Below are 126,002 nucleotides of genomic sequence, written 5' to 3' on the forward strand. Positions count from 1 at the left end.
ATCATTTACAATAACAAAATAATTGGAAAACAACCTAACTTCCACTCAGAATAAGGAATACCACACTAGCATTCTCATATATTTAGTGTACAAAAGTACGTGTTAAAACAATACAGCCGGGCATAGCATACCACCTTTTTGTTTAATAAAATAAAATGTGTATGTCTGTTTGTGGGTGGTGTGTGTGCACGGTGTGGTGGGTGATGCTTGATGGTGGGTGGGTGGTGCGTGTCTGCATGGTGTGGTGTGTTGGTGCATGCTTGGTGTGTATGGGGTGTGTGCATGGTGTGGTGTGTGTGTGTGAGGTGTGTGCACGAATGCACATTTGCAAGGTCTCCCATCACAGGGCTGGCAGAGTCGGCCCTGCCACGGCATTGCAATGGAAGTGAGGAAGGAAGGAGCTCATTTTCACCGTACACATTGCAGCGTCCTTTGAGTTCTTATTACAGACTCCTGTACTGATGTTCTGCTCTGAGTCATATTTCTCTTTTCATGCTAGAACTTTAGAGAGGAAATGGTGCAATTTCTATTGGAATTCCAACACAAGAGACCTTTTTCTTAGGAACCTCATTTGAGGACAGTGTCTTATTTTGCAGTCTCTCCCCCACTGTCGGAGCCATCCCCAATAAAGGGAGCGATTGTCAGAGACGTTTGTTTCACAAAGCTTTGCCCGGAGATACAATTGTGAGATCAAGCAGTGGAGACGCATTTCCTGTATTAAATATCACACTGAAGTAGCACTTAAGACCTCAAACAGAAGGTTAAATAAATAGGAGAGGAAGAAAACCCTCGGCAGAAGCCAGTGTGTTGGCCACTGTCTAATGGGGATTCGCCAGTAATGAAAAGGCGGTCGCAGAGAGGCAGCAACGGCGTGGCCGAGCCACATTCGTCCTCAAGTCCAAAGAGTGTCTGTCCAGCAGTATGTTCACCGAGCTGCTGATGGGGTGGCCTCTCGGGCAGGCAAGGCTTTCGCTTCATGTTTTAATTATTTAAATCTATTAATTTTTTAAAAAGAAGAATAAATTAGAATTATGGATGATGCAGATGATTTTTTTACTTTGTTTTTCTGTAATTATCCAATTTTCTATAATACATATATGCTGTTTTTGTAATCGGGAAAAAAAAAACCTTAGTACTTGAAATTTAACTCTTTTTTGTTCTTTTGGTGAGAAAGATTGTCCCTGAGCTAACATCCGTTTCCAATCTTCCTCTTTTTGCTTGAGGAAGATTGTCCCTGAGTTAAAATCTCTGCCAATCTTCCTGTATTTTGTATGTGGGATGCCAACACCACACGACCTGAGGAGCAGTGTAGGTCCACGCCAGGATCCAGGCCGTCAACCCCGCCAAAGTGGAGGGAACGAACTTAACCACTACGCCACCAGGGCAGCCCCGAAATTTAACATTTTTGAAAGGAGGACTCATAAGCCTCCTGTGGGGGATTCCTGTGGCTCAGGCTAATTTACAGAGGCTATTAACACTTAAGTTGGCCAGGCTCCCTACTTGTGAAAACGAAAACAATGTTTTAGAAAGATATTTCATTAGAAAACAATAGTGAAATAGTGTGAACTTGTCAAAGAGCACAGCCTTAGAGCCATACTGTCCTGACGCTGATTTTAGTCATGTGATCTGGGAAGCAACATAGCTTTTCTGCCCCTTAGTCTCCTGGCTTATGAACTGGGGAAGTTGACTGTGAATCTAGCAAAGTATCAGCTTTAAGGGAGATAGTTAACCAGGAACTATTGTTAATTGCTCTGCAGAATGCATATGAAAACTGAGAGTTCCACTGTGTCCCCAGCCTCTCTGAGACCCCAGTAAGCTGTCAGATCAGCAAGGCATTCGAGAGAGGGCTGGATGCCTTCCTGCCTCTGATTATAGAGCCTCTCCTGCCAGTGTCCCATGTGCACTTTGCCCCAGGGTCCTTCACTTCTGATCACTCTCCTGACTTTTTCCCAGTTGGACTTCCTCCATCGTTTACTGGCTGAAGTCTTTGCAAGTCACCCATGCCATTTGCAGCCCTTCAAGAACACACCCTCAGTCTTAACACAACAAGTCCTGTTCCTTCCCAGCACCTCAAGGTTTCTGCACTCTCTAGAAAGCCCACACCACGCCGGGATAGCAGTCACAAAACGCTGCGCCTCGCTGGGCCCAGATACACAGACCACCTCCACTGTGTTCCCAGTTACTTCTCCCTGTCTCCATGGAGACTCCTGCTTGCTGCTGCACCCTTAGCTTGTGCACTTGTGAAGGACCAAACACCCTTCTCTGTCTGGGGGCACTCTGCCCCTCTGATAGTGGAGGACGCACTCACCGTCTAGCTGTACCTGTATATGAAAGTAACTGTATATGAAAACTGTCTATTGAAATTTTTAATTTTTTATTTTAAGAGACTCTTTTTTATAATCTTATACATTCATCTAAAGAATGGCGCATCCTTAGCCTGAATTCTAACATGAACCTGAATGAAGTGCCCCCTCTGAAAACTCTCATGATATACTTTGGACTTTTCTATTGTATAGAACTGAAATATCACAGTAGCAATTTTTAAAAATCAAAGTTGTCCACTTCCAAATGCTACAAAACATGCTGCTTACCAAAATGGAAATATCTTTTGGCTTCAACATGAGAAATGCTTAGAAAAAGCAGAATACAGACTGCCTATCTCTTCCAAAAAGAAATAATTTTTTCTCAGCTGTTTACAGTCAGAAATATTTCTTTTTAGCAATGCTTTAAATAGCTGAGAGTTAATATGTGTTCCATACTTTCTACATGCCAGTGCTAGTCTCATTTTGACAAGAACCCTAGGGAATAAGTACTCTTATTATGCCCATTTTAGAGATAAAGAATCTGAAGTTTAAAGTAATTTATTCACATTCAGAAGTTCATGGGGAAGTCCTGGAATTCAAGTCCAGGCAGCCTGATGCAAGAGGCCACGCACCTAAGCAGTATGGCTCTAACTAGGACATTAGAAAGTGGGAAGTTGACTAGAGTCATTTCCTTTTGCAAAATTCCTTATATCTACTATGAACAACATGTGTATCTCTTATTTGCTTTGAACGATCAATGAAGCTGGAAAATAAATAGAAACTAAACTCTGAGGCTCATGCAATTGATGAGCTATGAATAAAGTTGGTAGGCTTGAACAAAGTTAGGAAAGTTCCACAATGTAGTCATTCTCTACAAATTAGATATAGCAACAGTGTTGTGGTTCATGCTGTATAAAAACGTAATTTTGTATCTAGGGAAGAAGTAATAGCAATTCTATACAAACTTTCATAGAACACAGGAGTTAACACTTCCCAACTTGTTTTATGAGGCCAGCCTTACTGTATACCAAAATCAAACAACGACATTACAAGAAAAGAAAACTGGACGTCACTATCCTCCATAAACATAGATGCAAATAAAAAAAATCATCAAATTGAATCCAGCAATATATAAAAAGGCTCACATATTGGGACCAAGGCCCAAGAATGCAAGACTGACTCAATATTCAAGAATCAGTCAGTGTAATTCACCACATAAACAAACTGAAGAAAAACCATAGAATCATCTCAATAGATGCAAAAAAAGTATCTCACAAAAGTCATCACCCGTTTATGATAAAGACTGTCAGAAAATTAGGGATAGAAGAGGCCTGCCTCAATTTGACACAGAACATCTACAAAAAACCCTATAGTTATCATTATACTTAACGGTGAAAGACTGAACTGAACACTTTCTCCTTGAGATCAGGACAAAGGTAAGGATGTCTTCTCTCAGCACTCCAATTCAACATCCTAATGGAAGTCCGGGCCAGTGCAATAAGACAAGGAAAAAAAAAGGAAGACATAAAGATTGGAGAAATAATAAAACCATGTCAATTTGCAAATAACATCATTTTTCATGTAGAAAATCTCAAAGAATCATTTTTTAAAATCCTAGAACTAGTAAATGAGTTTAGTAAGGTGATAGGAAAAAAGGCCAATATGCAGAAATCAATTGTATTTCTATAAACCAGCAATGAACAATTGGAATTCAAAATTAAGAAACAGTACCATTTACCATAGCACCAAAAAACTAAATACTTAGTGTAAGTTTAGCAAAATAGGTGAAGAATATTTATGCTGATAAATACAAAACACTGATCAAAGAAAACCAAAACCAATAGAGAGATGCATACCATGTCCATGAATTGGAAGACTTAATATGGCTAGAATGTCGATTCTCCCAAATAAGTCCTACGGATTCAACATAACATCAATTCAAATCCCAGACAGCTTTTTTATAGATTTCAACAAGCTTATTCTAAAATTTACGTGAAAGGTCAAAAGAACTAGAATAGCCAAAATAATTCTGGAAAGAAACAAAGTTGGAGCATTCACACCACCTGATTTCAAGACTTATTATAAAGTTACGGTAACAAATATAGTGTACTATCGACAAAATAATAGAGACATGGGTCAGCAAAACAGAACAGATAGCCTGGAAATAGACCTACACAAAATACACTCAACTGGTTTTTTTTTTTTTTTTTTTACAAAATTGTAAATTTAATTCAATAGGGAAAAGATAGCCTCTCAACAAATTGTGTTGAAATAACTGGATGCTAACAGGCAAGAAAATGAACCTCAATCTATACGTCACACCTTACACAACATTTAACTCAAAACAGAGCACAGATTTATACGTAAAGTGTAAAATGATAAAACTACAAGAAGACATGGGGAAAACCTATATGACCTTGGGTTTGTCAAAGAGTTTAAAATAGGACATCAAAAGCATGATCCATTTTTAAAATTATTGCACTGGACTTTATTAACATGAAAAATGTTTCCTCTGTGAAAGACACTGATAAGAGAATGAAAAGACAAGCCACAGACCAGAAAAAAAGATCTGCAAATCATATTTCTGACAAAGAACTCTGAAAACTCAACAATAAAAAAAACACAAGATCATTCCAAAAATGGGCAAAAGATCTGAACAGATGACCAAAAAAAGTGTACAAATAGCAAATAAGCATATGAAAAGATGCTCAACATTATTAATATTTAAGGAACTGCAAATGAAAACCATAATGAGCTACCACTTCACACCTATCAGAATAACTACAATTTTTAAATGGCTATGTAAAGTGCTAAGGGTAGCATGGAGCAGCTAGAGCTCTCAGACATTGCTGGAAGGAACACAAAATGGTACAGCCACTTTGGGAAACAGTTTTGAAATTTCTTATAAAACTAAACATATGTATCATATGTCTCAGAAAGCCCACACTTAGATATCTGTCCAAGAGAAATGAAAATTTTTGTTCAAACCAGAGCTTGTACAAGTAGCTTCATTCCTAATTGTCCAAATTTGAAACAATCTAGATGTCTTTCAACTTATAAATGGATAGCAAACTTGGGTACATTCTTTCAATGGAATACTAGTCAACAATATAAAGGAACAGTTATTGATATATACAACAACATAGATAAATCTTAAATGCATTTTGTTAAGTGAAACAAACCAGACTCAAAAGATAACATATTGTATAATTCCATTTATGATACTATGCAAAGGCACAGAAACAGATCAGTGGTCTCCAAGGCTTGGGGAAGCCAGGAGAGGGGTTAAATATAAAGGGACAGTATAAAACTATTTGGGGGTGATAAAACTGTTCTATGTGGAACTGTGGTGGTGGGTACATGACTACACATTTGTCAGAATCCATAGTACTGTACACTGTAGGGGAGGAAGACATTTGCTTTACCTGCTCTGGATCCTTGTGGCTGGAAAATGAATTAAATTCACATGAGACAGAATAACAGGAGAAAACTAAATGCAGCTTTATAACACGTATACATGGGAGAGGCTCAGGCAAACTGAGCAACTCCCCAAAATGGCAGAAGCTCTCCCCTTAATTACCATCCTCAGCTAAAGACAAAGGAGGATGTTGGCGGTGCGGTGCGGGGGAGTCAGTTAGTCAGTTACGGGAGATTACCAGAAAAGCACAGTAAACAAGAGTAAGGTCATTATGCAGATTTAAGTCCTTGCCTTCCACATTGATAAGTGTTTCTAGAGATAAGGTCATCCCACTTCTTCCTTGTACAGAGAGGGAGACACCTTCACAGATGGAAATTTCCTTTACAAATGTAAATGTCTCTTAACAAAAGGGTAAGCAAATTCTACTTTTCAGAGTTTCTCTCATGTCTGCAGTTTTTAAAAGTAACCAGCCCAAAATAATCCTCATGCCAAAGAGACATATTTTGGGGTGGCCAATTCCAGTCCCCCACAACACCATAGAGTAAATTTTCTGAATAAATTCTGCAATTTAGTTGATAGTATTGTACCCAGATTACTATTTTAACTTTGATAATTGTTCTATGGTTGTGTAAGATATTTACATATGAAGAAGCTGGGTGTAGGATATATTGGAACTCTCCGTACTATTTTTGCAATTTTTCTGTAAATCCAAAATTATCTCAAAATAAAAAACTTTTGCAAAGATAATTTTACACTAAACTGAATACACTGCGGCAAATAAGAATTCTCACACAATTTTCTCTTTTATTTTCTATTGAACATATTATAAGAGAAAAAACAAATCTGGCCTTAGAAATTTTGTACTGCAAACCACATTTCTAAAGGTCCTCTTAGCCTGTTTCTCACTGTCTGGAAGTGGACGAATCTCCGTGTATTCTACAGCACTTTATTTTGCTGTTCAGTTTTATTTAGCAGGACTACTCTATGATGCCTTTTTTTCCCAAAATAAATTTTGTCTTTTCCTGACTTTAGTCAGGAATTATAACTATGGTGTGTGTTTTGTGACCCCAACTATATGGTAGATGCTCTTACAATTTCATAAATGGTTGCACCATTAAATATCTTGACTATAGATCAGTATTTCTTAAAGCAGACTTTTAAAGGCAGGCCTGTCTTTATCTAACATTGTACTTCCTGATGAAGCCAAAATCTCTTTCTCTCTTTTTTTTTTTTGGTTGTATTGTTTGGAAGGTTTTCCTTAGTGTCTCTTTCTGCAATTTCTCGCCATTCTGTTTTGTTAGCATTCTTAAACTCTACTGAGAACCGAGACAGGCAGAAATGGAGATGGAAAGCGTTTAATCAGTTATAGGATGTAAGTTTGGTGGCTTCTCTGAAAGCCACCCTGGGCTCAGAGGAGGATTTGGCGGGCAGCACAGCAGGTAAGGAAGATTCTGGAATCTCTTAAAGCTGGAAAACAGGCAGCAGGCCTGCAGCTGGGCAGTTTGAGGCAACTTCACTGGGAACCAAGCACACTTTTGATCCCTGATTGTGGCTGTAGATGTATGTATCTGAGGAATTGATGCAATGTTGTATCAGAATCAGAACCACAGCATTGCGGAGAGTTTTACCAGATTCACTTCGATGGCTCACTTCTTTGGAGCCTCTTGAATCTGACAGATTATTTAAATCCCTAGCTGCTCTACTGTCTTGTAATTATGGAGGCACATGTCTTCATTTCCAATGTTACCTGAGGGATAGTTAAGAATTGAAGATAACAGAAATACAGCACCCAATGTAGAATAAATGTAAGGCTTTAAAAATTAACTACTCGTAGCAGTGAAATTAACTTTATTGCTCTGATGATAGAGTACACACAATCTTTAAGATTTTATTTTTTTCCTTTTTCTCCCCAAAGCCCCCTGGTATATAGCTGTATATTCTTAGTTGTGGGTCCTTCTAGTTGTGATGAGCACACAATCCTTAAATTAGACCCATATATTAAGGTCCCAAAGAAGGTCACAATAAATTAACAAAAATTGAAATAATGTAATTCACAATTTCTGATCGTATATTTTTAATATGAAGAGAATCAAAATGAGTATTAACTACTTGGAAATGATGAAATTCTTTTTTAAACCATACATGGTTCAAAGAAAAAGTCAACACCAAAATTATTGAATATCTAGATAATGGTGATTATTAAAACACTATACACTTAAAGGACTTCTGGTTTTAGCTTCTACATGTAAAGAGCTTGAAGTTATCGTTCCCATCCTCGCAATAAGAAAAAAAGCTGAAAAATCAATGACTTTTCAAGGTTCATCAGAGAATTGAGGTCACAGGGCAAACTGCCGCCCCCAAATTTGGAGAGATTGGCAAACACAGAGAATCAAAATGGAGATCTGCTTACTCGAAGCAGAAGCCACAGGAGCCAGCAACTGGTAGGAACACTTAAATGATAATTTTGATCAATTCCTGGAAGCTGAGTGTAGACTTGTGTGAAACTCCTGGGGCTCAGTCCTAGGGGAACCATCACACTTCCCTAGATTTTACCTCCCAGAACTCCACCAGGTTCTCACAGTGATGATCAGAGAAAAACCCCTGGTGTTTTGGGCAGAGGGAAGGGAAAAGTAACCATTTTAAAACGCGCTGAGAATATTCTCCATAACAAAAGCCTGCCCTCCAGAGGAAACTACCTTACTAGAGACTTGTCTGACCTGAGGGGAGAGTGACAAGTCTACTCCAGCCCCCTCTGGCATTCCTGTCTCATATAAAAGGATTGTTTTTAAGGCTAAGAAATGCTTTTGAAGTTGAAGGGACTCAAGCCCACTAAAAAAACTGTGATTTAATCATAAGATCACAGAAAGCTTTCTGCCATCAACACCTTGCCACCACATCAAAAGGCGTTCAGTAAAATAACAATGGATTACATAGAGAGAACCACAAGACACAGACTGTATTCAAGAAGTCCCCAGGGAAACTCAAAGACAACAAGGGAGAAAAACAAAACAAGGACACTAGAAGAAACCAAAACCTTAGGACCTACAGCGACAGCAAACACTAAACACAGCCCAGATCCTAGCCGGCTAACATAACGCTAACTTAACATCACGTAAGAGATTAACCTCACACTGAAACTCTAATTACCTCATACATCATGTCCTGCTTTCAACAAAAAATCGCAAGCCGTAGTAAAAGGCCAGACAAACACAGTCTGAAGAGACAAAACAAGCATCAGAACCACACTCAGCTATTTTAGAATTCTCACGTGAGGAATTTAAAATAACCATGATTGAGGGGCTGGCCCAGTGGTGCAGTGATTAAGTTCACGTGCTCCACTTCAGCGGTCCGGGGTTCGTGGGTTTGGATCTCAGGTGCAGACCTAACACCCCTCATCAAGCCATGCTGTGATGGCATCCCACATGAAATAGAGGAAGATTGGCACAGCTGTTAGCTCAGTGGCAATCTTCCTCAAGCAAAAAAGCGGAACATTGGCAACAGATGTTAGCTCAGGGCCAATCTTCCTCACAAAAAAATAAGTAAGTAACTAACTAACTATGATTCATATATTAAGAGCCCTGATGGAAAAGGTAGACAAGATGCAAAAAGAGATGGGCAATGTAAGCAGAGAGAGGCAAACTCTAAGAAAGAATCAAAAAGAAATGCTAGGAATCAAAAACACTGTAACAGAGACGAAGAATGCCTTTGATGGGTTCGTCCATAGACTGGACACAGCCAAGGAAAGAACTAGTGAACTTGAAGAAATATCAATAGAAACTTCCCAAAGTAAAATGCAAACAGAAAAAATGAGTGAAAAAAATCTGAGGGACAATTACAAAAGGCGTAACACACAAGTAATGGAAATACCAGTAGGAGAAGAAAGAAAGGAGGAGAAAGGTCAGAGAACACCAACCAGGGTAAACACCAAAAACCTACACTAGGCGTATCATATTTAAACTGCAGGAAACCAAAGACAAAAAGAAAATCTTGAAGGAATTCTGAAAAAAAACTAGAAACACTTTACTTATTGAGAAACAAGGATAAAAATTATATCAGACTTCTCATAAGACACCATGGTACAATTAAAGTGGAAAAGTAAATAAAGCCAATGAATAAAAGCAGGAGGGAGCTGTCACAGAAGTTGGAACCAAGAGAATTGTGTAACCTGAAGGCTAAGGAAGGAGAGAATTTTAAGAGGTAAAGGATGACCAGTTTGAGGAGTTCCAGACAGGGATAAAATGTAATCAATTTTGCTTTTAGAAACTGAACTAAATGGAGGAAAAACTTGAGGTAGGAAGGTCAGCTGGAAGCTGTCATAATACTCTAAGAGAAAGGCAAATGACCTCCACCAAGCAATAGAAGTGGAGATGTGAAGATTAGAAAAAGAGACCTTTAGGAAGTCGCTTTGGCAGGAACTGATGTGGCTGGACATGGAGAGTGAAGAAGGCAAGAGTCAAGGCTGATTCTGAGGTTTCTGTCTTGATGAAAGGTGGTGCTCTTAACTGAAATGAGGAATGGCAGAGAAGCTGGTTTGGGGAAATTTGGGGAAGGTAAGGAGTTTTGTTTTGAATTCATTGAATGGGATATGCTTTAAGATACTCAGGTGGAGGTGTCCTGAATGATTCTAGAACTCAGAAGGGAGTTTCGAGCTGGAAATATAATTGAGAGCGGGAAGAACATAGGTTCTAGGTTAAACCATGAGAGAAACTGAGATTGCCTAGGAAGAGCATGTGAGGGTGAGAGAAAAGCGCTTAGGGCAAAAACTGACAGATGTGTGATGGAAGTGGAGCCAATAGGTAGTCCTAAATAAACGTTTTACTAAATACCTTCATAGAAGGTAACCAGCAAAGTTCCAGTAAAGCAGTAAGTTCAAATTAAGCATTTGGCTTAGGAAGTGTGATATTTATTAATAACATAAACTAAGGTGGCAGGAGAAGAAAGAAGGTGGATTTAAGAGTGTTCCAGAGTGGGGTTCAAATCCTGGTCCTCCATTACATGTTGTGTGACTTACCACAGAGCAGGCACTTAGTAAAACGAATTCTCCCCATCTCTCACTCTCTCATCCTTCTCTTGCTCTCTTCCCTCTCTCTCTTCCTTTGCTATTGTGGGTTTAATCATTTGCATTGACCTGGGGATTTTACCCAGTTGAAACTCAAAGATTTAATTGTTTATTCTATTGATAAAGAATGATAGATCAGGGGTTGTACCCATAATTTAAAATCACCGTCCTGATATGCAGGTAAGCAGTACTCATTGAGAACATCAATTGAACAGATTTGGTTCCTAACATGGGTTACCTAGACACAAAGAGTAGCTCAACGCGGGTTCGCGGGGTGGATGGATGGAGAGGGAGGAGAGAGAAGAAAAAAGAAACCATGAAAGCAGAAAGAGAGTGGAGTAAAATATTTAAAGTGTTGAAAGAAAAGGAAATCCACTAACCTAGAATTCTGTACCTGGCGAAATTATCCTTCAAAAGTAAAGAAATGAAGACTTTCTCAGACAAACAAAAACTGAAGGAATTTGTTGCCAGCAGAACTGCCTTGCAAGAAATGTTCAAAGAAGTTCTTCAGAGAAAAAGAAAATGATATAGGTCGTAATCTTAGATCTACATAAAGGAAAAGCGAGTCAGTGAAGGTAAAATAAAATTTTTAAGTTTTCTTATTCTTAATCGATCTAATAGATAATTGTTGGTTCAAAGGAATACTAGCAACAGTGTATTGGGTGATTATAGCTTGTGGATAAGTGAGATAAATGGCAGCAATGTTACAAGGGGCAGGAGAGAGGAATTGGAAGTTTCAGTTATAAGATACCTGTACTACTGTACTATCCATGAAGCAGTATAGTGTGGTACAAAAGTGGACTTAGATTAGTTTTTAGTGGTTGCCTTACAGTTTGCAATATACATATAGAACTAATCAACAGATTGGGAAGAAGAAATGAAAATTTCTTTGTTCACAGATGATATGATTGTCTATATAGAAAATCCCAGACAATCGACCAAAGAACTCCTGGAATGAGTAAGTGATAACAGCAAGGTTGCAGAATATAAGGTTAATATACAAAGTCAATTGCTTGCCTATATGCAAGCATTGAACAATTGAATTTGAAATTATAAACACAATATCATTTTTATTAACACCCCTCACCCAAAAAAAAACCCTAAAATACTTAGGTATAAATCTTTAAACAAATGTACAAGATATATATGAGGAAAACTACAAAACTCTAATGAAAAAAATCAAAAAAGATCTAAACAAATGGAGAGATAGTCCATGTCCTTGGATAGGAAGACTCATATTGCTAAGATGTCAGTTTTCCCCAATGTGATCTATAGGTTCAGTCAAACTTAATAAAAATTCCAGCCAGTTATTTTATGGATATTGGCAAACTGATTCTAAAGTTTATACAGAGAGGCAAAAGACCCAGGATAGCCAACACGATACTGAAGAACAAAAACAAAGTCAATGGGAGTGATATTATCTGACTTCAAGATTTACTATAAAGCTACAGTAATTACACAATGTGTTATTAGTAAAAGACTAGACAAATAGATCAATGGAACAGACAAAACAGCCCAGAAGTAGGCCCACACAAACATACTCAACTGATCTTTGACAAAGGAACAAAGACAACTCAATGGATAAAGGATAGTCTTTTCAACAAATGGTGCTGGAACAACTAGACATCCACATGCAAAAAAAATAAATAAATCTAGTCACAGACCTTACACCTTTCACAAAAATTAACTCAAAATAGATCATAAACTTAAATATAAAACACAAAACTACAAAACTCCAGAAGACAACTTAGGAGAGAAGCCAACTGACCTTGGGTTTGGCAATGAGTTTTAGATACAATATCGAAAGTACAATCTATGAAAGAAAAAATTGATGTTGGACTTGATCAAAATTAAAAACTTCTGCTCTGCAAAGACACTGTTAAGAGAATGAAAAGACAAGCCACAAACTGGGAGAAAGTATTTGCAAAACACATAACTGATAAGGACTTCTATCCAAAATACACAATGAACTCTTAAAACTCAATAAGAAAACATACTAAGCAATTAAAAATGTGCAAAAGATCTGAACAGTCACCTCACCAGAGGAGATATACAGATGGCAAAAAAGCATATGAAAAGATGTTCAACATCAAATGGTGTTAGGGAATTGCAAAGTAAAATAAGATACCACTACATGTCTATTAGAATGGCTAAAATCCAAAAAAAACTGACAATACCAAATGCTGACAAGGATATATAGCAGCCGAAGCTCTGATTCATTGCTAGTGGGAATGCAAAATGATACAGTCACTTTGGAAGACAGTTTGGCAATTTCTGGAAACAATCTTACTACACAGTCCAGCAATCATGCTCCTAGGTATTTGTTTACCAATTGAATTAAAAATTTACGCCCATATACAAACCTGCAGAAGGATGTTTACAGCAACTTTATTCGTTATTACCAAAACTTGGAAGATACCAAGGTGTCCTTCAATAGGCAAATAGACAGGCAAACTATAGGATGTCCAAACAATGGAAAATTACTCAGCGCTAAAAAGAAATGAGCTTTCAAGCCATGGAAAGACATAGGGGAAACTTAAATGCATGTTACTAAGTGAAAGAAGTCAATCTGAAAAGATTGCATACATGTGATTCCTACTATATGACATTCTGGAAAAGGCAAAACTATGGAGACAGTAAAAGGATTACAATTATTACAAATACACTACACTAATGCAAAATGCTAATAATAGGGGAAACAGGGTACAGGGCACAGGGGGTATATGGGAAATCTCTGTACTAAGTACTCAATTTTTCTATCAAGCTAAAACTATTCTAAAAATGAAGTTTATATGTATTAAAAAATTAAGCACTAACATCAGCAAAACGCAAATTAAAACCATCATGAGGTGCCACTAGACTCCATTTGAATGGCTAAATTTATAAAGACTGACAACACCAAGTGTTAGCAAGGATGCAGAACAAGTGGAAATCTCATAGATTGCTGACAGGATCATAAAATGGTACAATCACTTTGTGAAAGAATTTGGCAGTTTCTTATAAAGTTAAAAATTTGTATACCATATAACTCAGAAATTCTACTTTTAGATATTTACATAAGAGAAATGAAAATATATACCCAACTCAAACACTTGTACACAAATATTCATAGCAGCTTTATTTATAATAGCCAAAAAGTGTGCTTTAATCCCTCTCTTTGATTTCTTTTGTTAATACTCCGCTTCACTCCACAGTACCCCTGAACCTGTACTGTCCAAGAAGGAAAGAGCACTCTGCCCACGTTGAGGAAGCCATCCAGCCACAGCAGGGGGTGGCCACAGCTGCTGAGGGGGATTGTAGAAAGCAGGTCTCAGGGTGAATGCTGAGGAGAATGTAGGCCTTCCGAAACGTTGCATAGGGCTCTTTAGTCGTTTGTGAGGGCTGCCATCACAAAGTACTGCAGACTGGGCGGCTGAAACAGCAGAAATGGATTGCTTCACAGTTCTGGAGGCTGGAAGTCTGGATTGAAGGCATTGGCAAGGTTGGTCCCTTCTGAGGGTGTGAGGGAAGGATCCATGCCAGGACTCTCTCCTTGGCTTGTAGCTGGCTGTCTTCTCACTGTGTCTCTTCGAGTCGTCTTCCTTCTGTTGTTTCTGTGTCCAAATTTCCCCTTTTTATAAGGACACCAGTGATACTGGATTAGGGCCCACTCTAATGACCTCATTTTGATTACCTCAGTAAAGACCTGGCTCCAAATAGGGTCACGTTCTGAGGTACTGGGGGTCAGGACTTCAACATCTGAGTTTTAGGGGATACAATTCAACCCATGGCAGGCTTGAGCCATTTTCTTTTTATGGTCACATAAAGGGTGGTCCCAGATAATGTAAAAGTGGTCCCAGGACTGTGGCAGACTCAGGGCATCTTGGCTTCAGATTAACCAGACCCCAGAGCTGTGTGGTAGCCTGCTCTGCCCCTTTAGAATACTGAGCCCCAATTTGAGTTTGATCTCCCAATTAAATATTGGCGTTTCACTATTGCTCTTTAATTCTCACAGAGAAGGGAAAGGGAACTTAGCTTTTCTGTTGAGGGTTTATTCTGCTTGATGTTCTTTTTTCCCCCAATTTTTTTATTGTGGTAAGATAAATTTTCGTCTTGCAAGACTGAAAATCTTCCCCCCTTAAACAGTAACTCCACACGACTCCCTCTCGCAGCCCCTGGCAACCACCATTCTACTTTCTTCCCTTTTCTTATCTCCCCATTTCCCCCACCGCCAACCTCTGGTAATCACCATTCCACTTGCTGTTATTATGAGTTCAGTGGTTTTGGTTTTTGTTTTTAGATTCCACATATAAGTGAGATCATGCAATATCTGTCTTTCTGTGTCTGCCTCATTTTTCTTAGCATTATGTCCTCTTGCTTCATGCATGTTGTCACAAATGTCAGAATTTCCTTCTTTTTTAAGGCTGAATAATATTCCATTCTCTCCCTATGTGCATATATATATATTATATCATATTTTCTTTATGCACTTATCCATCGATGGACGTTTATGTTGTTTCCACATCTTGGCCATTGTGAACAATGCTACAATGAACACGGGGTGCAGACATCTCTTCAAGATAGCCAGTTCATTTCCCTTGGAGAAATGCCCAGGAGTAGGATTGCTTGATGCTCTCTGCGAAAGTTGGTCTTCTGAACAACACTAACGATGTAAATGTTGTCCCCTTCTTACAGTTTAGGAAAATGAAGCTCAGTGAGATTAAGTAGCTTGCCCAGATTGTCCAAGCTGTTATTATGTTACAGATAATATGACAGAGGTTTAAACCCAGGCCTCTCTGACTCCAGGGTCCATGCTCCCTCCAAAACGTTGAGCTACTTCACACACACAAAAGTGTGTAAATGAAACAAAGTCTAAAATTCTTCCTCCAAATTTATGTATATAAAGCTGTGCTTATCTGATGTAACCCAGGATGTATATTCTGAACAAAGAGTTTGGTAAAGAAGGTATTAGAAAAGAGTTCTAGGTAATTCCAAGAACTTTGAAACTCAATGTAAAAAAAAGGAATATGTACTACCTGAACCTATATCTCACAATTGTAAGAATTGATGTGATTTACCTGTCAAGGTAAAGAAACAAAGGAAGCATATTTCAGGTGCTGGAAAGAAAACAGCACTCAGGGGCAATTGGGGGTACATGAACCATCCTCCTCTCAAGAATCTCAGGAAGCCCCTCATTCTTTGATGTGAACGACGGAAGTTTCCTCAGTCTTCAGAGCAATGAAATGCAGCATGCAGGTCTTCACTGTGGCTCAGATTGCCGCGCCAGCCCATCACACAGCCAGGAGCCGAAGTGCAACTTGGTGGAGAGTGACATAAGCCATTTATACTGTGACACGGTACTAGGAATCACAGATAAAATTCTGTGATTTGGTGTAATTAAAAGAGATAATTATGTAGAGTGTGGTGACATATTTCTTATCACCATACCATCAGATTGAATTTCACCAATCTAAGCTTCTTGGAGGGGAAAGAGAAAAGCTTTGTAATAGCGCCCCTTCCTGGTGCTGTTCAGAAATAAGCACGGTCCAGGCCCCATCCCCACAATGAAGGGAGCTCCACAGACAGGAGCACAGCACTAATGAGCTGGGGTCAAGAGGTCATTCCTCACTAGAGGGGCCTTTAACCACACTCTGCTCCTGGCGACAGATGGGGCCCTAGCCTCAGTCCCCTTTCATCTCACACGTAGGGGGTTCTTGGCCACAAGAGGACCAATTCAAAATAATTTTCAGTGACTTAGTGAATAAACTCTTTCACTGAAGATGATTTTGCATTGCTAGACGTATTTTGAACTATAAATCTTCCTTGCTCAGATTTCTGTAAATTAAGGATCATTTGACTGATTTTCATGAGTCCCTGATTTCAAATGCCCCCTGTAAACTTCCAGTCGAACTATAGAATCCTAATTCAGTCCATCACTATTTCTACTGTTCTTAAATTCTATAAAGACTTTCGGATTGACCTGCTTCTCCAAAGAACCTTGCAGAACATGTAGTTGTTATGATTTAACACATCAGTGTGTCAGGAAACTTTATTTCTGAGCGCATTTGACGGAACATGGACCGCACGTGGTTGCAGGTCTGTGCTACCTCAGAGAAGAAATGGGCACGTGCCCACTTGGAAACACTGTCCTTTTAAATATTGTCTATGTATTCAGAGAAGCCCAGGAAACGTCATGTGGAGTACAGCTTCACAGGAGCTTTCCTGGTCTACTTTCGAGAAGTCCTGGAGAAGCCCACCGCGCTTCAGATGCTGTCTGAGCTCTGTGCGTCTTTGAGAAATGATGCATGAGGTAGAAAAAGCATTTTTAAAATGTTTAAAAATAAACATGACTATCAAACGTTTACCTGTTCAAACAAAATATTTTGCTATGAAAATTTGTTCAAGAATCGTAGAACTCTGGAAATACATCATAAATTACATTTTCAAATATCACATCAGGAAAAATTAGATGAAAGCAATTAGGGAGGGAAGTTATCCAAAGAATGATTAAATTCTACTGTCTCCTAAGTTTTGCAAAAACATTTTTAACTGACCATCCAAAAGTTGGCAAGCTTCCATTATAAAATAGAAAATTTTCCTTCATTCCATGAAAGAGGGGTCTGGAATTTAGAAATGCACTGTATCCTGGATTGTAATGGAGATGAAGTTTCTTATTATCTTCCATTTAACAAATACTAAAAAAAAAACCGTATTTTATTGAATCTGCCATTATTAAGGAAAACTAGTAAGGAAAGTCTAAATAATGTGCAATAGATTTAATTTTAAATTATGGAGCATTAGAGTAATGGAGTGACTTTTAGTGAGTAAGACCCAGATTCCAGGTTGGGACAAGCAGCCCTTACAGGCAAGGCGCAGGGCTCCAGGGAAAGCCCAGGGCAAGTCTCTCCTCCAGCACTTCTGTTCTTTTGTGAATTTTAAAACGCTCAGCAGGTATTAATAAATTTTCTTACCTATGAACTACGCATTGTTTTAAAATCTAATTTTCAGAATCTCAAAGACCAAGACTAAGACTAAGTCTGCCCAAGGCCTTAAGCGAGAGGGTGGAGATGTCAGTCACCGATAAACTAATTAAAACACCACTGTTCAGTTGGCAGTCAAATTCTAATAATTTAAGTTTCAAGGAAAAGGCACTTTACTTAAAATCCTTACAGACTTTCACATCTAAAACAAAACCAAAAGTTTTAAATGTTATCCCCTCCATCTGGCAGTGTTTCTGGGTGTTTTTTGAAATGGTCTTATACGGATATTTAACTATTCTGAATATTTGATGCCGCATCTTTGTGGAAAATTGTGATTTTTATTAAAGAAGAGGCAATTAAGTGCTGTCACTTGGAACCTGGATCTTATCACACAAGAATCATCCCGCAGCAACTGCCGCCCTTTCCAACCGGGAAACAGATAACAGAAACCGTCCTGCATGAGGCACAATAGTCTAACGTGATTAGAAATCAGGCAAACTCTGGCTTCTCTTGAGCTGTACTCCCCCACAGGCTGAATTATAGCTCTCCTACCAGTCCCAAGGCGCTGAATGATGTCATGGGATCTGCAGCTCAGAGAGATGAAAGGGATAAAGCAGAACCCGCTGGCACTAGGCAAGGCTTCCAACACACAATCCACAACACAGCTTGGGAACCGAAAAGGCTACAGATCCAGCCACTCAGCCCAAGCTTGGGAGAACTGCCGGTATTGCCTCGCTGCAAAAAAAAAAAAAGGAGGAAAACAACGTGATCGGGTTAAACAAAAGAATTTGTGGACAAGGAGGCTCGAGGGTGACTACCTGCTGAAAGTGAACTTTCTTAATATCCGTGCATCTATATAAATTTAGCCCTGCCTTTGATGTTCTGCAACTGATCACCGATCAGATTACGGGCATTTCATCTCCCTGCTCGTCTGCCTTTGATCTGCATGGTTAATTTTATTTTCTTGGATTTGAAGTTTCGTCTGGGCTTGTGCTGACATACATTTTTGGGAAGGTAGAAGCATTTGGCATAGAAGTGCTGCCAAGGAGAAACTAACTTGCAGAAAGGGTGAGTGCTGGAAAGAGTTCCTCTGCTGCAGGTACAGCATTTTGTGTGGTGTTGTTGCTTTCACTTCACTTTTTCTGTGTGTTCTAAGAGAAAGATGGTTTTAATCAATTAAAAATAAGCATTTCTATACTTGAATACTACATTATGCTACATGTGTGTATCAGAGTAAAGACGATACTCCATGCCATTTTCGTAATTTGTAGAAAAGGGTTTGCAGTGTCGTGGAAATTTTACTTGGAAATAAGTTGTTCAAAAGGACAAAACAGAAGAGTGCTAACTTTAGCCTACAATCGGTCCTTCAGAGCCTGGGATCCTAGGCTGTAATTGCTCTAAGTATTTGCAGGTTACTTTATTTAGTAAACAGGCGGTGGAGCTTTACTTGATGCCAATGCTTTTCTTGTTTTCTTATATAAAAGAGTATAGTGCATCTCTGGCACTACTGTTTCTTTAGTTTATTTCTTCTCTCACCTCCAAGACATAAACCTATCACATACATTTTCTTATGCAGATAGCATCCTCAAGGGAATCACTGAAAAGCCATTCAAGTACGATTAAAGACTTTCATGTGTCAAACTGAAGAATTTTAAAGCAGTGAGGGTAAAGTTACACTAAGTTTGGTTAAAAACCCTCTAGTGACTTTCTGTAATCTTTGGAAATAACACGAGCCTTATTTGCAGAAACATTCGCAAGTTTAATATTCTAAATTAACATTTACTTTGAATTTATAGTGACAGCTGTCATAATTTAAAATCTGCCAACTGTTTATGAAAACTATCTGAGTAATCAACAGCTATTATGTTACATAAAATTTTTAGTCACATTTTCGCTTGGGTTTATGCTCAATATGGGAAAACCAAATTACACTGCTGTGCTGAATTTGAAAGTTAACTTGTTAATTCAGTGATCACACACACACACACACACACACACACACACAGTAAAATCTTTACATTGAGATGCAAGAACTGAATACAGTGGAGGAGTTCCATGTTCACTCAAGTTCATTTTAATGTTCCAGTCCTAAATTTATTTGGGTAAAATATTTAATTATCATCACAATAGTCTATTCTATGCTAGATGAACCTCAAAGAAATTCTAAACGATAAGACCAGTTGTCCTTCAGTCTGAAATTCTGATGAAACAGGAAAGGTCCAATGAGTCTCATTTCATATGTAATTAATCTTTCAGAGCCAATTAATTCAACTGCTTTCTAAACTTCCCTCCTGGGCTTAGAAGGAGGGCAATTAGCATTGTTTGCTTAATTTTAAAACTTTGATAGCTGTTAAGTGGAGATTATTCAAAACCGTACTGACTATATTTTTCAAATGTGTCAGTAAGAATTTAATCTAAGACTCAACTGTGGTTTTTAGTCATGCTTGGGAGAGGCATTTAAATTTTTGTTCTACTGACAATGTAAAAAAGCATGTTTATAATATTCCAGAGGATCAGTTTAGGTTGATTGTTTTCATTCATTTGTTTAAAAAACCCTCTTTAAATCATAAAAGCAGTATTAATATTCACATTCAGATAAAGAAAATTAAAGCAATGACTGGAGAAGATGCCTAAAAAAATAGTGTGCTTAGAAACTCGTGGTCACTTAGCTCAGATTTGGGATTTTTTAACTTTTTGAAATCTTTTAAATGACTGTTTATTCTGCTACCAGGCTCATTTCAACAAATACAGACTCTCCTCAGCACAAAACAAAAGGGAGAATTAGCAATTATCTGATTAATTTAGGGCTTTGTAGAAAACTAGCTTGGGCAAGTCAAGTCTTTGAAAATCCACTTCAGTGTCTGGATTAATTCACTTAATTGTTTCCTCCTTGTGTCTTCATTGAAAAATGAGATATTGTACCCGATTCTAAAGGAAAGATGGCTATTGCTGAGTGTGCAGGTACAGTCTCAAAAAGCGTTTCTGAATTAATGGCCGCACGATGATCTTGACTGTGGTTGAGCAGATGTACTCCATGGTGCTTCCTTCTAGGACACTGCTCAGAGCGCTTTCCTGTCTATTGCTTCAATGGCTGCTTTGTTCCTGCAGAAAGTCCAAGTCTTCAAAAGACTTTTATTTCTAATCCTGGTTCTGTCACTGATTAGCTATGTGACCTTAAGAGAGTCACTTCACTCAGTTTTCTCATGCATGAAATGAGGGGGTGGATCAGATCATCTTCATGAAATAAGCAGGGTGGAATTTTTATAGCCATCTTACAGATTCGGAAACTGAGACTAGAGAAAAGTAACTTGACTCTTAGCCAAGGTCACATGGCTAGCTTCCCAAGTCCTCGTCCAGCATTCTTTCTAGGTCACCATGCATAGTCTATTTTCCAACAACTGCTAAAACAAGTGCACGGGGTAGCTGATCGGAGAACAACGTTAGTTTAAAAGATAAAGATAGCCACTTCCTATGGCAGTACATTTTTTTCTTTCCATGATAGACATGTCAATCAACTGGATTAGTCTGGTTGTTTCCCGACTGTTCCTTTGCTTCTGCAGTTCTGACCAGTTGAGACACAATTACTGCTCACACAATTTACCGCAATATTTAAAATGACTTTCACAAAAAATTTAGTATATCAATGCAGTGTGGAATTATTTGTATTTGTGTGCGCGTGTGTGTGTGTGTGTGTATACAAGTTTGGCATTATAAAAGCACATCTTTGTGTGTTTCCAAGGAATTGATATTTTTTTAGAAGATGTTAACGGTGTCCGTGAAAAGTTTGATAGTTAATTAAAGGTTGTTATTTCTCAAAGGAGATTACCAGTGGGATTTTGAGATTTCAGTTTGCAAGTTCAATATGGGTTTGTACATGGTTTGTGTTCCATACTACATCTGATTATTTTAAGAATCCTCAAACATATTTTCATGAACTCTGGTTTTTTTCTTGGAAAAAATAATATATTTCTTGTGAATACATTTATTTATTGACTGTAAATTGTACACATACACACTGCTCTCAAGACCAAATAGCTGTCCCTCATGTTTTATCAATCTCGTAAAGGTTTCATATAAAACTTTACAGATTATTACTTAGTACCATTTACTAATATTTATGAATTCACTAATTATTAATTAATTCACTAATATTTATTGATATACTTGTGTATTGAATACTTGTGTGCCGGGCACTCTAACAATATTTGTTTAAACGCTATCTCATTTAAATTTACAGCATTTAAGTTTGTCATGCCCATTATACAGATGAGGAGAGTGAGTCTCCAGGGTTAAATAACACGCGTAAGATCACAGGGTAATTAAGTGGCAGCACTAGAGTCTGATTTCAAATCTTTTGTTTTAGGGCTAGGAGCTAATTCTGCTATAAGAATTATATAAAGCTGAACTTAACTGCCAGCAAACATTATAGCCAAAATTTTGGCCAAATATGGTCTCCTGTTTTTCTTTCTTTGGTATATTCTGCGAGAGCTCTGAGAAATTTTTGATGGAGTTTTCCATCACTTGGCCTAGAATCTTCAGCTATGAAGCCCTCAGGACACAATCCATTCTTCCTCTGCTTCAGGACGAGACTGCTTTGGTCAGACTCCCTGTAAGGGCAGGTCCAGTTCAGCCACCCTGGAAAAATTAATAATTTGGGGCCCCTCTAAAGAGTGATTCTTTGAAATTTTGTCTGCTCAATTTAGAGGAACGGGCTAGGAAAAGGAGGACAGAGGAGGCCCCCAGGTGGCCATGCTGAAGTTCTCCTCTACTGTCACAGCCATTCAGCTTCGGCTCCAGAGTTGTCCCTCGAAACCACCCGCTTGCTGAATTCACCACCCGGAAGTTACCAAGGTTGAGAGGCCGTTTAACACTATCTGTTGTGACTTAAATTTGCTCTTTGGTGCAAAGGGGGAGGGAGGGGTGAGTTGGTAGGGTGGGGTTCTCGAGCGACTTTATCAAACCATTCCTTCCCACATAAACCACACTCTCCCTGAGAGGAGTTCTAAGCACATCTTTCTCCATCCTGCTTAAACGTCCCCAATACTTTGGCAGCCCCATCTCCTCGCATCATGGGCTGTGCCCAGTGAGCCCGTTTCTTAATTCAGCCATATGCAGAGGAGTCCGCCATATTCATCGGGAGAGAGAGGTGGAGGGTCAATGGCCTGTTTCTTCTCATTAAACTCATGAAAAGGCTGCCCAGTGGGGGTGTCGTAAGCTCACAAAGATCAGTGTAAGTGCTACAACTTATAACAACTTTGCTCTGTAAGTCATGAGTTTGACGTTATATACCCAAGTAAATAACCTCCTTGGCCTTTTCATGTATATTTGGCAAACTTTGTTAATCTTTGGGATTCTCCCTCCCATTTATTAATTCATTCCACAAATTTTTAATGAGTACTTACCATGTGCCAGGCTCTGTGGACTAACAGACAAAATTCAGTATTCTCCTGGAGCTCGCATTCTCCTTCATTTTCCCAAGGAAAAGTGATTTACACTAAAAATTACTAGAAAGTTATACAATTTGCCATTAACTTTGCTTCCAGTGAGCTAGCTTATTGCTGAAACTATTTTTAAAAGAAGTTTGTTACTTCATTAGTTCAACTTTTTTGGGAAAAGATCCTAAACAAATGCACTGTGTATCAGCTTAGATGTTGCTAAAACTAGCTTCAGGAAACTGACCCTTAACATAATCTTAAAAACAACACCTCTACCAAGATCCTCATAATAATTTGGCTTTTCCAATAAAAATTTCAGTCCATTAATGATATTCAACGTTTTAAAGGGAGAAGGAAGGATGTTTGTAGCCCTAATTCTAATCATCGATTTCCTTCTGAATGAGTCTAAGAATCATACAATTAATTCTGTTCTACCGCCGGTCCTCATTTGTGGATCTGGGTTCTCATTCCGATCACACGATCATACTGTCTCCAGACCATATAGACACTCAAAGTGAGGGGGAGAGGGGAGTATTTATTTAACTTAACTAGCCTCTCCTTTAGAGAGTAAGATGCCTGTGATAGCTAGAGTGCAGAGGTTCGGTGCTGTTTGTCCCCACTGTCACATATCATTTCAATGATCATGTATTTACTGATGCTAGGCATTGTACGCCCCACAGAAGATAGACTGCTAATTATGGCTGCCATTTAGTGAGCACTTACCATGTGCCAGGCCTTGCACTAGGTGCTTTAAATACCTTATCTTAGTTAACAACCACAATAAAACAATGCATTTTACAGGTGAAGAAATGGAAATTTAGGGGCTGGCCCTGTGGCCAAGTGGTTAGGTCCGCACACTCGGCTTCGGCGGCCCTGGTTTTTGCCAGTTTGGATCCTGGGCATGGACCTAGCACCGCTCAGCAGGCCATGCTGAGGTCGCGTCCCACATAGCACAACCGGAAGGACCCACAACTAGAATATACAACTATGTACTGGGGGCCTTTGGGGAGAAGAAGAAGGAAAAAAAGAAGATTGGCAACAGATGTTAGCTCAGCTGCCCATCTTTAAAAAAGAAATGGAAATTTAGAGCGGTTAAGTAACATTTCCAACGGCATGCAACTAGTGAATGGCAGTTGGTATCTGAGACTAGATCATCTGATGCCAAAGCCTGGTTACCATAGTGTCTCTCTCCACAGGGAGCTAACAGGCTAACTGGGAAGATCAATCAAATACACATGAAATGATGCAAGAACTAATGAACTAATAATGTGTTACTGTCTCTAAGTACAAAAGGAGGCCAGAGAAAAAAAGAACATTTGGCTGAAGTCAAAGAGTAGTTCCTGAGCCAGCAGATTAAATTCCACTCAGAAAACATTCATTGAACATTTGTGTGAATGTTTGATACTATCAGAGATACAAGTTTGAACAACATATGCCCCTTCTCTGAAAGCAGTTTTAACTCTTTGAGGAAGAAAGCTGAGTCACAGATAATTATGACACAGGGAGAATGTGGCAAGTGCTGTCACTGCAGTAAGAAGGCCACAAACCTTGGAGAAACTCTTGAGAGTTGTGGCTTTTGAGTTGGTCCTGAAATGGGAGTAAAGTGAGTAAGGAGTTAGACAGGTAAGGGAAACAGGTGAAGAGGATGAAGCTTAGAGAGCAAAAGGAAGGGCAGGTTCAGGGCACATTTAAGGCAAGGCATGCAGACCAGTTTGGCCAGAATATGAAGTGTTCAGTCTACAGACAAAGATAAGGCTAAAAATGTGGGTGGAGCCCAACATGGCAGTCTTTGAATGCTAATTCAAGGAGTATAGAAGCCATTCTTGACAATGAGGAACCTCTTGTAAATATTTTAATCGGATAGTGACAGTGAGGAAAGGCAGGAGTGGGGAGTATTGGCTGGACAGAACAGCACGGAGCGTTTGATGGCGTGGCGAGATTCAGAGGAAAGGTGGGGAGGGCCTGTACTGTGGTGGAGGCGGTGGAAAGAAGAGAAGAAGAGGTCTTAAGAAAGGGTGAATGTGTGAGATCTTACAAAGGAAGAAGGAATAATTCAGCTTAAAAAAGATGTGCTGAGCATCCTATGTGTTAGGCTCTGCGATGTTCAGAAATTAAGATGTGCCCTCAGGAGACTGAAGTCTAGTTGGCAAAGGCACCCAGACAAACAGATAGCTTCCCTAGAACAATGAGCGTATTAGTGCCATGCACAGAGTCTGCAGTAGGACTAAGGAACAGCTGACAGGCTAGGGAACATATGCTTGCCTCGAGCTTCCAATGAGATAGTGTATATCATTTGAAAATCGTTTACAGAGAAGTCATTATTGTGATTTATATTCTGGCCCTGTTAGATTTAAAGTAGACAACCTTGAGGTGTGACACTTGGGAATGATAATATTTCTCATGTATTTTTCACAAGTACCTAGTACAGTACTGGGGTGTTCTCAGCATAGGATCACAAGATGTGCTTATAAGTGATTAACTATAACGATTTATTCATTCATTCAACAAATATTTAGTGAAAGGCTACTATGGGCCTTGGGGTGTAGAAGAGAAACAAAGGATTGGGTTCCATCCCACGAGACGTGCAAGTTGTGCCGGGGAAACACAGCCAACACAGGAGAAACGGCGGATGCCTCCTTGTACCAGCCATGCACAGTATCCTGCGTTTGAAGGAACTTTGCCTGTTTACTCAGTCTTCGGACAAATGAAACAACAATTACATTTCTATAGCATTCTACTGCTGGAAAAGCTTTTATTTTAAATGTACATGCTTCTCTTACTCCTTCCAATAAATCTGCAAAATGGGCACCATTAGCTCCCCTTCATAAATGCACAAACTGAAGCTCGGGAGTTTCAACACTTTACACAAAGTACCAGTGACGACACGGAGCCCAGGCTCTGTACTCCCCGCACGTGGCCAGCGACGTCCAGTGACCCTGGGAGCTGGACTGGGCTGTTCCTGGCGTGGAGGAGATGGACACAGGCGTTCGCCACCACACACCCCTGAGCTCCAGAGGTTTCTGTCCGGTGGGCGAGCCTTGGGTGAGTATCTGCCGGGAAAACGCATCAATGAATGAATGAGGCGGCTGGGTCACCAGAGCTAGGTCACCGTGATCTGGACCCCCGGGGCAATGTGCCGCATCGTTTTCCGGAGGCCCTTTCTCATAGGCAGAAGCGGGCGCTGGGGAGAACAGGACCCCGCAAGAGGAAGCCACAAAGGTCCCAGGAAAATACGTGCAGGGTGGAAGCGCAGGCCCCTCCCCTCACAGCCAAGCTCTCGGTGGTGTGGGCGTGCTCCGTCCCCCGCCGCCCCAGGTCCGCCCGGGGCTGCAGTCCCCAGCTCCAGCAGCCGCGCGCGGGCCGCCAGCGCCTCCCGCCGCCGCGGGCCGAGCGGGGCCGAGCCGGGCTGGGCGCCGAGGGGCGGGGCGGGGCTCCGGGGGCGGGCCCGAGCGGCGGCGGCCGTTGCCCGGCTACGGGAGAGCGCGGGCGGGCGGCGCGGGGCAGCGCTCGGCGTGCGCGCGGGGAGAGGAGCGGACCTGCTCCGCCGCCGGTACCGCGCGCCCCTGCGCCTCCGACTCCGGCCCGGCCTGCGGGGCGGGCGGAGGAGCGCGGCCTCCGAGCCTCTCAGGTGACGGGGAAGGTAGGTGCCCGCTGCACCCGGCGCTGTGCGGCGCCGCGCGCGGTCCCTCGCCCTCGCCCGCGTGCATCCCGCGGGAGGGAAACCGGAGAGGAGGCGGCGGCAGGGCGCAGGGAGGGGGCGCCGGCAAGGGCTGCCCACGTGCAGAGGAGCGCGGCGGGCGGACTGAGCCGGGCGAGGCGAACCGGGCACGGGTGACAGCCAGCGGCTGCCGGGAAGGAGGCGCCCGAGATGCTGGCGCTTTGGCCGCCGCAGCTGGAGGGACGAGAGGGTGGGAACGCCTCCCTGTCTCCGTTGGCGGTGGGTATGGCAGGACTTTGTCTTTCTGTCCAGGGACCCGGTAAGTAGAAAATCTGCTTGTAAGGCGAACGTGTGTGAGTATGCATATAAATCCGCGTGGGGCGTGACCCCCGCCTGAGACGATTGCGCCCCCTTTCCTGCCCGAGGCGCGTTCGCCCCGCGCGGCGCTGGGAGAGGCAGCCCCCGAGTGGGCGCGCCCCGGAGCGCGCTTCTCGGGAGGAAGCTGTCTGCAGGCCGGGGCTGCCCAGTTGTAGCTAAGGAGCCGGAAGGAGAACATTTACAAGATTTACAAGTAGTCCATAAACATGTTCATTCTGTGGAAAAAGAAGGTTTCGCCAATGTCAGCAGTATTTATTAGTACAGTGATGGGTAGAGCGTGGAATGGATTAGAAAGGTCAGCTCTCACAGCCCTGGACGCGGTTCTGATGCCGTGTCAGGGAATAGAAATTTAGCTAATGTGCTTTTGGAGATGAAGTTTGAAAGGACCAAAATTCAGTGATCTGTTTTGATGGTAGCGAACTATGCATCAAACCTACATTTACCATTGTAAGAAATCCACGTCACTTTACTTTGGTGTTTCAATGCAAGGACTCAATTTACAAACAAAAGCATAAGAATTGTACTCCATATTTCTTTAGTTGATACAATTTAACTCGAAATATATATGAAAGTGTAGTTTATACTCCAGTGAGAATTTGCCTTTACTAGGAGATGATTTCTTTATATAAACAGGAAACGGTTGTTAACCATGACTTCTGCAAACAGAAGAGTTTATTTTAATAGGTTATTTCATGAACAGATACTTCTGTGCGACTGGGAGGATTATACCGCATTCATTCAGGGTTTGCTCATTATGTTCTGCGTTGTGCGGTTTCACCTTAGGCATTTCTGCCAATGCTACTTTCATGTCGTTTAAAAAAATGTTTTATTTCAAGGACTGCTTATTATCTAATTTAAAGATAGAACTAGAGAGGGTGAGAATTGAGTCCTTCTGTGGAGGACAGTTTTTGACGTTATTCCATAGAGATGTGGGTACTTAAAGAATTTTTCTTTGCGTAATATTTATCGAGTTCTGAAAATATTACGAAACATAAAAATGCAGTTTCCTTTTGAAACTGTTGCCTTGATATCAGTACATGGTACAGTATCATGAGCTCTGTAAGTTCTTTACTTTTTAATCTATGAAAATGTCTTATGACATTTGTTTTATTACCGAGGCCACATGGCTTTATTGACTTTAGGCTTTTTTCCCCGTAGTTTCCAGTGCTAACTCTGGGATACTGTGTTAGCATTATCTGGGCCATTCATGGGAGTTATTTGTTTCTTTGACAGGAGTGTCTTTTGACTCTTGAGTCCAGACTGGGTCTTGAGTTTGTAGTTGAGGACATATGAAGAGTCTTTTTATGCAGTTGAAATTGCAGTGTAAAGTGCCTTTTCTATCCAGAAGACTTTAATAAGGAATATTCCTAATATTTAAGAAGCTATAAGAAGCTTTTAAAAAAGCAATTTTTTATTTTTACTTCAGATCATCATGAGTTTTAATTTATACCTACATGCATACACCCATGAATGGAAAATGAATTGAGACGTGTATTTGTCACATGCTGTCCTTCATATAGTAATTTAATTATAACTATACTAATAGCTCTGATACATGATCTAGGGCACATTGGGGACTTTTGAAGCACAAGGGAGGAATTCTGTTCACGCTCATGAGGAGAATTTGATTCTCCTTTTTCACCTGTTTGAATCTCTGAACCCAAGCTTAACCCAGCCCCTGTGACCAGTTCCCTTATTCAGAAATTAACACAACACCAACTAAAAACTGCAGGCATCTTTATTACATGAAAGAAGCCAAGTCCTTTCAAATCTGATGAATCAATATTTAAAGTCAAGCATTTAAAATCCTAGAAAAGGCCAGCATGCTCTATCTGTGTTGACTACAGGTTTAGTAAGAATACCCACCTTGAGGGGCCAGCCTGGTGGCGCAGCGGTTTAAGTTGACACATTTCACTTCTCGGTGGCCCTGGGTTCACCGGTTTGGATCCCGGGTGCGGACATGGCACCACTTGGTACACCATGCTATGGTAGGCGTCCCACGTATCAAGTAAAGGAAGATGGGCACGGATGTTAGCTCAGGGCCAGTCTTCCTCAGCAAAAAGAGGAGGATTGGCAGTAGTTAGCTCAGGGCTAATCTTCCTCAAAAAAAAAAAAAAATACCCACCTTGAATAAATGTACACCCCAAATAAATAGACAGCTGCTGTGTGATAAGAGAGCCAGCAACAGTGAAATACATTCGTCTCATGGCAGCTGATTATGCACTGTTCAGCCTCTTTAAGGTAACCTCCTAGCTGAAGAAAAAGAACAGCAAAGCAGGATGAACACAGTTTCTTTTCATGATTTACTGGTTGAGGAAGGAGTTCATTCACCGTATTTTGTCTGTCTAAAATGTTTACATTTAAAAGTAAGATGTTTAAACAGTATTGGGTTATCTTCTAGTCCACACATCACAGTATATGTACCTTTTAAACTGAAGTTTTAAAACCTAGGTTTTAAAAAGAGAATAACCACCCATCAGTAATTATATAAGACAAAAGAACATGTATATGTGAAGATTAAATGTCGTTGATCCCCGCTTCAGTCAGCTTGGATGGGTCTAACATGAGGCAATTCTAAAAGAATGAAGGCTACTTGTACTGGAGAAGAAGACTACAAATGTTACAAAGAGGGCTTTTGGAATCTATCCAGACTTACTTCTACAATAAAAATTTAAACAGCTGTGTTTTAGAAATGGTTACACACTGTTCTCTTAACTGTGTCCATCTTTGAGGTCCCTTTAATCCTTGATGTTGCAGTTTATTCTTTCTGTATTTTAGGATAGAGAAACATTTATGAATTCGGGGAAAGGTACCTTGGTTACAATATGCTTGTTGATTGAACATTTTGAGAACGCTGACATGATTTTCCTAAGGCAAAGAGGATGGGTGTACAACTCCGAGAAATAAAAAGAATTAGTCTCAAAAAACGCTATCCTAAGTTAAGTTCTGTTAAAAAAAAAAATTGTAGCCTGACAGCAAGTACCCCCTAAGGTTTTTGAACTTTGGGGGAATTGAAGATGTTGTATTTGGCAACAGAACATTTTAAAGCTTGTAGAGCTTTTAGTAGAAAATATTTCATGATTTGAAAAGGGAAATCATTCTCATTTCCCAGCCAACAACAATATGTATATTTTCATTACAGCATACCTTTGTGAACTTCCTAGGCTCCAGGAGGGGCTGCCAATGCCACAACGTAGGAAGAATGATGTTCGGAATATGGGAAAATGGAAGGCTGTGATAAGGAACAGCTAGAGGCCAGGGGTTAGTGTCCTGTTTGAAGATAGCAGTACCCTAAATTTCTAATTAATGTTTTATTCTCTTAGCACATGAAATTGACCTTATTTCAAAGCCTTTTATGGTTATGTTCCACCATTAAAATGTAAAAGGCTGTATGTATAGCATGTGTAGCAATGCTGATTTTATGAATTGTAAGCCTGCCAGTTTACTTTAATGTTGATTTTAAAAAAATATATTTCAACCTATTGCATATTGGAAAAAATGTATGAGTTGAATGTAGCTTGATTACGTAATGTTAATACAGTTTTACTAGATGAAAACTGTTCCCAACTGCATGCACTGCCTGTTGGATAATAAATCAAATGGCTTTTAAGGGACGGAAAAGTAAAGAAAATTAAATAATTTATTCTGAAAAAAATTATCCAGATTATTTGAATTATTCTAAGAGTCATATATTTTGGTCATATACAAGATAAAAAATAAAGGTCATTCTCAGAAAGGTCACTGAATTGTTAAAATTAGAAAGATACACACCGGACCTTCCTCCTTAGTGATGTCTGTCAATGTTATAGCACTGCAGTCAAGGAATGGAGTCCTGTGTTCTAACACAGTAACTTGTACTTCAATGTTGTTATTATTGCACGTATTTTTCATATGTATTGTTTTAGCTCTTACAACAATCCTGAGTAAAATAGTATCCCTAATTAATGAATTTCTTCATTCAGCGTGTATTAGGCACATATTTTGGGTGAGTTACAGTCCTAGAGTGAAGTCACAGTTCTTTGCTTTAAGCCTCAGAGCCTGTGGTGGTAAACTCAGATGGCTTGGTTGGTGATAAAATGAAGAAAGGGAGCCCATGTGACAATAGGGAGTGGTGGAGACTGGAGCACTAGAAAGTATATTCTTCTGTGTAAGAGACTATCAATGCTCAACTCTGGCTCATGTTACCTTGATGTGGGAGACATCGTTGCCAGATTTTCTAATTTTTCAAGAAAATTCTTCATTTTTAATATTAAAAACTTACTTTAAAAATTGACTACTATGGTGTCTGAAGAAAATAATGCTGCAGGCAAGATGGCAACACAATGGCTACAGAGCGAGAGAGGTTACCAGATAATTATGCCATGAGATAGAGAGAAGTCCAGGGTGCTATGGAAGCATGAAGGAGAGGTCATACTAGCCTTAGGGAGATGCCAGAAGAACGGTGACAGATGGGGCAGGCATGGTAGATGAAGGCACAGTACACAGGAAGGCCCCAAGGCAGAAGGGAGGGTGGCAGTGGTTTGGGATCCAGTGGTCTTGTCCAGCCAGTAAGAGATGAAGCCTAGAGCTGCTCCTCCCCACTGGGGCTCCTGTAAACTGCCACCTCTGAGACCCTGCCTCTTTGCCTGTTGACACCCCAGTGTGGGTTTTCATGATTTAGACAAGGAAGTCAAAGGGCTATACATTTCAGCACCTTTGGATTTATCCCATTGAGAGGCTGGCTGGCGAGGACACATCCATGTTAGTTACCGTTCATTCAAATGAGCAGGCTGAGCAGCTCGATTTGATAAGCAGCCGCTTTCTATGCAGCTGAAGAGAACATTTGCTAGCTCTGCGCTTGCGGCTCCTGTATCTTCTGTGTTGCTTGCCTGGTTCTCTTGATCCTGTCCCCTGCTCCATATTGGGGAATAGCAGATATGAGGCAGAAATTCCATACTCCTAGAATACAGTAAACCAAGCATCGTTAGTCTTCTCCTTATTGCCTAGGTAGGGCCAGTTTCTCTGTGCACGTTTTGCAAAAATGAGTGCTACATTGTTAGTAGATGTTGTCTAGTCTGGATATTTTGACAAACTATGAAAACTGCAGTGGACCCATTGTACATAATCTCAATAATTTATGTATCTCATGCTTGATAAGTCATCCTCAAATAAATAGAACACTGAAATATATAAAAGGATTTTTGTATCTGAGCCAGACTCTGAATGTCCAGAAGTTAAAAGCATTTTCAGTAAATACCTTTTTATTGCCTTATTTTTATTTCAAATGTTATTACTTAAACGCTTGTTTCATTAAATTTTCCCTTTTTTCATGAAGGCCAAAGCATTTTCAAAGGTATTTCATTTTATTCCCGGAAATTCAAGGTCACTCTTATAACACTCCACCAGCGAAAGTGTTTTTTTCCGAATACCCCGTAGCCGGGCTATCAGGAAAGGCGTTCAGGAGATTCCACCGCCCCTGCTGACCCCGGGACTCCCTCCAGTGCACCTGTGGGGTGTCCTTCCCCAGCCTGGTGCTGCCTCCACTCAGGCATCTGACACCTGTTTAATCAGAGTTTGTTGGATAAACGGCTAAATCATTAGATGTATGTTTTGTTATGTAGTTTGTTTTGGTTGACGTAGTCCTGCTCTGCTGCATGCCAGGGGTCCCGGATGCTGCCCTGGAGCAGGATACGGCCCTGCATCAACCTGGCAGAATGGCTGAGAGCCCTGGAGTCACCAGGCATGAGTTTGGTTCTGTTTCCACCATTTTTAGTACGTGTCCTTCGACTCTCAGGTCTCTCTCCCATAGTGTGGGGATAAATATCTACTTTAGAGTGTGGTAGTAAGGAAAAAACCTTATGCTTTTTATAAAGCCTTAACACAGTACTTGACATTATAAATGCTTCGTTCAAACTTTGGGTCTATTCTTAGTCTTCGAATGCTTTCTGCAGGCCTGTGCATCTTAAAACATGACCTGCCACTCGGTTGTGACCGTCCGAATAATGTCTCCTGTTTGTCTAACAGGTTACAATCTTCAAGGACTGTCACATACACTGGATCATTTGATTCTCAGTATAATATCATTAACAGTGACAGCAATCCTTGCTGACACTTACGTAGCACTTATTATGGGCCAGAAACAGTCTATATCAGTTAACTCTCCTATGAGCGCTTCACAGTGGTTAAACTCACTCACGCCTCACGGCAACCTCAGCAGGTAGGTGCCATCACTGTGCCCAGTTTAGAGATGATGGGCGAGACTTAGGTTAAGGAACGTGTCCAAGTTCACACAGCTAATAAGTGATGTTCTCAAAAACAGCAGCAGCAATAGCAACGTCAGCAGCCATCCATCATCGATGAGGCTTTTCTTCTGTTCCAGGCACTGGGCTAAGCACTTCATGTGCATTATCTCAGTTAATCCTTGCCACACCCCTGTGAGTAGCTTCTGTTTTTATGTCTACAGATAGATGTTTTAAAGTGACATTGCTAAGAAATGGAGCTGAAAACCCAGGTGTTTCCAGTTGCCTCTGCCAGTCTGGATAAAACCCTGGCTTTTTTCACCCATATTGAATTTACATGCGGAAAACTATTGGTACTTGACTGTAGGTCACCCCAGCTGCCGTCAGGACGATCTCCCAGCCCGGGATCCAAACTGGCGAAGCCCCGGGCTGTCAAAATGAAGCACATGAACTCAACCTCTCCGCCGCGGGGCCAGCCCCTATTTTGTGGTTCTTCATTCTCTTAACTGATTCAGTAGACATTCACTGAGCAGCAGTATGTGCCAGGCACTGTGCTAGACACGGGAATATGAGAGTAATAAGGTGGGGTCCCTGTTTTAATGGAGTGTACAGTCTGTTGAGTAAAGCTGACCTACAGCTAAGCATAATTGCTCTGCAGTGCGATAAATGCTGCACGTGAATGTAGAAAGGGCTTTAGGGCCATAGGGAGCAAGTCTTCACTGTGCTTGGTCATGGACAGCATCTCAGCAGGGTGACAGTGAGTTGGTTCTTGGTGGGATTTGGTAGGAGAAAGGCTCTCCAGACCAAGGTTACAGTGTGTGCAAGAGGGCAAGATCGTGGGTGTTCAGGAGAAACATGAGTGCCCAAGCGTGGCTGAGCTGGACAGGCAGTGAGGGCAGTGGCCAGTGATGAGACTGGCAGGCCAGTGGGTGAGATTATAAAAGGTATAGGTGCCAGACTAAGGAGTTTAGAAAATAATTTGCAGGGACAAATTCATTCAACTATTCAGTTTCACATGAGCGTTGGGGGAATAATACAAATCAGCAATAGGATATAGTTCCAGTAGTTTTTTCCTACCTATCGTCGAAAAGAAAAATTTCTTGGTGATGCAAAAATCATAGCACTTTATTCAGTTTTCTCCTTTCTTTGGTGGTGTTTATGTGGTTTTTATCTTGTCACCTCTTTTAATTTATAAACTTTTAAAGGAGAAGGACCATATCACTTACCTTTTTGCCCCAAGAACACTATACGTAAATTTTTTCATGATTAATGAGATTTTTACGTTATAAAGAGTTTTGGGGAAAAAGGGCTAAATTTCACCCAGAATGCCACAATATAAATGTAACGGTTGATAATATTTTGGCATATTTATTTTTGCACATAAAATAGGTGTGTCTTATGAAATGAGAATCATATTGCCGTGACTTTGAACTTGATGTGCATGTCAGTGATTGCCTTATAAGAAGATGCTGCAGGATTTGTCTGCTTCCACAGAAGTTAGTACAGCATCCCAGTATTCTGTCCAGGCTGGTTGCTCGATTATGGTGCGCACTGACTGACTCTATCAATGTCTTTTTTCTCATTATTTTGTGTAAATGCTTTGGTATTTGTACCTTTTCCATATTAGTGTAATTCCACATAGATTTTATGTTTTTTACTTTTAAAAATTAGCACATTTTAAAAAATTTAGGACCATGTTGAGAAAGATAACCTGAAGCATACCTTTCAGAGAATGTGATTTTATCTGCTGACCCCAATCCTGTGTCTACACAAGCAGTAAGCCGCATAGTTGGGTAATTGCTGGATGATTTTGAGATATGCAAGGGGGGAAAAAAGCTATGACCAAGAAGCTGGAAAAGCAAAAAATGTTGTTTGAATTCACTCAAAATGGTTCCTTCATTCAACAATGTAAAAATGATCTTTCATTCTCTGATGCTTGGCCCTGCTCAGGCAGCTGAAATGACCATTGGGTTGTCCATCTCCAGGCTGTGTTCGGGTGCACCCTGGTTGGCTGCTGGGCCCACGTTGAGACAGCAGCCTGCCAGCTCTGCTTCCGTTGTTGCTACTGGCGTTGTTTTTCTTGAGCTCTTTGCCCACGGTTCTGGTTCTCTGCTCTGCTTTCTTTCTAAGCAGGCAGATAATCTGTGTTAGGTCTCTGTTAGTTTTGGAAGGTTCGACTCTAAGGAGAAACTGAACCGTTGTTTCTCTGCCTGACAGATGGACCCACCAGATGAGTCTTCACTTTTTTTTTTTTTAAATAAATCTCTTCTCTTGATGTTGTGTGGATCTGTGAAAAAAAACAGCCAGATTGGTTTCTACATTTTAGATCATTTCTGGTGAGGATAAAGAGGCTTGGATTATCTTTTATTGAAATGTCAGGTGCCTCCAATTTCATCACTTGTAAATGATTTTTAGATGTGTTTAAATGAATGCTTATTTTTCTGCTAATAGATAATTTGCACTGTGCTGGTTTGGGGAGGAATTCACAAATGCCAAATGTTAGCTGTGTCTGCTTTTTAGTGGAGCTGAAGGCTCCAGACCCAGGTATACCATTTTCACTAAACACAGCAGAGAGTTTTGCAGGGTATATGTGACACAGGGACACTGGGGCCAACCCACCTGTGTTCGCATCTAACTCTGCCTCTTAGCAGCAGTGTGACCTTGGGCAAGTGACTCAGCCCTCTCTGAGCCTCAGTTTCCCCCATCTCTAAACTGGGGATAACAATACTATCTACCTTCCCGAGTAGTTGTGAAGATTGTCAGTTAACATGCTGAAAATAGTACCTAGCACAGAGTGCTCAGTGCGGGTTGTCGTTTTATCACTACTGTATCCTGCTGGCGCTCACTCAACCTGTATAAATGGAAGGTTTATATAGTCACTGTTCGAATGTAATTCTCTACTGGGTGAGTAGATTGGACACTACACAGACCTGGTTAGAAAATAAAGGCATGTAGAGCCTGGGAATTCAGAGCCAGTGGGAGTTTTGCATAGAGTGTGTTAGTAGACAAAGCTTCGATTCTCATAGCCTCAATTTTTAAAGAATCCCGTATTATTTGCCTATTATATCTTTTTTAAAGGTTTTATTATTTTAAGGTTTTATTATTTTAAGGTTATTATTTAAAGGTTTTTCTTATTTTAAAACATAATTAATATTACCTAGTATATGTAGCAAATGGTAAACATTATATAGTAAATACAGAGCATCTTCACTAATGTTATTTATGTTAACTATATCTTATCTTTTAGAACTCTTCAAGGATAAATACATTTACTAAGAGCAATGGCTTTAAAAGTGCTACTCGAACAAGAGAAAAGATTTTTCACCGTTGTAGTTTTACTAGCCTGTTTGGTAAGTCAACTCTTAACTTTCATATGAATGTGGTGAAAATTCCTATAAGTAGAGCCAAAACTATTTTCTATGTCTAATTTCATATTTTAAAACATTTTTCATTGCATTTTTTCATTGTGACATTTAATTAATAAGTCAAAAATTGCTGCTGTATCTGGACATTTGTAACAGTCATTGAAATTGCCTTATTTAAATTTAGTTGAAGTCAAAATCATAGTGTTCCTTGCAGCCCCGTGACAATGATACCTTGGTTTACAGACGTGTCTCTCACAGCACATCCCAGACCCTGACAAGACCATCAATGCCGGTTCGGAGCCCATGACTTACACACTTTTTGAAGAGCTTAGAATTGATTTTTAAAAGAGCTGTTATTTTTATGTAGTTATTTATATCTTTCTTGCTTCCAAAAAGTGTTAAAGACAGATGGGGAATTTTAATGTCTGAAAGCTTGACACAAAAGATCTATGAAGGTGTTTGAAAGAACTGAAACATTTAATCTGGAGGTATAATCATGATTTACACTGAATTATTTATACCGAAGGCAGCCCCTAAAGTCTTCTTGGAAGACAGAGTAAGAGGAAATGGGGTCAGATTGGAGTCTGAGATTCAGACAGATGCAAGGAAAGCTTCCTTCCTTTGGGATGAGGTTGTTGAACACTGGAAGAAAGGGTGTAGGATGGAGGTTGTGGAATTTCTTTCTCAAAGCCATTACAGTGTGTTTGCTGGAGAAGGGCTCTCCTACCTCTTAAATGAAATCAGGCTCCTCTACGATTGGTGGTGAAGGGGGGTTCAGAGAGGTGGAAGGAGATTGTCAGATCTTTAGCCCCAAATCATGTTCTGACCCTAAACCCACCTTGAACTCTCCCTCCTGCCTGCTCTAGAGGTTAAGGCTTTGGTTTTATTTAAGGAGGCTGGCGGACATCCTTACAGATATTCCTGCCTCAAGGTGGAGGGTAGTTTGTACTGAATGACTGCTCATTATTATAACCACCAAAAACAATTTTCGTGTGCCTGTGTGATGGGCATTATACATAACAAGTCTCTGTTCGCCCGTGCTTCCTAAGGTTTTCAGCCTTCACTTAGGAAAACAAAATTATAGTCAGGAGTGTTACTGAGGCCACTCCTGCTTAGGGTAAGAGGTGGAACTGAATGTTGTCACCAATCTGAGATTCTATTAATATCCACTTTTTTTATGAAATGCTATCTGTTACGAAGCAGATAAACACACTTTGTAGGATGATAGTATATGAAGTAAACTTATTGTTTTTACATAAAATAAGAAAAAAAGGCTATATTTTGGAAAATAATTTACAACCTTTATTTTGCCAAAGTTGATAATCTTTCTATATCAAGTCCTGTGCTTATTTCTATATTGATAATCTTTCATATTAAGTCCTATGCTGTGAAGCAAAGTCTGTAGTTAGATCCCATTTAAATGGTTAAATGGTCATGAGTAAGAATGTAAGTTCCTATTTACGTAGCACTTTTACTTTGAAGAGTTCAGAGAGTTTGGCCACTGTTCTCATCTTTATCATCATCAAGAATTTTACTCATCTCATGACTGTCAGATAGTATTTTTTGGAAGACAGACTCTAGGTAAATGCGGTTCAACTGAAAAAGATTGAAACTTCTATATCAAAACCGTGTGGCGGATATGTCTGAAGGATAACAGCAGAGTCCTTGTGGCTATCCTAATTGATTCCATTTGTTTATTTATCTAATTCATTATACTTAAATGTGTTTATATTTCTTGAAGATCAAAAAAACATTGTTTTTGAATTCAGAATTCTTCAGGTTGCAAAAGGATCTCACGTCTCTTACGACTATTCTTTTATACATCCTCTTACTAGAAAAGAAAGTGGCTCCTAAGTCATCTTTTTCCCTGGGTACTCAGAAAAGTATCAAAGGAAGATAGCGATTAATTCCAAGAAAAAGGGAGACCTCATTCAGGGTCTCCAGAGAAGAAGCAGGCTTATTGATTTATTTGTTCCACTGACTTACTCAGAAAGTGGTTTTTCCTCCTAAAGTGAAAATTCATTTAAGAAGAATTTTAAATTAATGTTTACATTCAGTGATTGTGTGAATAATACTGATGATATTGTTTGTTTTGAAAAAAATTTAATTTACTTACTTTACAATAACGCTTTGTGAAACATTTTTTTCAGGCATGTGAGGTGATTTGTGAAACAGGAGACTGTAGACAACAAGAATTCAGAGATCGGTCTGGAAATTGTGTTCTCTGCCAGCAGTGCGGGCCAGGCATGGAGTTGTCTAAGGTAGATGTTGGATACGTGGTAAAGTTGTCGATCGGTGTTTTTAAAATGTGTTCTTTTCAGCTAAATTCTTTTTGTTAATTACTAGTGAAGATTTGGACACCATGACAGAATTCTTGGTTCATTATGTCACTTTAGCCAAACATTATACAGTTCCCTTTTCAGTACTTTTGATTCATGTGTGTTACTGAGATAAAAAAAATAGGTTCTAATAACCAGAATTCAGTAGCTGTCATTGTTTTATATAATTTACTGTTTATCATATTTTGCTGAAAGAATATAATTTCTAAGGTTTATTTAATTAAAAGAATCAGTATTCTACTAACGGTTTAAAAACAAAGCATTGATAACAGAAAATGGTAATACTACCCTTTACGGGGCCTTCTTTTTCTTACAATGATTGTGACCATTGTCAAGAAGTAGAGCCCAACAGTGACTTAAGTAACCATCCTTCAAGGTAGTAGTTCTTTTCCAAACCTGGGTTTTGAACACTCCTTTGACGATGCAATTATTATTCATCTCCCCGTGTTGAGTGTGTGTTACTCTCAGTAGCGTTTTAAGTATATTCATTTTCACCACTATTTAAGAAGCACTGTGTCCTAGCAGGGCATATTTCAGTCTTGGATGTTCTTGGGGCCTTTCTTTTTTGTGAGCATGTTCAGAGCTATACATTCATTTGCTTTATTTTCTGACCTTTTGAAGATGTTACTAGTTGTGGACAATTGATGTATCCTTTTGTTCTAAATAAAGCATCAAAGTCTTCCTGTTAGAAAAGGAACAAAAGATTTTTCTTTTTATTTAAAGTGACTTTTAGAAGAGAAGTCCTTTGCCTCTACAGACTGCCATTATTGAAAGTTGAGTCTTGTCATTCATAGATTTTTGATCAATGATCTACAAACAGCAGGAAACAAAGAATTATGCTTTCCACAAGTACTTCCTGGAGGATGGCCCTCTCTGGTGGTTGTGTTAAATAAGTGCTGGCTTTCAGGATCCTGGTTGACTGGAGCATCTCAGCTGATGTTTTTCAATCCCTGTTGATTGTAAAGTATGTGCATTTTCAGACATAAGTTCTGCTATGTAAGGCGTAAAAAGATCCTTTATAGCAGCTCTGCATACCTATGGTCAGTGAACAAAGTAGTTAAAAATGGAATAGTGCCCAAGAGGAAAGTAGATGATGATGATCTCCACTCCTCAAAGAAGAAGGAAATCCTTCTTTTCTCAAATCACTATGGAAATCTGAATGAAACTACACAGAATCTAAGAGATGAATAAATTATTTCTGAGAAGTTGCTCCCTAACTTTCATCCTTTGAATCCAGGAAATACAACCTCAAAATAATTTCTGGAGAATCAGACCAGAAGATGAAAGTCCTATAAGCTCTAATATTTCCTTTTTAAAGATTTTATTTTTCCTTTTTCTCCCAAAGCCCCCTGGTACATAGCTGTATATTTTAGTTGTGGGTCCTTCTAGTTGTGGCATGTGGGACGCTGCCTCAACATGGTCCGATGAGCGGTGCCATGTCCGCGCCCAGGATTCGAACCGGTGAAGTCCTGGGCCACTAAAGCGGAACGTGCGAACTTAACCACTCAGCCACAGGGCCCAATCTCTAATATTTTTTATTTAAAAAGTCCATCTTCTGAGATTATCTGGTAACAGTTTCTGTATTTCATAATTTCCCATTGATAACCAGAAGAGAGATTTTTCTCTTAGGTAGCAGTTTTCCCTGAGTATTGAAACAGCCGTCCAACCATGTTACATTGGAAGCAATCAAAGGGAAACAATGTGAATAATTCTGCCTTTATCTGCTTATTTTATTTATTTCCATTTCAATACTTATTATCATTTTCTTCATTAAAAAAATAGACCAGAAGAAATCGAGTGAGAAAGGATAAAAGTAAAGGTAATGATGTCACTGAAAAATTAGATTCATAAGACCCACTGAGATGCTCAGATGTTCTGAGTGGGTCCATATTCCTGGGTGCCCTGATGTGTCCACCTGGAGGACAGACAACCAACTCCTTCAGCTTTCATCCTCAGTGTCTAAACAGTGTGCCTTGCTCCTGACAGACACATAGCATATCTTTGCTGAAGGAGTGAACAGATCAGCCAACCTCTGATAGTTCTCGGGGAGAAAAGTGACCTTTAAATCTAGTAATATAAAAGTTAATGAATTTGTGTGTATTATAAATAATATTTTTGCTAAGTCTTTTATCTTGATTTTAGCTCATAGTCAATAAAATTAGCAACTGAGCCTTGCTCATACTCTAACATGCAAAACAGAAGAGAGGCAAAGGTGGAAATCCAAGCCACAATGAGATGTCACCTCACACCTGTTATAATGGCTATCCTCCAAAAGGCAAGAGAAAACAAGTGTTGGTGAGGACGTGGAGAAAAGGGAACGCTTGTGCCTTGTTGGTGGGAATGTAAATTGGTGCAGCCACTATGGAAAACAGTATGGAGGTTCCTCAAACAATTAAAAATAGAACTACTGTATGATCCAGCTTTTCCACTTCTGGGTATTTAGCCAAAGAAAATGAAAACACTAACTGGAAAAGATATATGCACCCTCATGTTCATTGCAGAATTATATATAATAGTCAAGATATAGAAACAACCTAAGTATTCCTCAGTGGATGAATGGATAAAAGAAATGTGGTATATATATCTATATCTATATCTATCTATATATATATATACACACACACACACCACCATATACACAGTGGGATATTATTCAGCCATAGAAAGAATGAAATCTTGCCTTTTGCGACAACATGGATGGACCTTGAGAGCATTATGCTAAATGAAATAAGCCAGACAGAGAAAGACAAATGCAGTAAGATCTCACTTACATGTGGAATCTAAAATAAACAAACAAAAAACTGAAAAACACAGCTGACAGACACAGAGAACAGATTGGTGGTTGCCAGACGTTGGAGGCATGGGCAAAATGGGTTACAGGGGGTTAAAAAAGTACAAACTTCCAGCTATGAAATGAATGTCATGAGATGTAATGTATAGCCTGGTGACTATAGTTAATACTGTATTGTATATTTGAAAGTTGCTAAGGGAGTAGATCTTAAAAGTTTTCATCACAAGGAAAAGAAATTTGTAACAATATGTGATGGTGAATGTTAACTACCCTCACGGTGGTGATCATTTTGCAGTATATTCATATATCAAGTCATTATGATGTAAATCTGAGAGTAGTTTAATGTTATATATCAATTATATGTAAATTTAAAAAGAGAGAGAGAGAGGCAAACATACCAATGGAAATATACAACTAAATAATTATTTTTATTTCTCAGTTAACTAATTAAGGCAAGGAGCTTGAGGTTTTTATAAGCAGTTACTTTGGGGCTAGAAATTTCTGTGCCGTCCACTCATGAATTTGCAGTTGGTTCTTTCCAGGCTGCCTTTGTTAAGTTTATAGCAATAGCATACCTTTCAGAGGAAAGAAAAGTAAGTTCTGAGTATATTAAAATCAGATAAATCACAGAACAAGTATATTCAACTGGTTAATTATGACTTTCAAGCTTTACAAATCCAGGGAAAATTTATTCTTTTGACCAAGTCTCAGCTTTTTAAAAAATTTTCACACAGCTCCGTTTATAAATAATCTAGTTGCTTTTTACTTGGAATACTAGATATGTAGTCTGGAGGGGGTACCTGAGAATTTGTAATGAATAGATCAGTCTAAGAGCATCACCTTTTTACCTGAGGCTGACGGTTTTCATTACCTGTGGTGTCTGAAATTTTGAAAGCACGATCACCAGTAAATATTTTAAAGTTAGTTATGGAAAAGTAGAAAGCTGGATCAAATTATTGATATCCACAACTAAAGTTTTCCTTAAAACTTTTTAAAAAGTGCATTTTCACCAGACATAAAGCTTTCAAATTACCTTTATTCTAACATGATGATGTTACTTGTTTTGCTGTACTAAGGCTAATTTAAAACTTCTGTCCATTTTCTAATATCATGTCTCTCTATCTAAAATAACAAACCCTGGGTCATGAGATTCTTTGAATTACATGTGTCTGTGTCTTAAAACTGAAGCTTGGAAATACTTTGGGTAAGCAGAGACAGTTAACATTTCCGTCTGTGGTTTTGTTACTCCTAATTATTATTTTGGGGCAAGACATTCAGTTCTGTTTTTCTCAGGGTATCTGTGCTTGCTTTCCCATTGTTAGGGCTCTGCCATTTAAAACATGAAGTTGGGGGGGCCGGCCCCGTGACCAAGTGGTTAAGTTCCCGCGCTCTGCTTCGGCGGCCCAGGGTTTCACGGGTTTGGATCCTGGGTTCTGACGTGGCACCGCTCATCAGGCCACCCTGAGGCAGCGTCCCACACAGCACAGCCAGATGCACTCACAACTAGAATATACAACTAGGTACTGGGGGACTTTTGGAGAAGAAAAAAAAAGAAGATTGGCAACAAATGTTAGCTCAGGTGCCAACCTTTAAAAAAAAAACAAAAACCATGTAGTGGGGCTTGCGGGAGCTACTGGAACAGCCTTCCTGGAGATGGTGCGTCCTTGCCACACCTGTGGTGTACGGTCAGTGGCTCCACCGACCTCTTTTCATTTTCTTTCAATTATTAGATGGTAAGAAGTCCCCACCGAGCTCCATAATATCATTGTTGCTTATTTAAATTGACGCCCTTTTGTTCTTTGGCCGCTTTTTAAATGATTACTTATGTTAACCTTTCACCTTGGAAACTTTGGGTTATATTCATCTAAAGGATGTCCCTTAACATAACAGAGATGTATTATCTCTCAAATATGTCTTTAATTATTACTCTGTAATACATATCATGCAACCAAAATAGATAATGTTAGCTAATGTTTATTATAACAAGCCAGGTTCCATGTGATGTTCATATATTACATAACGGAATCCTTACAACCTGTGTCTCAAATAGCAAGTATAACTACCTTGTTTCATAGGTGGAAACTGAGACAGAGAGTTAGTTATCTGTCCAGGGTCACTGTTAGTGAGTGCCTGACAGTGAGCACTGGGGAAGGAGGTGGAGCCACTTGGGGGTGACCATCTGTTTCTCATTTTGACAGTGCTCTGTCCAGCACTGTCCAGTAGAACTTTCTGTGATGGTGGAAATGGTCCGTATCTGTGCTGTCCAGTATGGCAACTCCTGGCCGCTGTAGTTATCAAGCGCTTGAAATGTGGCTGGTGTCACTGAGGAACTGGATTTTTTATTGTACTTCATTTTAATTAATTAAGTTTCACCATATGAGGTGATGGCTCTTGTATTGGACAGTGCAGCTCTAGAATGATGAACTTCCCTCCAGAAATTCTGGCTTAGGATCAACTTCTGAAAGAAGACGTATCCAAATCACATGGACCTGCTGCATGCGCCGTCTTCCCCTCCTTCCTCCTCTGAGCTGCCCTCGTCCTGGCCACCGGTTCCCACACTCCCACCGGTTTCTGTTCCGCCGTGGCCCTGTTTGGCCTTGCCAAGTGGGAGCATCGCTGTGGTTCCTCACACCAGATGCCACCCTCCTTGTCACCTCTCTTCCCGTCCTGAGCAGTCTCATCTCATCAGCTCTCCCGGCTTCCAGTTCCCTCCCTGAAAGCCCCAAGCATCATCTCGTCTCATTAAGGTTCTTTTTAGTAACTCAGCTTAAATAAGTAGTTTTCCTCTATCTTTGGGAAAATATATGACAGGTCACTGAGCCATTTGGAAATTGTTTTGAGAATTTTGTCACATGGAGCCATATTTACTCTCTCTCTTCCGCTATAGGGTTTAGTTTTTGAAAGTTCATGGGAAAGATAATTGTTAGTATCCTTTTCCTATTTCTGAGGCAAAAAATACAAAATATTGTTTACATTGCTCCATGAGTAGTACATACTGGGCATTTGGAGCCATGCATGTGCGTAGCAGTGTTACATGACCATCCTTTCAGCTCATGAAAATAAACAGTGTTGCAATATGTGGGAGGAGGAGGATTGTTGTTTTCCTAAAGTGACCACATTAGACTTTTAATTCTTACTGTCTAGAATTTGCCCAGTCACGGCCTCCTCCTTACCGAGTCTTAATGCCAACAATGTGCTTTTAACATGATCACCTCCCAGCAGTAAATCAGGAAACTAGTTTTTGCATGAACCACTTGAAACAGACTTCAAGTCTCTGGCACAGCTTTCAAAGTAAGCTTTTCTAACCAATTATTGGGATGACTTTAGTTAATGTGAAAAAATTAATTCTTGTAAACAACTGCATACCTCCCTCCACATGAGTGTGTGTCCGGCTTTATATTTTTAGAAACACTACATTTCTTTAAACTGTTTTCATCCCTATGGAGAAAGTCAAATAAGAAAAAATGAATGTAATTTGCAAGCATAAAAAAGATTCATTTCTGCCATTTAATTACAGCGTTGCTCACTTTATTTATGTTTAATTATACCTAATCGAGCCCAGTGATGTTTGGCAGATATTAACAAGCTCTAGCTTGTAATTTTTCTTTAAAAAACTCAACTACGGATTTTCATAAACTGAAAGTTGAGGAGGGGATATGCCTTTGGTGATGTTTTATTAAAGGAAATTAAAAAGCTGATTTCTAAAAACCAGCCACCTAAATCTAATTTGTCATTTTCATTTGTGTGCCCTAGATTTTCTCCACAAATAACTTCTTCTCTGTCCAAATTTGAACTTTTAAAGTTCAAAGAACCAACATTAATAACTTGGTGGCTGTACAAATAAATAGTGCTTTAGACCCGAGGCCCCTGAATGTGTGTCCTGGACCATTGTGGTCCGTGAGGACCTCCCCTGTGGCCTGGGGAGCTGCTCTTCCAACATGCAAGTGGGACCCACTGTGATTTTAGGTGCTGGATTTGCACAGGGAGAAAAGAGAAGGGGATTTGAGGACTGTTTACTTTGAGTCATTTTGCTACTGGAAAGCCACCAAATGTGGCTTAAAACTATTGGGCCCAGTGACAGAGCCACTGCTGCCGCCAGCCTGGGTGGAAGCAGCCCAGCTGGATCCGGCCCTCTCCTGCCTTGGAACCCAGATAAGGAAGGCTGCTAACACCTCCATGCTCACCCCACCCCGACCCCCCAGCCTCGTCTCCCCCACCCCCAGCTCCACCTCCGCCAGCCAGGAGAGTTCTTTGTCCTTACCTAGTGGGAGGCTGCTGTGGCCTTTACAGGTTTTGCTCCCTGGAATAAAATAATCACAGAAATAGTAATAAACTTTAGGAAATACTGCCCTAAATAATATTTGTTCATCCATTTGTTTACTCAGCAAGTGGTTATTTATTACTCGCCAGCCTGTTAGGTACTGTTAAAAAAAGAAAAATTCAATGACACCTGTTAAAGATGGCAAGGCAGGCTTTGTTAGCACCTTTGTGGTAGGTGGAGGGACCAATGCAATGGGATTTTACAGTGGGGAAGAGAGATTGGGCTGGACTCCGAATACAGCCTGGGCAAGTGAGAATTTATAGCCAAGGAGCAGGGCAGGGTCAGTGGATGGAAAATGACTAAGAGGAAACATCAAGGCTAAGGGGGATTCTGGGTAAACTGACCCAACAGGATTCTTCTCTGAAGACAGGCCAGGGTGATCTGACATCACTGGGGGATGGTGGAGGAGGAGGAGCCCAGGCAGATGCCGAGGGTGGGGGTTCTGGGTAAACTGATTTGGCAGAGTTCTTACTAAAACTGGATTTTACAAAGACATGTAAAGCTGGGCCTGGTAGAATGTTCGGGAGCCTGACAAAGTCTGATCAAGCAAAGAATCTTTGTCAGTCCCAGGTGCTATGCTAGTCTTTGGGAAAGAGTGGTGGAGGAAGACGTCATGCCAAGGATTGTGCACTTATTGTATGATTTTCAGAAGTGAGTAGGAACCTTACAGCAATGCTTTTTAAAAATTACATTTTTTCATGCATGTGTGTATTTTCCCACCTCAAAGTTTATTAATAAAAAGGTCTTCCCAGAGATTCAGGGAAGTCCTAGGTATTTCCTTCAACTTTTAAGGTACCAGATCATAATTTCAAAAATAAAGACTATAGGATTATTTTACATCCTAAATACATTTCTGCCGTTGATATTAATGGCAGACCATGCCCCATAAAAATGAAACACACAGATCTAATTCTGAAGCCCAGGCCAATGATTAACTGACTCTTCCCACCCTTGTTTTCCCTCCCACTTACCCTCCCTCACCACACACACACACACACACACACACACACACACACATACACATACACATACACACAGTCCCTCCAATGAAATGAGAAGGAGAACTCTAGTGCAACCTGGAAAGTGTCAAAGAAAACTGCAGCAGGACAGAGGTTAAAGCAGTAAAACCAGATTTTATTCAGGAACTATTGCAATGGGGGAAAGAGACCTCAGTATGGAACTGGGCTCAGTTCCAAATACAACATGGACTAGTGGGGATTTATAGCTGAGGAGCAGTGTCGGGGTCAGTGGGTGGAAAATTACTGAGAACGAATATAGGGGCGAGGGGAATTCTGGCAGGCCGACCTGACCGGACTCTTGCTGAAGGCAGGCCGGGTGATCAGACATCACCTGGGGGGCGGTTGGGGACGAGGAAATGTGATTAGATAGCAAAGGTAAGCAGATATTGAGGGTGGGGGATTCTGGCTAAACGGACTCTTGAGGACAAGGCCCAAGGATGGGACCTAACGGAAAAAGTGGCTCAGAGGAGCCTGGAGAGTTTGGTCCCGGAGAGAGCCCGTGAGAAGGCTGTCTGACCACAGTCGGCCGGGCAGCTCCCTCTCCTCTGTACTCCTTGTTCTAGCTCACCGAGACCCATCCATACAATTGCTTCTGTTCCCAGGGGTAGTTGACTGGCCTGCCGCAGAAAATAATATGCCTAGGGAAATGTCCCCTTCCTACCCAAAATAGTTGGGGGGAACACCCAAAGATTTGCTGTTGTTTTCGGTAGCCGCACCATTAGACCAGGTGGTCAAGGCCAGTGCGGTCTGCCCGCCGCCCGCGGACTCAGTCAAGCTGCGGCCTGCAGCGCTCTCCGCGGGCTCATACATTGAGCCGGGGACACACACAGACTACCTGCAGAACCGCGTGTTACACACACACTCAACACGATATTTGTGGCAGGTTGCCTGGAAACCTGGTGATAGAGTTTGCCTGTGTGGAGGGAGTAGGACGTTAGAGACCAGAGATGGGAAGGAAGGTGTACTGTTTGGTTTGTTAAAAAATCTTGTGTGTAGTAGTAGTTTTTCATAGGAACAGGGACAAAAAGAAAAGGGAGAAGAAATGGCATTCAGCCGGGAGGTGGCGCAGGTTTGCGAAGGCCCGTCTCCGTGTGCGCGTGCGCGGAGGGTCCCAGCGGCGGGAGGCGGGGCTCAGCTTCAGGTATTTGTTGCACTTAATGGGGGTGATTTCAAGGCGTTTTAACCCCCTAGTTTTCCTGAATGGAATAAAAACATCAAGGTAGACATTTATATTGAGGTAATTTAATATTTATATGCTGTTTACTCTATAGCCTGGATTTCAAATAATTGCAGCATCTCTATGTTTGTGGTGCTTTAGAAATACGACAGCCCTAAAAGTGGTTGCTGCTGTGGACTCGACACTGTAACTTAATTCCTTGGAAATAACTTATCTGAATTTCTAGTTAACTCAAGCTTTCTAGTTAGTTTAACATGTACAATGGTCACTTCATAAATTTCTTAGACTATCATGAACTGTAAGCTATGTTTTTGAGTTTAAAAATATAATATTAGTTTGGTTTCTAATACTGCCCTGTTTAAAATGGCAAATATTTTAGAGAAAATATATTTTTAATATAATTTTGTAATTCTCTAATTAATGTTATATCTAATATATCTAATTATATAATAAATTACATAATTTATTAAATGAATATCATTTAAATAAAACCCCCCCAAATAACCTCTGTAAAAGTTCCCTGGAGACAGACTGATTCACAGCACATGCTCCATCAATTCTGGTGTTATTTTGTGACAGTCACAGATAGAAAGCCTTGGCTCAGCCTCCATCTAAATCCATTCCGAAGAAAATTACTGTTGCTGCTGCCAAAACGTAGAAACTTTAAGCAGAAATAATATGTTAATATCCAGATAATAAGGCAAAATATGATGCATCTGGAGCCGAGCTTTGTTTTCTTTCTATAAATGATTTTGTCCAGTGTAGAATGGATCAAAAAAATTTTTTTCTGTGTGAAATCCTCCTTCTACAGAACATGATGACATATAAATGACACAGAGTGATATATGGCAAAAAGGCATTGGTCAAAAGGGCCCTTATGTACAGTATAAACTCTAGAAGACAGTCAAGAATCAAAAAATAAGCACAAAGATCTCCCCAACGCTAAAGTGTATATTCTTTTTCAAAAGAGATGAGACTGTCGAAACACCCATTTATATTTCATGTTCCTTTCTAGTTGGGTCATTTATCTAGTTTCTCAGGAATGGAGAGAGGAAGTGAATTGGAGGCAGTGATGCTCAGCAAGAGCGAGGAGTGAGAGTGGACTGCCTGGCAGTGGTGTTAAAACAGCAGAACTGCCTGTGTGGACACAGCGGCTCCCTAGGGTTTCGTATTGCAGCCCAGCGCAGGAGTTGATTCAACCAGATACGGTTCAATTATGTTTTATGTACCTGTTTTTTAAAAGGCCGTTAATTGCAATTCACTTTAGAAAGATTTTATTCAATAAAAATGTTTTAGATGGAAAGTGATGTTTCAACTAACCTGGAAAAAATTCGAATCTGAAGATCCTCTTGATCCTCAATGAGGCTTTATTATGCTTGAATCAGGAAAGTTGGCTTATTGGGTTGTAAAGAATCCAAAATAACATAGCCATAGGTGTCATTTATTTGGTGAATGCCTACTCTGTGCTTGATTTATACTTGAGAGGCTTTATATGTTTTCTGTTTATTCTTCAAAGCAACCCTGTAGGGCTAGTGATTGTCCCCATCTCACAGTTGAAGGGACTGAGGATCAGAGAGTTCCCAAAGTAATTTAGCTGACAAGTGGTAGAGTTGGCATTCAAACTCATGTGTCTTTGGCTTCATGGTAGGAAAATACATGCTTTCCCCTGTGTCAGCCTTGCTTGAAAATGGGCAAAATTTCAAAACCTTTACTGTCACTTAGTGGATTTTTCTCTTCCCCTTTGTTTTCTCTTCTCCCTCTTCCTTTTTCCTTTCCTTCTTTGTTGTGTGTTAACTCGTACATGAGACTCCTACAGTCCAGGCTGCCTGGATCAAAGTGTGGTTTTCAGCACTGTTCCTGCACGAACCTTTGACGTGGAGGTGCTGAGCCTGTGAAGGACGAGGCCCCGCCCCCCACATGTCACGTGCACCACACTTTGATCCTGGGAGACACTGGAAGGCCCCCTTCTGTGCTTAAAGAAAGCCTTCGGATGCATCGGGCTCTCCGCAAAAACACACTTGTGTCCGGGCACAGAATCACATGCCCACTACAAAGCAGCGGAAACAGCGGTGAACTCCTCGCAAAGACCTAGTGCCTGTCCCAGGAAAGGCTTTTGAATATCTGTCTTTATTTTTTCTTGATTACTAGAGTAATAGGTGCTTTTTGTAAGAAACTCTGCCACATCTCGCTGTGTCCGTGGGCTGCCCAGCATGCTATCTGCCTAGATACTCTTCTTGCTCTTACGCTGCTGTCTGCTTTTTTTTAAATGGCCAGTGTTCTGTAGAAGCCATCACAAAGTACAGATAACCAGTGTTAACATTCGATATGTAATCCTTCAAGCATCTTCCTATGTGTATGTCAGGTAAAGCACCTGACACTTCCTATAGTTTAGTGATATGAAGTCTGACTGAAATCAAACTGTAGGTTCAAATCCTGGTTCTGACATTGGCTGTGTCACTTTGGTTGAGGTGTATACCTTCTGGGAAGCTCCGTATTCCCATCTATGAAATGGGAATAATGATAGTGCTTCTCTCACTGGGAAGGAGTATGAATTAATGAGATAATGTGTTTAAAGTTCTTGCATAGAGTAGGCACCCAATAAATGTTAGTACTTACGTTTTTGTAAGAAATGGGATCATACTTCCAATTCTGTATTGTGACGTTTTTAAACTGTCCTGAACACATAGCTACATCATTCTTCTTATGGTTGCATTATAATTACATTATATGATATGCTGTGATTTATTTAGGGCTTGAACTCGTGGAAACGATCATAAGTGGGTCAAAGAGCCATCTGTTTCGCCCATCCTTGGGAAACAGTACTGTGTTCTGATGCTCAAATCTAGAGAAGCTTGAGACCTGTAGTACCACACAGCTTTATCCAAACAAGAATTCAGTGTTCTTTTAAGAACTATGTAAAAACCTTCTTCTATCAGACACTAATAAATAGCGGAACATTTCAAGGTGCTCTCCCCCCGGTAGATTTCTAGGCTTGGAAGCTTGTGAAATTTCTTATGTAGTTATCCTCGTTTTCTAAAATCTCACCATTGATATCAAAGTACTTATTTTCTGCTTTGATAAGTGAGTAAACCTCTGACTATTTCCCTGACGTCCGTTTCTGAACATTCACAGGACTGGCTTTGTTAGGAAAGAAGAAAGTGCCATAATTCTGCCATAAGCTGGCAGTAGTGCAGCCGTGGGGGTCCTGGAGAACCTTTATTATTCAGATGCTCGTGGCTCGTTGAATAAAGTGGATGACTAAGTGTACTTATCGTAGTAAGAGAGATTATTAGCAGTGGGAGACACATTTGACCTTGCTGAAAGAGCTGCCTTTGTTTCTAGGAAGGCCGGCGCTGGGTCATTATGAGACCAGCTCTTCGTTTTATTCCAGCCGCCTTCCCTTTTTCACGCTCGCCGTGTCTGAATAGCTTTCTATTGCCTGTTAATCCCGGCAGGAATGTGGCTTTGGCTACGGGGAGGATGCCCAGTGCGTGACGTGCAGGCCGCACAGGTTCAAGGAGGACTGGGGCTTTCAGAAATGCAAGCCGTGCCTGGACTGTGCAGTGGTGAACCGCTTCCAGAAGGCAAACTGTTCCGTCACCAGCGATGCTGTCTGCGGGGACTGCTTGCCAGGGTACGTTGGACGATTTCTTTCCCTCATAATTAGTTAATTATTTTTCAACAGGCGTTTCTCTTGTTCCTTTCCAGACTTGAGTGCATGCTGATATTAACCTGAACCCATTTGTCGAGTGTTCGTGACTTCGTATCTCCATGTTCACCACTAGATTCTTTGTGCCAACTATGTGGTATGCACTGTGACAGGTGCTGGTTATAAATGAAAGGATTAGTGTTGCGAAAATCTGAAGAGTTCCTACAAATGGGTAAAAAAGAAAACATGGACAAGTGGACGAAAGAATAAACAGGCAGTTCACAAAAGAGGACACACAAATGGCCTGTGATCATATGACGATGTTCATCCTCACTACTGATCAGAGAAATAGAAATCACAGCCATTCAGTCATTTCAGCAGATATTTGTCGAGCAACTATAAGGCACCTCTTAGGGAAAGAGGCAAAAATCCTATCCATGTGGAGCTTATATCCTAATAAGATGTTTAGAAATATCTACACAGTAAGTATTAAAGAAGTAAATTATGCAGAAAGTTAGAAGATGATCATTGCTGTGGAAAAAAAAAACTAGAGGAGCTAAGGGGGATTGGGCATGCCCCCAAGTTGGGTTGGCAAGTTGCAGTATTAAAGTGAGTAATCGGGGTACGCATTATTGGCCAGGTGGCAGTGGAGCAAAGCCTTGAAGGAGATGAGACAATTAGCCAAGTAAATATGTGGGGGAAGAGCAATGTAGACACAAGGTACCGCTAGAAACAGGTCCTGAGGTGGGCATTCACCTGGGTTTTGTTTCGTTTTTTATTTTTTATTGAGATTATGATAGTTCACAACCTTATGAAATTTCACTTGTACATTATTGTCTGTCAGTCGTGTTGTAGGTGCACCCCTTCACCCTTTGTGCCCACCCCCAACACCGCTTTCCCCTGGTAACCACTAATCTATTCTCTTTGTCCACGTGTTTAACTTCCACATATGAGTGAAGTCGTACAGAGATTGTCTTTCTCTATCTGGTTTATTTCGCTTATCATAACACCCTCAAGGTCCATCCATGTTGTTATGAATGGGACGATTTTATCCTCTTTTATGGCTGAGTAGAATTCCATTATATATATACCACATCTTCTTTATCCAGTCATTGGTTCATGGGCACTTAGGTTGTTCCACGTCTTGGCTATTGTGAATAATGCTGCAATGAACATAGGGGTACATGAGTCTCTTTGAATTGCTAATTTCAAGTTCTTTGGATAGATACCCAGAAGTGGGATGGCTGGGTCATATGGTATTTCTATTTTTAATTTTTTGAGAAATCTCCACACTGTTTTCCATAGTGGCTGCACCAGTTTGCATTCCTACCAGCAGCGTATGAGGGTTCCTTTTTCTCCACACCCCCTCCAACGTTTGTTATTTTTTATCTTGGTTATTTTTGCCATTCTAACAGGTGTAAGGTGATATCTTAGTGTAGTTTTGATTTGCAGTTCCCTGATGATCAGTGATCAGGAGCATCTTTTCATGTGTGTGTTGGCCATCTGTATATCTTCTTTAGAGAAATGTCTCTTCATAACCCCTGCCCATTTTTTGATTGGGTTGTTTGCTTTTTTGTTGTTGAGTTGTGTGAGGTCTTTATATATTATGGAGATTAACACTTTGTCAGATATATGATTTGCAAATATTTTTTCCCAGTTGGTGAGTTGTGTTTTTGTTTCAATCCTGTTTTCCCTTGCCTTGTAGAAGCTCTTTAATCTGATGAAGTCCCATTTGTTTATTCTTTCTGTTGTCTCCCTTATCTGAAAAGACATGGTGTCTGAAAAGATCCTTTTAAGACTGATGTCAAGGAGTGTATTGCCTATATTTTCCTCTGGAAGTCTTATGATTTCAGGTCTTACCTTTAAGCCTTTGATCCATTTTGAGTTTATTTTTGTGAAGGGCGTAAAAGAACGGTCTGTTTTAATTCTTTTGCTTGTGGTTGTCCAGTTTTCCCAGCACCATTTGTTGAAAAGACTTTCCTTTCTCCGTTGTATGTTCTCAGCTCCTTTGTCGAAGATTGGCTGTCCATAGATGTGTGGTTTTATTTCTGGGCTTTCAGTTTGTTCCATTGATCTGTTTGCCTGTTTTTGCACCAGTACCATGCTGGTTTGTTTTTTTCTTCTTTTTTTTTTTTTCTGGAGGAAGATTAGCCCTGAGCTAACATCTGCTGCCAATCCTCCTCTTTTTGCTAAGGAAGACTGGCCCTGAGCTAACATCTGTGCCCATCTTCCTCTACTTTATATGTGGGATGCCTACCACAGCATGGCTTGCCAAGTGTTTCCATGTCAGCACCTGGGATCCCTGCCAGCAAACCCTGGGCCATTGAAGCGGAACGCGTGCACTTAACCACTGTGCCACCGGGCCGGCCCCACCATGCTGTTTTGATTACGATAGCTTGATAGTATATTTTGAAGTCAGGGATTGTGATGCCTCCATCTTTGTTCTTTTTTCTCAGGATTGCTTTAGCAGTTCGGGGTCTTTTGTTGCCCCATATGAATTTTGGGATTCTTTGTTCTATTTCGGTGAAGAATGTCATTACAATTCTGATTGGTATTGCATTGAATCTGTAGATCGCTTTAGGTAATATGGACATTTTAACTATGTTTATTCTTCCAATCCATGTGCATGGAATGTCTTTCCATCTCATTATGTCATCATCACTTTCTTTCAGGAAAGTCTTGTAATTTTCATTGTATAGATCTTTTACTTCCTTGGTTAAATTTATTCCAAGATATTTTAATCTTTTTGTTGGGATTGTGAATGCGATTGTGTTCTTGAGTTCTCTTTCTGTTAGTTTGTTATTAGAGTGTAGAAATGCTACTGATTTATGTAAGTTGATTTTGTACCCTGCAACTTTGCTGTAATTGCTGATTACTTGTAATAGCTTTCCAATGGATTTTTTAGGGTTATCTATATATAAGATCATGTTGTCTGCAAATAGTGAGAATTTCACTTCTTCATTACCTATTTGGATTCCTTTTATTTCTTTTTCCTGCCAAATTGCTCTGGCCAAAACCTCCAGTACTATGCTGAATAAGAGTGGTGAGAGTGGGCAGCCTTGTCTTGTTCCTGTTCTCAGAGAGATAGCTTTCAGTTTTTCCCCGTTGAGTGTGATGTTGGCTATGGGTTTGTCATATATGGCCTTTATTATGTTGAAGTACTTTCCTTCTTTACCCATTTAATTGAGAGTTTTTATCATGAATCAGTGTTGGATCTTGTTGAATGCTTTCTCTGCATCTATTGAGATCATCATGTGGTTTTTATTCCTCGTTTTGTTAAATGGTGTATCATGTTGATTGACTTGCAGATGTTGAACCATCCCTGTGTCCCTGGTATAAATCCCACTTCATCATGGTGTATGATCTTTTTAATGTATTGCTGTATTCAGTTTGCTAATATTTTGTTGAGGATTTTTGCCTTTATGTTCATCAGCGATATTGGCCTGTAATTTTCCTTCTTTGCATTGTCCTTGTCTGGTTTGGGGATCAGGGTGATGTTGGTCTCATAGAATGTGTTAGGAAGTGCTCCATCTTCCTCAATTTTCTGGAATAGTTTGAGAAGGATAAGTATTAAATCTTCTCTGAATGTTTGGTAGAATTCTCCAGAGAAGCCGTCTGGTCCTGGACTTTTATTTTGGGGAGATTTTTCATTACTGTCTCAATCTCTTTACTTGTGATTGGTCTATTCAGATTCTCTATTTCTTCTTGATTCAGTTTTGGGAGGTTGTAAGAGTCTAAAAATTTATCCACTTCTTCTAGGTTATCCAATTTGTTGGCACATAGCTTCTCACAGTATTCTCTTATAATCTTTTGTATTTCTGTGGTATCCATTGTAGTTTCTCCTCTTTCATTTCTGATTTTATTTATTTGAGTCTTCTCTCTTTTTTTCTTAGTGAGCCTGGCTAAGGGTTTGTCAATTTTGTGTATTTTCTTGAAGAAGCAGCTCTTTGTTTCGTTGATCCTTTCTACTGTCTTTTTTGTTTCGATTTCATTTATTTCTGCTCTAATTTTTGTTATTTCCCTCCTTCTACTGATTTTGGGCTTTGTTTCTTCTTCTTTTTCTAGTTCTGTTAGGTGTAGTTTAAGATTGCTTCTTTGAGATTTTTCTTTAAGGTGAGCCTGTACTGCAATGAATTTCTGTCTTAGGACAGCTTTTGCTGCATCCCAAATAAGTTGGTGTGGTGTTTTCATTTTCATTTTCTCCAGCTAATATTTGATTTCTCCTTTGATTTCTTCACTGATTCATTGGTCGTTCAGTAGCGTGTTGTTTAATCTCCACATCTTTGCTCCTTCCAAGCTTTTTTCTTGTAATTGATTTCTATTTTCATAACATTATGGTCAAAAAACATGGTTGATATTATTTCATTCCTCTTAAATTTGTTGAGGCTTGCTTTGTTTCACCATATATGGTCTGTCCTTGAGAATGTTCCATGTGCACTTGAGAAGAATGTGTATTCTGCTGTTTTTGGATGGAGTGTTCTATATATGTCTATTAAGTCCATCTGGTCTAGTTTTTCATTTAATTCTACAATTTCCTTGTTGACTTTCTGTCTGGAAGATCTGTCCATTGTGTTAGTGGAGTGTTGAGGTCCCCTGCTATTATTGTATTGTTGTTGATATCTCCTTTTAGTTTTGTTAATAGTTGCTTCACATACTTTGGTGCTCCTCTGTTGGGTGCGTATATATTTATAAGTGTTATGTCTTCTTGGTGGTGTGTCCCCTTTTATCATTTAAACTGCCCCTCTTTTTTTCTCTTTACCCGTCTTGTCTTGAAGTCTACTTTGACTGATATAAATATGGCAACACCTGCTTTCTTATGTTTGCTGTTAACTTGGAGTTTCATCTTCCATCACTTCTCTCTTGGTCTGTGTTTGTCTTTGGGGCTGAGGTGTATTTCCTGGAGGCAGCATATTGTTGGGTCTTGTTTTTTAATCCATTCTGCCACTCTGTGTCTTTTGATTGGAGAATTCAATCCATTTACATTTAGAGTGATTATTGAAATGTGGGAGCCTAAGGCTGCCATTTTATTGCTCATTTTCCAGTTCTTCCTTTGTTTCTTGTCCCATGTATTTTGGACTGCCAATTCAGTTAGGTAGTTTTCTATGTTTGTTTTCTTAATTTTCCTCTTATTTCTAATTTGTGTCTCTGTCCTAATTATTTGTTTAGTGGTTATGATGTGATTTGCATAAAATATCTCATAGATGAGATAGTCCATTTTCTGATAGCCTCTTATTTCCTTAGACTAAGCTGGTTCCATCCCTTTCCTCTTCACATTCTACGTTGTTATTGTCACATCTTTTTTTCTTCTTGTGTTGTGAGTTTGTGGTTAAAATGACAAGATTATATTTATTCTTGGTGTTTCCCTTCCCTTTATCTTTAATGTTATACTTAAGCATTTGCTAACCTGTTCTGATGGAGAGCTGCAATTTTCTGATTTTGTCTTTCTACTTATCTCCTTGCTCAGGGTTTTGTCACCCTTTTCCTTTCTTTTCTTTTTTTCTTCAGGTATGAGGGCCTTCCTGAAGATTTCTTGTAGGGGGGCCTTGTGACAATGAACTCCCTTAACTTTTGTTTATCTGGGAAAGTTTTTATTTCTCCATCATATTTGAAGGATATTTTCACTGGGTAGAGTATTCTTGGCTGAAAGTTTTTGTCTTTCAGAATTTTGAATATATCATTCCACTCTCTCCTAGCCTATAAGGTTTCTGCTGAGAACCCTGCTGATAGCCTGATAGCGGCTCCTTTGTAGGTTGTTTTCTTCTGCCTTGCTGCCCTTCATATTTTCTCTTTGTCGTTGACTTTTGCCAGCTTTACCACTATGTGCCTTGGGGTTGGTCTTTTTACATTGATTAAGTTTGGAGATCTATTGGCTTCTATCACATGGATTTCCAGCTCCCTCCCCAGGTTTGGGAAGTTCTTGGCTTTTAATTCTTTGAACAAGCTTTCTGCTCCATTCTCCTTCTCTTCTCCCTCTGGCATACCTATAATCTGTGTATTGCGTTTCCTAATTGTGTTGGATATTTCTTGGAGAGTTTCTTCATTTGTTTTTAGTCTTAGTTCTCTCTCCTCCTATACCTGAAGCATTTCTATATTCCTGTCCTCCAGACTGCTAATTCTGTCCTCCATATTATCAGCCCTACTGTTCAGCGAGTCCAGGTTTTTCTTAATCTCCTCCATTGTGTTTTTCATCCCCAACATTTCTCATTGGTTCTTTACAGTATCGGGGCTTTTGTGATATAGCCCTGAACTCATTGAATTGTCTACCTGTATTCTCTTTTAATTCACTAGTGTTTTAATGAGAGCTATTCTGAATTCTGTGTCATTTAGATTATAGATTTCTCTGTCTTTGTGGTTATTTTCTGGGTACTTGTCATTTTCCCTCTGTTCTGGAGATTTATTATATTTTTATACTGCTTGATGGCGTGTATTTGTGCCACTGCATAGAGATAGAGTTTGGTTACTGCTTCCACTTGCTGCCACTGTGGGGAGGGGGTCAGAGCTGTGTAATCTGCGCTTACCAGGATCGCTGACAGCTGTTCCTGACTGAGCCTGGGCCACTCCCTGGGATCACAGTGGCCCTGTGGGGTCTCCCGTAAACTGTGGGAACAATCACATGGAGGTTTCGGGTTGCTGCTGCCTGCTCCCACAGACCTGCCTAGATGTGCTCCCTCCTTATGGTCTGCAGTAGTGTTACGGGCTTTCACGGCAGCCGGGAGCTTGTTCACCCAGACTTGCAGCTGTGCCGCTGTCTGGTCCCGCTGGATCTCACTTGCCCCCTCTGGGCTGCAGCAGAGCTATGGGCATCTAATGCAGCCAGCAGTTAGCTCGCCCTGCCATGCCGCATCTTCTCCTAGGTCACCTAGCCTATGTGCTTGGTGGGCGGGGGCTTTGCACCTGGTATTTTTAAGAAACTGCAATGAGGCCAGAGTAGCTGCAGGAGAAGGGGAGAGTAGAGTAGAAAGAGAGGCAGTGAGAGGGTGGAAGGCAGGGGCAGGTGTGCATGGTGAAAACCTGAAATGTGCACACTGAAAATGAACTGAGGCTGTGGAAAGAAGGGGACCATGCCTGGGCCAGGCAGAGAGACCATACCCAGGAGGAGGAATTCTAAAGTTGTAAGTGCTTCTAGGTAACCATTGGACAGATTCCCCAGATGAAACAGGCAGTTGGGGGTCAGAGTCTATATGAAGAGTGGAGTCAGGGAGGCGTGGGTGGTGATCTGTCAGGAGTGAAGAGGCCTTACGACAGGAGGTAAGAAGGAGAAGAGGCAGAGCAGAAGGTCAGGACGATTTAATGAGTGTAGAGGGGAGCCTGTGTTACCAACCAGAGTCAGAAGAGAGAATTCAGATTTCCTGGAGCTTGGAAACCAGGTTGCATTGCAGAGGCATGACAACCAAACAACAGCATTACTGGAGCAGCCAACATTTAGTATTTATAATGTGCTGGGCACTTGGCTAAGCACTTGCCATGAATTATTTTCTGTAATGTGCACAGTGTCTTAGAAATGAAGAAAGTGATCCTAATAAAGGTTTAAGCTTCCTCAGGCAAGATTGCTTAGCCAGTCTGAGGGGAAGCTTGGAGCCACATCAAGGAATCTAATGCCAGAACTCACGCTCTGAGTCACTGCAGGCAGGACTCTAACTGGGCCTGGCCAGAATATGCCCACAAGAGCAGGGTGGTTTTGACCAAATGGCACAGGCTAGTTCTGGGGCTTTTATTGAGGCTGGATGGGGAGGTAAAGCTCTGCACCTGGAGGACAGAAACAGGGTGGGAAACAGCATTGTGACTATATCAAGTATGTCCTTATGCAATGACTCAGCCCTTGAAGAGGTGCAAAAGTAGGGGTCTAACATCGCAAGCACAAGCAACCAAAAAAAAAAATAGCTGTGTTGAACTTCATCAAAAGTAAAGTGTGCTTCCAAGGATGCCATCAAGAAAGTGAAACGACAACTCACAGAGTTAGAGAAACTATTTGTAAATCATATGTGTGATAAGGGACTCTCTTATCTAGAGTATATAAAGAACTGTTACAACTCAGTAATAAAAAGACAACCCAGTGAAAATGTGGGCAAAGGATTTTAATAGACATTTCTCCAAAAAAGATATACAAACGGCCAAGAAGCTTGTGAAAAGAAGTCGACAGCTGCCAGGGAAATGAAAATGAGAAACACATACCTCACACCTAGTAGGATGGCTATAACCAAAAAGACGATAACAACCGTTGGTGAGGGTGTGAAGAAATTGGAACCCTCATGCACTGTTGATGGGAATGTGATAGGGTGCAGCCACTTTGGAAGGCAGTCTGGCAGTTTCTCAAAAAGTTAAACATAGAGTTATCATGTGACCCAGCAATTCTGCTCTGAGGTATATACCCAAGGGAATTGAGAACACTTTCACACAAAAACTTATACACAAATGTCCATAGCAGCATTATTCATAACGGTCAAAAAGCAGAAACAACCCAAATGTCTATCACCTGGTGAATGGATAAACAAAATGAAGTATACACAAATAATGGAATATTATTTAGCAATAAAAAAGAATGAATTACTAAGGCATGCTATGATATGGATGAACCTAGAAAATATTATGCTAAGTGAAAGAAGCTAGTCACAACAGACCACATATTGTATGATTCCATTTGTATGACATGTCCAGATTAGGCAAATCTATACAGAAAGTAAATCAGTGGCTGTCTAGGGCTGGTGGTTGGGGAAGGTTAGGAAAAAAGGGGGTGACTGCTGAAGGGTACAGGCCTTCTTTTTTGATGTGATGAAAATGTTCTAAAATTGATTGTGCTGATGGTTACACAACTCTGTGAATATACTAAAAATCATTTAATTACATACTTTAAATGAGTAGATTGTACAGTATGTGAATTATATCTCAATAAATCTATTTAAAAAAAAAATAATGGACTATAATCTCAGACCAGAGCTGATACCTGTGAATATCATTACTCAGAGTTTTGACCTTGTGCAGATCTAATCGAGGACCTGAACTGAACATCTGACACATCTCTATTGTTGTTCCTGTTCTACAGATCTGCTAAAAGCAGGTCTGTGCATGTCTGCCCTCTTCGTCTCGGGGGGCAGGGAGAAGAGGAGGTTCACAAGAGATGTGGGGGCTGAGATGCTGCCCAGAGAGAGTGGGGAAAAGCTCAGGATCCAGGGGCTTGGTTTTTGTAAAGAGGGAACCTGGGCGCTGTGCTGCTGGAGGGTGAGAGAGGGTACAGTCTTGCCAGGAGCTCCACCCAACATGCTTCCTTGTGCTTAACCTCCCTTCTTGTCATCTGAGCCCACTGCTTTAGTTTCTGCGATGTTTGCTCATTCTTTAAATAAATGCCTAGATGTGGGAAAGTTAGAAATGAGTAGACATTTGAATTATGTTTCATAGTTTATTTATATGATTAGTTTAAAATTACATCCTTTCTAAGCCAATGTGAACATAAGAGGCAGGCAATAATTGTGTAGTGACTTTTACCCAGGTCATCCAGAGTGTTTTAAAGGTGCTCATCCAGCTTGACTGTGTTTATGTGAAGAAAGCAAATAGTTGAAACCCATTTTACAGACAGGAGAATTGAGGCAGAAAGAAAATAAGCAAATTTGCATATTGCTTCTGGAAAAATGATGCCGAAGTCAGACATAAGATGGGCGTTTTTCTTTCTGGTGCCACTCCTGCCTTCTGCAGCCTCAACCTCACTTGAGTGAGGATCTTCTGCTGCCCACATGGTCAGCCCCAGCAGAACACCAGCTGCTTTTTTCCAGTGGCAGATACGTGTAGAAATGTCTGCCCTCTGTGCCCACAATTTGAGCGATTAGAGGGAGCCGGTGCCCTTGTCCCCAGATATGTTCAATGACTTTAGGCCAATCACTTAGTCTTTCTGACACCCATTCTTCTCACCTATAAGAATATCATCTAATAATAATACCAACCTGCAGAATTCTCAGAAGGATTAAGAATATAATGCTTGTCAAGTGCCTAGCAAAGTGCCCAGTCCATAGTAAGTACTAAATAAATATTTGACGATGTTGCCAAGCAATATTGCTGGGGGCCAGTGGAAGCTTTGCCCGGCTGCTGTTTTCAGAGTGTGGCCAAGGGGTCACTGGCCTCCTCCGTGGCCTCTTGTCCTGTCTCTGCTGAGGAGGCTTGGGCCCAGCCCTGGGAGAACAGCCTGGGCCCTGCCGGGTCTCTGCTGCTTCCACTCATCGTGATGGCTAAGTTATTGAGTGCTCACCATGTGCTGAGCGAGCCATGCAGATTAGTTGATTTAATCATCAGAACCAATCTATAAAGTCCAGATTAATATCATCCCCTCTTTATAAGGAGGAAATTGAGCCTTGGAGTGGATAAATGACTTGCCCAAGGTCACCCAGCTGGTAGGTGCACTGCTGAGCCGCTGTACTGAAGCCCACGGCTGATTTCACAGGGAGGCCTCACCCGGAGCTTCCGTGATTGACTATAATGGCTGCCTCTGCCCATTCTGCGCCCCTCTCCACCCTCACAGCGTGTCAGCCCCCATGCATCTGAAAGCTGCTTGCGTTGCCCTGGTCCGTTTTCTCATCTCGGCTCTCAGTTCCCCTTGCCTAGGGCAAACATGAGCTCTCCTAACGCCACGCCGTTTGTGAGGGCTGGACTTGTACTCTAAGGGTTTGTCTTCTCATTAGCATTTGTTTAGATTCAGTAAGGGGCCATTGCTGTGGCTTGAGGAGAGACATGAACAGTGGGCTGACCAAGCAACCCAAGTCAGGCACTAACAGGAGTAGAGCAGAGAACACAGTTGTCAGTGGTTTCCAGCATATGCACGGAAGAAAATTTGACCTTGACTTGATACTGACACACAGGACGTGGTGGTAACTGCACTCAACCCTGTGTTAAGTGAGATCGTTATATAACCAGAGCTGGACTATGGTGTGTCATCTCCTTGCAGAAATGCATTCATTGATTGAAGAGTTAATGGTCCCCAACCTGGCTTTCTTAAAATAATAGTTTTCAAACACAGTGTTCATTAGGCTAACTAGTGTTATTTGGATTCACTTGAATTAAAAATTCCTCTTTAAATTCAGTGTTGGGGGAAATTTAGGGTCTGTAAGATGTATTTATGTGCTGCCTCTCATCAAACAGTGATTAAGTAAAATTCAGTGTGTTTTCCTTTTGTCTTTTTGACAAAAGCCCAGAGTAAAATTTAAAGTTCAACTATGGAAACCATTTCACCAGATACCTTTATATGTCTCTGTTCTCTTTTATTTAATTTGTAAAATTTGTGTCCTGTCTCACTTGTTCAGGAAGTAAAGTTGCATATGTTCTATGTCCCAAAAACCAGGCCACTCTCAACAAAATAAAGAGAAAGGATAATTTTTAAAGATTTATGAACTTCTTTATCCACTTAAAGTTACATCTTAAAACTCTAATTTCTGCATCTTCATTTTCAAATTGGATAATTTTGACCAGAGCTTTCTAAAAATTAAAAATAAAATGTTTTTGATCATTAGTACATAATTGGTAATTTAGTAATTATTCTGTGCCTTATGATTCTGACCTTAAATATCACTTTGTACTAAGTGGAGAAAGTGAGAGTCAGTTGATGGTTTTGAAAATTTTGTAGCAGTTAGAAAAATGTTGGATTCTTCCATCAAGCCATTGCAATAAAGCAGCTGGCCACCCAGGTTCTGCATGCTTTCGAGTAGTCTCTGTACCGCGGCTATGGCTGCTGTCAGTCACGCCGGGTGTCACCTCTCCTTGTGAGCAGTGGTTCTGTGGAGCCCCCTGAACTGATGCTCCCACGCAGCCTCCTTGTAGTTGCTATTCTAGTTATTTCTGGTTAGATTTCATGGTCATTCAGAACAGATGTGATTGACTCACCTTCTAGCCTCACTTGTGTGAAGGCCCTCAAATTCGTATTTTAATAAATAATATTTTTAACAAATATGTTTTGTTCAGGTGTCAGGGAAAGCTCCGACCTCAAAACTGTTTTGTCACAAGTAGAATTCCTTATTTTAAAAATGTTAAATAACGTCTGCATTTGGTTCCCAATACTTTGCAGTTCCTTAATTTTTAAAAATATTTTAAAGTGTGTATTTCTATGTCAATATTTGCTGTTGAAAATGTTGGATATTACAATTTTTGTTTCACTTTTTGTTTCGCTTATTTACATAGAATGAGTTTTTATTTATAAAAACTATTTTAGACTGTCAATACTTAATCAACTTATAATTTGGCAAGTTTTCTAGCTGAGAGGAAGAGTATTAGTCTGCATATAACAATGTTTAGCCAGAAATACATCTTAAATAAGAAAGCTCCCTTATAGTGTCCTATGATATTTACCTTATTTTTAAATTTTTATGCATTTTTAAATTGTAAAAAATATATAACATAAAGTTTGCCATCTTAATCATTTTTAAGAGTACATTTCAGTAGTGTTAAGTATGTTCACATTGTTGTGAACAGATCTCCAGAACTTTTCCATCTTCGCAAACTGAAACTCTGGACCCATGAAACAAGAACCCCCCATTCCCCTCCCCCGCAGCCCCTGGCGGCCACCGTTCTCCTCCCTGTCTGTATGAATCTGACTGCTCTGGATACCTCATATGAGTGGAATCAGACAGTATTTGTCCTTTTTTGACTGGCTTGTTTCACTTAACATAATGTCCTCAAGATTCATCCATGTTGTAGCATGTGACAGGAGTTCCTTCCTTTTTAAGGCTGAATACTATTCCATTGTACGGTATATCCCATTTTGTTTATCCATTCTTTCTTCTGTGGATGCTTGGGTTGCTCCCACCTCTGGGCTGTGGTGGACCGTGCTGCTGTGAACAGGGGTGTGCGCATACCTCTTTGAGTCCCTGCTTTCAATTCTTTTGGATACAACCCAGAAGTGGAATTGCAGGATCATATGGAGCTTCTATTTTTAATTTTTTGAGGAACTTCTAGACCGTTTTCCATAGCAATTGTACCATTTTACATTCCCACCAACAGTGCACAGGAATTTCAGTTTCTCCACATCCTCACCAACACTTGTTATTTTCTGTTTTTTTTGTCTGTTTGTTTGTTTTTGTTTTTTATAGTAGCCATCCTAATGGGTGTGAGCTAATACTTCATTGTGGTTTTGATTCATATTTCCCTGATGATTAGTGATATTGACCATCTTTTCATGTGCTTATTGACCATTTGTATATCACCTTTGGAAAAATGTCTGTTCAAGTCCCTTCCCATTTTTTAAACGGGTTTTTTGATTTTTGTTATTGTTGAGTTGTAAGAGTTCTTTATATATTCTGGATATTAACCCCTTATCAGATATATGATTTGCAAATATTTTCTCCTATACTCTAGGTTGCCTTTTCACTCTGTTGATTGTATCCTTTTCTTTTCATCTCAGAAGGAACTATTATTATTATAATTTAAAACTTTCTTGTTGGTGTAACTTTTTTTTTTTAAATGAGGAAGATTGGCCCTGAGCTAACATCTGTTGCCAGTCTTCCTCTTTTAGCTTAAGGAAGATTGGCTCTGAGCTTTTTTTAGATATGATGCTATTGCACACTTATTAGACAACAGTATAGTATACACATAACTTTTATATGCCCTGGGAAACCAAAAAAATTTGTGTGACTCGCTTAATTGCGATATTCACTTTGTCTCAGTGGTCTGGAAACCAAACCCACAATATCTCTGAGTTATACCCGTAATTAAAACTAAAAAATATGGGGGCTGGCCCGGTGGCATAGTGGTTGGGGTCATGTAGTTCTCATGCTCTGCTTCAGTGGCCCTAGCACTGCTCATCAAGCCATGCTGTGTCAGGCACCCCACATGTTGAGTAGAGGAATATAAGCACAGATATTAGCTCAGGGCCAATCTTCCTCGGCTAAAAGAGGAGGATTGCTAGCAGATGTTAGCTCAGGGCTAATCTTCCTCAAAAAAAAAAAAATTCTGGAAAAAGCTAAAAAGTATGATGCGATTAAAAAAAAATTTTAATGTTTAATCTCAAGTTAATCAGGGAAATGCAGGTTGCAATGAAAATATACATACTTTAATTAAAAAATACTTTATTGCTAAAAAACGCAAACTGTCATCTGAGCCTTCAGTGAGTTGTAATGTTTTTGCTGGGGGAGGGTCTTGCCTCGAAGTTGATGGCTGCTGACTGATCAGGGTGGTGGTTGCTGAAGCTTGGGGTGGCTGTGGCAATTTCTTAAAGTAAGACAACAATGAAGTTTCCCACATCAATTGACTCCTCCTTTTCGCGAACAATTTCTCTGAAGCATTTTTTTTTTAAAGATTTTATTTCTTTTCCTTTTTCTCCCCAAAGCCCCCCAGTACATAGTTGTATATTCTTCGTTGTGGGTCCTTCTAGTTGTGGCACGTGGGACGCCGCCTCAGCGTGGTTTGATGAGCAATGCCATGTCCGTGCCCAGGATTCGAACCAATGAAACACTGGGCCGCCTGCAGCAGAGTGCAAGAACTTAACCACTCGGCCACGGGGCCAGCTATCTCTGTAGCGTTTTTATAGCATTTTACCCACAGCAGAACTTCTTTCAAAATTGGAGTCAGTCCTCTCAAACTCTGCCACTGCTTTATTAACTGAGTTTATGTCATATTCTAAATACTTTGTTGTCGTTTCAACAATCTTCACAGCACCTTCACTAGGAGTCGGTTCCATCTCAAGAAACCCCTTTCTTTGCTCATCTAGAAGAAGCACCGCCTCATCTGTTCAAGTTTTATCGTGAGATTGCAGCAGTTCAGCCACGTCTTCAGGCTCCACTTCGAATTCTAGTCCTTTTGCTTTTTCCACCACATCTGTGGTTAGTTCCTCCACTGAAATCTTGAACCCCTCAAAGTCATCCACGAGTATTGGAATCAGCTTCTTCCATACTCCTATTAATCTTGATGTTTTTTGACTTCTTCCCATGAATCACCAATATTCTTAATAGTATCCTGAATGGTGAATCCTTTCCAGAGGTTTTCAATTTGCTTTGCCCAAATCCATCACTATGGCAGCTGTAGCCTATGTGGATGATTCTTTACTTAGTTTTGCTTCTCAGGTGTCTTTAAGTGTGTGTGTGTGTGTGTGTGTTCGTGTTCAAAGCTGTTAATCTCTTCCATTCTGGCTCCTGGGTTTCTTGTCAGGCCTAGAAAGATGTCCCCATATCAAGACTGTATAAGTATGTCCCTACATTTTTCCGTTGCTCTACACTTTGCTTGGTTTCTTTGGTCTCTGAATTTCAAATGTTAAAAACTAGCACTTTCTTTATAAGGCGTTTTGTTGTTTAAGTTACAGTAGAAATGCCAGAGACCACCGATTTCGTGTTCCCTCACCAACACTCCTCCCTCCATTAGAAGCGGTGGGGTTGAGCAGAAGCTACAGAGGGAGGTTTAGTGGGATTGATATTTCTTAATCGTTCACTGCATGCTCAGAGGGCTTTCTGAGATGTATCTAAGATACTGTTGTATTTAAGACTTTGAGAACCTTTTTTTTTTTTAACAATAGAAGTGGTAAAGGAGACTGCCAGTAATTTATGACATAAATCTGTTTGTTGCAACTCTGAGCTTAGATGAAAGAGCTAACAAGGATATTTTCCTTTCTCTTCTAGATTTTATCGGAAGACAAAGCTTGTTGGTTTTCAAGACATGGAGTGTGTACCTTGCGGAGAACCCCCTCCTCCTTACGAGCCGCACTGTGAGTGAGCTCCGCGCAAACACAGCCCAAGGGCTCTTGGTCTTTTTTCAAACCTTTCTTCGGTTGGCAAATGGACCAGAATCTGTCTCTGCTGTGGGGCTTTAGAGTGTGCATTCTTTTATCAAGCTTCCAGCAGGACATAAAGCCCCTTTTGTTGTGTGCCTCAGTCAGCAAACTGTGTCCATTGATTTGAATCTCAAAGTGAAATACAGACATTTTGCTGCTGCTGTGCTCCATTCAAACTCTTATCTTCCTTTCTAGATATATAACTGGCAACTCCAGTGAACTAGGTGGTCCAAATCCTCACACATAATGTCTTTGTGCCATGGCCCCCTAAATTCCTGTGCTTTCCCTTCTTAGTCCCCAGACCCTGTCATGTGGTGGCTTCTCTGCCTTTCCAGAGACGTTCCTCTCCGTGAATCACCTGCCCTAATGAACGTATCATTAAGTGGAATCTTAGTTCATTTCACTCACTCCTTCGTTTTTCTCCTTTAACAAATAAGTAAGAAGAGAAAAGTCCATTGCGTGCTGGAAATACAACTGTAAATGAGAAAATTGTGCCTTTTCTTCTTTGTATTAATATTAATCTTTTTGACCATATTTTTCCTTAGATGCAAAAGGTATTTGTTACCAGTTATCAACCTGCATTGATTTTGACTAGGAAGAAGAGTGGCTCCTCACTCTTCCTAGTCCTAAATATAGATCTGGCCCATGAAAGCCCACAGGTAATGGGCCAGGAAAGGATCAGCAGGTGTGCCTCCCCATGCCCTCATGTGCTCAGGGCACGCTTGTCTTTGCTGAGCAGGCCTTTAGTGAGCTGTGCTCCCCCACGCACAAGACAGCGAAGTCCAGGAGGGAGGACGGAGGAGGTGCTTTATTCGTGCCTAGGTTGCTCACGGCTTTCTGAGGAGCATTGGTAATATAAATGTTTATATTTAGTGGTTGTTTTGATATAATATTCAATGCACAGGATTGTCTTCTTGCTTCTTACTGTGACAGAAGGCCCCTCTGAAATAATTGAAAATTATTGCATTCTTTGATAAGGTCAAATAGTGCTTCTATTTCCAAGAATGTCATGGAATTCTGCAGTCCATATTATTATGTCCTTTACCAAAATGCATCGCTTTCTATCCTTCATTTGAAGTGATAGAAAGGCAGAAAAACTGAAGACTCCTTCTAACTTTATACAAATGTATTTTGACCCTCCTCTTTATAATACTCAAACAGTCACCAAATAAATCATGCAGTTAACAAATGCAGTATTGAATGCCTGTTATGTATTAGTCATAACCCAAACTGTTTTAGTTAATTTTCTCGATAGTCCATCATCAGCCCGCATTCGTCAATGAGGACACCAGCTCCAGAGGTGAATGCCTTTCCATTGTTGGCTGGTAGTTAGCAGAGACAGTAATCAAACCCCAGTCTGTCTAACTGCAAAGATCGTGCTTTTTCTGCTTCACTCTGCTGTCTTCTGAGACAACCGAGCTGTCTGCTCTGCCCTCCCTTGGCTGATGGCAGCCCACTGCATGTTGACTTTTTCTTGTGTTGTTTGCTTTAATGTTCATCATCTAATGAAACTCTAAAAGGGTAACGTAGAGGAGACACTGAAAGAGCCACTTTATGCTACACAGCCCATAAAAGGACGCGTCCTCGCGCCAGTTAAAACAGAGCAGCAGCCCGGTCTTGCCCGTGGGTCAGCTCAACCGTCATTTTGTCCAGAAGGCGAAGATTATGCAGTTTGTCCCCAACTACCATGAAAAGATTTAGAAAAGAAATTGGTATTGCCTAGTTTACGGTTGGAAAGTACGAGGGGTTTTTTTCCCCTTTAATTTATTGGGTTTAAATTTAATATAATCTAGTCATAAGTCTGAGGCATTGGAATTTTTTGCCTTTGGGGTTCTGACTAAGCTTGGATGTCATAAATCAGCCTTTAAACGTAGATTTCACATTTAAATTTTAATGTCTCGTAAAGCTCTAAGTAAGTTGTAATTTGAAAAGAAAATTAACTAGTTTAATTTATATGAATAGCTAGCTCTATTTCTACCTATGAGAAACTTTTTAGAAAGCAAAGAAAATAAATTATTTCTCGAAGTCAGAAATGCAGTGTGCAAGCTCATAGCCTTTCGAATCGTGAAACAACAGTCTGGCGGTCCTCGGCGAGCCTGGGTCCTTATCTCTGCAGAGGAAGGTTTGCTGCCTTTGGCATGGTTCTTGGGAATAATTCCAGAACACAACTCATCTCCTCAAAGGAGATCGTGAAGGCTTGGGGGGAAATTATGTAAGGCGCCTCCTGTTTTCATTTCTTCTACCTTGGGCTTTTCAGCTCCTCCACAAAGAACTGCCTCTTCAGGGATTTCTCCCCCTCGGGAGTCCTGTGTTATTTAGACTCTTAGCCATAAGAAAGTGTCACCACTCAAGCTGCCTCAAGTAATGGGGTTTGTTTCCAGGATACACATGGTAGTGAGAGAGTCTGAAGGCCCCAGAACCCAGGAGGAGCCCTTGCTCGGGACCCCGGCAGCCCTGGGGCCCAGGGCCTGTAGCCCCCCTGGTGCAGGAGGCTGGGCGCCCTGCCTGGAGCTCCGTGTCAGCACCAGCAGCTGCAGTCTCAGCCTGCAGGACTCTGGGTACGACTCCTGGTTTTCCCTCATACTTTCGGCCAGCAGCTTTGCTGTCTTCTTCCCTGTGCAGGCTCCTGAAGCAGAGACTCTGATTGGTCTAGTTAAACACCATGGTCCTATGAGGCAGAGCCTTTTTCACTTCTCAGTTGAACAAATATTTGAGTGCCTACTGGGTGCCAGGCACACAAGGGAGAACAGATAGACCCCTGTCCCCTTCTTCATAGAGTTTAGGGTATAGTGGGGGCATTGTCAGCTGCTCCACATTAAACAGTGTTCAGACACTACACACGTGGATGCAACACTGTGACTGATCAGCTCCGTGCCTGGAAGGATCCCCGGGGCTCCAAGAATGTATGATGGGTAATGACGCAGCACTATTAGGGAAGGCTTTCCCAAGCTGCGACTTGTGACCTGTGATCTAAAGGATCAGCTCGAGGAGGGTGAGCCCAACAAGGAGACTGACAGAGGGGCCCAGAAGTCTGAGGAAGCCCGGAGAGCGGAGTGTCCTGCAGCGTTGGATGCTGTGTGCCAGCCGAGTCAGTTGACCCTGGAACTGGCCTTGGGACTCAGCACCCTGGAGGTCTTTGAGGACATTAACAAGAACCGTTTTAGTGATGGAAGCCAGGTTACAGTGAGATGGGAAGTTCACGTAAGGGGAGGAGTGTGACGATTATAGACACCTCTGTCCAGATGTTTGCCTGTGAAGGAGTAACAGGGCGATGTGTGGAGTGTGCACACAAGGGAGCAGTTTGTTTAATTTCATTTTTTTAGGTGAGAGACAAATCTGCCTGTTCGAAGGTTGCCGGGAAGGACCCACTTGAGAGAGGTTGACTGTTTTATATGAGGGAACAAAAGAATGATCAGTCAGGTAAGGTTTGCGTAGGTGTGGCGTTAACCTCTCTGGAAGGAGGGCGAGCTCCCTGCTGTAACCGGGGAAGGAGGGCGCAGGGCAGATGTGCGTGGGCTTCACAGTCAGTGGCAGGCGGCGGGAGGTTCCTCTGCTTGGCTTCTGTGTATGTCCAGTAGGAGGCACCGTGTTCTGCCAAGTGAGTCTGGAAGCAAGGAACTCAGGCTGGAAGAGCATAGGGGTCTCAGGTCCTCGTTACAGAGAGTGGGAGGGAAGTCGATTAGAGAAGACAGTGGGTGTCCCAGTAGCAGCGAGGGTCCAGCTGAAGTTTGTAGTCATGGTGAGGCATTGTTTGCTTCTCATATGGTGTCTCCAGGGGCTTCTGTGCGGGGATGACTCAGGCCGCCTCTAAGCTGCCCCAAGATGCGTGTGACTTGTAACCCAAACGTGCAGCTTATAGCAAGCTACAGACAAGTCTTTGAAAAGGATGACTGTCTAAGTGTTAATCACACGAGAATAATTTTAAATGGATGTAAATACATTTTCTCACATAATCCCTGAAGCAAACCAAAGTAACAAGAAAACTCAAGATTGAAAACTTCCCACGTTTCTGTCAACTCTCCCAGGGGCCACCCCACATCCATGCTTGTCTGTAGCTGGTGTAACTTTGGCAGGTGACTTAACTCCCCTGTGGCTTGGTTTGGGCCATAAAATAGGGTGACCCCTCCCTGCTAAGGTTGTTGTAAGTACGAAGTAGTCAGTGCATGTAAGTCGCGCAGCACGGTGTCTGGCACGCAGGGTCCCCAGTCTACTGGCTCCCTTCCTGCCCCTTTTACCACAGTGCTTCTTTCTTAGATCGGATCTCCTAGCCTTTAGGGGGAGTTGCTGTCTTGAGAAAGCACCAAGTGATGGCCCAGAGGTGTGGTGTTTAGCAGGGGCCGTGGTTCAGAGAACAGCAGTGAGCTAGCACTCCACAGGAAATGGCATAAGGGGAGACGGGAAACTCTGGCCATCAGATAACTAATAGGTTCTCTACAGCTCAAATTTGTAATAAAGGATGTCAAATTAGAAGTTCCTGTCTTTGTAAGGTAGACCTGTATCCCTTGTAAAGTGACTTCAAAAACGAGAAAGAAGTTTCTATCCCTCATGACCCTTTACGCTATATCAGCCCAGTCTTAAGAAGTCCTTAAAAAGGTGGCATCTGTTAGAGGCTGTGGAGCAGAGTAGAACACAGTGTAAGATCTGCAGCCAGAAGTTTTGGATTCGCATGTAGGCTCTGCCCTGTAGCGATGGTGTGACCTTGGGTAAATGTGTCACCACTTCATACCTCCACTTACTCCTTGGAAAAGGGATAATCATGCTGGTATTGGCAGATTTTGGATTGAAATAGTCACCCAGAAACATGCCTGCTGCAGAGTGAGCTCAGTAATGCCTCTCTCCCTGCTGGCCTGCCTTCTTCCAAAGGATGGCTGCATCCGCCCAGCATCCCCTCGGCCCCGCCCCGCCCTGCCCCACCCCAGGTGTGCTCTTTGGAAATGGGTGGCTGGGAGTTGTCCCATATGGGGAGGAGCTCATGATGCAGCTGGCTTTGGTGTCTGTCTTGCTGGCCCTCACCTCCACTGGGGAGTGAGCAGGGAAGTGGACCTGCAGAGAGAGGGGCTGCAGTGGGTTTTTGTGTCTGATTACTGACTGGCTAGAACACCAGGCTGAGAGACCCTACTCAGGCTGGTCTCTTCCCTCTCTGTCCCATTGCCCAAAGCCTCACACCCCATGCCCAACCAGCACGAGCTTTAAGCTTCCCTTGCCTCAAAACAATGATGTGTGTGTGAATATAACCAATTAGTCCACCCATATCCTCTGTCAGGTCACGAGTAGCGTTAACTTGTGAGAATGACCAGTTGGGCATGGAGCACGGGGTTGGTTGATGACATCACTGTAAATGGCAGATAAATGAAAGGCACTCTTTACGTGGAAATCCCTGCTTCGGGCTTTCTCCCCATTGTCTCCTCACATCCTAATAATGTGCACCCGTTTAGAACGTTAAGGAGAAACACACAAGAAATTTTAGGAGAACCATATCCTGTCCCGGGTTTGATAAGAGATGCAGATTTCATGTGATTTCTTTTAGCAATGTTTACTTAATGGGGAACAAATACTGTGGTTGGAACAAATGGTTTTGAAAAAAGTCAAAGCAGTTTTCACCGAGTACAGCTTTATTTGAGTGTGTTTAACCTAGATGTTTGCTTTGTTCCTGGGGGCTTTGTAGAACACGCCACGTGATCCTAAAGAGATAAGCGATCAGATAAGTCCCTGTGTGGGGGAGAAAGAAAAGCGGGAGCTATGTTGACCTGCAACTTATTAGGAATTTTACATGGCTTAATACTCTCAGAAGACAGCAGGTCTCTGCACCAATAAGTAATGAACCACATTATTAAAAAAATGGTTATTTTCCAAAGGAAACTTTAAAATATCTTCTAGGTAATGAATAAAAGCAATTTCAAAATAAACTTTTAAAAGAAATATTTGCTCATTAAAGATGATTTTTAAAGGTTAGTAGAAAAAAGGACGGGAGAACACTGTAAACAAAACATTGCCGGCATTTGAACCACCCAAAACAAAAGACAACACTTTGATGGTTTTCTTTCGTCTTTTTTCTATCTGTACCTCTGATTTTTAAAAAATAGATGTAATTATGCTGAACATACTATTTTATATCCTTTTTCCACTTTAAATTTTTTTTCACACACTATTTTCTAAGCCTTACTGTAATGATATTGTGGAGTAAAGTATCATGTAGGTGTTTGGACCGCAGTTGGGTTTTGAGGCTGCTGCTGTTCACATCTCTGCAGGATCTTTTAACGGATTGATGCCCACGGCGTGTTTGCCTGTCTGAAGGTACTAAGATTTTTGTCTCTTGATAGGCAGTGCTAAATTATGTTAAAGTAAGGGTGCCTAGTAAACACCTCTTTTAAAGAAAACAAAAACAAACTTAAAAGGAAATAAACTGGAAGTGTTTTGAAATCAATACCAATATGAGTCTTCAGGTTTTCTTCAAAGGAAGCAGGAGAGGAGAGGGAGGGGGCGGGAGGAGAAGCAGTGGCTCATGGTAAGAGTTTCACCTGAACGCTTTAGCCCCTAAACTCCGAGGTTAAGAAGGCAGCTTCCTGGTGCTCTCCCAGCACCCAGTTCTCCCGTCCTGGAGTACTTAAACATTTGCTGCCTCTGATCAGAGTGAATGACTGGGTAACGGGTTCCGGAAGAGATGCATGTAACCCAAAAGTGTTTTACAGTTGCTTTAGAAACAGTATGTGATTCTTACTGTTCCTGTGTGTTTTTTGTTTATGTAGCAGTGTTCTTCTGACGAGTTTGCTAATACTTAGTGGTCCGACTTTCCAAAGTACTTACTGGATCCTCTGTAGGATGGGTCCACAAAGCCGCTGTGTTCTAATTAAGGGTTCAGTTTACTGAGGGTTTTCAAGTAGTCTGTGGTCCTCAGGCCAAGACTCCTTAAGTGTCTGGCCAGGGGTTGCTGCCCTGGGTTGTGTCGATGGAGCCGACTTTGGGCACTGTTTCAGGAACAGAGGAGGGCCCCTCTGCCTCCTAAACAAGTCGATAATGCAGTACAGAGGGGAGCGTCTTAAAGAGAAGTCTCAGACATTTAGCTCTTTCCTGTTAAACAGAACTTAGGGAATAGGAGGACAACGAGATCAAAGAGAACTCAGCACAGACAGAACAGCCCATGGCTTGTGGCAGACAGATTATGAAGCCAGCCCTCCCCTGTGACATTTGAAGCAGAGATTTCCTCTGCTGTTCACTAGTTTATTTGTTGGTTTAAGAACCATTGCTCTTCTCTTCCTTCCGCTCTCTACAGTTCCCCACTTTCCTTTAGTATCTCCCTTTCTTTTTGTCAATGTTACGTGATTTCATTATTTTATTGAAAAACAATCTAAAATAGTAGTAGTCAAGATCGCTTACGTGGAAACCAAAGAAACAGAAATCAGCCAGGTCCCCCTGCAGAGTCCCGGCAGGAGAGTGCTCTGCACAGAGGAACGTTTTCTAAGCCCTCCTGTGGAATCCATTTATTTTTTAATATAAGCATTGCTATGCCAAGCAAGTGAGCCACGGTGCAGGGAAGGAGAGGCGAGCAAGAAGCTAACAATGAGGGATGGATGCCACAAGAAGTGAAAGGGCAGCCTGCGGTCCAGTGGGGAGGAGTCGGAGACACCGCAAAAAACAGCCACAGGAACTCCAACCACACTGTAATTTTGTGCCATTGAGCACAGAGCAAACAGACCTATGCAGCCTAAGGACTGACCTCTGAGCTTTTCTCTCTAATACCGCTGGGAGGATAATGACAGTTCTCATTATTATTCTGGACCCAAAAAGAAGTGGGAGGGATGATCAGATTACATTTGTTCAAGTCTTCTTAAGAAAGCAGGAAACTGTTGTAATTGATTTTAGAATGATTTCCTTAGAAAATAATCCTTTTTAAAGCTGATTTGCTTATCAAGGCACACAGCTGTTATCTAAAAATAGGCTGAAAATTTGTTATAGCAAACTCCTCATTTTCTGAGGATGTTGAGAAAAACAGCTGGGCACTTTCAGTGTCTTGGCCTCTTTAGAGAAAAAGAGCGCTATAAATGCAACTGCTCTGTGTGATTATTTAGCTATTTCAAATATTTATCTTCACATAGCCCTGGTTTCACTGAAGTTGTAGAAATCAAAAATTCTCAAAAGAAAAAAAGTGTCTTAAACTCACATGCTCTGCATTCATTCTTGTCTCCCAATGTAAAACCGATATATATTTGTAAGCCATTAACTTTGTTCCAAGTAGAAAAAAGGGAAGTTTAAATGCCTTGACTGCGTCGGCTGCAGCGCCCCCTGAATCCGGGATGCTGTGGAGCGTCCTGAGCTAGAGGCACGGAAGGAGCCCAGAGCCTTTGATCCGAGCACGCGGCAGTTGATGATTACCCAGTCAGCTCTGAACGTACTTCTCTGCCTTTCTCTTTACTCTCTTTTAGACATTTAAAGTCACTGAGCTGGTTTAAATATTTACTCACGAAGAAACAGGTTGTGGTTTGTTAAAGGCCATCACTAAATTAAATGAATGTTAGATTAAGTACAGTTTATTTTAAAAAATATAGTCTAGCAGGCCTGTTTCATTAAGTTGTGGACTTTTACAAATGGCACAGTGATTTGTGTGCGTACTCATTAAATGCTTAAAATAAATAAGTTTGGATAAAACAATCCAACAGTTTGTGCCAAACCTGCAGTGGACGTACTCAAAGCCTAATCTTAGAGATCCCTGCGTTTCTTACAGCGGAGCACTCCTTCTCGTCCGGTGGTGTGTTAGGGCTCACGCTCCCCCAGGGCCCAGTCCTGGCCTTCTGGGCCCCCTTCTCAAGGGGACTGGAATATGTAGCCTTCACCAGTGGGCTGGATCCCTTTGTCTTTAAACATGAGTGAGTGCCTGGCCACTTCCAACATCAACTGCTTAAGGAAGGGAGTTAATTTGAGGAACATCGTTTTGAGGAGGGAAAACAGAAGCAACAGGAGAGTTTAAAATAGCAGACGTTTGTTAAATTCTGAAGGGTACCAGACACTTCATCTGCATTTCTCAGCCGCCCTGCAGTAATTCTTGGCCGTGAGCATACCTGATGCCCTCACTCCACAGCTGGGAAGCAGTCACAGGGACCAGGAGACAGCATTCAAACCTGAGTGGGCCTGCAGCACAGATGCGCTGAGCTCAGTACTGCCTCTCCAGGTGAACTCAGCAGGACCAGGAATAAAGGAGTTTAAAAATAATTTTAAAATTAAGGGGAAAAATTTGAAACTATAAATAAAATGTAATTGAGTCATCCTACTTGAAATAATAGCGTAAAATAACTCAAAGGTTGCAAAAGATAGTAGAAAGTAAAAATTGGAAGCCTGAAGTCACATATCAAACAGGACTTAATTTTTAATTTTTTTCTTTTTTGGTGAGGAAGATACGCCATGAGCTAACATCTGTGCCCATCTTCTTCTATTGTATGTTGGATGCCACCACAGTGTGGCTTGAGAGCAGTGCTAGGTCTGTGCCTGGGATCTGAACCCACGAACCCCAGGCCGCTGAAGCGGAGTGCATGAACTTAACCAGTACGCCACCAGGCTCGCCCCCCAAACAGGGCTTAGTTTTTTTAATGATAAGATCCCACTTCAAGTGTTTAAAGTATTATTTTAACTGCTTCACTTACTATTTTGACCATCTTGGAGAAATTAAGTATTCATGAGAGTTTTGCCTACATTGTGAATCATGTAGCCATTTTTTAAATTAAATACTCAAGAAACATCTTTTCTTGATACTTACACAATTATAATTAAAGGGAGGAAGTGCTTTTTTTTTTTTAACTGTTGCAAAATAAATTTGTAAATTTTATTGAAATGTAATTGATGTACAAGAAGAGGCACCAGTTTAAGTGTACAATTCATTGGGTTTTGACAGATGTATACTCCTGTGTAATCATCTCCCCAGTGAAGATGTAAAATGTTTCTCTCATCTCCCCCAAAAGGGAAGTCGTTTTAAGCAATGACTTTGGAATGGCCTCAGAAGTGTTCTCTTTATCTTATTTACCAACTGTCTTGAAGACACGGTTTGGACATCTTTTTGTTCTCTTGAATTTTTAAAAACTTATTAATGTGTACATTAGAGTTTTCTGTCTATGTTTCATTTTCTATCAAGCGACCACAGGGTTATGGTATGAAATGTTGAATTTTGTCTTTAAATGATTTTCTGCAAAATCTTTAGTATCAAACTTAAAAAATTCATTGAAAAATCAGTCAGTCACTCCTGGAAAGCCTTCCAGTGGTCATAAGAGGCATGCTTTTCCTTAAAATGAGAAACATTACATTTTAAAATCCTTGGCATCAGGCTGTTGAACTGTGGAAGCAGGTCGGGGGCCACTTTCGACTGCCTGGTGCTGGTCTGGATATCAGCAGCAGGCATCAGAAAGGTCTCTCTCCTACGTTGTGCATCACCCGCCTTCAGGCTGCCCTCTCATTCGCTGACAAGTGTATCGAGTGCCTACTCTGAGCACTGATGTGGGCACTGGGGACCCTGCAGTGAAAAACACACACTAGATTCCCAGTCCTCCAGGAGATGACGTTCCAGTGCTCCCGAGGAGGGGTAGTATAAAAATACGGTGGTCAGGGAAGGCCTAGGACAGGGCCCTGGAGGAGGGAAGGAGGGAGCCAGCCGTGGGCAGAGTGTGCAACACACTTAGCAGAGGCTGGAGCCCAGTGGGTAGAGTGGAGGGGCTTGGACCAAGTAGGGCTTGTAAGCCATTGTGAAGACGCGGGTCTTTATTCAGAGGGAACTGGGAATGTGAGCTGACTTCAGTTGTAGAAAGACCCTTCTGGCTACTGCTGAGAACAGACTGCAGGGAGCAAGGGGAGCAGTAGGGAGGCGAGGCGCACAGCGTTTGCATCCGACACAATAAACGTAGCTCTTTGAAGAATGGACTTTCCACCCTTTCTCAAGAGTTAATTATTTAATTTATTTAATTTAATTAATTTAAATACTTTTAATTTATTTAATTATTAGTTATATTAATAGTATAATAATATTTGTTGTATTTTGCTTGCTCTGTGCGATGTGAAAGAAAATTAAAGAAGAACATGGTTGATCTTTTTTCTAAACTCGGGCAAAACACCAATTTGAAAGAGGTTAACTTAGGATTTTTTACATCATACCATAAGATTTCAATTCATCATAAATATTTTCTATTATTTTAGATGCTGAGGGCACAGATAAAAATCTGAAAAATAAAAGGGAGTTTCTCTCTAACTTCTAATGCCAATTAGCACCACGAGGCACTTGCACAGAACTCCTTCGTTTGGTCATCGCGAGACTGACGCAAACCAGGATCTGCGTGGTGTTTTTCATGAATTCACTTGTTTAGTCTTCACAATGGAGAGGGCTTGATTTTGAGTCTGGTCCTAATACCTAACTTTCAGGCAAGTTTAGCTTTTCTGTGTCCCAGGTTTTTCGTGTACCAGGTGAAGATTCTAATAATTGCAAAAGAGTAAATAAAGCCTTGGTGAAATTCCTGAATCGGCTTCATTTTCCAATCCTCAGGAAAACTGTGCTCCTTCCAACCCAATCCACAGTTTTGTTCTTTTTTTTTTTAAAAGATTTTATTTTTTCCTTTTTCTCCCCAAAGCCCCCCAGTACATAGTTGTATATTTTTAGTTGTGGGTCCTTCTAGTTGTGGCATGTGGGACGCTGCCTCAGCGTGGTCTGATGAGCAGTGCCATGTCCGCGCCCAGGATTCGAACCAACGAAACACTGGGCCGCCTGCAGCAGAGCGCGCGAACTTAACCACTCAGCCACGGGGCCAGCCCTCACACAGTTTTCTTCTTTACCATAAGTTCTGTCATTTGTAAAATAATAAATTAATAACAATATCAATAATACTGGAATAGGAGATAGCAAGAAACACTGTCGAAATCCAGATTTTCTTTTCAGTGCAGACCCAGCCATATGAAACTATGCATAGACATACACACATTTTTTTCTTAGTTGAAAATTAATGGGCGGAAATAATTTGAGTTTTATCATCTTAGAATAATTTCACAGAAGATTACTTCTTTAAATACTGAAGTAAGGTAAATAAGAATTATCCACTTTACTAATAACAGGGAACCTGAGCATTACAGGATGCAGAGTCCTCAGGTGAAAGCGTGCATATCTCGTGCCCTCGCCAAAGATGAGGGAAATGCAGTCTGCGCTTTCACAGGGACGCGGGGTGGAGGGCCCCGTGTGGAGCCGGCGCTCAGAGGGTTAGGTGGAGTCCGCTCCGCAGCAGGGGGCGTAGCTTTGGCCCAAGTTTCGTATCTTTGTTCCAATTCCCAGATGGCAGCCGTGTCTGTTAGTCCCAATTGAAGCAAAACTATTTTTGAGCTTGTGTATCCTTCAGCACAGATGTTCAAGACCACAATAATGTGTTTCTTTTATGGTGTCTTTTCTGTTTCTTGCAGTAAAGTTTAAAAGCTTCCTTGTTTCATAAGTCAAATAAACACAGCAAGACCTTATAGAACTGTGGGATAATGAAAAGAAGAAAAACATCCTTGAAATCAGAAAAAGATTCTTTTGCTTTATCATATTTGCAGAGAAATACTATAGACAATCTGTTGCCATTTTGTGGATTATAATTTTTTTCAGTGTTAATTATGGTATTTATCGTAATTAAGGAACCAAATAGTTATACTTATAATCCACCAAGTGCCAAAGAGAATCTAAAGTAATGAGCTCGCTCCTGGCATAACAGACTTTCTCTGCACAGTGCATGGCAGGAAAAGTCTCCAGTCAACCCCGGAGCCTGGACTGTGGGCTGCGATGGCCTCTTGTTCACCTCCCTCCCTGGCCAGCCACTCTCCTGTGATAACTGCTTTCTCTGTCTTTCCTTCTTGCTTTTTCTCTTAGAGACATGCGTGATAATATTTGGCCTACACCATCTTGGTGGGGAACAGATCTCTAGGCCAAGTTATCTGGAAGCAAGGTCAAGAACAGCAAAACTAAGTGTGTTGAAGCAGTTTACCATGCCTCAGCTGCCGTGACCTTCAGCCTCCCAGTGTCAGGGTCCCTACCCAGGATTTTCTCCCTTCTGGGCATGCTTCTACCTGTCGAGTTTAAACTTCGGGATCCCCTCTGACCTCCTGCCCTTCAGACCACTCTCTCCCCACCTCCCCGGCCTTCGGCCTTCGTGGAGGCCTCTCTATATGTTGCCAGCCCGAATCGCTCCTCCGTCACCCCAGCACCTCTCTCAGTGACGCTCCTGACCCTCTGCCTGCTCACCTCCCGTCTCGCCTGCTCCGGTCCTGTCGCTGGGCTGCCGAGTGCCCTTGAATCTTGTCCCCTTCACTTTTATCGTTGGATTTCTGATAGTGCATTCAGTGACATATGTAGGAAACTCTTTACCTTGTCCATTTATAATTTTCTTTTGCCGTGTTAAGAAGAAGTACAGCTGTTCAGTTCAATGCCTTATAAATACAGTTAAATTTCTCTTTCTGGATAGAAACATTCACATTTTATACTAATAAATAAAATGCAAAGCCCAATTTAAAGAAATGTTTAAAAACTCTTCCCCACTCACAGTTGGTAACAGTCACTGGTAACTGAGTACGCAATCGGCTATTGGTGCTCGTGGGTGATGACAGGCTTGTCCAGGACCCCAGCTCACTCCACAGTTCCTTCTCTTCCTCTCACCTCAGGAGCCACACCTGTGCTCAGCGTATCCATACCCTGGGTAGATTTGTCCTCCCTGTGCCCCTGGTGTCTCCCTGCCAGTGTTGGGGAGCAAACCATGAAAGATGATGGCTCTCAGAGCCCACACTTGGTCTCTATTTCATAGGCAGCTCCCCAGCCAGTACTGTGTGGTCCAAACCAGACAGGGTCCTGTGACCAATTTGGCCAGCAGGGCAGTGGTCTGGATGCCCTGACCTGGGAGCATGCTGGCCCCTTAGGAGCCGTGTAGTTGAGGAGGAGATGATACACGAGGACTAAGGTAGTGACTATAGGGAAGGAGATGAGGCTAGAGATCCAAGTATTTGGAAAGACCATTTTCAAAGCAGTGTATACTACAGGATGTGAAAGGATATGCTGAAATCATTATTTTTTTTAGCAATTGAAATAACAAGGTACTTACCACTGCAGTCAGAATAAATGATGATACTGTGATTTTTCAGCTTAGGAATAAAACAAAACTATATTGGCACAATAACAATGCTTTGTACTTAAGTTATTAAGTACCGGCAACTTACTTTATAGCTTAGAAGGTGTTTTCGCTAGTCTAATACACTGGGGTGGTGACGAATGAGGCAGTGGAGAGAGTGCTGGGTGGTGCTGTCTTAAAGGAGAAAGGAGCTGGGCTGCCTAAAAGACTCTGTTCAAACATGCTGTGTGAGGCCATTTATTTAGTTGGAGGAGGTTTGCAGTGGAAAATAATGGTCTCAGTTGGACAGGGAACCAAGCCCGTGTCTACACACACCAATTAAAGGCTTGGTGACTTCGGCCTTATTTTTTAAAATCAGTTTTTGTAACCACACAGGTTAGTAATCCAAGTCAGAAAATATAGCTAACTGTGTTGATGAGAGTGGGAAACTGCCAGATTTCTACTCAGCTTCATGCTGTTAGCTTATTACCAAATAAATGCGATCCCAGACTTCTTGGACTACCAAAATGTACCCAGTTCTGAGTGAGAGTTTGATTCTCTCCAGGTAAAAATAAGAAGATAAAGTCAAGGAGAGAGAAGAGACGTAGGGTCAAATATCACCAACACTGGATAGAAGCTTCCATTGGTCAGTATATCTTTTTGGTTATAAATGCTGTGCTGGGCCAGAAGGTCTTCCAGTCTCCTTTCTCCTCACTCTCTCTCCTCTTTGCTTCTCCTCCTCTCAAATAGGAGTGTTTCTGTTCTCGTGTTGACAATCCAGAATGTCTAAGTGTTCATCCGAGTGTCACCAACCCACCCTCATGAATGAATGAAGTCACAGTAACTTGCCCATGAAGACAGATATCACATGTCCATGTAACTGATCCTTTTTTCTGCCATAATTTTGCAGTAAAGGAAGACCATTTAAATATTGGCAGTAACACCAGACAAATTACATATGTGAGAAAAGAGAGATTTCTTCTCTGTGTCTTCCTTTCAGACTGTCATTTCTATTAATTCCTTTCCCTTCAGTATCCCATTTTGCATGTAATTTAAATATGTAATATTATTTTTGTTTAAAGCTTGTTTGTGTTTCTGTTTATTTCTTACTATGTAGTTAATTAATGAGTCCAAATCATGGTTTTAGTGTTCAAGGGGCTAGGGAAGAAAGAATCATATTGTTTTAGTTCATTCACTCCAAAATACCTATATCAACAATACTTAATAAAAGTCTTTGAAAAAGATGTGGAAATCTTGCACGAAAAATTATGCTCAGTTGTGGTACTATCAGCTTGCATGTCATCCATTCAGAAGTCTCTGCAAATGTGTTGAAGGCAGAGTGAGTGCAGGTCCACAGCCCGTCTTCCACACCCCTTGAGTAAGACCATGAACCACGGCGCTTTCTTGTTGGCCTGCGTGCCTCAGCTCTGTATTCTCAGAGCCTTCTCTGTCAGTGACAGATAATTGAAACTCTTCTTATTAGCCTTTCAAAGTTTTTTTTTTTCTAAAGGGTTTTCTTAGTAATAGTTTTAATGTTTCATTCACAGTATTCTTGGAGGTTTAGTTCTTGGGCTAATTGTTGCTTATTGTTACATAACGTTGCTTAATGTTACCAGTTAGGAGATCGGATGAAACCCTTTGAGATACTTAGATAAAAGAAGTAGTAACTTTGTGTTTTGTAACAAATGAGTCTAAACCTCTGGAGAGAACTATTGTGGTTTGTTTTTATTGTTATTTTCCTTCTGAACTTTCCAGTGCTTTAGGGATGCTAGGTGGACACGTGTGAACACAGTTGCAGGCAGCTCATTCTGTCAGTTTATTCAATGGCCTGCCTGCTTTGTGGGTGCTTTCAATTGAGTTAAAAGACAATCCAGATTCCGACATAATAATTATAATATAATATCTAATTCCGAATAATCATAGGAGAAAGTGTGGCTCACACTTACAGAAGCTTTACTGTGTGTGAGGTATGTGCTAACCCTTTATGTGAGTTAAATCCTATGAAGTGGGTATTATTATTTCCTGATTCTGCCAAAAAGGAAGTTGACTCGAGAGATCGTCATTTGCCACTGGTAACACAGCCAGTAAATGGCAAAGCCGAGTTTGAAGCTAGACTGTTGGCTACCAAGGTATTAACCATTAGAATGTGTAGCATTTTACAGTCAGTTTTAAAGCCAGGAAAAGAGGGAAGGAGGAAAGGATGAAGGCCTGCTGATGTACATGTATCGTGCATGGACCAGTGCGGGGAGGCTTCTGTCTTCCCCTTTTTTAAGATTTAGTCTGTGATCCTTCAGAAGCAAAGTGCTTTACTGATCAGCAAGCAGGGCCCCCAGTTCCAGCATATGTGCCTACAGCAGAGGCCCAACGAAAAGAGCAGGGCAGGCCTTCGGAGTGTGTGTTTGCTATTTTAATTCTCATTTAGTAAAATCGAGTTCATATAAACACAACTTGAATATGCTCCACAAATGTGAGCTCTTTACCACCAGAATCTGCTTAATTCAGTTACTGTGTATATTAACTTATCTGGACATCATTGATACTATTTTCCGCTTCATGAGTGGGTCTAATTAAAAGCGACTATGCTATATAATTAAAATATTGATATTGCATTTGTATCTTTAACCCTTTGATTCGTATTAGGGTTTTGTCACTACCAAAGTATTAGCAGTCGATGAACTTATTTCTCTTTAAGATGATTAAACCACTGACTTCAGTTAATATTTTCTAAGAGCAGAGATAAACTTGCAGATAAGAACTGATAAGAGTGAAGAACTGATAGACCTGTTATTTAAAGAAGTTTCCACTTTTCTAATTACAAACCTCTTCTGGTATAAGAAATTTAGCAAAATGTTTCGGTAAAAGCTTTCTAGAATGCAATAAAGGACTTTGATTCATGTAATTAATGTTTTAATTGCAAGATTTGGACCTTTCTATAACTCAAAAGATAACAGTGGAATAATTGGAACCATTTTAGAATATTGGCTATAATCGTATCTTTTTAAATGTGTTGTAATAGAAAGTAGTATTTATTAACAATTTAAAGGAAATTATTATTTAAATGACTTCATATAAGAATACGAAAATAGACATAAGTGTGAAGGACACTCCTAAGTGCTTTAAATTTAAGAATGGATATAACATTATTCGCCCTCCCTACCCCCATCCCCCAGTTTCAAGAAGGACATTTCACATTTCTTCATGGTTTCCTCTCGGTAAACATGGTAGCAGGCTGACAGTGGCAGTAAGACAGTGACGGGGGCCGGCAGCTCAGAGGAAAACAGAAATTGATCAAGTCAGAATTGCTGGATGGAGAGAGGGCTCAAAGACCTCCACAGGGAGCTCAGGGTCTCCTGTGCTGCTCTAAATAACCCGAATAACCTCCATCCCATAATGCCGCAGCCGGAGAGCCTGTCAGTGACATTGCAAATCCTATGGATTCCTTAGTTCCAAGGATATCCTTTCAGCTTTCATATTTCGCTTAGTTTCCACTCAGTGGCCCTTAGATAGAACTTGAGCAAGTGGGAAATAAAGATATAAAAGTTTACTTCTTAGGGATGGATTCTGTTTATAATAAAACCATATTTGTGAATCATCTGTATTCGTATTAAAAGAAGCGAGCTCGGGGCCGCCTTGGGGCTCTGCATTGATTCCCCTGCTTGTACATCGTGAAAGGACTGGTAATTAGAGCAATGCCCAGAAGGGAAGTTAAGAGAAGGAATCAAGCTCAGAAGTTTGTATTTATAAACAAATGTTACAGCATTGCTCAGCAAAGAGGAATGCTGGCATAGCTGTACTGTTTTCAATGTGCTCTCAGTTCAAAAAGGAAAATCAATAAAATCAGTGTAGGGCACTAACTTGGAAACTCAGCCCTCAGAGCTGTTTGAAAACCGGTCTGACATGATGAACTTTGGGTTCTCCATGTGCACAGCTGGCTGTCCCAGATACAGATGTTAGAGGACAGTCTAGCCAGTGGTTCCTGGTCTCAGATGCTGGTAAACAGGGATGGCAAGCCAAAAAATAATGTATTTATTTGGGGGGAAGCTTCAAAAGTAAGATCACAATGACTCCTTAGGAAAAAGAGGCAAATCCTAGTGTCATCTTTCTATCATTCATGGAAAACTATTCTTAATTTAAATAATCTTGCGTTAAGTAATGGAAGCTTGCTTAAGTCGTAGTTAGTGTTTCTTAGAAACTTCCACTGAGCTTTGCTGCTCTTATTTGACTTTGTAGCATCACATTTTGGTTCCATTTTAATTCAAAGATTCATTCAACAGTTAATTTGTAGGCAGCTACAATGCGCAAGGTCATTAATTTTTTAAAAATCACAAATCTAGGGGCCAGCCTGGTGGCATAGTGGTTAAGTTCGTGCATTCAGCCTGAGTAGCCTGGAGTTTGCAGGTTTGGATCCTGGGCGTGGACCTACACACCACTCATCAAGCCATGCTGTAGTGGCGTCCCACATACAAAATAGAGGAAGATTGCCACAGATGTTAGCTCAGGGACAATCTTCCTCAAGCAAGATTGACAACAGATGTTAGCTCAAGGCCAATCCTCCTCACCAAAAAAAAAAAGAGAAAAAGAAAAATCACAAATCTGTTTAACTTTCCTCCAGAATGTTGAAATTTGCTTTTTGTAACTAATCTCCAAAGTAAAATATCCTAAAATACCTAATTATTTAAGAATCAGAAGAATTCATCTCATTAAGCTTCGGTTTACTACTTCTTTCTTGAAATGCATTCTTTTCCAGGCTTCCTTGACACCGTTCCTGCTTGTTTTCTTCTTATCTGACAGCTGGCTCCTCTGCTTCTATCAGTTTCCTAATTTCAAAGTGTAGCTGGATTCTGTCCTCGGCCCTAGTGTTTACATTAAACATGTAAGGGATTTTAATGGTCCCTTGGCTTTGGGTATTATCTATGCACTCATGGTTTTCAAATTTCTATCTCCAGTGACAATCTGTCTTCTGCCTGTTCTTACAGGCAGAATGTACACCCCCTTATCCGTGGGGTATACATTCCAAGACCCCCTGTGGATGCCTGAAACCCAGAATAGTATGTATACAGCATAGATACACTGGACAAAGGGGTGATTCACGTCCCGGGTGGGCCGGAGCCAGCCAGCGTGATATTTCATCATGCTACTCAGAATGGCCCACAATTTAAAACTTACAAATTGTTTATTTCTGGAATTTTCCATCTAGTATTTTTGGACCGAGATTGACCGTGGGTAACTGAAACCTCAGAAAGTGAAACCATGGATAAGGGGGGACTACTGTATCTTCAGCTGCCAACTCAACAGCTCCACATGGGTAGATAATAAGTATTTCGGACTTCAGATTTCAAAGCAGAATTTTTTATTCCTTGCTTTCTCGCCCCCACCAAATCCACTGTCCCTCCAGTTTTCACTCTCTCAAAAAATTAGTCAATGGCACCATAATTTTCCCAGTGGTTTACTCCAAAATCCCAGGCATCATTGTTGACCCTCCAACCAGTTTCCGATAGTGTTTTTTGTTGTGATAAAATATATATAACATAAAATTTGCCCTTTTTAACTGTACAATACAGTGGCATTAATTGCATCCACAGTGTTGTGCAGCCATCACCACATCTACTTCTAGAAGCCTGTCGTCACTCCAAACAGGAATTCTGGGACGACTAGGCAAGAACGTCCTGTCCTCCTCTCATCCCCACCCCTAGTAACTTCTAATCTACTGTCTGTCTCTATGAACTTGGGTGTTCTAGATATTTCAGAGGAGTGGAATTATATCAATATTTGTCCTTTTGTGTCTGGCTTATTTCACTTAGCATAATGTTTTCAAGATTCATCCACGTTGTAAAATGTATCCAATTTTATTCCTTTTTAAGGCTGAATAATATTCCATTGTATGTGTATATTCCACATTTTTGCTATCAAGTCATCTGTTGATGGATGATTGGGATGTTTCCACCTTTTGGCTATTGTGAGTAATGGTGCTATGAACATTGGTGTACAAGTACCTGTTTGAGTCCCTCTTTTCTATTCTTTTGGGTGTATACCCAGGAGTGAAATTGGGGGATGGTGAGGTAATTCTGTTTAACTTTTGGAGGAGCTGCCAAATTATATGCTCCAGCAGTTGCACCACTTTCCATTCCCACCAGTGACGGGCGAGGGTTGCAGTTTCTTCACATCTTTGCCAACATTTCCTTTCTGTTTTTTTAATTATTGTTATAGTCATCCTAGTAGATGTGAAGGTGGTATCTCGTGGTTTTTATTTGCATTTCTCTAATGACTAATGATGTTGAATATCTTTTCCTGTGCTTATTGGCCTTATTTCTGTGTTCTTTGGAGAAATGTCTATTCGAGTGTTTTGCCCATTTTGTAATTGGAGTGTTTGCCTTTTTGTTGTTGGGTTGTAGGAGTTCTTTTTATATTCTAGATATTAAACACTTACCAGATATATGATTTGCAAATATTTTCTCCCATTCTGTTGGTTGTCATTTCATGTCCTTGATGGTATCCTTTGAAGTACAAAAGTTTTTAATATTGATAAAGCCAAATTTATCTGTTTTTTCTTTTGCTGCCTGTGCTTTTGGTATATATTTAAGGAACCATTGCAAAATCCAGTGACGATTTTCCTGTGTGCTTTTCTTCTAAGAATTTTATAGCTTTCACTCTTAAATGTAAGGCTTTGATCAATTTTTAGTTAATTTTTAATATGGTATAAGATAGTATCCAGCTTCATTCTTTTGCATGTGGATATCCAGTTTTCTCAGCACCATTTGTTGGAAAGACTGTTCTTTCCCCATTGAATGGTCTTGGCACCCTTGTCAAAAATCACTTGACCATAGATGTATCAGTTTATTTCTGGATTCTCAATGCTATTCCGTTGCTCTATATGTCTATCCTTATTCTAGTACCATACTTTTCTGATTACTGTAGCATTTATAGTTTTAAAGTTGGGAAATGTGAGTCCTCCAACTTTCTTCTTCTTTTTCAAGATTGTTTTGGCTATTCAGGGTTCCTTGAAATTCCGTATGAATTTTAGGATGGGTTTTTTTGTTTCTACAAAGAAAGCCATTGGGCTTTTGATAGAGATTGCATCAAATCGTGCGTATCACTTTGGGAAGTATCGTCATCTTAACCATGGTGAGTCTTCCAGTCTATGAACGTGGGATGTCTTTCCATTTATTTTGGTCTTCTTTAATTTCTTTCAACAATGTTTTACAGTTTTTAGTGTATAATTTTTGCACCTCCTTACATAAATTTATTGGTAAGTATTTTAGTCGTCTTGATACTGTAAATGGAATTCTTTTTTTAGTTACCTTTTTGCACTGTTCATTGCGAGTGTATAGAAATGCAGCTGATTTTTGTGTGTTCATTTTGTATTCTAAAACTTTACTGAAATTGTTTATTAGTTCTAACAGGTTTTTTTGTGGAATCTTTAGGAGTTTCTACATATAAAATCAGGTCATCTTGAACAAAGGTAATTTTGCTTGTTCTTTTCCAATTTGGATGCCTTTTATTTGTTTTTCTTGCCTAAGTGCTCTGATGATTACTTCTAGCGCTGTCGAATGGAAGTGGTGAAGGTGGGCATCCTTGTCTTCTTCCTGATGTTAGTGGAACAGTGTTCAGTCTTTTACCATTGAATATGATGTTAGTTGTGAGTTTTTCATGTATGACCTTTATCATGTTGAGGAAGTTCCCTTTTCTTGCTAATTTACTGAGTGTTTTTATCATGAAAGGTGTTGGATTTTGTTAAGTGCTTTTTCAGCATAATGGAGATACCCGTGTGTTTTTCCCCTTTCATTTTATTATTGTGTACCATAATTGATTGATTTTCACATGATTAATCATCATTGCCTTCCTGGAATGAATCCCTTGGTCATGGTGTGTAATCTTTTAATATGTGCTGAATTTGATTTGCTACTGTTTTGTTGAGGATTTTTGCATCTATATTTATCAGGGATCTGATAATCTGTAGTTTTCTTTCCTTGTAGGGCATTTATCTGGCTTTAGTATCAGGTACTGTTGGCCTCATGGAATGAATTAGGAAGTGTTCTCCTCTCTTCATTTTTTTGAAAGAGTTTGAGAAGGACTGGTGTAAATTCTTAAATATTTGGTATAATTCACCAGTGAAGCTGTCTGGTCCTGGGCTTTTCTTTGTTGGGAGGTTTTTGATTACTGATTCCATCTCCTTACTTATGATAGATCTATTTTAATTTTCTATATCTCCTTGTGTTAGTTTTGTTGGTTTATGTATTTCTAAGAATTTGTACATTTCATCTAGTTTATCGGATTTCTTGGTATACAATTATTCATAGTATTCTCTTAGAATCCTTTTTATTTCTGTAAAGTCAGTAGCAATGTCCTCTCTTTCATTTCTGATTTTAATAATTTGAATAATCCCTTTTTTTTTTGGTCAGGATGAAGTTTTGTCAACTTTGTTGATCTTTTCAAAGAACCAGCTTTTGGTTTTATTGGTTCTCTGTATTGTTTTTCTATTCTCTATTTCATTTGTCTCTGCTCTACTCTTTAGTATTTCCTAGCTTTTGGTTTAGTTTGCTCTTGTTTTACTAATGTCTTAAAGTTGAAAGTTAGATTATTGACTTTAGATGTTCTTTTTCAATGTAGACATTTACTGCTATAAATGTTCCTCTAAGCAGTGCTTTTCCTGTATCCCAAAGGTTTTGATATGTTATGTTTTTATTTTCATTCATCTCAAAGAATTTCCTTTGAGATTCCTTGTTTGACCTATTAGTTACTTAAGAATATATTGTTTAATTTCTGCATATTTGTGAATTTTCCAGTTTTCCTTCTGTTATTGATTTCTAGTTTCATTCCATTGTGATTGGAAAAGATGCTTTGTATGATTTCAGTCACTTTAAATTTATTGAAACTTTTTTGTGACCTAACATATGGTCTATCCTGGAGAATATTCCATGTGTACTTGAGAAGAATGTGTATTCTGCCATTGTTGAATACATCCTATTGTTGTTAGAATGAAATCCAGACTCCTCACTACAGCTTCTAAGTCCCTACATGAACTGGCCCTGACCAGCTTCTCTGGCATCCTCTCCCTCCACTCTTCCCTTACATCTTGCTAAGGAAATATTTTTATTTCCTGACTTATTAGCTTAATGCTTTAGTGTAATAACAATAATGTATCTCTTTTTTTTTTTTTTATTAATGTTATGATAGATTACAACCTTGTGAGATTTCAGTTGTACATTTTTGTTAGTCATGTTGTGGGTACACCACTTCCCCCTCTGTGCCCTCCCCCCACCCCCCCTTTTCCCTGGTAACCACCGATCAGATCTCCATATCAATATACTAAATTCCACCTATGAGTGGAGTCATATAGAGTTCGTCTTTGTCTGACTGGCTTATTTCGCTTAACATAATACCCTCGAGGTCCATCCACGTTGTTGTGAATGGGCCAATTTTGTCTTTTTTTATGGCTGAGTAGTATTCCATTGTGTATATATACCACATCTTCTTTATCCAATCATCAGTTTCTGGGCATGTAGGCTGGTTCCACGTCTTGGCTATTGTAAATAATGCTGCGATGAACATAAGGGTGCAACGGACTCTTGAGATTTCTGATATCAGGTTCTTAGGATAGATACCCAGTAATGGGATGGCTGGGTCATAGGGTATTTCTATTTTTAACTTTTTGAGAAATCTCCTTACTGTTTTCCATAGTGGTTGTACCAGTTTGCATTCCCACCAACAGTGTATGAGGGTTCCTTTTTCTCCACAACCTCTCCAACATTTGTCACTCTTGGTTTTGGATGTTTTTGCCAATCTAACGGGTGTAAGGTGATATCTTAGTGTAGTTTTGATTTGCATTTCCCTGATGATTAGCGATGATGAACATCTTTTCATGTGTCTATTGGCCATATTCATATCTTCTTTTGAGAAATGTCTGTTCATGTCCTCTGCCCACTTTTTGATCGGGTTGTTTGTTTTTTTGCTGTTAAGCCGTGTGAGTTCTTTGTATATTATGGAGATTAACCCTTTGTCGGATAAGTGGCTTGTGAATATTTTTTCCCAATTAGTGAGCTGTTTTTTTGTTTCAATCCTGTTTTCCCTTGCCTTGAAGAAGCTCTTTAGTCTGATGAAGTCCCATTTGTTTATTCTTTCTATTGTTTCCCTCAACTGAGGAGTTACAGTGTCCGAAAAGATTCTTTTGAAACTGATGTCAAAGAGTGTACTGCCTATATTCTCTTCCAAAAGACTTATTGTCTCAGGCCTAATCTTTAGGTCTTTGATCCATTTTGAGTTTATTTTGGTGTGTGGTGAAAAAGACTGGTCAATTTTCAATCTTTTGCATGTGGCTGTCCAGTTTTCCCAGCACCATTTGTTGAAGAGACTTTCTTTTCTCCATTGTAGGCCCTCTGCTCCTTTGTCGAAGATTAGCTGTCCATAGATGTGTGGTTTTATCTCTGGGCTTTCAATTCTGTTCCATTGATCTGTGGACCCGTTTTTGTACCAGTACCATGCTGTTTTGATCACTGTAGCTTTGTAGTATGTTTTGAAATCTGGGATTGTGATTCCGCCGGCTTTGTTTTTCTTGCTCAGGATTGCTTTAGCAATTCGCGGTCTTTTGTTGCCCCATATGAATTTTAGGATTGTTTGTTCAATATCTGTGAAGAATGTTCTTGGGATTCTGATTGGGATAGCATTGAATCTGTATATTGCTTTAGGTAGTATGGACATTTTAACTATGTTTATTCTTCCAATCCATGTGCAAGGAATGTCTTTCCATCTCTTTATGTCATCGTCAATTTCTTTCAAGAAAGTCTTGTAGTTTTCATTGTATAGATCCTTCACTTCCTTGGTTAAGTTTATCCCAAGGTATTTTATTCTTTTCGTTGTGATTGTGAATGGGATTGAGTTCTTGAGTTCTTTTTCTGTTAGTTCATTGTTAGTGTATAGAAATGCTACTGATTTATGCACGTTAATTTTATACCCTGCTACTTTGCTGTAGTTGTTGATTATTTCTAATAGTTTTTCTGTGGATTCTTTGGGGTTTTCTATATATAAGATCATGTCGTCTGCAAACAGCGAGAGTTTTACTTCTTCGTTACCTATTTGGATTCCTTTTATTTCTTTTTCCTGCCGAATTGCTCTGGCCAGCACCTCCAGTACTAAGTTGAATAGGAGTGGTGAAAGTGGGCACCCTTGTCTTGTTCCTGTCCTCAGAGGGATGGCTTTCAGTTTTTGCCCATTGTGTATGATGTTGGCTGTGGGTCTATCATATATGGCCTTTATTATGTTGATGTACTTTCCTTCTATACCCATTTTACTGAGGGTTTTTATCATAAATGGGTGTTGGATCTTGTCGAATGCTTTCTCTGCATCTATTGAGATGATCATGTGGTTTTTGTTTTTCATTTTGTTGATGTAGTGTATCACATTGATTGACTTGCAGATGTTGAACCATCCCTGTGTCCCTGGTATAAATCCCACTTGATCATGGTGTATAATCTTTTTGATGTATTGCTGTAATCGGTTTGCCAAAATTTTGTTGAGGATTTTTGCATCTATGTTCATCAGTGATATCGGCCTGTAGTTCTCCTTCTTTGTGTTGTCCTTGTCAGGTTTGGGGATCAGGGTGATGTTGGCTTCATAGAATGTGTTAGGGAGTTCTCCATCTTTCTCAATTTTCTGGAACAGTTTGAGGAGAATAGGTATTAAGTCTTCTTTGAATGTTTGGTAGAATTCTCCAGAGAAGCCGTCTGGTCCTGGACTCTTATTTTTGGGGAGGTTTTTGATTACCATTTCTATTTCCTTACTTGTGATTGGCCTATTCAGATTCTCCATTTCTTCCTGATTCAGTTTGGGGAGATTGTAGGAGTCTAGGAATTTGTCCATTTCTTCCAGGTTGTTCAATTTGTTGGCATATAGTTTTTCATAGTATTCTCTTATGATCTCTTGTATTTCATTGGTATCTGTTGTGATTTCTCCTCTGTCATTCCTAATTTTATTAATTTGCGATTTCTGTCTTCTTTTCTTGGTGAGTCTGGCTAGGGGTTTGTCAATTTTGTTAATTCTTTCGAAGAACCAACTCTTTGTTCCATTGATCCTTTCTATTGTCTTTTTTGTTTCAATATCGTTTATTTCTGCTCTTATTTTTATTATTTCCCTCCTTCTACTGACTCTGGGCTTTGTTTGTTCTTCTTTTTCTAGTTCTGTTAGGTGTCGTTTGAGGTTGCTTATGTGAGCTTTTTCTTGTTTAGTGAGGTGGGCCTGTATTGCGATGAATTTCCCTCTTAGGACTGCTTTTGCTGCATCCCAAATGTTTTGGTATGTCGTGTTCTCATTTTCATTAGTCTCCAGATAAAATTTGATTTCTTCTTTAATTTCTTCAATGATCCATTGTTTGTTGAGAAGCGTGTTGTTTAGTCTCCACATTTTTGCACCTTTCTCTGCTTTTTTCTTGTAGTTGATTTCTAGTTTAATAGCATTATGATCAGAAAAGATGCTTGATATTATTTGAACTCTCTTGTATTTATTGATGTTTGCTTTGGTTCCCAAAATATGGCCAATCCTTGAGAATGTTCCATGTGCACTTGAGAAGAATGTGTAACCTGCTGTTTTTGGATGAAGTGTTCTATATATATCTATTAAGTCCATCTGGTCTAATTTTTCATTTAATTCTATTATTTCCTTGTTGATTTTCTGTCTGGATGTTCTGTCCATTGGTGTTAATGGTGTGTTGAGGTCCCCTACTATTATTGTATTGTTGTTGATGTCTTCTTTTAGTTCTATTAAGAGTTGCTTTACAAATTTTGGTGCTCCTGTGTTGGGTGCGTATATATTTATAAGTGTTATGTCTTCTTGGTGGAGAGTCCCTTTTATCATTATATACTGTCCCTCTTTGTCTTTCTTTATCTGTTTTGCTTTGAAATCTACCTTGTCTGATATTAGTATAGCGACACCTGCTTTCTTTTGTTCATTATTAGCTTGGAGTATTGTTCTCCATCCCTTCACTCTGAGTCTGTGTTTGTCTTTGGGGCTGAGGTGTGTTTCCTGGAGGCAGCATATTGTTGGATCTTGTTCTTTGATCCATCCTGCCACTCTGTGTCTTTTGATTGGGGAGTTCAATCCATTTACATTTAGAGTGATTATTGAGACGTGGGGGCCTACCACTACCATTTTGTGTCTTGTTTTCCGGTTTTCTTCAGTTTCCTTTGTTTCTCATCCCATGATTTAATCTGTTCTGATGTAGAGCTGCTACTCTCTGTTGTTGTCCTTCTACTTATCTCCTCTGCTCTTGGTTTTGTAGCCCCTTTCCTTTTTTGGATTTTTCAGGAATGAGGGTTTTCCTGAGGATTTCCTGAAGAGGAGGTTTTGTGGCAATGAACTCCCTTAATTTTTGTCTATCTGCGAAAGTTTTTATTTCTCCATCGTATTTGAAGGATATTTTCGCTGGGTAGAGAATTCTTGGCTGTAGATTTTTGTCCTTCAGATTTTTGAATATATCATTCCACTCTCTTCTAGCCTGTAAAGTTTCTGCTGAGAAATCTGCTGATAGCCTGATGGGGGTTCCTTTGTAGGTTAGTTTCTTTTGCCTGGCTGTCCTTAGTATTTTCTCCTTGTCGTTGACTTTTGCTAGCTTCACTACTATATGGCGTGGAGTTGGTCTTCTTGCATTGATAAAGTTTGGAGATCTATCGGCTTCTGTCACCTGAAGATCCATCTCCCTCACCAGATTTGGGAAGTTCTCAGCCATTATTTCTTTGAATAGGCTTTCTGCCCCTTTCTCCTTCTCTTCTCCCTCTGGTATACCTATAATCCTTATGTTGCATCTCCTAATTGTGTCTGATAATTCTCGGAGAGTTTCTTCATTTCTTTTTAGTCTTGCTTCTCTCTCCTCCTCTGCCTGCAGCAATTCTATATTGCCATCTTCCAAATTGCTAATTCTTTCCTCCATATTATTGGCCCTACTGTTCAGAGCATCTAGATTTTTCTTAATCTCCTCTATTGTGTTCTTCATTTCCAATATTTCTGTTTGGTTCTTCTTTATCGTATCAAACTCTTTTGTGACATAGCTCCTGAACTCGTTGAGTTGACAGTCAGAACTCTCTCTTAACTCATTGAGAATTTTAATGATGGCTGTTTTGAAGTCATCATCATTTAGGTTATATATCTCATTTTCTTTGGGATTGTTTTCTGTGTATTTGTTACTTTCTTTCTGTTCTGGAGATTTAATGTATTTTTTCATATTGCTTGATGTTGTTGATTTGTGCCTCCGCATGGAGATAGAGTTTAGTTGCTCCTTTCACTTGTTTCAGCTGCTGCGGTGGGGGAGCAGCTGTTTATACTGCACCAACCAGGAACCCTGTCCGCAGTTGCTAACTGGGCCTGGGCCCCTCCTCGTAGCCACAGTGGCCCTTTGGATTCCCTCCTCTGCTGTGGGGGCCATCACAGGGGGGCTTCAGGCTGCTGGTGCCTACTGTTGCAGCCCACCTAGATGTGCTCTCTCCTTGGGGTCTGCAACGGTGTTATGGGCTTTTCCAGCGGCCAGGGGTGGGATCACTTATATTTGTCGCTCCGTTGCTGTCGGCACCCACAAAATCTCACTTGTCCTCTATGGGTCATAGGAGAGCTATTGGCATCTTCTACAGTCTGTGGTTAGTTCACCTAGCTATGCTGCTTTTGCCCTGGGGTCTTCTAGCCTTGTGGCTGGTGGCTGGGTGCCTTCTACTGGTGCTGTGCAGAGGCTTTCCCTAAGGCTGCTGTGAGCCTGTAGGGTTTCCCCCTAGGCTACGAAGCTGGGTCTCTGGAACTCCCCCCAGCCCCAGTCCTCTCCGAGATCTCCGGCTATCCCTAGACCCACGGGGCGGGCAACGGGAGCTGGGGGTCGCCCCGCCCTCTGGGATTCTCTCCAGGCCTCTCCTGGAGCCGTGAATGCTTGGCGTGGCCCCTCTGCTAATGGCAGACAGAGAGTTTTGTCTGCTGCCCGGGCGGAACTCCGGCGCTTCCCGTCTGGGTCGCAGAGCCGGCCTTTGAAACTTCCCCCAGCCCCGGTCCTCTCCAAGATCTCCGGCTATCCCTAGTCCCACAGGGCGGGCAACGGCAGCTGGGGGTCGCCCCGCCCTCTGGGATTCTCTCCAGGCCTCTCCCGGAGCCGTGAATGCTCGGCGTGGCCCCTCTGCTAATGGCAGACAGAGAGTTTTGTCTGCTGCCCGGGCGGAACTTTGGCACTTCCCGTCCGGGTCGCAGAGCCGGCCTTTGAAACTTCCCCCAGCCCCGGTCCTCTCCGAGATCTCCGACAATCCCTAGTCCCACGGGGCGGGCAACGGCAGCTGGGAGACCTCCGTACCCTCAGCGACTCTCTCTGGGACCCTCCGGGCGCCGCGAACCCCTGGTGGGGACTCCCTGCCAATGGCGGGGAGAGACTCTCCCCGCGGGCTCAGGTGTGCAACTCCAAAGTTTCCCTCTGCATTTAGGAGTAATTGCGGGGGGTTTAGGTAGGGTTCTGGTCACCTGTTTCCACCGTCGCTCCTCTGTTGTGTGCTCGCTCCTGCCCTAGATGTGTGTAGATCCTCTGGGGGCGTCCGTTGGAAGAAAGCCGCTTGCGGGTACTAGGCTGCTCGTCGGGGTCGGAGAGTTTTCACCTATTTCCACATCGTCCCGGAGGAAAGTCCATCCGCCTTCCGATGTATAGTCGCGTGGGTCTCTCAGACATCCTGAGATGCTGTCTGGATATCCTTTGTCAAGCGATAAGTGTCCAAATAATTGTAGACTCGAAGGGGGAGAGACAAAGAGGACTACTCACGGCGCCCTCTTGGATCTTCTCCCAGGCCAGAAAGCAACAATAATGTATCTTTTGATAGCATATGTAACAGTTGCTATGTATCTTTGTGAAAAATCTAAAAATATATGGAAAAAGCTTGTATGTGAATGTTCATAGAGCGTTATTCACAATAGCCAAAAGGTGGAGACTACCCAGGTGTCCATCATCTGATGAATGGATGAGCACAATGTAATATATCCATACAATGGAATGTTATTCAGCCATAAAAGAGAATGAAGTTCTGATACATGCTATAGCATGGTTGAACCATGAAAATACACTAAGTGATAGAACCTAGACACAAAAGGCCGCATAATATTGTATGATTCTATTTATAAGAAATATCCAGGGGGGCCGGCCCCATGGCCGAGTAGTTAAGTTCACATGCTCTGCTTCGGCGGCCCAGGGTTTCACCAGTTTCAATCCTGGGCACGGACACAAGCCATGCTGAGGCAGCGTCCCACATGCCACAATTAGAAGGACCCACAACTGAAAATACACAACTATGTACCAGGGGAATTTGGGAGAAAAAGGAAAAATAAAATCTTTAAAAAAAAAAAGAAAGAAAGAAATATCCAGAATAGGCAAATCTGTAGAGACAGAAAGCAGATTAGTGCTTGCCAGGAAGTGAGGGGAGGGGAAATGGGGAGTGACTGCCTAATGGGCATGCAGTTTCCTTTTCGGGTGATGAAAATGTTCTGGAATTAGTAGTGATGGTTGTACAACATTGCGAATGTGCTTAATGTCACTAGTGGTAAATTTTATGTTATGTGTATTTTACCACAGTAAAAAAATCAGTCCAGTTTTAAAAAAAATAAGTAAATATATACATGTATGTAAGTACAAACAGAAAAAGCTCATTTTGGAGTAATATTTCTATCCGTTGTTGAAAAACAAACCCCATAGTTCTAAGACCAAAGTCTAAAATGAGAAACAAGTAAATGATGAAGGTTCATTCTCTGACGTTTATCCAGTGTCCGAGTGCTTGGTAGAAAGTGGATAAAAAATCCAGCTATTTTGTTTATTGGCAGGCTCTTTTGTGGTACATCTGGAATTCATATGTTGAGTGTTACCATAGATATTTTTGTTTAACCAGTTTAGATTAACAAGATAAAGCTTACACTCCAGAGCTATATTCTTACCTCAGTTAAGATTGCAAAGAGCTCTTTGTTAATAATTTTTTCTTTTTAAGCACATGGCTAGAAATAGATTCATCAGGTTTTAATTTTTGCTAAACCATTATTTGACATGGGTTTTGGTTGGTGGTGGTGATGGTGGAAGAGCACAGAAAGCACTGGATTGAATTATAGTTTACTTGAAACAAATGTAAAAGTCAGAGATAAAATATTTTGGTAAAAATTATTAGAAAATGTCTAAATTATATGCTGATATTCCAGAACTAATTGTTAATTGAATTTCATGTACCAAAACATGGTCATCAACAAGTGAAGATGCTCACATTTCCAATTAAGTTGGAGTTTCCATAGCGACATATCGTACAGCAGGAAACCTGATGTAGTATTTTCATGTACTAAACTCTGATGAAAACACAAGCCATTGGTGAAATCTTGAAAATGGAAGCCCAGACAGCAAGCGTAGTTCGTTCACAACTTGTTCTTCCTGACTATATTTATTTGATACTCATCTGATTATACCATATAGACCTTAATAACATTTAAAAGTTAAATTTAAAAAGTCATGTTATTTTTCACTGCAATAAAATGCAATGGCCTCTTTAATCTTGGGGGTGAGACAGGTTGAATTTGTGAAGCTACATTTGTTTTATATCAGGTCAAGTTATATTGTATATATTAGCTGATTAACTAGAATTTACTGGTCTGTACAAAATTTGAACCAATAATCCTTCACACTATAGTATATTTTTTGCTCTAAATGGTTGGAAAGAGCGTAAGTTTTAGAATAAGACAAACCAGGCATAAATCTTGATCAAACCACCTGATGGTTGTTTGAAATATATATATTCATAAATATGTAAATATATATATATATTTTTTTTGCTGAGGAAGATTTGCCCTGAGTTAACATCTGTTGCCAGTCTTCCTCTATTCTGCATGTGAGCTGCCATCACAGCATGGCCACTGATAGACTAGTGGTGTAGGTCTGTGCCCAGGAACCGAGCCAGGGCTGCCAGAGCAGAGCTCGCTGAACTTAACCACTAGGCCACCAGGGCTGGCCCCAAAAAATCTCTTTATAGATATGTAGAGACCTCTTCATCTATAAAACCCTTACTGTGAGGGATTATTATAACATTTCTAAAGTGAGTAAGTAGGAGCTAGCTCGCTGTAGGCATTTGGTGTATGGTAGCTGTGATGGCATTGATGATAATTTGGGTAACTTTCTAGAAAAAAATAATTATGGGCTCCTGTCGTTAACAATTCTCTAGAGTCTCATGTCATTTTATCCATACTTCTGAACAGTTTTAGGGGGAGAGGGTAAGTAAAAATGTAAGATTAGGATGCCTAATTTGATAAAACCGTAGGAATGTTTAATTGTTCCCTGAATCCAATTCGCCTAATAATTAGCTGCTGAAATTGACACCAAAGCAGCTTTTGTTGGAAGATGTGACTGGCCTCCCAGAAGTCCTCTCCTTTTCAGGCTTCTTTGGTAATTCGTTAAGAATCAATCCTCAATGCATGTGTATTGTTAACTAAGATTATATTTGGCATGTGGTAACTAAAATAAGATCTCTGTGACGAGTCCATGGGGTGCTACTTAAAATTGACTGCAGAAGGCTAAATTTTTGTTTCATATCCATTTTGAGGTTATATTCAGTAATCTTCAACCAATAAAATGGTTGCCCAATTTATTTACATTGATAAATCTGGGCAACCCTTGCTCTTTCACCCATAGTCAGATCACGTTACATACAGTCAGTGCACTCAAACAGCATTGTTAGTTGCCCCCAGCTGTTTTCATCTGCACTGCAGTGTTCACATCAGCTCCATGGGCAGAGATGAAAGGAGGTGAGACAAACGTATTGTTGACATAATCTCATCTTTTTGGCTAGACAATTCCGCATTGAGTAAACTTTTTGGAATACTTCATGTTTTCCAGTTTCTTTCACAAACATTCATTCATACCACCATTTATCAAATATTTATCGGGCACCAGCTGTGTGCCAGGAACTCTTGTAGGTATTATAAATGCAGTCGTGAACAAAACTGACAACACTCCCTGTCCTTATGGACGCCATATTTTAGTGAGGGATGTCATTGGTTAGGGTAAAGGCTAAGTTGCTATAACAAGGAGACCCCAAAATATTGCAGCCTAAGTAAGATAGAAGTTTCTCTCTCCGTTCTCTAGCAGTCCAGCCAGTTTAGCCTGGTGGAGGATGTCCAGCCTGCAGGATGTCATTCAGATGCCTGACCTCTTGTCCCCATTGCTTTGCCAGCCTTTAGATATCTTCCTTATCTGTAGGATCGAGACTGGGCTGCTGCTATATCCAGCACCCCAGCCCACAGTGGAGGGGAAATCTAGGGCAAGCCGTTTGTCCCTAAATTGGAGATGACCCGGATGCTGCACACATCACTTCTGCTCCTCCCCTGATGCCGCACTGCCTTCTAATGTGGACGTACTCTCACACCTCACTGCAAAGGAGGCTGGGAAATGTGGCCTCTTGCTGGGTGCAGCTTACACACAAGCCAGACAGGTGTGTCTGGGGAAGCAGGATGGGTTCTCTTACTCCCGCTGCAGGGGAGAATGAGAGTGAAGCGGACAAGTTAAATGTGTAAAACGTCAGACGGCGGTTAGTGCTAGGGAGGAAGGGAGCAGGGATGGGGATAGAAAGCTGCAGGAGAGACTGCATTCTTAAGGAGTTTGGTGGGGAGCCTCACTGAGTAGGTGACATTTGAGGAAGAACATACAACAACCATCCATGCAGCAGCCCAGGGAGGAGCCTTGCAGACAGAGGCAGTGACAGGTAGGGAAGATCTGTGGGAGGAGCAGGGGGGCTTTTGAGGGGAAAGAGGGTGGGTCATGGTTGGAATGGAAAGCTCATTTTGTGGATATGTTGAGTTTAAGATCCATACATCTCTATCCAAGAGGAGATGTTCAGGAGGCTGCTGGATATGTGAATCTGGGTTCAGGAAAGAAGCTCAGACTGGAAATAGAAATTTCAGAGGAGAAACATACAGCATCCTGCTTAATCTTGCTCTTTAATGTAAAGGCCACACTCGTTTCTGGAGGCAGGAACCGGCCAGGCCACAGAGAGGTCCTGGGACTTCCAGCAGCAGACCTGTGCAAGGGCGCATGGAAGCTCGTTCTGCACAAACTCATCTGCCCTGAGAGAAGTTTTCAGTGGCCCCTCGTGGTGGATCTTGGTGTCTGCATAATGAGCTACTTAATCTTCCTTGTGAGGAAACTGAGATCCAGAGAGGTGGTCTTCTGGTAAGAGCCAGATTTGGGAGGCCAGTTCCTTCCTCCCAAGCCAGGCCTCCTTGAACAGGGCCCTTTGTTAGGAGTTTACTTGGAGAAGAAGGATCTTTTGTTTAGCAGGTTTTTAAACATAGCCTGCTAGGAAGTTGGAGTGGTTAAACAAGTAGGGAGATCAATGGAAAGCAGAGTTCTGTTACACTGAGGAGGTGGGCCTGGCACCCAGGCCGAGCGTGCACAGGCTGACACTGCCAGCAGCCGTCTGCACGGCTCTCCATCTCTCTCTAATCCGGCCCTTTCCAGGTTCAGTCACCTCCATCAGTTTCCTCTCCTCCTTGCCTCAGCGACCCTCAGTCATTGCTCAGAGTAGCCACTGCTGGCACGCTGGCTCACCATGCAACACCAAGGCCCACACTGAGGCGGGGGGCAGTGACATTTTCTCTTGGGGCAGATGCTCTCGTGTGGAACGAGCTTCCATGGGCACTTGGACAGGTCTGCTGTTGAGAAAGTCCATGACCTCTCTGCGGCCTGGCTGGTTTCTCCCTACATGAGTGAGTGTGGCCTTCACCTCCACAGACAGGAGCTACGCTTGCTTACTGTTAGTTGCCTGGCAGAATGTCCCCTCTCTAGAAGCTGCATGCGTCCATGGAGCAGTGTGGTCCACAGGAAAGGATCCACAGGCCTGATTCCAGTTCTCAGGCTGGCCCCGCTTTGCTGTGTAACCTTGAGCCAGTTACTCAACGTCCTGGTTTTCTCATCTGTAAAAGGAGGGTCATCAGTGAAATTTCACCACCTTGCCCTTTGTGAGGGGGGTGAAGTCACTGAAGGTGTGTTAGCAGCGTCCACGTGTGTGAAAGCCCATGGAAGGTCTCAGAAGCAAGTGCTCACACCTCAGTCAACTCTGTGGCCCGCAGATGAGTTCCTTCTCAGACTTTTCCATGTCTAGTCCAAGAGTCCAGTAACATAAATGTCCCCAATATGGGCATCTCTCCAGCCCCTCTCCGAAGCTCTTCGGAGGGCTGACGTGTGAGGAGAGTGTCTCTACAGTTGGGATTTGTGCTCCCCTGTCACACTCCACAGACGGTGAACCTAGACTTTATGCAACCAGACTCTGCTGGTGACCTCTGTTTTCTTTTCATCTATTCAGATTCTCATTCAATGTCATAATGCCTTGTAGGATGTCTCATTCATAGTAGATACTCAGTGCGTAATTGTTAAGTTGAGCTGAACTCCTAAGGAAATGTATAATAGAAATTGAACCCATGTAATGTATTGTAAACTTGAAGCCAAGAAAGCAGTTCTCACTGTGAAGTAATTGCCAAAGGGTAGTGCTAAGATGGTAGTGGAATTTCATAACTTAATTGATTAAGGTAAGGGATGCCTTTGTTTTCCAGAAAAATTAAAACTTCCCAAAGAATGTGGATACTCTCGTTCCCAGTCCTTCAGAAGTGCTGTCAGAATCCTAGTGAGGTATGCGTCAAGTTCCTTGCAGGCATTCAGTGTTCTTGGTGAGCTGTGGACAGGGAGTTTAGTCCAGGCAAGTGAGTGGAAAGAATCTTTAATCTCAGTATCATTGCCATGGGCACAGGTTAGCAAAACAATACTTTATAGTTTGTAGTAGATAAATCCTTTTCTGAGGAATTCTCATCCTCATCTCAACTGACAAGAACTTAGTAGGATAGAAGCCACCTCACACAGCCAGTACCTCCCCCCCTTTTTTTTTTTACTACTCAAGTCAAAAGAATTATAAGAAAATAGGCTTTTATTAGCAGCTTATGTGAATGAGTTTCAGCCCGCTCCCCCATAGCGTCTATATTTGTGTCTGCATTGCTGTTTATGACAATTAACTTCAGAATGATAAACCCATTTGTTATAAAAGATGATGCTTGCTGTAAGTGTTGTCATTAACCTGTCCATATAAACAAGAATCAAGAATGTGGTTTCCAGGGGCCAGCCCCGTGGCCGGGTGGTTAAGTTTGCACGCTCTGCTTTGGCGGCCCAGGGATTCACCAGTTCGGATCCTGGGCGCAGACACGGCACCGCTCGTTAGGCCACGTTGAGGTGGCGTCCCACCTGCCACGACTAGAAGGACCCACAACTAAAATATACAACTATGTACTGGGGGGCTTTGGGGAGAAAAAGGGAAAATAAAATCTTTAAAAAAAAAAAAAAAAGAACATGGTTTCCAGAGCCCTACTTCCCATGGGGACTCTCTGAGGGGATGCTTGAGTTAACAAGATACCTTTTCTTATTTAGGTGTCAAAAAGTGGGAGGTAAACGTTGTATTTTTCTTGTTTATCTTCAGATGCTACTGCCTGGAAAATGTATAGAGAATGGGCTTTTGGGATGTACTTTCCTTTAGAATTGCTGTTGCTATGGCAACTCATCATCGTTGACATTACAGTATCAGTACCCTACCTTGGAGAGATATGTGTTAACAAGACTTTTGTGATTGGCTTGGGCAAAATAAATCCTGAGTCACAAACCACCAAATTAAAAACATAGTCCTCATTTGGGGGCATTTTACCTCATTTACTAGTTAGAAATAGTTCCTTTTATATGAAGGCAAGTAAGTTGACTAATACATTTTAGGAAGATTTTAAACAATAAGAACTTAAAGCGCTCAAATCATGATCCTCCTTTAACCTGAAATCCCTATAACCTATAATCTCCTGTAACCTGAAATCTTGGTAGGCTTTTTCTGAATACCCAATACTATGTTAATTGATGAGTTTAACTTAATAGTTACAGCAGAGTTAGGAGCTTTGAGATCTTCAGCTCAAATCATATGTTATGTCTCATTTTGATGCCACTTTTGCTAAAGCCCTATATTGAACAGAGCTGGGTTCTTTGATGGAAAGCTTAAGCTAAGGGACCCGGTCTCACTCTGAAGTAAACTACCTTTCTCACAAACAACATGAGATGTGGTTTTCCACAACTTTACCATTTGGTCCAAAAAGATAATGCTCACATTTCCCGGGTCACTTCCCCTCCAGTGTAGCCCACTGTTTTACTTGCATAGAATATAAATTCCTCCTCAGTTACTTATTTGCCAGTGTTGGTACAGCTGTGCCTGTGTTCATACCTCCTTCTGTGAATTTGTCCACTGCTACAGGTCAGGGATGTCGGTTAATTGCTGTATGATGGACATTTAATATGTGCTATTTGATGATTACGGTATATCCATATAGCTAGAAGTGATAACATACTTTTTGTGAATATTAAATGTTTACAAACAAATATCCTTTCAACTGTGTGAGTGGATTATGATCCCTCTTCATCCAAGCCCCAGGCACATGGCTTGTGTGCCTCTTCAGGTGGCAATACAAAACCTTTATCAGTGTGGCCTGGAATCACTGGGCCTCAAAATACCAAGACTCAATCTTCCAAAATGATCATTCCTGCTCTCCTGTTTTTATGATTCAATAACATTAGCCCAAAAGTTTCTCTCTGGTTCTCACCTCAAGTGTCATAGAGTGGAAAGCAACCTTATGGGGTGCAGTTGGGGAGGGGGTGGGGAACATGCGGCCAGGGAAGAGGAGAAAGCTCCCAGACAAGGGACTTGTGTTTAGGTGCTGTGCTGCACAGACGTCACGAACCTTTCGTCTTTGGCCTTGGATGTCTGTTACGAGAGCCGTGAGCCGCAGCAGCTAACGGGCACTTGCAGTATGGTTAGTCCAAATCGGGATGTGCTGTCCATGTAAAATCACATCTGACTTTGAAATGTTTGTACGAGTAAAGAATGCAGAACAAGTCAGTAATAACTTTTATATTGAATACATGTTGAAACGATAATATTTTAAGATATATCGGGTTAAGAAAAATAGATTGACTTTACTTGTTTCTATTTCCTTTCTTAATGTGGCTTCTAGACAACGTAAAATTACACAAGAGGCACACATAGCTTCTGTGGGGCAGGCGTGGTCTGGAGGAGCTTCAGCAGAGAGGGCAGTGCCTGCGGCAGCGCTGAGGAGCTGAGCGCGCCTGAGGGGAGCGGCCCGAGGGCCCCCTCAGCGCCCAGGGCAGCGACTCAGGAGGAGAAGGCAGGACTGCCCTCTATGTAGCTTTCAATCTCCCTCAAACTCTTTTGAGGTTAATAGAGGGTGATGTGACTCCACTGAATGTAGATTTCTGGTCCAAATTAGTTTGTTCATCCCAGTACCCTAGAGATACTTAAAGTGCTAATTACGATCATCGTCATTCCAATAGCTCATGACTCAGTAGCACGGAGTGCAGGGCCTGTGTGATAACTCATTTCAGCCCCTCAAGGGCCGGGTGAGACAGGAACTATTGTTACCTCCATTTGAGCAGATGTGGGTGTGAGACTCAGAGAAATTAAGTTGCTGGCTCCAGGTCCCACATCTAGAGGTTGACCCAGGCAGTGGGACTCCAGAATCTCTGCTCTTAACCATGATGCGATACCACCCTCTGAAACAGGATCTTTTTCTTGAAACTTCCTTAACACATTACTGTGCCTGCCTCTCCACAGTATAGCAGCAGCCTTAATTTTTCTGCAAAACTTAGATGTTGTTCAGCAGTTTAACAGCTAAGGCATTAAAAAATGCTTACTGTCTCAGAAATTGTGGGCCTACTATAAGGTCGTGAGTGATCCAACCCCTTGTTTTTCCCAAAAGTTGCCCAAAAAAGCATATCTGAGTGCAGTCTGCTTAAAAATGTAGATAGTCTAATTCCAATTAAATAACAAATATAAAAAAATAGCAAGGGTTTTTTTTTTTTTTTTTGCTATTTTTTGCTATTTATTAAATAACAAATAGCAAAATATGTTTACTATGTGGCAAACACTGTGCCGATTACCAGGGGACAGAGAGAAAGATGACAAATTCCATCTCGCAAACAGTTCTGGTCAAGTGGCCCTGGAAGCACATTCCCGCAGCACAATGCCTTGAGGGTTGTGTGTTCAGTGTGGTGGGAGCAGAGGGGAGGCACATCCATACATTTGGGGGTTCGGGGTGGAGGTGTAATAGTCAAGAAATCTAAGAGGAGGGAGTGCCTGAGCCATCTTAAAGTACCTCCCCTGGGTTTCTGGGGTTTTATTTCCACTGCGTGAAGGCCATGCTGCAGGCAGCTTTGGTGTGAGCGCTTGTGTCTGCTGGGTTGTTGAGAGCCTGCTGATCCCATTGCTGGTTTTCAGGTACCAGCAAGGTCAACCTCGTGAAGATCCCGTCCACGGCCTCCAGCCCGAGGGACACAGCCCTGGCTGCCATCATCTGCAGCGCCTTGGCCACCGTCCTGCTGGCCCTGCTCATTCTCTGCGTCATCTATTGTAAGAGGCAGTTTATGGAGAAAAAGCCCAGCTGTAAGTTTTGAGGTCTTTCTGTTTCTTACATTTTCGTGACGTGCATTTATCATCATTGTCATTCGAATCTTCAGCAAGAGACTTGACTAAGAGGAGAATCCAGGAGCTGTTAAAGGGACAAAGAGCCCATGAAAATGGACCTCACAGCCGGCTAGCCCCAAAGAGGCACTGAGGGGTGGCACCACTTTATAAGGACATTGAAAGGCAGGGATGTCCCCCTGCCACTAGGCAAAAATAAAAATTGTTGTAAGCTCTGGCAACATAAGTACTTTACATTTTGAGCTTTCTTGACAAATTTTTTCCTATTTGTGCCTCTGTGTAAGAAGAAATGTTTTGAAGATTGAATGATAGCCTTCTTTTTCTTTAAAAATACAAAAGCTAGAATGGTGCTGGTCTGCATTGTGATGTTAACGAACCCCTTTGTAGAGGAAATTGTCTTCGCTGACAGAATTCTTGCCCCCTTCGTTTAGGGTCTCTGAGAGCACAGGACATTCAGTACAACGGTTCTGAACTGTCATGTTTTGACAGACCTCAGCTCAACGAATCTGCTCCCAGAGCCTGTTGCCAGTGCCCCCGGGACCCGGCCCAGAGCTGCGGTAAGCGGAGCGGTGAGGAGGCCATGTGGGGACCGGGGGGTCACAGCTCTGAAGCTGCGAAGAATTGCTCCTGTCCGTCCCACAGCTGGGCTGCTCTGCTCAGTTTTCTAGTTAAAGCTAATCTTGTTAAATTTTTCTCCACTGTCCCCTGATGGTTTGGGTGCTTTGAGTCTCTTAAGTATTAAAAAGAAAAGGAGCATCTCATAAAAATCCTAGAACTCTTGGGTAACTTTTGAAGCAAATTCGCCTTTGTTGCTTTGGGTCAATTGATTAAAATAATATCAACCTTGTGTGGAGTAGGAGTTTGTATCCTTTCTCGTCTGGTGGATTCAAACTGGGCATTAGTGTGTCTATCGTCATGTCTTTTTTGGATTTCTTAAAGAAGAGGGAGGAGGGAGCTCTGTGACAGACAGGGTTTCCACAAACCATAATTGCCTCTGGGATTATTGACAGAAGTGAAAGTTTAGGGAAGTAATTCAAATGGACATTGGTTTCTCGCTTGGGAAAAAACAGGCAAAGGGTATACCAGCTTTCTTTGCCAGTTACTTATATTCATCAACACAAGGTTTCTAGACAGACTTTCACTTCCCCCTCCTGTCCCCACTGTAGCAACCTCACCTCCTCTGCAAAGTCAGATCCCACGTGGCCGGGTCGCCCTCCTGGAAGCCCGCCCTCGCTCCCTTCCCTCTCCTCACTCCACACATCTCTTAGCACCTTTGAAGCAGTGCTCGTAGCACCGTTTTGTCTCTTACAACCGTTCTTTGTTTTAAGTTAATGTTTCCCAGTTAGATTGACTTATCCTCTTGGAACTATCCAACCTTTCTTTTCAAGAATTTGCAGGATTCAATTTTTTAATATTTCATACATGGAATAAGACGTTCTCAACATCATTATTTTCCTATTGATCATTACTCCCTTCTAGTTTAGGAATGGGTGAAGAATAAAATATGGGACTTGTGGTGGTGTGTGTGGATCTTTTTTTTGCCTTTGCCTACGTAGATAACGGACTCTTAGAGAGCTACCGACAGTGACCATGATCCTTAAAACGCCCGAGTGCGTTGTCTCCTAGATCTTATACAGTGACACTGCCACTAGAATCAGTGAGCAGGAATAATTTCTGAAAGATGAACTCAAATTTTAAATATAATAAAATACAGCTTTGTGCATACTCTGCCTCATCTTAACTTCCATCTGAAAAGAAAGATTCAATACATAGATGGCCTCGTTGCACGTCCTTTTAACAGAACTGGAGACAGTGCCCCGTGCTGATGCCAGGTTCCGGATAGCTTTTGATTTCAATCACTTCCTCCTTAATGGCAGCACCATTTTTCTTTGAACTTTGTATTATAACATAATTTCAGACTTAGAAAAATGTTGAAAGAATAGAACAAAGAATTTCCACAAACCCTTTACCCAGGTTCCCCAAATATTAACATTTTATCTCCTTTCTATATTTGCTTCATCATTTCTCTCTCTCTCTCAGTATGATGGAGATGTGTAGATATATATTTTTTTCACTTGCCATGTAAAAGTTGGTTGCAGATAGGATGTCCCTTTACCCTCAATACTTCGGTGTTTGTTTCCTAAGAACAAGAACGTTCTCTTACGTAACAGCATGATTATTAAAATCAGGAAATTAACATTAAGTCAATGCTATTATATAATCTAAAGAGTATATTCAGATTTTCTTAATTGTCCCAGTACTGTCCTTTGTAGCAAAAGAAAATCCCAGATAAAAGTTGCATTTAGTTGTCAGATCTCTTCACTCTCTTTTAATCTGGAATAGCTCCATTATCTTTCTTTGTTTCATGACATTAGTATTTTTTACAAGCACAGGCCAGTAATTTTTTTGAATGACCCTCAGTTTGGCTTTGTGTGATGTTTTCTTGTGACTAGATTCAGAAATACACAGAGATGATGTTGTGTCCTGATGCGCGGCACAGCGTGTCCATCCGTCCCATTCCTGGGTTAAAGTGGTGTCACTTTGTTAAGGTGGTGTCTGCCAGATTTCTGTGCTGTGAAATTATTGTTGTTCTCTTTGTAATTAATAAATACCCTATGGGAGACTCTTTAAGACTATGTAAATACCCTATTACTCTCATGATGATGATAGCTAACAAATTCTGGCTTTCTAATTCCATCATTCTCTCTACATTTATTAGTTGGTTTTCTATGGTAAAAAGGAACTTCCCCTTCTTCCCTATTTATTTGTTTACTTTAATTAGCGTGGACTCATGGACCTCATTCAGTGGGTTATGACCCTTTGCTATCATTATTTATTTTGATGCTCCAATTTTCCTGGGTTTGGCCAGTGCAAGGCCCTTCAAGCTGGCTCATGTATCGTTTTGACTTGTCCTCATTATTCTTTTAGCACTATCTTACTTTCTGACACAAAAAGAAATTCTAGGCTCATGTTCTGCTTTCCCTCCTTGAGCCCTAGAACCAGCCATTTCTACAAGGAATGGCAATGCCTTTTGCTTTTAAATAATTTTGAGAAATTCCACAGGGAGCATCGCATGTTTGTTGAGTGAATTGCCAGTGGATCCAGGCACGTCCCCATGATCACAGTGGTATATATTCAGATGGCACAAGATGGCGGCCTGCTTTGAGAGATTTGGGGGAAGCTGTGCTGGTGTCCGTCCTAATGAAGCCTGGTTTCCAATTGCATCTCAATACTTAACATTCATTTTTAAAAAGGGAAATATTTGTTTCATAGTTTTTTTTCCTGCTTATAAAGGTAAAGGGATAATCCTCATGAAAATTCTGGATACACACACAAACATATTTTTATATATGTAAATATATCATTTCTTCAAGTCTTTTTCTCCCTATATATGTGTGTCCTTGTATTTGTCTGTCTACTTTCGTATGTTTATGGTTTTTATAAATCAGAGCTACATGTGCATGTATATAGAGAGAGAAGTCTGGAATGCTGTTCACCAAATGTTGACAGTGTTTGTTTCCAGTTTATAGGATTGAGGAAGATCTATTTTTAAATTTCTTATCTAATATCTCTTTCTTTTTTAAAGTTTTTTCTTCAGTAAACTTGTATTATCTTTGTAGTCAAAAATATGTACTGCTTCAGTGAACATAATGATGTGTAAAGCTGTGTGCACATACCTAGTTATTCCCTAAGTTACACTCCTAGCAGGCAAAAGAAACGAGGATGTGCGTGTGTGTATCGAGTTAAAGGGTTTGAAGATTTTTCTCTTCTTGTTCTGTATTGCTAGACCACTCGCCGGAAGCCGTGCTCTTTCTGCTTCTTTGCCAGTACATGAGTCTCATTCCACGTGTCCTCTCACAGAGCACATGATTACGTTCCAACATTATTTTTTGTGTGTAGCAAAATATACACAACATGAAATTTACCATTTTAACCATTTTTAAGTGTACAGGTCAGTGGCATTAAGTACATTCATTGTTGTGCAGCCATCGCCACTGTCCATCTCCAGAACTTTTTCATCGTCCCAATCAATCTGAAACTGTGTGTCCATTCTCTCCCTCCCCCAGCCCCTGGCAGCCGCCATCCAACCTTCTTTCTGTCTGATTTTAACTCTTCCAGGTGCTTCATGTAAGTGGTTCATCGTTTTTTTTAAGATAACAAGAAAGAGAAAAAATTAAACCTCATACTCCTTTTCCTAAAACAAGTCCCCAAAGGAGAATAGCTAAGTTTTCAAGAGCAGTTTTGAAGTGGTATTGAAGAGGAGGTTCCCAGGGAAGAGCCGTGTGCTTCACCCGTCTGTGGTTTTCCTAGGGCCTGCCCACTTGATGCCATCCCTGTGCCGTGACAAGGCCTGCAGCGTCCACCGGGCCGCTCCTGGCTGTAGAGTGCATTCCAAGGCCGCTCTTCAGGACAGGTAACTGGGTATTTTTAATCAATATAATTTCACGTTCCCTTGTGCATATACGCATTCTACTCGATTTTCATGTGAAACTATGAGAACATCACTTTTTGATATTATTAATAACATTCAGGACATTGGAGGAAAGCAAACTTTGGCAAGAATTAGGTGAATCTCTCAGGGTTACTGATATCCCATGCAACATTCTTTATTCTTTACACTTTATTAGTTTTATTTTTGTCTTATATTCGTGATTTATGACACTTCTGTCATCTGTAAGTAATTTTTAACATGTCACGTACTCCCAGAATTGTAGAGCATCAGTCAAAGAAACTCAGTGAAGACCCAGGAAACTACATATTTTACAAATTGGATTAAGTGTAACTATATTGATTAGAAGTAGGTGTAGAAATTCAGTTTCAAAGTAAACAGAGTAATTTAACTTGTAGTGTTGAAGCAAGTTTATAACAAAGGAAGCACTACAAGTCTGCTTTAACAAATTGCTGTTTCATCTAGAAAACTTAAAAGTGTAGGTGGAACGTTGCTTTGTAGATGTGTTTTTCCTCCCCGTGGGACACTTAACGACCTTTTTGAATGTGTGTTCAGAAACGCAGGTCCATTGACAGAAATGACGCCCACTTTCTTCGGATCTGTCTGTGGCGAGTTTTCGGACGCCTGGCCTCTGATGCAAAATCCCCTTTGTAGTGACGACATCTCTTTTTGTGACACTTTTCCTGAACTCACTGGAGAAGATTTTCATTCTCTCAGTCCAGAAAATGAAAGTTCGTCATCTTTGGATTCCGACAGTAATCAGGATTTGGTTGGTGGAGCTGTTCCAATTCAAGCTCATTATGAAAACTTTACAGAAACTACTGATTTGTCTAGACGTAGCAGCTCACTGACAGAATCAGTGCTGACTCAGGATACACTAACTTCTAGAAGCCAGCTAGATCAAGAGAGTGGCGATATCGTGAACCTAACCACTCGGACCTGCCCCCAGGTAAGGCAAGGACTGGTGTCAGAGTGGACGTAGCGTGGACTTATGGAAGACCAGAGGGAGTGGAACTCCCACCAAAAATGTGGGGCAAGCTGATGAGAAAGCTTTTTCATCTTTTATAACTTCTTGTATGTTATAGGAGAATGTATTTTAAATTAAATTTCAAGAGCCTTTTTTCTTTTAACTAACAGCTAATCTATCAGGGCCTAAAGGGCAGTTGCATCCTTCTAGTCTTCTTTGTAAATCCAGCTACGGACTTAGCGCATCTCCTGGCTCTGTTCCTAACTGGGAGGGGTGAGGTAGTTGCGGGAGCCACTTGTAAACAGTTCCTCACCGTCGTTTTTCCCTGTGATATTCGTATGCCCAGTACTTCAGTGCACTTCATTCCCTGTCAAGTTAGTGAGAATTTTGGTGTCCTGAAGCCACTCCTCTCCCTCTTCGCTCCTTCACTCTTGTTTTCTAGATTGTTCTGCTTTAACTGATTGATCAGTTTGGTTGGAAATTGATTGTCAGTTGTGATATGAGAGCAAATGCAGCATAAGAACCTTCCAGATAGAGGGGTTTAAAACCAGTTTTTGGGGAGGTGGTGACTGCAGGGAGGGGGCCGTGGGATGGACTGCCAGGCTGCAGGTGGAGAAGCACCCGGGATACTGGGCAGCGACCCTGTCCTCTCCTCCAGGCGAGGATGTGGTCTTTGCTGAGTTTGCCTTAGTGTTTATAAATATTTCCTTAATGTAGGCACATCTATTGTTAGTATACGTCCTTGTGGAAGAATGATGCCAGCCTTGAGTATAAAAGGGCAGAGTCACAGCAGGGGCGAGGCTCCCAGCCCCACAAGCCCCTGCACTGCACAGACAGCGTTGCTCTCACAGCTTTTCCCTCCCTGCCCCAAATCAGGGGCCCTGGGGCCTGAGGGAAGCTCTCCGAGACCTGCTGCATGTGCTCCTGTGGGCCTGCGTTTCCACGGGCTGTTGTGTCCTTGTCTGATTATATCAGAAACAGCCTGAAGTCAGAGTGTGGCTGGAGCTGTGTTCCTTTTAAGAACAGTACGTAAGTTATATATTGATCTATATCTGCGGGGTTTTCTTTTTGAGGAAGATTAGCCCTGAGCTAACTATTCCCAATCCTCCTCTTTTTGCTGAGGAAGACTGGCCCTGAGCTAACATCTGTGCCCATCTTCCTGTACTTTATATGTGGGACACCTACCACAGCATGGCTTGCCAAGCAGTGCCATGTCCACACCCAGGATCCAAACTGGTGAACCCTGGGCCGCCAAAGGGGAACATGTGAACTTAACCGCTGTGCCACCGGGCCGGCCCCTGCAGCAATTTTTTTTTAACTGCAAAAAAATTCTATAGTGAATTTATGGGGAGTTCTATACAGAAAATGATTGTTGGCTTTGGAGAAAAAAAATGTTGGTTTTCTCAAAGTAAAGGAAATTAAGAAGAAATAAGTGAAGGGAGGGAAAACAAACAAATTAGACACAGAAGCCATCCTCTGAGGCTGAGAAAGATCGCTTACTGACCTTGTTCTTTTGAGCCAGCCCATGATGGTTATAACTTTCATGATAATAATAAAACTTAAGAGTTAGCGTAGGCGAGTGGAGGACTCAGGAATGGACCGTGGGCCCACAGAGCTTCGGGGCTGAGAACGAAGCAGGAAGGAGGCCCTGACACAGGTGAGAGGACCGCTCTCAACTCCTTCAGCAGCTGATCCCATTGTCCCCACCGGGTCCTTGCCAAGCACTTCTAAAATCAAAGGCTTAGGACTCTGAAAATTCGCTCTGAGTCCCATTTCCATTCCAAGATGCTGGTCAGTCAGTTTGGATGATAAACTCGCTGCGTTACCATCACCACATCTCCCTACCTCTCTTGTAGGGGACGTCCGAGTTACAGAATGACTGTGCTGCCAGCTTACTGACTGCGTGGTCAGTAAACAGAATTACCACTCATTTTAATTCTCCAGCTTGTCTGCATTTCTCTGATGTAAATTCTAAGACTAGGGGATGAAACATCTTGATACCAAATCACATCAGAACCAACCCGTTCTCTACCTTTTTCTGCTTATGTTGTTGGTGAGGTGGATGTGGGGTTGATAAGCACCATTATCACAGCTATATGAACGTAAGACTTTAGAACCAGTTTAGTATATAAAATTGGTGTATAATGATATCAATTCCTTTTCAAAGACAGTTGTCAAGGTAGTTATGAGCTGCATAAAGATACTTTCAACTCAAATTATTATGAAAAGAAAGTTCTAATTACATATAAAATGAATGAGAAAATGTTACATTCAAGTTGCACAATGTAATTTATTAATGAAAGGTTCTTGTTAGCTTTCCAAGATGTGTTATCTCATAATTATTAGAGAATTTTTGTAAATCTAAATAAAAATTCTGAATTCAGGAAAGGAATTGTTAAAATGTAAATCATTTCAGTTTTCTCCCTGTAATTAAAAATAGCAAATAATATTTTGAGCCCATTTTAGAAGATAATATTTTCCAGATTCTGAAAAGCACTTTCTCTTCGGTTGCATTCACTAAATGTGTGAAATTGAGTGAATGCACTTTAATCTTCAAAAGAAAATAAGAGGTGGCCACAGCTGCACGTCCTTGGGAGATGACCCTCTCCGTGATTTCAAGGGTCAACCACGTATTTAACTCGAATGGTGGTGTTTTTCTTCAATCCATCAGATTCCAAAAAGTATTTCACACTTCCTCCAACAGGCTAATTCTCCAAGGTAGAAAACATACTGACTTCTCATAAAGAATTTGATTGCAGCAGCTTGCTATTATAAACCAAAGTCAAGGACTTCTGTTCCTCAATTTCGTGTGTAGTGAGTTTGGCTCCCTGGCCTGGGCTCATTCAGAGTTCTGGAAAGCACTGTATTTCAGTTTGGGAAATATATAAAGGCAGCAATAGCCGTAATAGCCATCCTTTTATTTTATTTATTTATTTTTTTGCTGAGGAAGATTGGCCCTGAGCTAACATCTGTTGCCAATCTTCTTTCTTTGCTTGAGGAAGATGATTGTGCTGAGCTAACAGCTGCGTCAGTCTTCCTCTATTTTGTATGTGTGACGCTGCCACAGCATGGCTCAATGAGGGGTATGCAGGTCTGCACCCAGGAAATGAATCTGCGAACCCTGGGCCTGGAGCACCCAAACTTAACCACTATGCCACTGGGCTGGCCCCAAGCCCTCCTTTTTTTTAAGTGATTTATCTCTATTTTATTTTCAATGAAACTTTAATTTCCTATCCAGGCATTCACTTGTATTTTCAGTTTTTTAACTTCTGTTTCCCCCTTTTTTTCCAGCTGTATTGAGATATAATATTGTGAGGTCAAAAGTGTACAATGTTATGATTTGACACATATGTATATTGTGAAATGCTTAACGCCATTTTTGTCCTACTTGGAGTGAGCCTCAGATTTCTAATGCGTGATGCATTTGTTTCCCAAAACTGTATTTTTCCACAGTAGTTTTCGTGTGGGTGGTTTAAGACCACCCAGAATCTGATAATGAGAGTTATGTTCCAGAGTAAGACAAATAGGTGTGAGAGGCTCCTGTGGTCTGTATGACTCAATTTTAATCAAATTTTCCCTATACACACCTCCCCAGAGGGAGCAGAACTAAGATATTTGGGACATCATTTGCTAAGATATTTGGGAGAATGAAGCCAGCCTGTTTACCTACAGGAAAGCTTTTTTGGGTTAGTTTTTAAACCAACATTTTAAATGTCAGCATGAAATAATGGAAGGGATGGTAGAAAAGATATGAGATGACCTGGGCTCTAGTTTCTCAATCTATTTTTAAAAATCTCTGTTTTTTCCTTATTGGCAAAAATGAGTCTAATTTGCCTCCCACAGAAGGGTCGATGTGGTTATTACTATATCAATTGATCAACATATTTGATAAAATTCTCTCATTATCAAGAGTACTTCAGAAGCTTCTATTTATGGATAATCTCCTTAGACCTAGGGAGAAAATTTTTCCGTAAACTTTTCTGATACGTCACCCATGCCCAATTTGTAGTAAACAAGTTGGTGAAGGTTCCCGCATCAGTGCGGGTTCTGCTCACGCACGGTGGTGCCCCTCAGTGAAAAGGACAAATCTGCTGGCTCCACTTTGCTGAGGATGTTTTCCTATGAAGAGTATGAGTTTCCAGGAGATCATTATAAGAGAAATCTCATTCCCAAACTATTTCTAAACTTTCTGCAGTAGTTTAACATAAGTTTTAAATTCAAAGACTGAGGATGGCAGGCGCTATTCATTAGTCATCTCGTTCTTGGAAAGAAGGGACTAAAGGAGGCGAAGAGCTTCACCTACGAATGCTTTCAAGGAGTGCAGCACAGAAACAAGCTTCAGATGTTTGGAGGAGGTTGAAAATCAGCAAAAGAAGTTTGTTATACATTTTGTTTACTGTGAGTTGCATTATCATCTTGTAAGTTCTATTTGCAAATATTGAGTGTCTAGGAGTTATGAAATCTTTATTGTCAGAGTGCTTGGGTACCTGGATATGTGAACACCATTAATGAGCTTCTTGTCCATAAGCTTTGAAGTTCATGTGTACAGCTAAAAGGCAGGTACCATAATTTTTTACAATGACAGTTGAGCAGCTTTCATTTGTAAGACGTTGTGTTTAAAGCCTTCCTTCTGTTGCTGTTCTAGGAAGCGTAAAGGGCTTGCTTCTTGCTGCAATAGAAGTGTGCATATGGAACCCAAAGGGCGCCTACTCCTCTGCTTAGGCTGATGGACTGAGCACAGTCTGGACCTTGCTTGGCTTCTGGGGCAAAAAAAATAAATCTGAACGAAACTGATGACATTTTAAGCTTTCAACCAGTTGCTTCTGAGCCAGACCAGCTGTAAGCTGAAACCTCAAGAAACAACAAGAAAAGACTCCAGGCACTCGTGATACTTTGCATCTCTCCTAAACAAGAAGCTTCCATGCCGCAAGCGTGACTTCAAAGAGTGATGGGTCAAGTCTGCAGCCTCCGAGATTATGGGCATATAACGAGAAACAAATGCATTCTTACTTAGTTTTATGGTGGATGTGGTTTTACAAGACTGAAGACCCAGAGTATAAATTTTCATTTACATTTTCTTTCCAGAAATAATTTCATATAGCTGATTATCCTACTAAAAGTCAATGTCAGATTAGTTACCTTAGTTTTTAGGTAAAATGGTTCAAGAACGAATGTTTCTATTTGATGGTCACTTTTTCATCATCTTAACTAATTAGCTTAGGAGATTAGAATTGACTTCATCCTGCCTGCCTAAATCTTGGGTTTATTCAATGAAGTTACCTGACTTAACTAGGAATCAGAGGAGAACAAGTCTTTTCCAGAATCGACACTTCTAACCTCAGCCGCTGTCTCATGGACCCCTCTGGGAGCTGGTAGTGAGAGGCCTGAGTTGGGGGGGTGGCTGGGAAAGGAGCGCCCATCACCCTGTGTAAAAACCCACTTAATGCACATATCCTAGATTAGCATATTTATGGGAGAATAGGTTGATAGGGAAGCAGTTGTTACTTCTGTCGCTGTAACTGAGCTTAGAAGATCCAGAATTTCTTTTATAGAAAAGTAGTATTTGTAAAAATAATGATCTTTTATTTGCCTTGTATCTTCTATTAAAGGCTTTAGAAATTACAACATATCAGGTTCCCCTCCTACTGAAATATAACACCAGGGGAGGAGTCTCATGAAGACTACACTGCATACTAGAACCAGAAGGACAAGCACAATCTGTAGGCGGCGTTTGAGTGAACGGTCTGTGACAGCCGTAGGGTAGTTTGACCAGGATGCAGCAGTGTTCCCTCTGCTCTTGTAAGCTTAGTTAGCGTGATGATCTCCTCTGTCTGCCGGATGATGCTGGAGAGAGGAGAGCCGTGCTTCTCTGAAGGCGCTCCATCCCGTCCCACCCTGTGTTTGCTCACTAGATTTACCTCTAGAGCTGATAGAAGTGAACCAAGCAACAGCTCGTTTGTTCTTACTCTTTGTGTCCTGGAGAGGAATTAAGTGAGCAGGATTTATTTTTTTCCTATTTGAACCTACATGATCAGATCTGGCCTTTGTCTTTTAACTGATTACTGTTAGTTCTGTCACTTTTGCACTTAAAAAAGAAATAGACATTGGAACATCATTGTGTTAGAGTACACTAAGATATTTTGTTTTGGAATTGCCCTGCCCACGTCAGTGTCTTTTACCTAACATTTAACAAAACTGAAATAGGAAATTAGAGTGTCTCATGGTAACGCACAGTCTTTCCTGTCTACCTGGTGCCCAGTCATAACTGATTGACTTTTTCTTTTCCTTTTTTAGCATAAACTTTTGGTTCTTAAACTTTGGGTACTCACCAACTCTTATGAGACTTGTCTTTAGGAACTCATGTAAAATATTTAGGATTTGATCACAAGATGTCTATGAAAACGCAAGTTTCCTTGAGTGGCTTCATTGTACTTCACATGTGTGCCATTGTTTGCAGTCTGATCATGTTTGTTATGACAGAGGATGATCAAAGCAGCCCAGGGTGTGTTCCTTTTTGTAACCTGCATATATTTTCCATATGTAGAGCCCTCATTAACTTCAAAGGTGAGTACTTGCTGGAGAGAACTAGATCAATGCAAATGAGACTTTGGCCAAAAATCCTGAAACATCACTTTTGATCAGTAGGGAAATACTTAGGGTTGAAAGTCGATTTCAATTGATACTGTGTTTGAAAAATCCTAGGTTATATTTATCAAGATGAAGACATTTTCCCACCACTTTACTATGGAAACATACAGTGATGTTTTTTTGTAAAGTTTTTACACATTTTGTAAACACTTGAGAAAGAAATCCCATTTGCATTTCACTTTGTGGAATATCCGACAGCACTCGGATAAACTCAGCTACTCGAGGCCCGAGCCAGGGCCGGGAGCGCACGGCCGTGACAGCGCTGCGAGGCCCGTCGAAGAGGATGACACGGGGATCTGAGAGCAGCACGGAAAGGCGTGGCATTTCTAAGTTTGTGTATATGGAATGTATTTTTCAAATATAGATTTTTCTACTTTAGATAGAATGTTAATGTTGCTCTTACCTAGGTTAAGCACTATTGTCTGTGCTCGGAAAAAAGAAGAGGAAAGGGAAAAAACCCATCATTGCTTTAAGGTAGCCTGAATCGGTTCAGATTTCAGCATTACTACTTTGCATACTGGAATTTATAAATTTGTAAATTTTCGTTTTCTTATACAAATAGTTTTGTAATACCTTTTTTTATTTGTGAATAAAACTGATACCTGGTATTCTTATTTACCTGTCTGGTAAGAGAATGATTGCTGCTGTGAATGTGGGCACGTCTTCCCGTCTTGCTCCCCGTGTGCGGGGCACACTGAGTTCTGATCCTCCTGGCGTAACCTTCTCTGGCCCCTCAACCTTGTGCGGGGATTTGAATCCTTCCCAGTGACCTGGTTGTATCTCTCAGGCATGTCAAGCTACTGAAAAATGCTCAGTTATTTGAGAAGCTTTGGTATCAAGATTTTACTATGATCTCTTTTTTTTCCCTTCGTTTTGTGGCTCAAAGAGGGAAAGACCTAGAGAAGCAGAGGTTTTACAGTCATTCTTTTTGGAGGTCAGCAAGGCATTCTCCGCAGAGGAGTGGACTGAAGAGCGGAAGACGCTTCCACAGAGCGGCACAGGTCACTGCAAGAGTCTCTTTTTTCCTTCCCGGCTTCTTCCTTTCCTTCTTTCTCAATCCCTTTCTTCCTTTCCTCTTTTCCCCTCAGGAAAGCTTTTATAGCTATTATTAGATTTTGAGAGAGGACTTTAAACTTCCTGGAAAAATAAAATGAGTTAACGTGATATCATCTCCTGCTGGTTAGTCTGTGGTGTTGAATGACACTAAGGATTCCATGAGGGAGGGACATTCTTTAGCTTCTTTCCCCCTTCCCATCCCCCACCCCACTTCAGCCCCTTGGCTTGTTAGACTTTTCCGGTGTCCATGCAGACTGACTGGGCTCATGGTACCATCAACTCTGAGAAAAGTACCTCTAAGCTCATGAGGTTCTAACAGGAGGTCTGCAGTATTCTGTAGTCACATGGAACAGGAGCCAGTCAGTCCCCTGTTTGGAAATGCTGACGTATTTTCATTATTACCACTATCATTAAGGTCTCTGCAGTTGGCTACTGTCATTCTGAATTTATCTATTTGTCCCATTTTAACTTGAAAAAGTATTCTCTGATGTTTTTTAAATGTATTTGGCACCCAATAAAGTATGTAAATACAGCTCAAATTTATGGTTCAGTCATCTTGAAACTAAACAGCAGTCTGAGGAGTTCCAGCATCTTCCATAATAGCTGAGAAGTTTCGATAAGACCTGGTATGTGATTCTAGAGATGTAACTATACTGAATCAAGTCAACAGGTCACAGTAATATTGGTTATGTCACATTTCAGCCAGAGGAAGGCCACAGGGTTTCTGCTGCAGAGATTAAGCAGCCAAGGTCAGGTCCTTTCATAGACCACAAGTGGCATTTGCGTTAGTGTGATTTATGGCTTCTTTCAGATCAGCCTCTCCAAAAGACTCAGATTTTAAAAACTTAACCCCCAAAACCACTTTCTCTGGAACCATGGGTGGTCTTCTGAAGCAGGTTTCAATTATTAGTCTATAAAGACAGAGGATTCTTTCTTTTTATCTTAATTTCTAATGGCATTAGCTATTCCTGCTGAAGACAGACATAGTTGTGTTCTCTCAGCTTTGTTTGGGGTTGAATTTAGCCAGCAGAACTCCGCACAGGCATTTTCCTTGCCTGAGTCGACTGTTTACAGTAAACAGAAGGTCTTCAGAACAGCCCGCTGCTGGCGATCCTTTAATCGCAGGCCAGGGGGGCAGGCGGCCCGCTGGAGGCGCGCATCACCACCGCCATGTATCACGTACGAGTTGTTCCCCTTGAGGCTCTGAACACAGCCTAATTCCTCTCAGAAGACTCTCCACGAAGAGGCCGTTTGCTGTGTCAGTGCTCCATCCATCATGGCCCGACATTGATATAGTTGGGTAGAGCATGCACTTGGTTGCAAATGCAATGCCAGGGTTGAAGCAGACACCGGGAAATAGGAGGGAGACAACCCTGTCAAGTATTTATAAAGTCTTGATTGTAAAGATGTGAGCGCTCATTCTTCCTGACCACGGGGAGCAGTGACGTTCTGGGGACAGTCCGGGAGAGCACAGAGCTGGGGGATGCGCACGGCGGGCCGTGCTGATGGCGTGGAGTTCGCCTTGCAGGGGCGCGCGGGAGGAGTCGCAGGGCAGGGGAAAGGCCCAGCTTGTCCTGGGAGTGTTGAGAAGCGCAGGGTGGTGGCAGCGCGAGGAACAGAGGTGCCGTGGTTCAGGCCCTACGCCCAGCTTGACAAAGGTCTGGTGCGCTCTGCCCAGGCTTTGAACTTGACCCTGTAGGAATTTGCCTTTAAACACATGGGTGACATGACATAAAAACCCTAAAATCTCTAGTCTTTCAGAAGCTCAGAACTTACAAAACTAGGCGAGTTAGACCTCTCCAGCGGTGGAGTAACCCCAGTTAGTGAGAGGTCAAGGCCACCTGTGTGGGGGAGAGGCGGACCGTCAGTCCTGGTTTCGAAATAGACTGAGACTGTTCTGTAGTCGAGGTCCCCTTGGTCCTGTTCTGATTCCACGGGGGACAGTGCCGAACGCAAGATAGATGTTCAGGACTTGGCTGAGCCACCTGCCAACTTCAGATCAACATTCTGCCCGAGTCCTTGAGAAGCCTGGAGTCAGGGTGACAACCTACTCAGCGCCAGCCCCCAGCGCCTCTGCCACCACGTCTGAGTTAGCCTTGAGGGGGAGGCGAGCTTGCCCCTCATTCCTGGGTCTTAGCCAGTCACCTGCACCTGAGAGCTGAAGTCCCGCCTCCTCGTTTTTCTCCCCCCTTACCCTTGTCTTGGAAATGCTCTGCTTCTGCTGTTTGTCCCTGGGGGTGAGCAGCCTCCCCACGGGGCCTCGGGGACAGGCAGGCTGGCCTCGGGCCGGGGGCGGCAGCGTGCTTGTGCCGGCCACCCCATTGCCCCTTCTGCTCAGAGAAGCCACCGTGTCCGTGGCCGCAGCCCTACTGCCCATCGGCTCCCCGCACTCCGCACGCCTGCTGGCCATCCTCGAGATCTTTCCAGATATTTTAACCACAGGCACATGCACCGAGAGGTAAATAAATGGGCCAGCTGGAGAGGGAGCCCAAGCATGAAGCTGAGGGAGAGGTTGCCCAGAGAAGCCCAGAATCCTGTCTGCACTGAGGGAGCTGCCCCTGTGCCCTCTGCAGCCTAGAGCTGACAGGCAGCGGCTGCTGCGGTGATGGAGCCAGAGGGCTGCCCCCTGCGGTGGTGTGCACTCCTTAACGCCACCATCCTAACACTCAGCGCCAGACCCTGAGAGACAGTGGAGTTGATGGTGGTTTTTCAGATGCAAGATTTAGGACTTCCTCCCCGGGTTAACATGGGGAGGAAAGATGAGAGTTACTACTTCCTCCCTCAATTACTGCTTTCTCCTTCCCTTCATGTCCTTCGCCACGTATTGTGGAATCTTGGTCTCCAGCTTTCCAGCAACACAGGTTCCAGCAAGCGTGGAGCTGCCTCCTCCGTGGTCTGACAGCCTCTGGTTAGGTTCACACAGCAGCGCAAAATGAAACGGGAGAGGCAGGCCGGCGGTGCCTCCAACCGGGTCCGACTGTAGGCCTAGGATTCCCCAGGGGAATCTCACATTTAACAAATCTGCTCGGGAATACCTGGGCTTGGCTCTCAGGCCTGAGGACAGAGGCTCCTTTGAAGACGTCCTTTCCTGAAAGGTGAGTTTGATGAGGAGGTTCCATGGAAGGCCAGATCCCAACGGAGGCGTCTTCGGAGAACGTCGTCTTCTCTCAGTTTATAAACCAGTCACCCGCCGTAACACTGGATTCTCAGTCACTCTCTGAGCGGATCCACTTCGACACTGTGTAGGGGAGTATCAGCCTGGCTGGGCCATGGCACCCAGATACTTGGTCAAACGTCATCTAGATGTTGCTGTGAAGGCATTTTTTGGATGAGATTAACATTTAAATGAGGAGACTGAGTAAAGCAGGTCACCCGCCATCATGCTGTGGGCCTCATCCAATCAGGCTTCTAACTCAGGAGACTTAGGAGAAAAGACAGGCTCCCAAAGGAGCGGGAAGTCTGCCTCCAGTCTGCCTTCAGACGCAAGCTGCGGCGTCAGCTCCCCCTGCGTCTCCAGCCTGCGCCCGCCCGCGGATCTCACACTTGTCAGCCCTTAAAACCTCTTGAGCTAATTCCTTAAAATCTCTCTCTCCCCTCCCTCCTACCCCCCGCCCACACACAAACACACATACGCACACTGCTGATTCTTTTTGTCTGGAAAACCCGGATTAATACAAGGACTAATAAATTAATCAGTTCCTCAAGCCAAATAGACACAAGTGACCAGAACTTGTGGAGCGGCAGTGAGGGAAACGTTCTCTGTTGGGCAGACCAGTAGAATCTCAGGGGGCTCAAGGGGGTCTTAAAAGCTCCAGTCACATAACCCAGAAGTCGTTGGTCTGTTGGTCTGAAACTGTTGGAACGTCTCATCTTTTCTTCAGGCCCAACTCCCTTTCGCTTTCCTCCCTTCTAATAATTCAGACTGAGTCTCAACTCTCCACTCTTCTCTACTGTGTAGGCTTTGCCTCTCACCAAGATGAAATTCTCCATTACGAGAATGGCCTCGCTCTGGTTGGTTTTGATATGATGACTAGATGTTAGTTCAGGGAGAATAAGAGAATGGGTCCCTTCTGGAAGAATGGCCAAAATGATGCTTTTTGAAGTAAGCCCTGGGATTAACACACACTATTTGTCATTTGTTATTAGACACACAAACTAGCCTGATTCCAGTTGGCTGAGCGCCACAGAATCCTTTAGTCTCTCCCTGTACCCATCCAAGAAGTGGGGATGACTTTACCATGAAGAGAGAGGCACAGAAAGAGCCTGAGGTCTTCCAATGACTCAGAGACAGGATCAGGGGAAGAGCCTCTGTCCTCCACAGTTCCCAAGCACCATTTTCATGAATCCGGTAGAAACTTGTTCCCCGAGACCCAAAGCAAAGTCCCGGCCAGCATGACTTCTCCCTTCCCTAAAAGCCAACCCCACCTACATAATCTTATCAATCACTTCAAGGGGAGCAGTCTGTTTTCATTCTAAACACAAGTTTTGTATCGCTCTCTAACTTTGGGATTCGAGGTCCTACGAATGGCATGTCCAGGACATTCCTCTCATTGGCCTAAAGGCCCAGCATGCCATTTCGTCAGCAAACCAACTCAGCTGCTGATTTCCACGCTTCTTTGAACAAATGGTAAAGCTTGTTCGTGTTAGACCAGGAGCCTGAACTTTAGAAAAATCAAACAGTAAAAAGTACAGTCGAATCTGCCACATGAGAAAACAAGCTCATGACATAGAAGGTATTCCTCATTTCTAAACAAATTTGAGGAATCTAGCTGGATCTGCCCCTATATTCAAAATCTATAGTTCTATGGGTATAATTATAGATTTTTCACCAAAATTCAATCCAGCGAATAAAGAGTCACCACCACCAAGGATAGCCCAGCTTTAGAGACAGCTCCAAAAGATGCATTTCATAGTTTTAAGTAACAGCAACATTATCAGAATAATGAATTGCCCAACCAAGGGACATCTTTGAAGTTAGTGGTATTTATCTGGATATTCAAGGCTTGTTTGTTTAAGAAAAATCTCAATACTTCACAGCCAGACCTTGTACCCTGGACATTTCTGTCAGAAGTGATGAATATACTCAAAACCAGATTTTTCTGGGGGATCTGCTGATGATTATATGCAACATTGAAAACAACTCATGACTTCTTGAGCACTCACATGCATCATTTCACTCGCTCTTCTCATCTGTCCTATGACTGGGATTACTAGCTTCATCTTGCAGATGAGGAAATGAAGATTTGACGAGATTAAGTAACTAACCCTAAAGTCGGTAAACGGTAGAAAGTGTTTGAAAACATGGTAAAAAAAAAAAAAAAAAAAAAAAGGTTTCAGCCAGTGAGTGGTAAAGCTGGGATTTCAACACTGGATTTCTGACTCCCTAACCCATGATCTTTCTGCCATGCAGTGCAGTTAAGAAGTGACTTTCCACACAAGAGAAATG

The 126,002-nt window shown here is 41.3% G+C and overlaps 1 protein-coding gene across 8 annotated transcripts; it reads left to right on the forward strand.

Moving 5' to 3' along the window:
* The first annotated feature begins 18,204 nt into the window (after window positions 1-18,204).
* TNFRSF19 (TNF receptor superfamily member 19) lies at window positions 18,205-120,114 on the forward strand. Of its 8 annotated transcripts, none has more exons than XM_070240096.1 (11): window positions 18,317-18,807; window positions 25,691-26,216; window positions 36,676-36,778; window positions 38,944-39,054; window positions 51,896-52,074; window positions 67,668-67,753; window positions 107,232-107,396; window positions 107,867-107,992; window positions 111,747-111,849; window positions 112,441-112,834; window positions 117,498-120,114. In XM_070240096.1, exons 3-11 carry the CDS (start codon window positions 36,710-36,712, stop codon window positions 117,504-117,506), a joined length of 1,242 nt encoding a protein of 413 aa, XP_070096197.1. In that variant the 5' UTR covers window positions 18,317-18,807; window positions 25,691-26,216; window positions 36,676-36,709; the 3' UTR covers window positions 117,507-120,114. The 8 variants fall into 8 exon arrangements, with proteins under 8 accessions (XP_001490922.2, XP_005601154.1, XP_070096197.1 ...); XM_070240097.1 differs by having other exon boundaries at window positions 18,375-18,838; XM_070240098.1 differs by lacking the exon at window positions 18,317-18,807 and adding an exon at window positions 20,583-22,590.
* The last annotated feature ends 5,888 nt before the right edge of the window (window positions 120,115-126,002 follow it).

Source organism: Equus caballus, chromosome 17, assembly GCF_041296265.1.
Source record: "Equus caballus isolate H_3958 breed thoroughbred chromosome 17, TB-T2T, whole genome shotgun sequence".
Lineage (NCBI taxonomy): Eukaryota > Metazoa > Chordata > Mammalia > Perissodactyla > Equidae > Equus > Equus caballus.

Coding starts and splice junctions, on each gene's coding strand:
- TNFRSF19 (XM_001490872.5), top strand. CDS start 36,710: ATGGCTTTAAAAGTGCTACTCGAACAAGAGAAAAGATTTTTCACCGTT. Junction 36,779..38,943: donor TAGTTTTACTAGCCTGTTTG/GTAAGTCAACTC, acceptor CATTTTTTTCAG/GCATGTGAGGTGATTTGTGA. Junction 39,055..51,895: donor CAGGCATGGAGTTGTCTAAG/GTAGATGTTGGA, acceptor TAATCCCGGCAG/GAATGTGGCTTTGGCTACGG.